This window comes from Odontesthes bonariensis, chromosome 13 (genome assembly GCF_027942865.1).
Source record: "Odontesthes bonariensis isolate fOdoBon6 chromosome 13, fOdoBon6.hap1, whole genome shotgun sequence".
NCBI lineage: Eukaryota > Metazoa > Chordata > Actinopteri > Atheriniformes > Atherinopsidae > Odontesthes > Odontesthes bonariensis.
Window position 1 is genome coordinate 13,720,403 of NC_134518.1, and position 144,179 is coordinate 13,864,581.

Here is a 144,179-nt window from a genome sequence, read left to right on the forward strand (position 1 = left end):
GATAAAACTCATCCTTGAGCTTATCACCTAAGGCTGACGGTGCACAAGCTTCCGGGAACATAAAACAGGTTGGATGAGGTTTAAATGAAGCGAGAATTCAATTTTGCAGCTGCATGAAGGTGCTTGGATTGCTTAACTCTCAAGAAAAAAACAAAACAAAACCACATGAAAAAAATGAAAGCAGGAATGTGTGAGGCTATTCAAAGCGTTAAACATACTCAAACATTTACTCCTTCACACTTCCCCGACAATTGTCATCAAACAGCAGCCACATTCCTCACCTTGTTAACACTCTGCGTAGTGCATTTGTGAGCGTAAGAGTACACTTTTGTGAAGCAGGGAGAGTTGTTTGTTTGACACAGCAGTCAGGCCTTTACGAGGAGCTTCCATTTGCAGCTTTTCTGCACTGACTCTGTAGGGGATGGAGGCGGGGATGGAGGCGGGGGTGGGGGTAGGGGTGAGGGCAGTGGGGTGTGTAGCATTAGCGAGTCGAGCACCTGTGCTAACATGTCCAACAAATTCTGATCTGAGGAATAATGTGACTTCAATCAGGCACACACAGGTTTTCTCCCCCCCCACACCAGAGTTGCCTCATGCTGAATTTACTTCATGCTATGCAATGCAAACACAAACAACTTTACTATGTGTCAAAAGGGACACATTTCAGGGATTCAACACCAGCTCTGTTTCTAAACATTATTGCCTGGACACAATCTAACTAATCACACAAGAATGTGCAACCCCCCAAAGAGTCTCTGGAGGATAAAAACAATTACATTGTTTCATGATTGAGTCTGACTGGGTTGCTTTCTGAACAAATCAACATAATCTCCAATCTTGATGTTTCAGCAAGCCCAGTCAAAAAGCAAACATTCCCCATTTCTACTTCTGATAGATGAGGCACCAACATCAGCACCTTTACATCCCTCAGAACCTGGATGTCTTTTCTTTCTGCTAAACTCTTGGTACCTATTTTCTGGCTATATACCTGCCTTGATATCAAGCTAATAAAAATAAAAACTTACCCTCAACAGCAGTAGATGAGAGTCCCACCATTCTTCAAGATTGAAGAAGAGGTGAACTGCTTCATTCATACACAAAATAGATACTGTAGGAAATATATTCCACAAGCCTCCCTGTGTGCTCCGTCCTGAGCAGCCTTTGTAGAGGAGGTTAGCTACAGTCTGCTGAGTTCACACTCCCTTTACCTCTCCCTTCCTCCATCTGTTCTGTTATCTCCCTCTACCTCCCTCTCACACTCTATATCCCCTCCTCTTTTTTTTCCCTTCTGGGGGGGGGGGGGGTATAGGGAGATGGTGGTGCTCTGTAATCCTAGGGATTGTATAGCACCTGGGGAAGGCTTGCTGTGTAAACACACAAGCTGACTAATGGCTAACCAACATTCTTTATCCTTTCACATTCCTCCCCTGAGTTAACATTATTAACCTTTAACTGACTGCCCACAATGTTTGCCATACACAAGATGCCAATGAAGCCAGTTACAGCAAGACACTGTACTGCCATTCTACATCAGAGCAACTTCAACATTATTACTTACTTATAAGAATACATTTACAAACAATAAAGCAGTTGCTGCAAGGGATGTTGCTCCATGGAAGCTGCACTGTTTGTAGAATATAAAGTAAAAGATAAAGGATTCAGCAAATGATGTGGATTAGAGGTAAAGGCAAGTTGAGACCTTTAAGAGTTACACGTGGATGAGTTGTTGCCTGGAGGCAGACACGATGCAACACGCTGCCCTCAGTCACACAGGCACTAGCACTGCACACACAACCCTCAAGTACACACACTCCAATCTACAACTACGTGCATGACAATGCAGACAAAGACGAACATGATATAATGTTTCTTCTGAGAAAAGACAATTACTGTCAGCTGGTTGGCCTGCAAATTGTTACACTGATATACTGAACATGAACAACACAAGTTCAGCTGATGTTTTGAAACTGATACGATCCCTCATGACCAAATTGATCAAATAAAATACACTTAACTTAGACAAATACGCTCGGGTACTAAGCTTTGTTGCTAGGGGTGAGAAAGATTAAAGAAAGTGGAATTGGATAACTTGGCTCTACAGCACTAAAGCTAATCCTCAAAAATGAGGTTTATAGCTTTTTTTTTAAAACATACAAAATCAAAGTGTATTAAATATGACACATTGTTTGGCACACAAACTCAGTAAAACCACAGAGCGTCAGTTTTGCATGTTAGCATCGAAATTGCACTGATCCAAAACAAACTACTAAACTTTTCAAGAGACTACAAAAAAAATATACACAAAATGTTGTTTCCATTTTATATAATTGTGTTGCAGTGTTAAATGAAGCTTGATGAAATCTTAATCCTAAAAAAAGCTTTGACTTTTAGTCTTTATTTTTTTCTTTATTTTTTTAACCTCCTGGCACTTATCCTAGTAAATATAAGATAAATTAGTTTAATTTATACATTTTTATATATTTTTTTTTTAACTGTAATGTATATATTCTGACAGATGAAGCAAACGTTTTTAAAAACATAAAAGCTTGCAGGTATACATACCTAACAGTCTAAATAGCAAAAGTGAGATTTGTATGACTGAGAGGACAAAAGAATGCCATCTGTGCTTCCACTGAAACCAATTAAAGAAACGCAAACCTGAGATACTGGCTGGATAATTAATAAAAGAGAGGTGACATTATTACTAAAAGATATCCATGATGTTGAGGGTCATTTTTTTGAAGAACATTGCAGATACACGACTATACAATGGATGACAACGTAATGACAAACGAGTATCACCTGGCATCCAAACAGAGATTTAAGTCAAAAAGATGCAGTCAAACACATAATAATGCAAATATTGGGCTGAAAATACTGCTCCTTCAAAGGACTTGAACTCAAGTGTTTTATTCATACACCACCGCTGTTCCAAATATGGATTTGTGTGCTGTCTATTTGTGGACAGGTTCGCTTATGTTTTGTCCCACAAACTGTACACAAGTAACTTTCCTGTGAAGGCAACACAAATTCCAGCTTTCACTCGCTCCTCTGGGGTGTGTTCCAAATCTATCTGATGTTTTGCTGAGTTGCATGAATTGCATGCATGCACACCAATGGAAAGGAGTGAAAAAAAGAGAAAAAGAAAAGAAAAGAAAAGAAAGAAAAAAATAGAATTTTAGAGCTGTTTTTCTGAAAGCGAAATGTTTTGGGCTGTGGAGTCGGACGAATCTAACAGTTAAATATTTTGACTAAGACTGGACTGACTCCAAAAAATTAATGGTACAAAAGCCAGAACTTCCCCGAGGCATATAGTGTTTCCCAACTTTTTCAAAATCTCTCCTAGCTGTGACAAATGCAACAGGCACACCCTGCGTGCTTATGGTCTGAAAAACCACTCCTTACTGTGACTAAATGTGAACTCTGACCTCCCAAGCGACGCTGTGACCCTATCAGAGCCATGGAGACTGCAGAAGGAACAGCGGAACACATCAAGCTGTAAAGTCCACATCGCTTTGCCCAACATTACAACAGGGTTCAGCTGATCTCATAGATCTTTGTAAAACTCATTTCAGCATTCAGGACAGACAACATTCAAGGAAGCTGGAGCACCATAAGTCCTTCTAAACAAAGCTGCTGAGGGAGAACCTCAAAGGACTGCACCATCTGTGACTCTACAAGAGATCAGGATCTAATGAGAAGTGCTGGGTTTTTCTTGGAAGTCGCCCCTTCCTTGTTGTCTTTGGATATGTTGGATAAACAATCATTTTCCAAGCTGATCTGAAATGAAAGAGCTCCACAGGTTGAACATCTTGTCCAGAAACAGTGTAGGAGTCCCTTTGTCAGCTGAACAATATGACCCAGCAACACTTTTAGCGAAGAAGCATAATATTATCTCACGGTAAGTGAGTCACAGGAGAGATTTTTCAGTAACCAGACAGCACGGTCTGAGTACTATCTACATGCCGTGAGAGGGTTATCTAAATATTACCATCCGACTTGCATGCTTAAAGACAAAAGCTCAAACACAGCATTAAGAAGAAACAAAAGTTGAGAGAAAGTATGTCTATGTCTCTGTTCAACAGCCATGAGAGTTATCACATTCTTTTGTGTTATATAAATCAGTGAGGCGAGTGTAGCTAACATGCAAACAAAGGTGAGGTAAACCAGATCAAGCAGACCTGCTTTATGTGTTTAAGCAAATCAAAAGATGTGCCAACGATGTCCTCTCTCGGAAGCCAGTCTTGATGCCATTGCCCTCCCACCTTACTCATTAGATTCCAGGCATTTCCCAAGGGTGACGGTTCTCCTCTTCCTGCATTAAACGTGCCTGGGCATTCACCAGACCCCATAACAAGTACACATAGACAGTACTGGTTCACTGGGAAGATGAAAGATATCAAGTCGATGACTATAACCGTCTTTGCTACTTTTTGCGTCACAAAAATGGCGGGGTGGGGGGCAGATCTACAAATATGTTCTTTCATTTATCAGTCATTTGCCCAACATATTATTCAAAGCTACTACTTGAATAACTTCAACAGTTGAATGAATGACAATGTATAGGTTGTTCATAATGAGTCAAAAGCACCCATAAAACACCATCAATTGTTTACACAAGACGTTATTACGGCCTCAAATGCACTGCATCATAGTGGCTTTGATCATGTTGTGTATATTTTGTATTTTCTGAGACTTTCCTCAGAGCTTTGTCCAAAAAAAGATAGCTCGCATTCGACAGGTGGGATAAGTGGTAATGAATATGGTAATTTAGCTTGGAGAAACTGTTGGAATTTCCTCTCCTCTATGGACTATTTCAGCATCTTTCAGTTGGTTTGGGGGCTGAAATCTGTTTGTTTAGTTAACTTTGGTTGGCATTGAGATGCAACAAATCTTAATAGGAAGTTGCTGAAAGTCATTACAGAGGCGATTGAAACAAATATATGATATTCATGCACAAGATATAACAGCAAATTAATGATAATGGTGTTTTTCTGAAGCTTTAATCTAAGATGGAAACAATTTGTCACATTTCTAGCTGTTTTCCACGAGTACGTCTTCAGTAGATATTATTGCTGGAACTTTGCCTGTGTGTCAAACATGGGAAGGTCATTAAAGGCGATTTCCTTCATTAAGGGTCCAGGAAATTAGAGCAGAATACCATGAAAATAAGAATATGGAAAGACATGGAAAAAGGACATAACTTAGAAACCAAACCCCAAAACCCAGCAAGATCAAAGCTTGTTGTATTGTGTCAGATACACAGAAATAAAGAAAATCACCAAATAGATTATCAAGTTCAAACGGACTCTGATAAATGAACAAGTGAAGATCTTAAAAGACTGATTCATTCTCCAGGTTGCCAACAAATTGCTTTTCCTCTCCTACATGGGTTAATGAGGTGGCCAACTCTATGGGGTTGCCCCGTATGCCCCCTGTAGAGATGAACTTCCTCACTAAGTTGATGACATCACCTATCACCTCCGGCCTTCTGTTTCCTCTTCCTGTCAGGTGGCCCATTCCCCCTTTTACTGTAGTGTCTCTGGTGACCCCATTCACATTGCGCTGTCTAGATCCTATACCAGATAGTATTGAACACGTCTGCTTGCAGAGCTATATTTCAAAGAAAAAACAATATAACAGAGCTCAGCTTTTATTTAGCAACTTAACCCTTTGAGGGTGGGAATTACTTTCTCATAGCTGGCTGTAATTTTTTTTTTGACAAACACGTTAGCTACAAATCTGGATCGGCATGTGAGCAGAGCATGTGGAAAAGCTTAATTCTTTTGAAAGACTTGTAAAGGTACATAAATTAAGGGGAGAGGAGAAACAACATGATCTCCCTATTGTTTTTACTACACTTTGGAAGATGCCTCAGGTTATCATAAAATAGAGGAAAGATCCCACACTCTGTGATACATAAAATGTATAAACACATTACATGCAGTGGAGATGGAAGATATCCAAGGATACAGGCTGTATAACTGTTCTCCCAGATGTTTACTTTTACCAGCAGCTACCTGGTTGGCACACTGAGTTGCAAACGGACACCTCAGCAGATCGCTTACGACAAATGCAATTTCACATTCTTACATTTGTGAAGAGCACGCAAGCAAAAAATATGCATTCCGCTGCACAATAACTTTCCATACTTATCTAAACTTAAATCTCTGGGACGTAGAAAGATGCTTAACTTAGACTGCTGACAGTGTCAAACAAATCTCTGGCTTACGCCTTCTAAAAACGTCACTTTAATAAGCTTGCCGCAGAGTCAAAAATCAGGTCAAAGTCATTGGGACTCTTGGGTGGACGAGATCAGGCTTTAACAAGTCTTTTATAATGCATGATGCAAGGGCTGAGAGAAATGCAGCCTATAAAAGAGGTACTGTAATGGAGAATATCGTTTACAGGACGCAAGACATTCAAACACAAAGGAGGTTTCCTTCCATCTGTGCCACCTAAATGAAAACTGTTCAAAGCTGCAGCTGAAGTTTCTTTGTCAAAATGTTCAACTGCTCCCATCCACCACCATTTGGTTCAACACAATGCAGTGCGTTTGTTGGCTGGATGTGAATTTTTAAGACAAAGAGACATGTTAAAAGACACATGTGGCTTTTTTTGGCGTTTTGTGTGTTTATGCGGCTGTTCATTCAACAGGGACGGTGGAGAGGTTGCGCTCAGGTGAAGTTAAACATCTTCTCGAGTTGATAACAATAACACTTACATTAGTGCAATGAAACCCTCACAAGAATAGCACGGATTGTTCAGTAATCTTCAACATGTAGAAAAGTGGAGTTGGAAGCTGCCGCCCTCCACCACTGTTTAATTTAACATTACCTCTGCATGCTTAACACACATATATGAACTGTTATGGAGATATTATATAACGTGAGAGGACTTTATAGCTATACATTGCTTGACTTAAAACAAATTTAGTAGAAATTGCAAATATTTCGTTGCTTTTTGTCACTTTCACATTCGTACCTAACTGAGGCGTTGAGTAATATTATCGGAAAACCAATGTCTGAATGACATATTGCTGACGCCATTCATTATTCAGTATTCAAAAGGGTTTTAGAGATGCATGTAAACCAGACCTGTTCAAGCCTGCATCAGGTTCATTTTGCATACACACGCTAGGTCCAAAAATCTGCAATGCAAGCGACAAGCCCCAACGCCACCCGGTGTCAGACAAACGGTAAAGAGGTCCCTTTTGACATGTGACATCATGCAAAGGGTAACCAGCAGTGAGCAGAAACTCTGCTTCATTCTTTATTCCCCATCTATCATCTGACATCTATTATGTGTCAAGACATAAAAGCTGAATTGATCGGTGAACTGTCCCATTTCCATGGCCAGCCTTTCCCTAATTGCACTGTGGGGTTGGCTGATTTTTCCAGAAATCCCAAAAGACAGAGAAAAAAACAGAAAGGAGCAGAAAATGAACAGATGGATCGAAGTAGCCTGATCGCAGAATAGTACCACTGTCCAGGTGGCGACAGTTGCATCTGGGCATTTTTAAACATGGAGTAAGGTCAAAGGCCACAGAACCGATCGTTATGAAGTAATGTCTCCCTGCTGCCCCCTCTCAACCCTTGCTCTCATTTTTCCTTTTTTCCCTGATTTATTCAGGTCTGGGATGGCACAGAGGGCTTGACTCAGCCTTCTGCCAGACAAAAGCTCTACAGTGCAGCCAGTATTATTCAGATCCCATATCTGCCCCAAGTCCGATGAGATCACCACAATGCTATGTCTCGTTCACAGAAAAGTATTCACATACTGAGAAAGATGCTATTTTGCAAGTGGAAGCCCGGCATTACTGATGTTGAACAGACAAGGGGTGATATACACAGAACAGACAAGCCTGCAAATGCACACAGACACACTGAAACACTCAGGAACAACAGGAGAAAAGAGGCTGCTTTGTCTCAGTTTTGGATTCCCCGGGTTACCACGATTTTTAACCAGAGCACTCTGTTCAGTTCTTCAACAAAAAAACTGAGACACAGTCCGTGTCTTTTTTTCTGTCATGTCAATCTAACCATCAGGTATGACTAGTCATCCCTGTATTGTGTAGTTCAAGAGCTTTTTCATTTTTAACAAGGCCAACATTCGCTTAACAAAACTGCATCTTGACTAAAACACAGATAACACTTTAAAATCATTACTAAAGCTAAAATTGATGGTTGTGTAAACAACGGAGGTTAAAGTTGTTTAATAATTGAGTAATTTAGTTGACAGCTTAAGTATTTGTTATCATTTCATATAAGCCCTCAGCATAATAGTGAGCAGTCATCTTGTCTGATGAGTGCTCTCCCTGTTTTTGGATCGTGGAGCTGTTGCTTTTACAAGCAGTTTAACAGCATCTGTATCCAGCTGTTAAACCTGTAGGCATACCTGTAAGGGTACAGGTAGATATTCCAGAGGGGTGTTACGTTGAGTCATGCCAGTTAACTAAACCTAACCCTAACCCGTTTCACAGCTTGTCCATCATACAAAATTCCTAAATAAAAACGCTGAACAAATAAATCAAGAATTGAATAAAATACCTTTTAGAAGGTTTCTTAGTAAAAATATCAACAAGTGTTAACATGTCAAGATTAATGGCAGTGTCTGCCACCTCCAACTCTTTGATCTTTCTGTTGAAAAGTTCACTGAACCTTTTTGGAGAACTCCACCGACAGGAACTGAGACAAAAGGATAAAGGATGAACCTGGGTCACATAAAGTCAAGGTTATCAACACCTAAGAAAGCTATAAAATGCTTTTTTAAAAAGTGGTGTTTTTTTTTCTTCAGTCTAGCACCCAGAGAGCTCTGTTGACTGAAAAGGCAATGGAATATTCATCCTCTGACCACACTGTGTTGCTGGGAATGTATGCGCTTATCAATTCCAAGTATTCATTCATCACCATGTTTTGAGTTGTGTAGAGTGACAGAAAACAGAAAATCCCCTTTCATTTCCCTTGAAATAAACCATTTATTGATACAGACAATGCAAGTCCTCCTCCATGTAGTCCACCACATTTCTGCAGTAGCCCCAGAACAAAGAACGGGCACCAGACAGGTTTCTATAGACGTTTCTGAATCACATTTAGAATATCTGAATACAAACCGACAAACAAACTGACCAGCATCTTCACAAATGCAATGACCAAATATTCCCAAAGATTAAAGCAATTCTTGAAGGAGATTTCCTCTTGTGGATGTACTCCGCAGTAGTTATTTTATATCTCCCCAAGTTTAAACTCTAGTTTCCATTTAGAACAACTATCACACTTATTCAACTGAATCACGGCTAAAAGCCTGTACTGCCACCCTCTGGCAACATTAAGCTGCAAGAAGGTGTTTACGGCTTCTGTAAAGGATCAAGATTTTGTCATTTACACCTTTTAAACAGACCCTTTAAGCCATAGAGGTTTGTGTCAGAAAGGCTTTCAAACATGTGACAATGTTGTGGAAGGTCACTCACTTATCCCAAACCCTGGTCCTTTCTTGGACTTACCCAGGTCGTGCTGTTGTCTGAGCAGAGCAAAAGGAAATCAAAAATGATCGTGTCATTTGAAAATTGTTCAGTAAACAAAGTTTAAATGATCATGGTGTTAGGCCTTCTCGTTCCTAAAAACACTCTGACAAGATATGGTTTCTGGTAGAGAGCCTTGAGGATTAACTTCCTCCAGCACCACTTTAACAGGAATCATGTCGAATTTATGGCTGCTGTCAAGTAACAAAAATGAAAAGGCAACTGATAACAGGTTAAGTAAGTCTTATTCTGCCAAGTCTCTCCAATAAATCTGCATTTTGGGTATACTGCATGTACCTGTGTGCACGCACACCCCAGGCAGAGTAGCTCCACATTCTGCAACAGGGGAACATTTGAGAGTGTTACAGACACTCTGTGGTGCACTGCTGTAGTGTTGCCTGTAGCATATCTCCATGGAAACCCTATATAAACAGTTGAAAATGTCCATTGCCGATACACAACGCACATTTGCACTCCCACATGTGCAGACTCAGACAAATACTCGGCACACATCTCGACCATATGAATCATAGTAAGCCCCTATTCTTGCTCGGGTTAAAGAGGGGAATTCCACATCTTACAGGGCTGATCTATAGCCATGCATAATATATAGTTCATGCATGATGGGGCATGCAAATATGTCATACTGAATGTGTTATTATATACGACTGATCACCAGAATCTCTGTAAAGTCTTTTTCTTATTTATTTGTTTTTATGTAAGAAGGGACCTTATTGGAAGGGACACTCCCTGCCCTTAAATCTCACACCATATTATTGTAGACGGCATCCAAGTCAGTGATAGAAAAAAATTCTAAATACATTGCATATCAGAGTAAATGGAGTGCAGTGCTCTGTTGTAAATAGTTTCACAACAGGCAGCATTTTCTCATTTTTAGGAAGTCAGAGAAGCAGCTATTTGCTCTTTAAATGCGCTTTTAATTGTTTCTAAATGAGACTGACTATGCTATTCATCACAAGTTGACACAATTTCTTGAGGTCTTAATCAAATGCCTGTGAAATGCTTTGGTCAAATTACCGCAGTACAACAGCCCTCCTCTCAGTCCGACACCTAAGTTCTTGTCAGCCAGTTTTAGGGAGCACAGTTTTAGTGGTGGTACAAAACTTTGGACAGCCATGTTTACATATTTTGACACCAAATTACACTAATCAAAGCTCAAATAATGTTATACCATGTGAAAAAGCACACAGTGCCAACCCTGGCAGTTTAAACTAGCAGCCCAAACTTATACTACAATTCACTAAGCTGGAAATTTTATTCCCGAACGCTTAAATTCTCCCCATCTGCAGTTTGGCCACAGACAGCTGGTACTGGTCCCTCTTTTCGGCTGCATCTTGTTATAATTCATATGTTGAACTGGCCATGGATGGTAAACACACCACACTGCATAAAGGGATGCTTAAATAAAGCAGCAGACAGCTGTTAAGTCCCAGTCTTTGAATTGTTAGTCACTTCAGCCACCCAATTATATGTTTGTTTTTTTTACATATATTATGTCCCCTTTAAATGAACCTATCTATCTCCAGTATGGTTTACAACAGGATTTGAAGAGAGAGGTCAAACTGAGCTGATATTAACTGGATATGCTTTCATTGCTGGAAACTGATCAGAATTTGGTTGAACTTCAGTAAAAACACCCATAGCTCTATGATACTTCCAGCATGTAATATCATATCAGACTCAAGCGAGAGAAGGCATGAAGATAATCTTCCAGTTCTCTTCAACAAGAACTTGGGCAAATCAGACTGAGACACCAGTTTCAAGCTTGTTGTATAATGCTGTAACATTACTGAACAGAGAGACTTGTCTGTAATTACTCAATAAAGACCAGAGAAGGGTGTGTGTGTGTATGTGTGTGTGTGGGACCCCCTGCCACTGACCGGCCTTGTAGTGTGAACCCACAAGGACTTCAAAACTTCCAAAAAACAAGACAGGCATGGTGCACAGTGTGCACAAGACAACGGTTTCCAGGACACAGAAAATCAACGAGCCTGAACTTGGCTTTCGCTAAAACAGACAGGAAAACTCAGCTTTCAAAAATACGTCAGCAATCTTTTAATAAATATATGTTTAACAAATATATTTTTAAAAACAAAGCTTTGAATAACTTTGAGAAAATGGAGGTCATAGAATATATAATGAGTAATACTGCATAAATGCCCACTGGGTGGGGTCAGTCACCTCTCGCCAGATGACGACAGCAGACTGCATTCTCATTTAGCCCTTCTGCCCTTTTACAGTCGTGCTTTAATTCAGCTGCTGCCAGATCCAATGTTTCTGTCTTGAATAAAATGAAGACTCAGTTCTGCTTGAAAAATAAACATAATGCCATTGCAATCTTGACACACTGCTTATATTTCTAAGTGGAAAGTGGAGCACCACAAGTATCATGTGAGCAGCATGGCATGAATGGAGTGAGGATCTTTTTTTTTTTTTTCCATGTATGCTGCTGACTTGTGCTTGCATGAACAACACGTTGCATTTGTTTATGTTTTGAGTCCATGTAGTAGATCATTGTTGGTCCAAACCTTCTTGCACATTCTCTAAAAAGTCCTTACAATAGCCACAATTCATCATATCAGCTGGGCTAAATCACAGACAATCCCACCATTGCAATGCATCTCTGCAGGGACAGCCTCTCCCCTGTAACACCCACCTGATGCTCTGCTTCTCACACCTCACACTGAGACAACAGTGGAAGTCAAATCTTTTCTACGCCACTGCCCCTGCTGACTTGGACAAGGCATATTAAGTAGCTAATACCTTTAAAGTTCCTAGCTCCTTCTAGTCAATCTTACCAACACTACATCAATCAGCCCACAAAGAAACGACAAATTGGTGAGCACATTAGCATTTAGCACCTGTACATTGACAGACTAGGAGACAAAAGCAGAGCTAATAGGGTAGTTATCTAAACTTAAAGATGGAGTGCAGGTCTTCTACAGTGAATACGGTCTACATTCATGCTTTTGGCAAACTAATTTACGCAACGACGATCAAGCCCACCAATCTGGATAATAACTGTATTTCTCAGTGAAGAAGAGCTATAATCCTGTTGTTTATGATGACATTCCTGTGCTGGCACACCACTATTCATGCATCTAAACTTTCCCTGAGCTGAAGAGAGCAGCAACCGTAATGACTGAGACAGAGAAGACTGTAGCAAACAGGAGGTTGGAGTGTCCAAGAAACATTGGTGATGATCCAAGTAGGAAAAAAAAAAGACATTAAAAAAATAAAGCTATCATTTGCATGCATGAAAACAGTTTTCATCGTCAAAGGCACTAAGTAGTGTTTATGGCTTTTTGTTATCATAGTATCAACATCACAACGACAATTTGACCTTAAATAGAACAGAAACTGGTGTATTAATGAGGACTTTTTTCATTTGTAAGTCACTCTGGATAAACGCGTCTGCTAAACAACTCCATTCCAAAGAGAGGAAGTTCTGTTTTTGTACACGGTCTGCAAATAATTAGCATGCACAAGTACAGAAGTGTAATGCAGCCCCTTTGATAAATCTGAAATCAGCACCATATATCGAAGTCTTTGTTCATGATATCGTAAATCATACCATTATCACTGTATTCGACAATGATATTGCATGTTTTTCTAACATGGTGCAGCCCCGGCAGTGTTTACAAAATTACGCTCACTGCCAAAACAGGGAGACAAAAGCTGTTTTCAGACATCCAGTGGAGTCCTGAAACGTTCTAGAGATGTTCTGAAAGGGCGGCATGAAAAGAAAATACAAATGTTTGCAGCATTCACAACATATGTCTTGCAGACATTTTCAACAAAGCCTCTTAGTTGAATGTCTAGAAGATCAGTGGGTGTGACAGAGTGCGAATTTAGCAGCTAATTGTCCAGAACATTTACTTCAAGTGATGATAAGAGTTGTTGCTTCACATACTTTTCAGCTGTATGTTGCTTTCCACTCACTCATCTATCAAATTCAAATGCATGTGGTATTGATATAAAAACAAAAACAGTCATCCAGAAGCCTCATCCGCCATTCTTGAAGTGGCGTAAAGAAATTCCTCAGCAAACTTTTTGCATTACATCCTGCCACCGGAGTACTCTTGAAACTAACCCACCCCCCCTCTTGTATTTCATGAATTGAAAGTGCATCGCTGCCAGACAATAGACCACTGGGAGGTGCTTGTGTAAACAAAAATGAATAAAAAAGGTCCCATAAATCCAGTTTACACTACATATCTAGAAACTGTGGAAAAAGTCCAGACCAACTATTCGCACATCTCTGATGTCCACGTGTAAAAATGGCAAAATGCTTTGTAGCATGTGGGATGCACATATGTGGAGATTATGTCAAAGCTATATTGCATGTTCTGCTGCACACGACAGACCGATAATTGAATACAGCAGGCTGTTTCTATATATACACAGCAACTAATCCAGGGTCAATAGTTGGAATATTCTAATTATGGGGTTTATATGAGAGCTGCAAACAGATACGCTATTTATATTCCCATTTACATGTCCCAGAGCTTCCTTTGATTAATGACTCATACCAACAAAATGTCATCTTGTTAAATCTTTCACCCACCCAAAGTCCTAATTATAACTATATCCCTAAAACACGACACATTAGCTTCCTTGGTTTTCTACCTTTCTCTGAAAGTGTGTCTTCTTTTTACTGCACTTGGGACTTAATATTCCGATTAGGGTGTATACCTGTCTGAATAATGTCAGTGAGATCAGCATACTCCACATTGCTTGATTCAATTATTGCTTACTCCAAATATGATCTTACACGTGTTAAGTTAATCAGAACATTCTGTTTACATGGCTGTGTTTTATTCATAATAAACTCTTAATCGGGTTAAAATCAGAGTTTCTCTGCGCGCGTAGCTTAGCCATAGATAAATAATAATGAGTGAAACTAGCAGTGAACACCGTAGCTTAGCTTTTTCATTAGTGCACCTATGACAGTGTCCAAACCACAGATTCTGACAATCAGGGTTGCATTACGTAACAAATCTAAGAAACCAATCCTTAAAAGTGCAGGGAGGGGCTCATTTTCCTGGTTTGGCAATCAGGAGTTTGCAGGCAGTGTACCGACGTATTGAAGTGGAAGAGCCATTTTATCTAAGTGCACTTGTTTCATTTCAGCACAGTGTGCAAGTATTTTATTCCATATCTCTCTGGTCCATTTTATTTGTGCATATGTGTGTCTGTACCCATAAGCTGTAGGCTGAGCTAACGTTTTGCAATTTCTTACCGTCTTACATCATTACAAATCGAACCCTCTTGGGTTTTCAAAGCACTGTTGAGACAAGACGAGCCACTGGAAAACAACACCTTGGGTATTCAAAGCAAACACTGTGTGTCATTTCAGACTAATCAAGTGAAAGTCATATGGCAGCAGCCAATCAGCTGACTTAAAAGACAGCATTAACAGTCGGGTGATCCCCAGGGATCACGGCATGTTTACTTTTCTGTTGTTTACCTACACACACAGCTCGGTCAGTTGAGAGACATTCTTGTGTGTTTGTGTTGAGAACAGATAGGAATGACAGATGAGGATTGCTCCCACCCCAAGACCTTAAGACTTCCTTCCTCAGATACTTTGTATAGACATCAAACACATGGGTAACAATCAACATCCATGTTATTCCTCAAAGGCTTTTAAGAAAAGGAAGGGTAGAAAAGAGCCAAGGTCAGGATGGGAGTCAAGAGTGCCTTAAAGTAGCCAAAGGTCTGTTAAAAGGCAATGGGACTATGAGAAAGCACCACATATGCAGTTTGCGCCATTTCCTTTCAGCTCTTGTCAGATGAGAAAAAATGTCATTCAAGTCAAACATTGTTTTATATGGCTCTCTAAGTAAACAGGAGAGTGAAAACATTATCCAACTTAAGTTCAGCTTTAGACAGAAATCTGAAAATCGTGTGATAAAATCCTGCATGAGATCACACCCTCCTTTATTAAAGCTTCTCCTAAAAGCCCAGAGAGTGGAGGGAGTGTATCTGCGTTTTTGCTGCAATGTTGAAAAATGTTACTGTTCAGGGGGGTTAATGAGCCCCTCCCTAAGAAAACACATGGTGTGGAAACACATCTTTTATTTGCAGCTATTTCAACACACGAGTGGCTGTAAATCTACAGGAAATCCAATGCCGGTGGTGTCCAAATATCAAACAATCCTAAGCAAGCCCACCCAATCTAGATCTCATCTCTACTCGCAGATATTTGACTTGACTCAGGCTGAGTAGGATTCGCTTTCTACAGCAACAATCACACTTTGGATCCTGGCTCGGTTTCCTGGGACACCCAAGCATCATTATTTACGGCCTTAGAGAACTACCGCTGAATTGTCTAACAAACACCAACAAAACATATACAGGCCAATGAAAAAGTGAGTAATGAGGCGCAACAAGAGCAGAGCACGTTAAAAACAAAAACGTTAATACCCAAATTCCAGAAACACCTGGCACTGTCCTGCAGCTACAGGTGTGAGGGGAGGGGAACGCGGTGCGCGTATTGGAGGTGAGGGTGGAGGGGGGCGCGTTATTTTGACAGCCACAGGAAATGAGCAACCGACACATTAAACATACACGCATATCTAAATCCACTTTGACAGCATCTCGTAGAGGTGTAAAACAGTAACACCCGCGAGCAGTACTTCAGGACTGGAAGAGTATCCGACACTTACATGTGGTGCTGTTTGTGTCCATCGCGCTCCTAAATGCTGTCCATGTGAGAGCTGCTTCCATTCAGTGCGGGCCCATGAGTGAGTGAGTGAGCGCGTGAGGGCGTGTGGGGGGCTGCAGCCGCTGACAGATACACTCAATACAAGACAGATCAGCAGGTCGGGCCAGGCTGCTTTCTCTGCCGGGTCCTAAAGTCTACCGCGTGCATAGAACTACTTTCAGAGCCCTCCCTAAATGGGAGCATGTGGGAGAAACCCAGTTTGCCACTAAAAACGCCAAAAGCAGATGGAGCTGTGAATCCATTTACACACCCTGTAGGTAGAGTCTGCACACAATTTAAACAGCGAACAGCCAGCACATTTGCCAGATGCCCCACTTAGATGCAAAAGCATGAGCGGCATATTAGACCCACCTCAATCATATGGTTGATACAACTGGGTCGTTTGGATCTCAAATGCATAAACAAAGTCATTCATCCCGCTGAATAGGTTTAATTTTCTGGCTTAAAATGAACCAACAAAGGAATTGCTGGTAATTGTATTCTCTGTGGCACATTTATCTAGTCAACAATTAATGACACAATAAATCATAATCCCTTTGACAGATCAAGGTGGTTTAAAGGTGAGGCCTCCTCTGACCGAAATAGGGTTTCACTCAATTTAAGAGATACTCTCTCTCTCAGCTCATCACCACTTCCCTAAGGCTCCTTCTCTGATGAGAGGAAAAGATGTGGACAGTCCCCACTGGCAGTGCTTCATCTTTTTTTGGCGGACATGGTCATGAGTATCACATAAGATTTCTGCCAGTGGACAAATTCTCTAAATGCGACACAATCTTTTTTTTCTTTCTTTTTTTTTCTTACACAGGGTTGTGTGAAGCCCTTATGAGTCACCAGTGTCTTAGCTGCTCTTGATAGCAGTCAGAGTGCTCTTAGTTTGAAGAAGCAGAAGCCAGTCAGAGGAGGGCCATGTGAAGACTGATACCTCCAACAGGTTCTGGGTTCTAACATCCATCTACATCGTCTCTGCCGCAGCAGATGAGAATTTTTTAGAGGTAGATGGACATACATGCAGTCATTCAAAAAGCAAACAGTGCATAACCCACACCAATATGCAATAATATGAGCTTGCATGTGCAGAAAATAAAGTTTAATTTCACCGATGTTGATGCATTATTCATCTGTTGGAGCTGTACATTTCCAGCTTAATTAAAAGCTACTCAGCATGCAGGCCTTCAGAAAAGCACTTTTATTTTTTTGTTCACTACAACAGTTCAAACCCAGAAAAATCCCTTGTGATTCAAGCAAATCCTTTTTACACTGTGTCACTTCTACATCCTAATCTTATACAAGAAAATACAAAAATCTTATACATATTATACAAGTGGAACAAACTGCCAGTGGAGATTAAACTTTCACCAAATGTAGACATTTTTAAATCCAGGTTAAAGACATTTCTTTTCTCATGTGTCTATGCATGAAATATCTTTTAACTTATCTAGACTGTTGCCTGTTTTTAAATTCATTTAAATGATTTTATTTGTTTCTCTTTATTTATTTGTTTCACTTCTTGCACTCCCTGCTGCAATGCTTTTATTTTATGTAAAGCACTTTGAACTATTTGTACATGAAATTTGCTACATAAATAAATTTGATTTGATTTGATAATCATACAGAGTGGGTTTGTATAACACAGTCCATATTTGTTGCATGGTGTCAACGTCTACTGCAGGTGGGTTTCTAATAGTGTCGGTCCTACATTTGCCACCAAAACAGCTCCAACCCCTGGAGGCATGAGTTCTGATAAAACGTTGAAGCTATGCTTGAACAGGTGGTTATCAGCCACCAAAACATTTGCAGCAGAACTATTGTGTCCTATAAATTGCCAGGCGTGGATCAAATTTGTTTTTCCAACACACCCTGCAGATCTTTAATCAGACTGAGCTCAAGGGAGTTTGGCTGACAATTCCACCCCCTCAATTCCTTAAGCTCCTCAAAACATCCCTGGACTCATTCTTAGAATGTGTTTGGGAAAATCATCCTTGCATTAGGAGCCACTGCCACCTGGGAATGCAGCTGCCATCAATGGGCATCTGTGGTCTGTGACACAACATTTACATCCACATTTCCGGACCTTTCATTTTACGAACAGAGCGCTGCCCAACGCCTGTTTGAGCTTGATTTCCTCCCATGACACCCCCAGCCATCTATTCTCCATATGGATGATGCATAGGAGATAGTGAAGTAAGATGGGCCAACTTTTACCTTTGTGCTCCTCAAGATAAGAGAAAATGATGCAAAAGTAAAAAAAAATAAAAATAAAACAATATATATGTATATATATATATGTTCAGCACTCCATTCATTAAGGTTGCATCAAAATGTAAATCTTTGTTCTTTCCTCTCAGTTTGTCCAAACTACAGCCTGGCTAAATTTACATTTGGCCCACTTTGCCTTGTAACAGATATTCTGGAAAAAAAACTAGCCAACTTACCAGTTCAGGTAAATGTTTAGATAAATGATTTGCATAGTTCTAAATGCTGAAAAGTGACCAACATGCAACATTAATATTTTTAGACTTGGATAAATCGACATTGATGTAGCAGCCATTACGTCTGATATGCCGAGATTGTACCTTGACAAACTGGTGCTTATCACTCCTCCCATGTGCTTCTTCTTTTTACTGTCTGGCAGAAATGATGGATCCTCCTGAATGAATAGTCATATGACAATAAAAGTGCATTGTTTTCAAAATACAGAGGGTGGGTCAACTTATCTACTGGCTTATCTTACCCCACTCTCTCTTATATATCTTACCATTTATTGTATATAAGCTTGATGAGACAAGGTTTCCTTTTTCCTTTGGCATAGTCCATGTTTCAAGCTTGTTCTCACTTTGAATATATTAGCATCCTTCAGAGGTTAGCCTGGACACTGATATCAAGCTGGTATGCATTAAGCATAGTGACACCTCTCCAGTTAGGATTAATATCTCTTTTAATAGATGGCCGCACTGACCATCGTTCTCTCCCATCACACATTAGTAAGCAGTGGGCGCCCATGTTCACAACACTAGTTTACTGGTTATCCTTCCTTTGACCACGTTTGCTATGTACTAACCACTGCACACCAGAAAGACTCTACATAACCTGAACAATTTGGAGACACTTTAACACCAGTGATTGCCTTCATAATTTAATCCTTTGCTCAGATTACACTTGCCACGTTTATTCTGCTTCGGACATTTTGAGAACTGTCTGTTAATTTGCTGCCGAGTATAAAGCACCCCTTTATTAGGTCCAATTTGAAAAGTAATTCACTTCACCTCTATTTAATATAGTTTTAATGTTACAGCTGATCTGTTAAAATCTCCCCGCTTTGATCTCACTAATATGTTGATTACCGAGCAGGAAATGCCCTTGGTTTTAATCATAGAAATGTATTCAATCTAGTGGTATCAATTTTCATATCCAACTGTGTAGAGAATCAGCAAATTTCCTTAAGAAAAACAAAACAATGTACTACACAAGCAGACTATTAGAAATGAAAGAAAGAGGAGACAGATTTTGAGTTGCAGTTTAATTTTAGTGACAAAATCAAAAATAACAGTATTCAAAGGAAGTAAAGTCATCAACAACCCTGGATCTTTGCTGGCATGTTAAATACCTTGCAGAGTGTTTCTTTGAGAGGGAATATAATCTCTGTAGCTACAAAATTAGAATTGTAAAAGAATAGAAATAATAGTGAATGTAAATGTACGGATGACCTCAATGCTCATCCTTAAACATCATGTCATCGTTCTATTGCAATGAGTAGCAAACAGGAGAACAGAGTTGAGGCTTCTTTTACTGTACCTACTAAATATAGTGGATTGCACATTCTTTCAGGTTACCATACAGCTGCACAGTGACCTTTAATCATTTAACCGGCACTACATGGAAGTGATCTTCATTCTCACTTTGGTTTTAAGTGTCACACAAATCAATGCAGCTCAGGCAAACAGTTGAGAAGTTTTTGTCCACCTCGGATCGTTTTCTTTCTTTATCAGTGTTAGTGTAAACTAGAGGGGACACTGTTACGTGTAGGAAATCAAAAATTAGAACAAGTCGACAAAAGGCATCAAAAACCAAAGGATCTTGATGCTGTAAGCTCACACTCATTCTTTTTTTTTCTTCTAATCATTCACACTGATAAAGTGTCATAAATTATATACTGTATCTACATTCTACTCATTAAGATTGCTGGTGCTGCACAGTCATAACTAAGAGAGCATAACAAATAAGGCAAAGCCATAATTCTCCTCATTGTGTCTTAGTACAGCAGCTCTGGTCACAGACACTCTCTTGGGGCACACTCATGTCTTCCTCCATCATTTGGACTTAAGAAAAGCACAACACTACAGTATGACAGTCTCTATTGCTTACACTCCCTCTGCATGATGCCTCTGTGGCCTTCCATTTAATCTCAGAAGTTCACTCTGGTGTGACCAGAATTTGGTTTGTCATATGAGGAGATCTAGAACAGGTTCTCAGGCATGGCAGTGTAACTGAGAAGAAGTCTTCTTGTCATCCTGTTCGTCCAACAGTCAGTCTACTTAGGGCAGTTTTTTTTTTACACATGTCCGTATGTTATTAAAACAGTCGTGCCTGTTTCTTTAGCTCGTTCCTCTTCCACAAAGCCAGTCGGTCGAAATCTTCCACGGTCATTCCGAACACCTGGACAAACTCCTCTGGAGACAGGTGGCGCTAAGAGACAAGGGCAAGGACAATATGTTAACGCATATCATATTTTTTCTATCTATGATAAGTTTGACAAGGACACAATCTACAAGTTTTACATTTGAAAAATATTAAAACCATACTTTAACACTAGAATCATATCATAATATTCAATGTTAGAAGTCAAATCAAAAGGCAGCATAACATGTCCCATTCATAACTTACTTCCAGTCTGGCTCTGTCTACGTCTTTGGGCAGCCTGTTGCGCCCTCTGGTGGTGACAATGAGCGACTCGTAGGGGTGAATCTGCAGGGCAGGAGAGGTAATCACAATCTAAATTCATTTCACATATTTTGTTACAAAATCACTGTGAAAATTCAACCTAAAGAATACTGCTCATGGAATGGATTATTGAACGTTAATACCTCACCTTGTATTCTGCTGGAAGAAAAGAAAAATAGAGCCACATGAGTACTTTACATAAAAAGACTGAATTAACAGCAGCAATCTATTACGAGGCTGGTGCTTTACATTCCTATTAAAATTACCCCTGCTTCCCCAGTTGACCTCGCTGCCACTCTCAAACTGGTACTGGTAGCAATCGGCACTCTGAGGCTGCAGGGGCAGAGACAGTGAGATTAACGTATGTGCTAAGCTTCGGGGATTTTCTAATAAAGCAGCCTTGATAAGATTAAAATAGGTGGAAAAGATATAATAAATAAATAAGCTCTATAGTTCAGTCTGTGAACATGTCATGTTAACTGTGGTCTCACCCGCTGGATGCCATTGCGTCCATATCCTGGTAGTGAGGCTGACTTACAAACAAAATCTAAAATATACATAGAAAATAATATTAATAAAAAAGCCACTTAAATGTAAATTCCTTTTTAATGCACTCAGGCACGTCACGATAACATATCGGTACCAGTCAGTGCCACAAGATGGCGCTCACAGATAAACAAAAATAAATGTTAAAGTTCCTTATGAATGCACAAGGATACAGATGGTGAAACCAGTGCAAACACATAATTTATGAACCAATGCATGCCTCCAATGGAAAAGAAACAGCTAGAATTTAAATAAAACAGAAGCACAAACTTTAAGGGAAAGTAAGTGACCTTGTTTTACAGTAAGAAGCAATTATACAAAATAAACTCACCACTATCAGAGCTGTACTGAGATCGTGGAGCTGTGGGAAAAAAAAACATATCATACAGTTACCGGACATCACAATCATATCTTTTATGTTAAAAAGAAAAAGAAATGCTGCAGCCTATCCTGAATTTTGATTAAATTCCTCTGAACAAAAAAAAAAAACTTCAAGTCAAAATTTCTGCAGAGATTTGACTGCCATCTGTTTAGTCAGAGGCTTAACAAAGACACGGAAAAGAAGCAAGTTGGAATCCTATTGAGCCCTGGGAATGACCAACAAACAGAGCCAGCCGAGTCCTGTTCACTCGTGCTCCCTCCCAATTGAAAAATAGCTCTAATGAGAGATTTTACTGCCCATAAATAAAACAGGATATGGGACAGCAGCTGTGAGAGCACGAGTGTGAGATAGATACATAGATAGATGGAGTAGAATATGGAGAGCTATTTTGTTAGGGGAAAAATGAGAAACAAGCTATTAGGGGGAAAGGGCACCCTGTGAAAAAGATGGAGCAGGAGAGGGAAAAGAAAAAGGAAACACTTTGATAGAGATGGCGATAGGGCGATAGGGGCGATAGGCTAGTGTCTAGATGTCAGATGCCAAAACATGCTAAATAATCAGTTAAGCTTGGCCTTAACTGATTGAACTGAAAAACAGAAACAGCGCTGCTTGTGTCTGATCTTACATTATCACATTTGACATTTCTACATACCTCCTTGAACACATTTTTGTCATGTACTTTAAAAACATTCAGCATGATTCTCATCAGACATCTCCTCAGCAATGACAGGATATGTCCTCTACTGCTGCTGCTGCTGCTGGCCTACGGTTGGTTCAGCAACAATCTTTCTCAATAAACCACCCACCCTGCAGCAGCCATGACCCCCTGTGACCTGCATCCACAACCTCGCTGCCCTTGACTCAAACCACAGTGACAGCAGATATTGAGGCACATAAAAAGTCCCAGTGGCAACATATGTGATCACACTGGGAGAAGCATGGCTGTGCAGAACTACAGTTGGAGGTGCAGGTGTTCACAAACTTGCAGGCAAACAAGGTGGGGATGCGCTAAGGGGGGCAGGGTGGATCCTTACAGCCGTTGATAGTGTTGTTGTACGCCGTTGAGCCATAGCCTGTTGTCCCATAGCCTGTTGTGCCATAGCCTGTTGTGTTGAGCGTTTCCTTGCTCCCACTACGAGAATTCCGTGCGCTGCCCCAGGGGTCGTTGTCATAGGAACCAGATCTGGCTTTCATCTCTTCCTTTAGGATCATCCTCCCGATGCCACTCCCAATCTGAGGGGAGATGGTACGAGGAAGAAAGCACCAGGGGGGAAGAATAATGAAAGAAGCATCAGGAAAAACTGCTAATTTAATGTATAAAGGATACAATAAGCAAGAAAAGTAAAGAGATACAGTTTGGGCACCATACCATTAAAAGTGCATTATTTTTGGGGTGTTTCTGAGGAGAGAGCTAACTTCAAGCTGATGATGAAGCGAGGGAGAAAGAAAATAATGAAGCTCTTACTCTTTGAAGACTCTGACTCCAACTCTCTTCATCTCCTCCCGTCGAGAATCGTCTTCTTGGCGCCCGATAGGCTGACAGAGAAAAGAGATAAAAGAGATTCCCCTTGTATGAAAATAGATCTCCAAGTGGGAAAACAGTAACAAAGCGAGGGAGCAAATAAGTATGACAACACAGTTACAAAATGAACTGCACTCCTGTGTCTACGTTTCGTTGAGTGAAAAAAATCTTTGCTGGCCAAAATATGATAGTGTTACTTACCCCTGGGGGAGCTGGTGTATGGGTAGTAGTCAGACTCTGACTGTGCATATGGCTCCGGAGAGTAGGTGGACAGTCTGGAGGATCTGAGGATGTCCTCACTGGTCCTGCTTTTGGTGGCTGCTTCCATATGATTGTCTGTAACAAAATGTTTTGAGTTTGAAGAAAACAATTAAGAGACAAAACCAAAGCAGCTGATATTTCTGTTGAAGGAATAGTTGAGGAAGTGACATGTTATACAACCCAAATTCCAAAAAGGTTGGGGCACTGCGTAAAATGTAATGGAAAACAGAATGCAATGATTCAATTATTATTATTTTTTTTGGGTTCAGCAATTTGGAAAAAACTGTGGCAAAAAGTTTTGTCGCGATTTCAGAATTATGCTCTTTAATGTAAAATTGGGAATAATTAGAGTACATATTTCTGTGCAAGGGACACAAACAAAAATCTATATTGGCTGTCTATGATTTTTTGTCCCTCAAATGGAAGAGCAATAAAAACTAACATGATTCTGTGATGGAAGTTACTGAATGAACTCAGGGGCATTTCCAGATATTATTGTCTGTGAACACACTTTACCATATTATCCACAAATGTAGGTTAAAGCTCTGTCTGGGAAACAAGAAGCCATGACCGTGTCTTCTGTGGGCCAAAGCTCACTTTGCTTTGGAAATTGTGGACGCCGCGTACTCTGGACTAAAGAGGAGAGCACCCACCTGGCTTGTTTTCAGCACGTTCAAAAGCCTGCATCACTGATATCATGGGAGTGCATTAATGCCAATGGAACTGCACATATAAAAAGCACCATCAATACTGGTTTTGGTGCAACATATGCTCCCATACATATGCTCAGGCTTTGCATATATCAGAAAGATAGACTCCATCTCTTAAAACAGCATGGCTTTGAAGTAGAAGAGTCTGAGAGCTGGACTGGCCTGCAATCCAGACCTTTAACCGAATGGAAAGCATCATGAAACGCAAAATACGACAAAGAAGATGCATGACTGGTGAGCAGCTAGAATCATATATCAGACAAGAATGAGACGATGTTCCTCTCAAAGATTCAACAGCTGATCTCCTCAGTTTCCAGACGTCTACAGGCTGGTGTTAAAAGAAGAAGGGGCTGAGTGATTAACGTGGGCTTGACCCAAAATGTTTTGAGATGTGATGCAACTATCAAACTCAAGATTAGCTAACATTTTTCAGGAAATAGGAAAATGTTTCACTTTCAACATTCAATACGTTCTTTTGTGAATAAAACTTTGGTTTGTGACATAATATGATAAATAACATTCTGTTTCCAGTAACATTTTTACACAGCGTACCAACTGCACTCTCGTATACAAAGGAAAACATATAACGAATATGACAAAGATACACACTGAAATATCCTTTTTATATTACTAGTTTTCAGTCATGATATTCAACTTTCCTGTTAGACAAGATCAATGTTTTAGCCAATGGTAGGACAATAACTTGCATTCAAGGGGGTTCAGTTACAGCTTAGCCTGAGGCACACAGTCTTTTCACAAGCATTGTGAGAGGATGATATTGATGCCACTCCACACTACAGCACAGTCAGTGGGGATAACATGCAGTGTAATGTCACATAGATTGCTCTGCACTCTGTTAGCCATGCCGGCCCCAATTCACAATCCATTGGATTCCTATGAACATGATGGAGGACACTTGTGCTAGACTTTCTCATCAATTGGACATGTACAGTACTGTCAACTTAACAGCGAGCCACACTCACACACGCACACCACAACACGCTTCTTCAGCGACACATCTGCGAGCCACGCACAGAAAGGAAGATGTAAAAATATCTATTCACTAAGAATGAGCGAGCAGAGGGAGAATACTTACAGTGGCAAGGTCACCAGGTAAAGTGGAGCAGAGGGTGGAGGGAAGTGATTAAAGTGATTGGATGCAATAAAAAAAGAGGCAAAAAGAAAAGGGAAACATTATTGGAGCATCCAGGGGAATATGAGAATGTGAGGCTTTGCTGCCCATACGGAAGAGGAGATTAAAAAGGCAATAAGATGACTTTTGATAGAACCTCTTTTTCCATACAGGTAGCAAACTTAGCTAAAAGATTAGAACATAACTGGCTTAGAGTCCACAAAGAAACGTTTCAAATGTTTCTGTTGTGGCTTTGGTTTTAACGTCAATGGTGTTTAGTCCTGAAACAAGAGAAAGTGATAATCAATAGCTATTAAGGAATCCATAAAGTACAAGAAAGATCAATGAGACTGATGTCCACGTATGAGTTAACTGTCAGGATTCTAACGAGGCGAGCTGAAACATTTTTAATCTTGCTGTTTGCAGCATATGCTCACATGTTCATACCAGCAAAAATGTGTCTTTGCACGAAAACATGACCAGTGATGAACTAATCTTATAGCTGTGAAATACAGGAGGGTAGAAGTTTTTATACACGTGTCGACACAGTGTTCACTAACCAACACATGGTGTACAGCACAGAGGAGCATGCAAGACAACAACAAAGATAGACTATCCTTAGTCAAAAGATCCTGTGACTCTCAGCTGGAAAGCCTTTTTAAGTGCAATGTGACGAGGGGAGAGTGAGCCTCTTTCTTCTGCATTTTTACACTCAGACACGCTACCCAGATGGCTGGAGTGCATTTGAGTTTAATGACTTGCAAAAAACAAAACAAAACAAAAAAATTGCGTTTTGTGTTAACTGTACTGCCATGCTATTTGACCTAACAGCATAAATGCACATAATTGACATAATTCTCGCGCCCGTGCTAGATGTGTTTTTTTACAATCAGCCCAATTGCAGCCAATCTCCAGGTTCTACTTGGCTCCTTGGAAAAAACAACAAAGCATCTTTTTAAACCACACTCTGACCAATGGGTTACTAGGCAAGGCTGAGAAAACAAAATGACTCCAAAGCTAATGCAAATTCTTGTAATAATTAAGCTTCTTGCTGGGCTTTGTTCTGTTGTTCTGTTCTATTCTGGTTAAATGTGTCTCCCCAGAGTCACATGTACTGAGTACTTGTCACACTTGAACAAACCCTCACTTCATTCATGGCCTGCTCCATCCTCGTTTACTATCAAGAACCTATCCGGAACTGCACACAGAAGCAGGCTTACGCATAATCCTTGTGGCATACACAAAGCACTGCTCTTCTACATTAGGCTACAGCCTCAAATGCAAAAGATTTGACTTTCTCTTTTCTTCCAGCTCTAAAACAAGCTCCACAAGTCAAAGGGTATTGTCCCCCGTGCCTCTTCTATCACATCAATCCCTTCCATTCATCTGTCATTGTTAGCCAAGTGCAGTTAAACCAGCCAATGCTGAGGGCTCAGGTCAGCAAAAACATCTATGTTGAATATCAAACACAGTATGACTAAACTGACAGGAGGACAGGCAGGGTAAGGCGGGGCTAACTGCACTGTACCCGATCTCTTATAGATGGGAGGCTTCCTGTAGATGTTGGGGTCCCCTGTGGCTGAGGAGAGAAAGAGGAGATGAAGAGGTGAAACGTGGAGGAGTAAAGGAGGAGAAGAAGTGAATTGCTACTGGGATGATGGGACAGGAAAAGAAGGAGGAGGTTCGTTGTAAAGGAAGATAAAAGATGGTAAAGATGCAGTATGATGAGAAGACTATGCCTGAGTGATTATGTGTTACTTTCTGAATGACTTGCGTTTGTGAATAGCAGCTACTGAAAACTTTATGAGGATTGTGAGCGATGCAGTGGGGAGATGAAGAGTCCTACCTGGTACATGAAAATGTTTAGGGGGCTGGTTTGTGGTGGGTGTGCTTGGGCGCCCCTCTTGGCCATAACAAGGTGAACTCCTGCCACTCTCAGAGCCTGCAGCCAGCCACAGCCAATCACAGCAAAGGAAACATGAGCGTGAGGAAAGGCCTTAACACATGCAGATGAAAACTAACCTGCTAGAATGTGTCTTTACATTACAAGCTGACACTGAATAACTCTTCCTCTTATGCAATGATAAAGGCCATATACTTGTTAACAATACAGAAGGCATCTGATAACAGTAATCACAGTATCACTGCATAGGTGCACAGTTACATGAAATGACAACCAAGAAGCAACCGCAGCAAATGAGACAATGAGACAAGTATTATCACATTCTGGCCTGATGTGGGTATTCTTTTATTCCATTTCCTCACTAACATTATCTATATTTTCTTAGTAGCTACAAGGGTGCTGATGACAAACAGATGAAAATGACAAACAGCTTGATGTCTACTAAAAATGCAGCGATTCCTACATCTGCTTTGAATTTTATGCCATTACAGAGAGTATTAACCCAAGACTTTTCGTGTTGTCGTGTTTCGTGTACATGTCATTTCATATGTTGATGTACATCCTTTTTCTAGATTGCAGGCCTGCAACACATTCCAGAAAAAAACAAAACAAAAAAACAAAAAACAAGACAGGCAATTTAATGTTATTGCGGTGGAAAAAGGCACTACATCGAAAACGATCATTCATCACTTGCTGATATAACCACTAAAGCAAGAGATTAGGAAACCATACAGAGTTACTAGAGGCGGCTCTGGGCTCAGAGGCACCAGGGATGGACCATCACACAGTGGAAATTTGTATCAGTGTTCAAGATCTTGTGTGGAAGAAATGAACACTGTATGCATTGGATACAGTGTTCAAAGTGGAAAAGCACCATCCAGAGTCAGTAACCAGCGCAGGCTCTGTGATGGTATGTGGTTGCATCAGTCCATATGGCAAATCCCATTTATAATCCTGTGATTGGAAGCATTACTTTAGTATGTTGATATTATGCAGCTGCATATGCTGCCTTCAAGACAAAGACTTTTCCAGAGTCATCCATATATTTTCAAACAACGCCTAACCACATTCTGCACAAATCCCAAAGGCGTGGCTGCAGAAGAAGAGGGTATTGGAATGGCTTGCCCACAGCCCCAAACTCTTTCCAATAAAGGATATTCAGAGACTTTTGAAATGCGGCGTACTGTTGCACAACCGAAAACTTGCTTTCAGGAAGAATAGGACACAATATGGTAATATTACAGAGTTTTTCATTTTCAGAATGAGTTGCAGACCTGAAATGCAAAGAAGGATGAGTCTTCATAAATTATATGAATCTAATGAGTTAAAGAAATAATTAAAGAAAGAGGAAAGTAAATGCAAGAATCATGCCGTTTTAAAATGTATTCAATGTTATTTCCATTTCCCATACTGTACCAACTTTAAGTTAGGGTTGTATAAAACATCGTCATTTGTTTGCCTAATTGGTGCAAAACAAAACAAAGTCCAAAAAATATTGAATAATAAACAATTTTGCATTAGATGCCACTTTTCTTACCAGGGTAGCCAAAGTGCTGAGGAGAGCGAGGCATGATGGGAGACATGCCTTGACGACTAAATGTCGGGGAGTCGATATATCCTGGACTGGAGCAGCGGAGCTGCTTTGCATCCAGGCTGTCATAGTCCTGAAAAGACCAGGGAGATCAGTTCAACTTAAAGGGTGGCAGAGTGTTCTCTTAGTGACAGGCAAATATGACATGAGTTCACTTGTTGGACCTTACAGCAAGCACGAACACTTACCTGAGAATATGGTGAGAGAGTCCCAAGTGACTGCAGAATCAGTGGAGACAGAGAAGTTATCTTTTGGAGTAGTCAGGATATCAAAAACAAAATTCCGAGTGTCACATATTTAACTGACCAGAAGAAAAATGACCAGACAGACTGAATCATTTCCCAATTTGGGATGAATAAAGCATTACTCAATTTAACAGTTTTTCACTCAAAACTGATTTTTTTTAAACAGGAAAAGTTGGATTTTTTTTTAGGGAACACAGCTAATTTGCTTTGTAAGATATCACTTTAATATCTGTCAAAATACCATTTATGTATATGTTTTAAACTTCAAAGCAGTTTCAATGCACACAAAGCAGACAGATATGAGAGTGGCAACGTTCTTCTCATCAAAGTTTTGGCAATAAAACAACAACTGACAAAATGTTCAACTAATCCTGTACCCTATACGTTAGACATTTACTGGGGAAGAATTTTTCTGTCAGGCAGTAAACACTTCAGGTTCATTATTTTTAATTAAGTTTGATTAAATGTTTTTCAAATGTTTTATTCACAGCTATAAAAAGTACAAACTTCACAGCTTCTCACTGTGAACAAAGTCTTCTTGCAAAGTTCACTGCGTACCCCCAGTAATATGAAGGGAAATGAAAAAAAGAGGAATGCTTCTGAATATCAAACCTTATTAAACTGACTTTGCAAATGGCATTTTTACAGCCAGTTTCAATAGGAATTTCAATCATGAGCTCAATCGTTTTACCAAATCAAAATCATAAAAACAGACGGCAACAAATCTAGAAGCATTTTTCTGTTTAAAAAAAAAAAAAAAGAAACAACGAGCCCAACAAAGCAAATAGGCTTTATGAGGACACACGCTTTCACTTCTCCTGAAAAGTGTGTTGAAGTTGTACCTCCCCATAGCTGTAATTGTCTAGCCTGTCATCAGAGGTGTATCTGTGGTACGGCTGGTATGAGGAGGAAATGAGATCTGGCTGTTGGACCTCGTATATGGCCCGGACCTTTGGCAGGGCAGCTAAGTCCTTATAATCTAGGATCTCATTCTCCACTCTGGCCTGGAGAGAGGACACAAACACACCCACCACAGACAGAGACAACAGCAACAAGACCCAACATCAACCGCATGGACAATGCAAAGAGTAGAATGAAAACTCCACCAATGTTATCATTCAGGTGTACGTAGAGTGATGAGCCAACAAGAGCTGATGAAGCACACAGTAGCATAAAATGGACACATGCACACTGCAGAGCTTGACAGTGCTGTAAGTTGTTGACCTTCATCAGCCAAGCACATGTGAGAAAGAAAGCAGAGGAAGCAAAGACAGCCAGAGAGGGTGAGAAATAGGGGAGGTGTGGAGACAGTAGGGAGGACAAGTCTGCTTACACTGCGTTTCTCCCTCATCCATCACCTTAAACAGAAAGGTCATTGATTATGAGAAAAGAGCGGAGCAGAGAGCAGGGACTCTAGCATGCTTGCAAGCAACCCTTGACATGCTAATACTGCCGTTATATACAGCTACACTCAGCAGACTGCTGAGCAGCAGGCTGAGGACTTGTAATGATGGAAGTGGTCCAATTCTGTACTGCCTATGCTGACAAGCTTCACATTCTAAGCTATCTGTACATCTATCTGTCCATCTACCCATCAAACACCATAAAACACCATAAAACACCATAAAACACCATAAAACACGGTGCATGCAGGCTAAGGAATATGCATACCCTTGTTCAGATTATTAATTCAGTGGTGGTTAAAGTTCTAAAATATATCTGAACTTGCCAGGGCTTCCTGCTACTGATCACGGTTGACTGCAACTGGTGTATTTTCTGTGCAAACATATAAAGTGATGGAAAAGTCCAACAAGCTCAGTGCACATTTGCAATGAACTGAAAGTTTCTGAAATAGAGTTTTGCAGTGTCGTGGACTGAGAGGCTGTCATCCAGGACAAAGGTCCTGCTCCAAAATGGACACCTCCAAGCTCAACTTAAAGGGATAGTTCGCCTCTTTTGACATGAAGCTGTATGACATCCCATGTTAGCAATATCATTTATGAACATTTTCTTACCCCCTGCTGCCTCCTGTGAGCCGAGTTCCAGCCTCGTTTTGGCGTAGACGAAGGTAGTCCGGCTAGCTGGCTGGGGTTTAAAAAATAAAGCGTCTTGCTTCTCAAAGCGATATGCATTCAAAAGAGTAATACATTTGCATCACAAAATCGTTCATCAAGAAAAAGTAAGACCTCACAATCGCTTGGCGCTATTTTTGCTTCCCTTCATATCAATGCGTTCAGCCACCTAGCGATAGCCGCACCTGTTACGGTGTTTGCTGCTCGGAAGCAGGGGACTGCTGGGTCTGCACTTCGGTCTGCACAGTTTACACAGCCCGTAGTGATACAAAGGGAGAGAGAAATAGCGCCAAGCGATTGTGAGGTCTGACGTTTTCTGGATGAACGATTTTGTGATGCAAATGTATTACTCTTTTGAACGTATATCGTTTTGAGAAGCAAGACGCTTTATTTTTTAAGCCCCAGCCAACTAACCGGACTACCTTCGTCAACGCCAAAACGAGGCTGGAACTCGGCTCACAGGACGCAGCAGGGGGTAAGTCAATGTTCATAAATGATATTACCAATATGGGATGTCATACAGCTTTATGTCAAAAGAGGTGACCTATCCCTTTAAGCTTGCAGCAGACCAACACGACAAAGAACAAAGCAAAAGCAATTCAAACCACGAACATTGTACCAGTTGTTCATGGTGGCGGTAAAATCATGCTTTCCAACTAATTTGCTTACTGATTACACGATGTGGATGAAATGACAAAGAACTGCTTCTGAATTCTTCAGCTAAACCCCAAATGATCAGCGAGTGAGTTGAAACTTGGATATAATTAGGTGTTCTAAGAGGACATAGTCTCTGAACACACATCAAAGCTTACTGTTGAATGGAGAAAACAGACAAACAAAGGGGTTCCCGAAAGTCCTGACCTCAGTCCTATCAGAAATATGTGGACTGTGCTTAAAAGTTGGGTCCTTGCCAAGATATCTACAAATTCTGTCAGTTCTGCCAAGAACACCAAAACTAAAATAAAAACTTATCTTCAAAAAAAAAAGACAGATTTTTACTTCAAGCATACACTATCAACACCGTCCATACATTCACTGTCAGTAAGACTTATCTACGCTTAAATTACTTCAGGATTTCAAATTCTAAATCAAAGCAATAAGAGACATAATTTTTTTTACAGTTGTCCATCTGCTCTGACAATCTGGAAATGTGCAGGATCCACAAATGGTCACAACACTGGTGGATCAAAACAGATTAATAACTGATGGGCTGACACTGTCATTTCCAGAGACATACAGCTAGTAATGCTCACATCTTTATCTCACAACATTTATCTTTCATTTTTGCCACTATAGACTAAAAATGGACATCACAGATGTAAAACTTGACCAATCTTGATTGGGAAAACTTCCGTTTTGCTGTGTCTTGTTGTTCACAACGTCACAACAAGCTACTTAACAAAATACTGACACAACACAAGTGATGACGACAGAGGTTAGACACAGACGAGGGAACAGGCCAAGGGAGTGAGCAGCCTTGCAGATTGGTGCTTAACCATTCAAGCCTGTGGGTAGTGTTTGTGTTTCTGGTGCCGCAAGTGCGCCTCAGGTTTAAGATCAACGGCAGCCAAAGGTTACTAAAAGTTGCAGAGCCACAGGTTACTTACACATATAACTCTACTGGGAGAGCCTATGGAGGATCCCGGTGGAGAGATGGAGGTCTCGGAAAGGCGTCTGTGCTGTGAGGTACAGTCAAAGCAAGGAAGGTGGAGAATGACAAAAATGCACACACTGAGAAAATGACATTTCCATTGGCATATTTTCATTTGAAACTCCTCCTCACCCTGAGTCTCCTTTCTGCCCTCGCCGCCTGCTTGCATAAAGGGTGCCACACCTCACACCCTGGTGAGCAAGACGAAAGAACAACAGGTGTTGGTGCATTCCGTGAATTCATCAACAATGGCAAGTGTGAGGTTCGGATTTTACCTGTCAGGTACATTTCCTCTCCCTCTTTGAACATCATGTTGCAGCGGGCACATCGAGCACAGGTCGGGTGGTAGTGTTTCCCTCCTGCCTGAAAGACAGAGAAGTGACTGAACATAAATTATCACCATGAAGAGTATAATCTACAAATTGCACCCCAACCTTGAGAACGCATTGTCTTCGTGTTTTCTACCGTGCATCACTTGACCAAGAGTGACCTCAGAGAGTGCTAAGACATTACAAGATGGGCGGTAGCTGCTTCACGCAGAAATCAAAAGCACGCCACCACCCATTCTCCCCATGCCATAATTAGAGCAAAACTCCCTGTAGGTCAGTCACATGAGGAAAAGAATGTGCAATGCAGAGAAGGAGGGTGGCCATGTTGGTGAAGGACACAGGAATGTTAAACATGTCCTAAGACATCCCCTGAGGGGACAGATCCAAGCATAGATGCAGGGCGTAGGCAAAATGGACACATAACGTGGATGCGGTTCATGGGCCTGCTGATTCTCACGTGTCTCTGCAGGACTGATGGCTGAGGCGTGGCCCCGTCCCATCACCTCTGCCTTTTTCTGACACACCATTAGAGAATTCCTATTTATAGAAGCACTGCTGACAAGCAGACCTGAACTATGTCAAGCGAACACACAGAGCATGCAAGTTTAACTGTGTGTGGTGGAGTATCATTTTATGCAATTTCATGCTGCACTGACTTTTCCTAATCTTCATAAAGCAAATCTTTATATGTTCTCTGCAAGAAATGCCAGCGTGTAGCATGATTGTTAATTGTATCTGAGCTGCACCTTAAATAATACCCGCGCTCGCTGTGCAAGGGCTCCGCTCAGGTTACTGTGAAATGAAAGCCTGGCGAGGATGCAGCATTTCAGTCCCCTGCTTTCCGAGCAACAGATCTCTGATCATATGGTATCAGTTCAGAAATTTTCTGCTACTGTTTCTAATAAGGCCTCCATTCTCTGCGCTGGCGTTAATGGGCTGCTAAATCTATTGTTAAACTGAGATGTCAAGTGGAATAAAAGGAAGGAAAAGAAGGTTTTAGGATCTTCTGTGAAATTGGACAAAATATATTCTCTATGCAACAAGCCTAATCATCAACACAGGCACTGACATGGACAAAACAGTCCAGGTTTGTAACATAGGATAGTCCATAAACACAAAAGTTCCCAAGATGGAACCCATCAGTTTTTCTTATTTTTAATGGATTGTATGCTTTAAGTCTGGGGACTAAATCTAGATTAGGCTTCCTTTGAGGTAGATCAGTTGCATGCTGCATCTTAAAGAAGTGTTTTTCCTTGCTATCAAAACTTGACAGGAAAACAGACTGAATATGTGCAAGCGCGCACACACACCCACCCACACACACGCGTTCAAAGATAAAGTGAGATAGACATAGAGGAAAACGAAGGAGAGACTTGCGTATAAAGGCTGACATGTCCCCATGTCTATAAATAGGCCATGGAGGCTGACAGTCAGGAACAAAGCACTTTACACCAGTTATTCTGACAAGCAAAGGACCACAGGGAAATTTGGCCCTGTATGTGTGTTGTATGTGCGTGTACAACAAAGTTTGAAAAAAAACATGCTCTCCTCAGACAAGAGACACCCTCCAGAGGCTCCTCCAAAACATTGAATTAGCATCTGAACTAAATCACTTCCATTATTTCCATCTCTACCACCTTAAGTATTTCCTTTCACTTCTTTGTTGAACATTTCACCTCAGCTTCTTCTCTTCCGTGGCCCTCCTTTCACTGCTGACCTCTACCATCTCTTTCAGAAACTGCTTCAGTGTAAAAGCACATTTTTCTCACAGCAGATTCTGTAATGTGTCTCCCCCTCTACCATTTTTTTCCCCATCCCTCTTGACCCGCTAATCTTTTTATAGCTCCCTTTTTCCTCTTCACTCCTTACAAAATGTTAAAATTCAGTCCAGCTTTTTGCCAGTTGTTACTGCAGCCTGTCACTTCAGGAGGGAACCCTGTAAAAGGGTGCATATGCTCTGATGTTGAACACAGCTACAACAATTCAGCTGAATTGTTTCCAAACACACTTTTTATCACTCAATCTTAAGTCGCCCGCTCCCTGGAGCACAGCGGGGCTTAAGCGGAGCTGAGGATGAAATGCGACTGCTCATTTCTGATAATGTTGATTAGGCTCAGTTACTATAGGCATCTCCCAATTTGGATTTCTGTATGACCACAGATTTGTAGAGATTATGTGCAGCTCAGTCTCTGTTGGCTTCTTCTGATGCTAAAATCTCACCTCTAGAACTCGTCCACTGATGTATCTGTTGCAAGTCTCACATTTCACCCCATACTGGGCGTGGTAATCTGCTTCACAGTATGGCACTCCGTCCCTACAACACAAGGAACAGAAAAGATAGTGCCGTAGTGGCTCAAATGCACAGTTTACTGTAACTTATCTGGGGAAACTGGATAGGAAAAAAAAGAGCCGCAAAGTGAGACATCAGAGCAGACAATGTCTCTCTGTAGTTTCCCCCTCTCTACACACTCACTTGCTGATGTACTCTCCAGTAAGGACCATGTTGCAGGTTTGACATCTGAAGCAGCTGACGTGCCACTGTTTCTCCAACGCCAGAAGAGACTGACCCTGCTTGATCTCAGCTCCACATCCAGCGCAGTCTGGAGAGGAGGCATGTGTGAGAGACAAAAAGGAAGATGCATGAGGAAACACAGATAGAGGAAGAGGAAAAGTTGAGGGAAAAAAGGGAAGGTAAAAGACAGAGAGAGAGGCAAAAGTCAAACGGTTACTGTGCCCCTGAGTGTTCATTTCTAATGTTCTACCACAGTTCCTTAATAAACAGCTTCACTAATAAAGGATGTTGTAGTTGATGATGTCCTTGATGCACATGCACACTGTATAAATGCAAGCATATTACATATTCTATTTCCCATTGATGTTTGCCCCAGCAGGTATGACCATTTCTAACTGTATTAGTAACTAGAGGGACATAGAAGCAGCAAATGATACATGGCCGCAGAGTCATAAAGCTGAAAGAAGGTCAGCCCTCAATTTGTTTTTCTATTTGGAAGACATGGCTCAGTTTAACCTTTTCCGACCCGTTCTACTGCCCCTAAAAGAAGAAGGTGGGTCATCAGGGACCACTCCACTCTGCCTTGTCAGCCAAGACAAACTGGGTTTTTCAGTAAAACCCTGCAGTGTATAGAGTCAGGTTTCTGCTGCATAAATAAATCTTAACCGTGGCAAAAGTGCTGAGTATAAAGAGTCAGGATATCTGCCTCAGACTGAAGGTGTATACAGCTGAATTTCCACTGAGTCATTACCATTTCCAATTTAATCAGCTGAATAAGAAATAGATAATCTACAATTATGTATCATTGAATGTGGTTCCGCAAAAACTGATGGAGAAAAGAAGTTTGCTACATTGTCATCGAGGATGGAGCAGCAAGTCATTTTCTCAGCTGTCAATATGAAGCAAGATTAGATGTGCAAAGAGTTGCATGAAGCCTGGTTCTGCAGAAAACTCTTTTTGGAAGTAAATGCGCACAGCTCTGACCACTATTCAGCTATTTTTCTTTTTCAGGACCTGTCCGTCAGCACATTTAATTTCAGATGAGGTACAGTGTGGGAGATATAACTAATTAACTCGCAAATTGCGACGATTAAAGAGTAATAAAAGAAGAATAGACTTCCAGCAGGGTGTGCAAAAAGCCCCAACTCTTTCTGTCAAACATGTTGATGCTCCAGTTATCACTTTAGTGTGAATGGCTGTTTGTGGGACTGGTACACTGGCATTTATGGCTGATTTTTTGCTACAACTGAATGAACACAGGGGTTAAACTACTTTAAAAAGAAATATTGATTCATTTCTGGTGTATAGTCAGGAGAGTGTATTCAGTACAATTAACCCTATCATACAGAACGAAAAGGATTTTCGTTCTATATGGATAAGGATACAACAAAATACAACATTTTAAGTCACATGCTTTAAAGCACAGAAAAAGGTTTCTTTTCTTTAATAAGTATTGGAACATTAGACCAAAAACTCTAACAAAAGGAGGGAAATAAGATTTCTCTATTGGGTGTAGAAAGAAGCAAACTTTCCACCTGGGAACACCTCATTTTTTGCATTTCCTCCTGAACTAATTATTTTGTACATGGAAAAAATGTCTACCACTGTGGCACACAGAGTATAATGATCCATTCTTAAATATCTTATTCTTTCCACAAAACAAGGCTGCGTCGTTTTATATTTAGTGTTTGCACTTTGAGTCCCATCTCACACTGTGCATCCTCATAACGCAGAATGATGAACGCGTACCTTGGGAGCCGTTTGAATTTTATTCTCCTGAATGGAGCGATCTGGGAGAGACAGTTATTCACTGCCTCTCTACCATCTGTTATGACTGCACAGCCAGTGAGCAGCAGCCTGCTGTTTGTCTGCCGCACTTCATAAACGATTCCCTATCAGTCACTATCACTCTCTTGCATAATCGTAATTTGTCATTCTTTTACTTTACACTGAGAAATTAGGGGATGTAAACTCTCCTATAACACACAGTATACAAAATTTGTTTCAGCTAAACATAGTTAGGTAGTTCATTGCATAGCACATGTGCGAGTGTGCAAAAATATATTCAATCATCTATATGTTAAGAGTTGACAGTGCAGAGTGAATGATGTGCCTGCTTCTGTAGCGCAATTATCAGCTGTCACATCAACATGACGGGCCGGATAACTGATTAGACAGACACATTGCATTAGATGCAACCTAACTGTAGTCCCTGGTGGTCTTAAACAGAACGGACAGAGCAAGGCGGACGCTGAACTTACGGCTGGGCCCGTGGATCTTGATGGGTTCATTTGACTTGACAAGTGTGTGGGAGCACTGCTGGCACACGCAGTCCTTTCCACTGAATGTCACCCTGTCTCCAATTGGAAAGGCTTTACTGTGGAAGCAAAAAAAAAAAAAAAATGTTTAGTGAGTGTTAGAAAGCAGAGCAAAAGAGGAGATAATATGCCTGCAGCCTTTCAGCGTGTTTACATCCAAGTGTACAATGTGCATGGAAATAACAAAAGGATGCTGGCAGGAGCATGACTGTGTGACAGACAAGCCATAATCCTGCTGACACCAGCTGAATACAGTCTGACATCCTCCATGAAGCTGAAAATACATTTACAAACAGTTGTGCCCACGGGTTAATAGGATGTTGATTGTGGCAGGAGCACCTGGCTTCTCTGTGATTAAAGAGGCGATAATGTGTTGTTGCCAGGGGATTCTAAAAGGAAAACTAGCCCTCTCAGTGAGAATGAAAACTTATTAGGGAGACTGCGTGGAGTGCATACTGATCTCAACTGCCTGCTTCTTGCTCAGCATTGCTGTCAAGTTGGCCATGCCTTATTCACTCCCTACACAGCTGCTGCCAGTGGGTCACTGTTTTCCACACAGTTATAAAGCCACACTTGAATAAAGTAGAATAAATACACACATGCTGACAAACTGAGAACATGACAGGATGACAACATCTATAAAATCAAATTTACCATCATACAATGTTTTAACTCCCTTTCCTCTCCTTCTGGAGGAGAAAGATTGATTTCTGCATGACTGGGGAGGACAGAAGAATAAATGGGGAGCTAAAAGGCTTAGGGAAGGCTGTTTAGAAGACACAGACGACAGTAATCCTTTTTAACCCCCCCCAGCCCCCCTCCCCCCTTCCCCCACCGAGGCCCGGAGCCGAAGCCAACACTCAGAGGGAGGCTGGAGTCTTCAACAGGGCTCACAGTCAGCACACAAGTCCAGTACATCCATGTGTTCGTTTGCAGATGTTCAGAGGCAAGCATGTCAGATGTCTTCTGTCAGAGGATGCGGGTGGGAAGGTTGTGAGGCCATTTAGGAGCACTTTATAGCCGTTTGTGGAAGGTACTGGCATATATAGTCATTTCTATACCCGCTAAATCCAGAGGTGCTGGAGCCTGTCCCAGCTGTCATTAGGCGAGAGGCAGGGTGCACCCTGGTCACCATCACTGGGACACTCACTCTCACTCCTAGTCAATTTAGAGTGACCAATTAAAATGACACGCATGTTTTTGAGCGGTGGGAGTAAGCCAGAGAAGGATATACGGGGAGAACATGCACACCACCGTGTAGCCCAAACATTTGGGCAGGTCCAAAAATGAGGTAAATAAAACCTCAGATGAACAACAACAGATGACATATTACACTGTGTCATTATTTATTGAAGTAAAGAGAAGCTCCAGAATTTGGGATTTTTCCTAAACAGCCTATTTAATATTCTACTTCCAGAATCTCATGACAGTTCAAGCTAATATAAATAAAAAAAAGTTGCCGACGGCAGCTTTAACAGTTGGTATGAGGTCTGCTGACATGCTGGGTTTGTTTTTTACCAAATGTAACGCTCTGCTTTATGAACAAACATCTGCACTTTGCTCTCATCTGTCCTAAGGACATTGATCTAAAAGTCCTATGGATTGCTCAAATGGAACTTTACAAACCTAAGCTATACAGCTGTGCTCGAGGGAAAGAGCCTTTTTTTTTTCTTTCTATTCATGCAAGCCGTACAGATGTGGCCCCTTAGAATAGCCTCTTCCAGTCAAAGCCCAGTCAGTTCAGCCAGACCTTGCAGATAATTGGCTAGGAAGTGAATTAATCTTTTTTCGCTGTAGAATGATGGACTCCAGACTGTCTGGAAATGCCCTTGGCTGTGTCTCTCCTAACAGCAAGAAGACTCCTGGTTAGCTTGGGCTTTCCTGTGTCTCCCTACACATGTGTGGGTTCTCTCCAGGTTCTCTGGAGGTTAATTGGTGATTCTAAAGTGACCCTAGGAGTGAGCATGTGTGTGCATGGTTGTTTGTCTCATCATGCTTTGTGTTATCTCTGTGTTGGGCTGATGATCTGTCCAAGGTGTGGCCTGCCTCTCCCCCAATGGCAGCTGCACAGTGTCCAGCTCCCCAGCAACCTGTACTGGATATAGTGGGTATAGAAAGTGGACGGATGGATGGATGGCCAAATAAAACTTCCCCAGATTGATGGACAGTGACAATTTCTTCTCCAAGATGATTGCTGATGTCTCTCCTCTGTAAACAATTCTGTTTTTACAGAGGGGATCAAACATACTGATGATCAAATTCTAAAGTGTATTTGATTTTCAGAACTTGATTAGGATTCTAGCTTAGTTTGTGTTCAATGAATAAAGACATCACATAATATTCCATTTGTTTTTGGTTAATCTTTTACCTAATTTTAACATCTTAATTTTCTTTATTATTTAGTCTCAATACATAAATCCTTAGAATTGAAAAAGCAAATAATTCCTTTTTTTAGTGTACAAATCTTGCCCTCCAGTCATTTAGATTTGCTTCTTTAAACTTCTATTTTACTCAAAAAGGGGCAGCTTTCATGCATAAAACAGAAAGGGCAGGCAAGTGAACAAAGCATATGATCCAACAGAGACATTCCAGCACACAAATTATTGAACAAAGGCCCTGGTAAACACTGAAAAGAACACAGACCGATGAAAACTGATAATGCATATTACTCACTTTTGCTGAGCTCAAGGTTTACCATCTGCAATTTAGCTCAGACAATTTTCTTTTCATTTCAATCTAACAAGCTACAATGGGCCATTTAGTAAAGCATGTGCGCTTTGATTTTGAGGCCCGAAGCCGGATTTTTGGGGTTTGTATCTGGATCCAGTTCCAAGCATGACAGGCTGAATATTTTCCACATCTAAGAGTCTGACCAAAGAAGTCTTAGCGTATCGTCCAAGTTTTGCTCGAAAAATGCTGTCATGGTGAAGAAGTCTATGTTTGACCTTGTCTTTACCTGTGGGTTACTTTCACTCCCTCAAGGCACTCTTGCCTTGTCAGCCTTTCTCAGCATCTTAATAATTCACTCTGTTTACATATTTAATGCATGTTTTTTTCTTTCTTTTTTTAAAAAACTGACCGCAAAATTTAAATTATTTCTGGCTTAGCGATATGCCCTGAAGCTATGATCACTGCTGCTTTTTAAAAGAAATAAAAATCTAAAACTGAAAAGGGATCTGATCCCATTAAGAGCTGAGGCCATGATGACAAAAAAAAGAAAAGAAAAGCAGCATAGTGATGAAGACATGAAGGAGAACGATTTGATGCAGATGATGATAGAGAGCAAGAAGATAATGATGAAGATAATGAGAATGGTGAAGGGGGAGTGAGAGGAAAGGGAAAAACTGTCCAAACGAAAAACAGGAGTGGAGGATGAGATAAAAGGAGGAACAAGTAAAAACTGTGTGCGATGTGACAGGGGGCAGACGGAACACGGAAAAAGAGATTTGCCCAGCGGCTTCTCGCTGTCTCCTCCAGTTGACTCTTAGCCGAGACACGATTCCAATAGCAGAGCTGACCAGGTGTTTCAATCAGTAAGATTTGTGCACTGACAACACACACAAAAACCCTGTCAGTACCAGGACTGCTCCACTGACTGTCGCTGGTCAGCTGACTTTCCTCTCTTACACACAGCTGCTGGGTGTGACTGCCAAGGTCGAGCGGACGCCCAACAAGATACAACCACTTCTCGCTTGAGGGGAGGCAAGTAAAGATCAGTCTCATGTAAACCTTACCACACATCAAAACAGACAGGGGTGGCAGAATAAGAGACAGATAATCCATAGCTTCATGTTTGTCTATCTGCTCAGCAAACAGAGAGACTAGAAACACAACAGAGAAAGAGAGCAACAAAGGGAGTAAGACGGTGAAATAAAAGGAGAAAAAGAAACCCAGCACGATGCCGACGATCGTTATGGAGGGGCTTAACATGAACACAGATGGAGGTCAATGGAGACATGGCCTACTTTTGCTAAATCTAACTGCATGAAACACCTGGTCAGCTCCGCTATTGGAATCACGTCTCAGCCAAGCAAAAAGACACTCTGAGCTTTTAATGAGCTTTTAATTCAATTAGACATCAGAAGCTGACTTGCATTAATGGCTAAATGCTTAAGTCAGTGAACCTTTCTATTTTTTAATTCAAAAGACGCAAATAGTGCAGCATCGTTTCTGAGAGGATTGAATGGTCATGAAGAAGAAAACAGTGACTCATGGCACTGAGAAGTTGAAAACATTTCTTATTCAGTGCCTCAACAATCCTTTCCCTGTTCTGGATCTCTTCTTCTATCATGCTGCCCTCTAAGAGGCTGCTGATGAATCCTCCCAGAATAGATTCAGAGGAAGAAAGTTTAAAAAGTCAAGTGATGTGCACAAGACGCTTTTTTTCTACACTCAATAAGCAGGGGACTCAGTGCACGCAAGCAGGGGGAAGCACTGATGAGCAAATAAAGAAATTTAACTCTTTGAATAAAAGCTCATCCACTATTCAGTCTTATAGTTACAGCAGATGCATGCATCGCAGTTGTGTTTTTTTGAAACTGCATATTTTGAGATACTGATGAGCTCCTTGAAGAGCAACATAACTTGAAGTGACATAAAAACCAACTGACAACTTTTTTTTTCTTTTTTTTGAATAGCAATTTTTCAGTGTAACTCTCATGTTTTACAAATCACCACAACGCACCAATCCCAATACAGTTATGTTACAGAAGGTTTCATTCATACTGGGAAAGCTGCTACTCTGAGGTCAAAGTAAAAAGGTGTAGCTATGTTTCTATCTGTGGTGCAAATGCAACCAGACAGAGAGATCACTTTTACCGCTTCATTTTTGGACTTGGAGGCAGGGTATTTTAGCTTGAATATAATGCAGTAGATTGGTTTGGTAGTAGTTGATTTGTATGAGCTGCAGTGAATATTTGGCAAATATTTGGCAGCATAATACCAGAAATAGTCAAACGTAATATTCAGAATTCAAAATTGGATTTCAAAGCCATTTCTCAAACATCTACATGGTTGTGCTGTAAATTTGACTTGGAAATCTAGAAATATAAGTGTGGAAAAGAACGTGATGTAAAAAAAAACTGTCGGAAATGTGTAGAACCCCTGATAAGTTTACCCCCTCTGTTCTAAAATGCTGAAAAAAAAAAAGCCAGACATTCGATACAATTTTAAATTCGTAGGGACCAAAATTGGACTACAGTATTGAATTAATCTAAAGTATTGGACTTTAAACACTTTTACAGCTTACTCCCCCCAGGTGGCCATAAATATCAATTCAGCACTAGTTTAATTACACAGAGTTCTTCAAAATACTTATCACTATCACATTGATACAAGGTTATATAAAAAAAAAAACAATCTAAACTTACTATAACACAGCCCAATTAGTCATTTGTAGAGGTAAATGTTCACTTGCCAGGAATTTTGTGTAGCCAATACAGCGGCAACAGAAAAAGCACACATTTTTTTAAAAATTCAAAAGTTTGCCAGGTTACAAGACACAGTTCCAAAACACTTAAGTTGAAAATGAAGTTGAGGAGAATTCTGTGATTTGTGTGGCCTACAATGGCGACTGCCCACCTGCAAACACTGCAGACAAAGCACTTCGGGTGGTACGTACGTCCCAGAGCAGAGACCACCTCTCCTGTGATGAAGCTGTCACAGCGGTCGCAGCGCGTGCCGTACAGACGCTGGTAGTCTGCCGTACAGATGTACTCACCCTTCTTCTGGAAGAAGCCAGACCGTGCCAGATCACAATTACACACTGTAGAGAGAAGCAGTGAAAGAACATGAGAGCCAGAGGTTGAACAAACAGTAAAAACATATGGAATAATGTGCGAATGTCATGAATGCCATTTTAAGCATCAAACTCTTAAAGTGTGCTTGTTTGTCCTGTGTGTATGTTTGTCTTCACACATGGCTGCTAAGGAAGTTAATCAGTTCCAGACAGTGGTGAGCCAATTTGCTCTGATGGGAAAATAATGATATGATCAGTGTAAAAGTCATTTTGTGCTGAACAATGCAAAGAGAGTCAAAACAGTGAACTGCATCAGAACATCGACGACAAACTCATTACATCCTGCTTCAAAAGACAGAGAAATGTTTTGCTGTGTATCCACAAGGGGAACGGTCAGTCTGTGTATGTGCATATTGTATATACTAAGAAGACAATATGTATGATTGCTCTTTGCTTTACAAATAAGAGGGAATTCCAGTGGGTGTAAAAGCGTTTTTAAAGATCAGTGGCCAGTGTGGTTTCTGGTGTAATTTTTCCAGTCTATGTGGTTTACCATCAGGAAGAGTTGCCAATTATTGTAAAACTGACTAATTAAAAAAGGCTATGACCTGAAAACATGTCACTGATGGGGATAAAGGTGGATGAATTTATTTTTAAGAACCAATTTAATCAAGTGAGAATGATAACCCTAACCAACGCTGAACTCTGTTTTAGTTTTTTTTTTTTTTAGTTTTGGTCCATCTCCTGCTGTGACATTGGGACTGTAATTATCACACAGCTACACTTATCGTGTAACTGCAACCGTCATTACTGCAATTGCTATTATCAGGCCATTTCTGTCCAACGTGGAGGAATGGTGGTGAAAAGGAAAAGTTTGACATTTTGAAACATATATTTTCTACTCTTTTCCTTTGTAAAAAAAAAAGCTGGTTAGCTTACTACAAATAGGCACTAAAAATGAAAACATGGGGGGAAGCATGTCTGATCAGCCACAACATTAAAACAACGGACAACTGAAGAGAATCGATAAATTGCTTCAAATGCAGTTTTCTGGTCAGAATGCTTGGGTCCTGGTATGATGTGGATGTTACTTTGGTGTGACCATCTGCTTAAACACGTGACAGACCAAGCACACCCGATGGAAATGGCACACGCTACACGTCTACAAAATGCACTGAAATGCACAGAGGACCCATTCTGCAGCCCCTGTGTCCAAACAGTCTTGTGTTCATCCCACAATATGTCAGATTGTTTAGGATACACAGTGTTAGGCAGCTTGTTTTAATGATGATGATGCGGCTGATCAGTGTACAGCCCCAGCCTTGCCTTTCGAGGGATAAGCTTTATCATCTTGTGATTCTTAACTACAAAGATAATATATTTGAACACTTTTCTCTTGCTTAAAGGCATCCATAGCCACAATTTTCCATGACTGCTTGCAAACACTACACTCAAACTCTGCCCCCTCCTCTGCAACTCTGCCAGCTGTGTTTAAGCACTGTGTTTACAGGGCTCCCAGCACTAAAATGACACCCATGCTCTAAAACACATAAGAACGCATCCACACTTCCCAAGATCTCCACGCAATCCCTTTTCTCCTTTAATAGCTTTATGTAGCAGACTTTAGGCATGTTTTTCCATTAACTGTTATTAAACTAGCTGGTGAGCTCAAACTTAACTGCAAAGCAAGCTAGCTTGAGATCTCATCAATTCCAGAACACTGGCGCTTTAAGCACAATATCAGCGCAAACTACACAATGATGTATGCTTATCTGTAGCATACAAACAAAGCAAAGTGCAGGAGACTAATAGACTTCTTCAAAACGTACATGAGACCTGCACTGAAGCTTTTTGTGTCTTTTGACAAGCAGAGTCCTGGATACCCTTGCATCCACCCAGTTTCTCTTAAGGTTAAAAGGAATTCATGGATTAGAAAATGAAAACAGTCAATAGGTTAAAGACGCAACCTTGTAGCTGGCCTGTGACACTAAATAACCTGATAGAGGGGTTTGAATTTTAGTTATATTCCATGCTGAAACTGATAATTGAGCAATCTCATTACACTGTACAATCCTGAGGCCAAACTGTGGACAACTGTAACATAAACAGATGCAAATGCAAATAAGTTACAGGGAAAAACAGATGCTGTTAACATGAGACTAACAACATCGGACTCAGCTGACAATACTGACAAGTGACAAGCAAAACAGCCAGGAAACACTTAACTCTTAAGAGAAACAAACAAAAATTATACATCTAATGATGCATCTTTCTCGTTCAGAAATTAAGCATATGGTAAAACTCAAACTTACTGCTACTAATGACTTCATATTGCCCATATGCTGTGGAAAATGAAGTGGCTGCACCAGGCTGCACTTGGCTCCCCAGAGCCAACCAGTTTTCAGTGTTTGCTTGCAGGCAGAGAGTTCACAGACACACACACACACACACACACACACACACACACATGCACATAAACCCCTTCAAAGGGCCTCATTTAATCTCAAGCTGTTTATGAGTGGATCGTGTTGACTTAATGGTGTAATAAAAGATCAATGGGCCCTCACTTAAAAACAAAACAATCTTAGTTCCCTCGGGAGGGCGGAAACACATAAATCCATCCCTGATGAGATGGCACTGTGCATATGCAGAGATGGAGTGATGGAAAAGGACAGTGTGTACAGTGAGATATGATCATGGAACTTTATCATTGTGACAGGTTATTACTTCAAGGAAAGGTGACAACTGAAAATCAGAAGGAGGTAAAGCAGATACATATGGAGGACCAGACTTCAGCAACCCATCTATAAAAATGCGTGTTTGCATATGCCGACCACATTTCCAAAAGCGCAGAGAAAGGGCATAGAGCTTCAAAAAGTGTCCTCGCTGCATTTTGAACCGCATCGACTAAAGCGCTTACCAGAAACCCAAATCACAGGCTATCCAATCTCTTCATGGAAAATGGGAACGAGAGAGTAAATACTTCCACGTGTATAAAGCTCTCATTACTGGACAAAAATCAATGTGTTTTCAAATGGATCAAAAACAGAGTTTTAACCTTCTAAACCCAAACTGTAGTAAATTCACAGCTTTATTTTTGTGTTTCTCATTTTCTTTTACCCACTCTCTCATCCATCTCTAAAAATGATCTGCTTTCCAATCTCCAACCAGATTGGCTTTCAAATTAATGGAATCTGCTTGATTAGCCTAATGCATTTTGTGCATTAGCATACAAACGCCTGACCAAATCACAGCTGGCCGACTGGCTCTGCTCAGACTGGATTGGATGGGTTGGATGGAGGGTTCACCTGTTGGCTAATCACACTCTTTTCCTCTAAGTGGACGATTGGCTGGGGGCCTTGTAAAGGACTTCCCACTTACATAGTTGCCAGGAGGATGCAAACCTTCCACAGTTACCCTAGAGACAGCCAGGTTCCAGGCTGATTGATGTGGTGGTGGGTATGGTGTGGGTGGCATTTTTAAATGTGCTGGGGTTGAAACTGGTGGCTATTAACACCACATCTTGTCTTTGATTAGACCCTAAATCAGCTGACACACTGTAGCCACATTTTTCATTGAAAGGGACATAGATTTCTGTGTCATTACTAAAGAAATCACCTTGTTCTTAATCACAATATATTTCTTCGATGCTGATTAAAGGCAACCTTAACAAATCATCCATCCTTTTTCTATACCCGCTGAATCCGTTGGTCGGGTCGCGGTGGGGGGGGTCTATCCCAGCAGTCATCGGGCAAGAGGCGGGGTACACCCTGGACAGGCCCCCAGTTCATCAAAGGGCCACACAGAGACAAACAACCACACACACGCTCACACTCACTCCTAGGGACAATTTAGAGATACCAATTAACCTAACAGGCATGTTTTTTGGACAGTGGGAGGAAGCAAGAGTACCCAGAGAGAACCCACGCATACACGGGGAGAACATGCAAACTCCACACAGAAAGGCCCCAGCCGGAAGTTGAACCTGGAACCCTCTCGCTGTGAGGCGAAGGTGCTACCATAACAAATCAAATGACTATATTATATCTACTGATTTATGTGAAGTACTGTATATCTATATATTTTGGAATTCAAACATTTACTCATGTATCAGCCAATAGTTTAACATGTCCTTAGATTATTAGTGTTTGCAGCTTATGTAGAAATACTTCAACTACATGTCACAGGGAAATATGATTTCCACGGTTTTACATTGGAAATGTGTTTGATATACAGTATAAAACAAATCATACATTTTAAAAGTTGAGACTTTATTTCAGATTTAAGAGCCCAAATGACCATTCAAGTGCTTTCAGTTATATGGCTGATTAGACTGTTCTAACTTGTCCCACGGAAAAACAAAGACCATAAAATGTTCCCAAAATATCATGATGTGTAGTAAGCTGTTTTCAGATTAAATAAAGCTTCTGGTAGTTTGACAGCATCTACACAAGAAAGTCCAGGGAGATCTGGGTAAAGAAAGGTCTGAAGATCTCTGCTCGGACAGACAGCTGCCCCTGAAAACTGGTCCCTTATCAGTGGCAGAGATGGATGGAGCGACTGATGGAATTCTTGTAAATAATCCTTTTTATGATACCATTTACTTCAATTTAGTGAATGAGCTGTGCTGCAGCGGCACACGTTGATGAAGTCATCCCACTAGATGCGTGTGTAGAAAGCCCCCATAAGCCCTCCGATAGCTCCCAATAACAACAACACGGCAGCTGTGAGCTAACAGTGCAATAGTACGCGTTCATTCATTCATTCGTCTTAAAGTTTTTGGTGAAATAAAGACAGATAATGCCTTGTTTAGAGGCTGTATTGTCTATGCCCCATTCACTCTCGTCATATGGCTATACACGGATCTCAAGTGATCTAAATATCTTCCTAAGGACGCTGACTGTCACCAAACTGTTATCAGTGAGTAGATAAACGTATTTGATGCCAGAAATAAGGTCTAGTTTAAAAAAAACAAAGTTCTCCTTTAAGCATTCCCTCTAATTTTCAAGATCCCCCAGTTCAGCTACGACCATCAAGCAGAGATTTTAAAACATATACCTCCACATGTTAGCTGCCAGCACAGTGGGTGGAGTTGGGAAGGACTGGCGTCCCTGCTGCTGCAGGGCTGTGGCTTTGCTTGGCTTCAAGAAAAAAGGTTTTGGCAATAACCGCACAACCAACACCACATGGTGCGGACAGCAACCCGTAAAAACAACAGCACATGTTGGAGTCAGTATGGTCTGTTTTACTGTCCTGTGATGGACTTTGGGGACTTCATGGAGCTACTCCTGGGAAAACGTGCAAAGTAGCTGATAAAAAATGGTTATTTAGAAGTCCCCAAGTTACTATAAAGTTGTTATTAGTACATACTGTATTATTTTACAAAGACAAAGTCAGATTTTATGTTCCTAAACCAAAGATAATCAACTTTGCAAAACTAAACTGCATCAAAGACTTAATTCAACCTATTTGCTCCCTTTATGATATCTCCCTCAATGGTACCATAATGACGGAAACCAAAAGGTGATGCTACTCTCTTGCATATTGCTCTCTTTTGGCAGTACAAGAAGTTAGCATCTAGGGATCATTAATCTGGTGATTAGAAGTTAGCATGTAGGCAGCTGTGGTCATTAGAACTGCACTGATTAGGCATCCACAGGGGGTCTGGCTGATTGGGTATTTATATCCAGCCAGCAGACGCAATTAAAATTCTCAAAGTCGGCCCAGGCCGGAACCCCAAAATAACCCCAGCACCCCCACCCGTTCCTCCCTTTCTCTTTCTGCCTTTCCGTTTCAAGATCTTCCAAATCTTTGTGGCTCTGAACACAAGGTCCCCACTTTGTCTCAATTTGCACCATCTATTCACAACACAACAGGGTGGCACTGAGGTGAAACCTTACCTTTTTTCAATGTCCAGCTTCTCTCCCCAAATCTCTTCCAGTCTCTGTGTGGCTCCTAATGGACGTGCTTTGTACAGTACATTAGAAAACCCTACTGTCCATTCTTATTGTTTCGATAGAGCTCTTAATATTTAGCTTATTTTCTACATTTTTTCCAGGATAGTGCAGGCAGCCCAAACAAAATATAGCGAAGGGTTTTGTATGTAGTAGGGCAGTGGCAGGTTACATCAGGGAAAGTACTATCCACCCCTCTATCGATGCTACAAACACAGGGGCGAAGCTCCTCTGCCCTCTTCCTGTGCCCCCGGATCTAAGCGCCTCTGACAGGAGCAAACACTTCTAGAGTAAATAATGTGTTTTCTCAAGTTGTGCCAAATCACAGGGTGGACAAAGAAGTGGACAGACAGACAGGAAGAGGAGAGAAACTAAAGTCTACAGCCACATTAGCAGCTCTGTGTGGCACTGTGCTTGAGCCAAAAACCAATGTCAGCATGCTTGCAGACTTACAGGGATACAGATGCTAACATGTTCATCTTTGGCACATATTTCTCGTTTACCATTAGGTTTAACACATTAGCAAGAACTTTGCTTTAATTTGCAATGAGTTTTCAGCTCCAAAGTAAGTATTTGTCAAATTCATAACTGATGATGGCACTTTAAAAAAGAATGGATGGATTTTTTCAAACCTCGTTTTCAGCAAAGGCTATTACAGTAGCAAGGCTGTTGAGGCCAATGGTATTTGGTGTCTGGTGAGAATGACTATGGAGTATATCCATCTGTGTCAATCCATGAGTAAAATCACAGGGGACCCATCAACAAAATCTGTGCAAAATATTAAAAATCCAGCCAATCTTTTATGAGATATTTTAACATGAACAAAATTGAGGGAATGTGCAACCAAGACTTGCATCCTCAGTGCCTAGCATGTCTAAAGAATATTGAAGCACAAAAAAGAGGGAGTTCTCATTGAAAGGGCAAAAAAAGAGAGGGACAAAGGTTTCTAAGAGCTACAAATTAACAAAACTGAGCATCAGTGACAGGGTTCCCCTCATATTTGGCTGCTTTAGTGGATAGAGACAGATGGCTGCCCAGTGGAGTTCCTTCATAGCATCAGAGCAGTCCCGCTCCCGAGGCCTTCAGCTTTTAACCCTCTGAGAGCTGATAAGAGACTCAGCTAAGGGGAAAATGGGCGTGAATAAGATCACAGATGCACACAGATAATCACACTGCAAGAGATGGCTCTCCAATAAGCAATGAAAATATATGTACGTGTTTGTTTGTCCAACACAGCAGGGTTTGCCACATAATGATTGTCTATATCATTCAGAAATCCTTCCCTCTCTAAGCCAGACTCTTGCTCACCTAAGCGGCTCACACATTGTGGCACACACACACACAGACATACACAAGCACACTTCCAGACAATTTGCAGGGCCTCAGCGTGTGAAATCCCTTAAAGACGATGACACTTGGGAGACACATGCAGACGAATAATCCCTGTCATCTCTCTCAAAATCCAGAGCAGTCATCAGGGAAAAGCTCCTCTTCTCGTCGCGCTCCCTTTTTCCTCCGCCGGAATCTCTCCCTAGCAACCACACATTGGCGTGGTGATTGGACCAGTGTACCAGCGGTTGCTATAGCTACAGGAAGCTCCCCTTCACTGTAACCCCCCCATGTTTTTCTCTCTCTTTCTCTTTTTGTCTCTCTTTCTGTTTCTCCAAATAACCTTGCTTTCCTTCCTCTCCTCTTTATTTGTCCCCATTTGTCTTTTTCTTTTGTTCTCTCCTGTTTCCCCCCTGCCTTCAGAGAGCGATAACGGTGTAGTACAGTAGGTTGATGTTAATAACATCAAGGTGGAGAAGTGGGAGCTAATGCACCAGAGGGAGAATGGACTGCCTGAAACAGGTCTGCAGAGATACAGTCAAACATGCTGCAGTTTTATAAGAGCCCTGGTGAGAATACAAGCAGGAAATGGAGCATTTGCAGAGCAGTCATTTATTTATCTAACCTGTGTGTAAATCTGTGATTCCCTGCAGCACTGAAACTATGAAAGAAATCACTTTTGTCTCCAAAAATAAATAACTACAGGGAGCAGCTTGGCAGTTTATATGTGAATCTGTGCTTGTGTCTGCCTTTCCCTTCTAGTATATTTGTTTTTTTTTTTGCTTTTGTGGTGTTTGCTAGTATGTGAGATGGTTGCAAGGGAAACGTGCACCTATTTTGTCCTCTGCATGTGATGTGTAAGTGAGTACATGCATGTGGCAAAGGCAGGCCCTGCTGTATTTGCCAGAATACAGAGCGCTAATTATGCTTTGGAGGCTTGGTAAATGTGGTCACTATGTCACTGGAGCACTATGCACGAGTCAGCCCATACATATGTAATATAACACCACATTGTCCATACTTGACAGTCTGGTGCTGCACACAGAAGAGCTATGGGATCCAGATAACCCACAGATACATCCCCTCTGCCATCTCTTTGTCTGGAGTTCATGCATCAGACTAAGAGTTGTTTTATGTCTTCAGCATCTTCCAGGTTTTCCTTCTTGGCTGCCTCTTCAAGCCACAGCCAGCTACAGAATAATAGGTTGGAATGAGAGGTTAAATGCATATGATTAGTGATCTGCTCCCCCTCTGACTAATGCATGAGAAAGGAATTATGATAATGTGGCAGACAGACAGTAACATGGCTTCATAGAGGGAGGATGAAATGATGGATGGTGTGGCTGTATGTATTTTCATTGCTGTGATTGTGTGTAAAAGTAACTCTGAGCATGTCTGCCAATTTAAGACTGAATGATCATGATCTATTCAGAGGGGCATACTCAGCCCTTTTGATGAAAAATGAGACATGAAATAAAGAAAGAATGGGGGAGGAGTAGGAAAAAAAGGAAATAACTATGATTTTATGTCATGGCTTTTCAGTGGTAATGAAGACAGACTGAGGCATGCACAATATAACTGGTCAAGGTCATTAAACTGGGTACACAAAGCTGTACCCAGCTTTCAGGATAGAAAACAAATGCACAGTGACCAACAAAATCAATTGGTAAATGCATCCCAATCACAGAGTTCATAAACACGTGTAGCAGATGAGGCTCTTGGCTGCTCGCAGCAGCTTTTCCATGTGGTGCATTGGCATAATAAGTTTAGCCATAAGCCTCCAAATCATCCCACATCCCACATGCCAATGCCATCCTGTCCCAAGATGAGAAATTGATTTCATGCTTGGATAACAATCATCGAGAAAGAGAAGGGAATAGCAAAAAATGGATACAAAAAGAGAGGTGGAAAATCATTTTAAAAAGCACCAGATAGACTGAAAGAATAGATAGAAAGAATAGATAGATAGATAGATAGATAGATAGATAGATAGATAGATAGATAGATAGATAGATAGATAGATAGATAGATAGATAGATAGATAGATAGATAGATAGATAGATAGATAGATAGATAGATAGAATACAGAAAGCCCCACTGTTGCATTCAGAGTCTAAGAAATGATAGAGATAAGTGATCAAAAACAGAGACTGGAATCCCAGATAATAAAGAGTAGACAAATTTTGTGAAGTTCAAAGGAACATGCAACATGTTTGTGTGAGGAGGGGATTTACACACTGAACAATAACAGCTTTAGAAAACTGCTGGCTGTGCAGAAGCCCATACAAGAGTGCATATTATGGGTCGGGATGTGGCAGGGTCTGGCTTCACAATAGCACCCCATCATCACCTCATGGGACGAGGAGAACTCTCTGGAACATGAAAGGGGACAGTTGTCTAGTAGGTGCTCGAACATGATACGACCAATGACAGTGTTCCATTACTGTACCTGTGCTCTAAGTGTGAGGAAAAGGAAAAAGAGAATGTGAGACTCAGATTGGTATCACGTTGAAGTGGTGATGTAATGTTTGGGCGACACAAACAGCACCCCCATCCCCCCTCTTCTCATCTTCTCTGCCCGCTTTCGGTGCACCCCCCCTCTTTTTTCTGGGGCACAGAATGGAGCTCTCCGATTGGTTAATAGCACCTTAGAGATGCTGAGAATATCCACCAACCACGGCCCAGGTGCCCCTTCACACCGTTACCACAGCAACCCCTCACAACCACTGCGAGCGTACACACATGTATCACATGTATGGATGCACACACTTATATACTTTACATGAGTTTTCATGTGTGTGACTATTCATGGGAAACAAGTAACAGGAACCCTCTGATGAATAGCCTTTCATAAGCTAATGTACTGTAGAACATCTGAGTGCTGTAAGACGGTGAGAGTGCAGCCCAGATAGTAAGAACCACCCTTCTTTCTTTAAAGCTTCCAAAGACCATCACAACTGTAAAATGTCCATCTTAAGGCATTTTAAGAATTGACAGTAAAAAACTTTCCTATAAAAATAAAAAAAAAGTATCTTCAGGTATGCGTGACTGAATGATTTACAATGGGCACTGGAATCCAATTATGAAAAACAATTAGAACATTATACTGAGAAGTTCCTGCTGACAGCAGCCAGGAAAAGGGATAAACCCAGCTTTGGGAATTTGAATCTCTGGTTTGAACATATTTTTGTACTAACAACTGTTGACAGGAGACAGTGCAAGGTTTGTTTACTCTTTTTAATGTAGAGTCTCCACGATAATATTTTAAATGTCTTTTCACTGCCTGCTCATTTAAGAATATATATTTTGATTTATGTTGCCTACATAAGTTTCCTTGACATAAATCTGTAACTGTAAAACAGTAAAATATCCTTCATCTGCACAACTTGGCAAACAAGCACACATTTTACGTAAAAGAAATGCATGATTTGAATCTCTTTGCTTTATAAATGGAACCATTAATATGATATCTACAATATCTATCATATTGAGCACAGTTGCTGCAGGCTGTACTGCAACATGACAAATAATAGACAAATACGTATTTTTGATTTCTAATTTGCGCAAGTACAAATTCCCTTGAAACCCTAACCATAAAGGGAGAGTTAGGATTTTTTTAGTTTCTATTTTTTTCTAAATAGGGTGATTTTTTTCACAATTCAAAACAACTTAAAAAAAATTCATAGCAGTTTGAGCAAACACTATATATAATTAATCTTACACCTCATCGCTTGATGTGCACTGTGCATGCACAAATGCAAAGCAAGGCGGAAGTTCCTTGTTTTAGAAAACAAAGACAAAATAAATGTATGCCTGGTGCGCCATATAAAATTATTATATCTAGATCTCTCTCTGTCCCTATATATATATATATACATATATATATATATATATATATATATATATATATATATATATATATGTATATATATATATATATATATATACATATATATATATATGTCCTCAAGTCTAACAATTCTGCCAACCCTACAAATGGGTGTCACATTTGGGAAAAGACCCTCACTAAACATGACAATTTTTCATACGTTTCCTAAACTTTTCAATAAAGTTTTTACTTTACATTATCCTCTTATTCTCACATGAAACCCGTGTGAGAGAAAAAAGTCTTTGCTGACGCTGATATAATTACCATTAACATAAATAAATAGTTATTTATCTTAAATTACTGTACTTTTAACACAAAATTTTCTCTTGACACTGTGATCATTTCTTAAATATTTGGACCATGTAACCTGTAAACAAACAAATAACCCCAGAATATGGTCATTAGAGGGCGCAATAGGGAGCAAATTAGCTTTAGAGCATTACAAGTATTCAAAATGAGTCCTGCCCTAACAGACTATGTGATTATGTCACCACTGTTTCTATTATAGGTCACCAGTAGCATGTAGAAGTGCAGGGCTAGTTAATTCAGTCTCATTAGGCCTTTGCGAACAAGGAAAAAGGCAAATCCTCTATAAGTTGCCAACACAACAAGCTACCTTAGCAGGAGCCAGTGTGCCCTGCAAGGCACCTCTGATCCATTCCAATCCCCACCGTGGGCTAATAGTAGCACTCAGCATGTGCACGAGGATATTGAGTGCTTACAGTGTGTATCTGTAAAAGTATGTGTGTGGGAGTGTGTATAGAGGTTGAGGATGTGGCCAAGAGAGATGTAATCTGGTCTAAAATGGAATTCCTATTCTACAGAATATAACTTCAGCAACATTTATGATCACGACCTCCCAGATGTGGGGACTGTGTAACACAACACCCATTTGTGTAATCATAACTGCTGTTTGTGTAGTAATATATCATGTGCTGTGCTGTTGTGGACAAGGTTTCCATTTCTTACCGGTGCATGTGAAACACTTGACATGAAAGTGGGTTTCTTGGACTCGAACCACTTCTCCTTTGCAGGCTTCACGACATCTCTGGCAGCGAATTGATCCAGAGCTCTGCTCACCACGTGTTGAGCCTTGATAGTAAGCTGCAGAACACAAAAAGGTATATCTTATCAATAATATTTTTAGTAATACTATTTTAAACACTACTTTGAATACAGAACTGTCAATCACAAACACGTATTTTAGAAAGACCACAAACTACTGTCATGCACATAACTACATCATAGCAATTAAAAATCAAAATTGAACACAGCATCAAGTTTAAAAAATTTCATTTTTTCTACACTCAAATTGTTCTCAAATGTATTCATGAATCAGTCCATCACCAGAACTGCGGCCCTCCTGCCCTACAGACAGTAATGTGTACAGTTCACACAATAAGATCAGTCTGTAGCTCAGTCAACACTTGTTCTGAAGCTGTGAGGTCTAACACCTGTAAGCTGGGTAAACTCCCGGCTTTCTCTCCCACTGTCTCCATTTTTCACACACTCCTACTGAATGACAAGCACACACACACAAACACACACACACACACACATGCTGCAATGCCACTTGAGAAAGCGGATGGATCCCCTTACCTCATTATGCATTAGCTTACATGTCAGATTCCTGCAAGCCCGAAAGCTATTTTCACACACTCAGGAAAGCAAGTTCTCACAGAATGCCTCAACAATACTGAAATAAATGCCAGCACATGGGGAAAAAATACATTCATTTTGAATGAGTTGTGAAAAACCATTTCAATAGCCTTTTAGGTTATTAGAGGCTATATATAAAGGTCCATCTCCTCCCCTGAGATACAAACTTTCTTGCTTCCACAAGTCTTACAATACGGATTCTGTGCCAGAACAGCTGGGTGCAGTCTCTTATTTATCTTCATCTTGATATAAGAAGCACAAGTGTTCCAACTCTGTTGAAGGGGAATAATGGCATGGTAACCAGCTGGACTGACAAGATGAATAACTGTCTGAAGGACCTTGCTACTTCAGTCAGAGCAGCTGATTTCATTTCACTGGATAAATGTTAAGGACTCACGTTACTTAAAAAGCCTTAGAACCGTGTGCGTCTCAAAGCCTGAGGACTTCTTGGACTCTCAGTTTGACAGCACTACATTCCATCCTGCCCTCATCCCAGGGAATACTGAGAAAGCCTATTGCTTGGTGGTGTTCTTTGGTGCCTGTGCAATGATGCCTCTGCAATATTATGCATCCGGGGGAATAAGTCCAACAGCATTTCTGAAGAGCTCATTTTTAAGTCTGTAAAAGGATGCAGATAAGGAGGATTTTTTTTGGGGGGGAGGATCACAGGATTTTATATCATGAGACTTGAGTTTGAGAACTCAAGTTCTTGGTTATATGAAGCTGAAGCTTGTATAGGCTGCAGGCAACCAAACAACGTGTTTAGAGACGGAAAAAAAATCACTGTTTGGCCTTAAAACATTTTCAGCATGGTAACATAGTAAATTCAAAACAAATACTGAACAGCCCCCTGTCTGTTGATTTGTGATGCCTAGAGGATCCTGACAAAGTGACTCCTCCATTACAGGCCATATATCACGAGTGTATGCGAGGGCATTTATGCATTGCTGAAGAAGAAAAAAGGCATGCTACAATTGCTTATTTTTCTGTTCAGAGGAGTTGTGCGAGCACAAAAAATATGCAGGAATGATTTTTTCCCACGCGCCATCTCCCACTCTCAAGTCTCTGTTAGTTCATTGTTTTGCTCACAATGCTGGCAGCACCACCGGTAACAACTACCCTGCCTGATAAGTGCCCAGCTGCTGGTTCAAATGACACTCCCATGAAATGTATTTTTTCCTCTCCTAAAACAACGCTGATCCTATAAGGTGTGAATGAGAGATAAAGGGAACTAATGGCAGTACATGCAGGCCGGTACCAGCATCTGCGGAAAACAAATAAGGCATTTCTTTACCATGCTGACCTTTTTAAAGTGGCCAAAACAAACATCTGGTACAATGTAGCATCCTTTGTTTCCCAGCCCAGCCAAGAAAAGTTGTACAAAAGTTGTACAAAACAGATATCATCAAACCAAACTGAGGTGTTGCATGAAGATTATCACCACAAACTGAAATTACAGGGAAATATTCAATAAGTGCCAAGCTACAATAGCAAGAGAAAAACTAAGTTTCTCATGAATGAGATGTTTATCTTGTTAATTGTGCATGGCAGAAAAGACAGGGAGCAGAGGATCCAGGAATACAATCAGCTCAGGAAGTAAGCCATTACATCATGGCTAACTTTGTCTGCATGCTCATTCAAAATCTCTTCTGTGTCCCAATCCAATACAGATTCCTTAAAAATCACTCCATCTTCTCCTGCACTGAAGTCTTGAGTCATCTTTTTAATGATAGCCACCAGACTACTAGGTGTGATCCACTGACTCCACATCAGTGAGGCCTGAGTGCCCCAGGGGAATAGCGCCTCTGGTGGTCAGGTGATAGCAGTGCTGTGGTCGGAGATGCAGACAGCCTCCCCAAGGGCTGAGAGGTTGCCGCTATTTCTGCCCCTGACTTGACAGCCCAGAGGAGAATATGCTGGGAGTTGAGTCACAACAGATTCTGGGAGAATTGTGGTGAGTGAGAGGAGCAGGGTATTGGGGATAATCAGTGAGAAGCATTACATAGGCCATTTTATACAATGAAAAATGTTTAAAAAGTTGCGTAATTTTATTGCATTACTGCAAGAGTCAAGGACATCTTTAATGAACTTCTACTGAACAGAGACCACAGGCTGATGACACGTTTAAGACTTTAACTCAGATATATCACCGCACCTGAGAGTGTTAGTGATTATTTACACAAATAAATGCATGAACCTGTGTGTGTCTTTGTTTTTAATCACTATGGGGAATGAAAACAGGACATCAACTTATGGGGACCGACATACAAAAAAACAAAAGATAGACCAGTTTTTGGAACAACACATAAAACACTCACAAATCACAATGACAATGACTGTTTTATGTAATAATTATCAATCTAACACGTACATTTCTAACCCAATATCACTAAACTTTATGCACTAACATTGCTTGTTATCCCTCCCCTGCTTTAAGGTAGCAGTCTAATGGCAATCGGACTCTGACTCTCGCTGAATTAAAGTGACTGAAAACCCCCCATTGTGTCTTCCTTCAGCCTAGTGTCACCTACAATGTAGTAAACATACAAATGGCATCTGCTTGCAACTGCTACATAGCAGGTTATGTTTAAGATAAGAAATAAGAGATCAACACATATGAAAACTTACTGACCATTTCTTATTTTAAATAAATGAAAACACGGTGCTTGAATAATGTGAGCATGTTTCTCTCTCTTGTCTCTCTCGGGATCGAGAAACTGTCAAACCTCTTTCTCTCCCCAACTAACATCTGTTTGAGAGATAGACTAAACTGCCTATTTTAAACAGAAGCTGGTTATTGCTCTTCAGCTCGTACTTTCTGACCCTCAAAGACCTGCAAGCAATACAAACACTTTTTCTTTCTAAACGACTGAACAATAAAAAGGAATTCAAATTCGCTGAATTTTGTTTGATCTTTTTTTACATTCCACAATCTTGGTGAAAAAAAAAAAAAGATCTCACAGATACTTTCAAATAAAATAAATCTACTTGCCTAAATTGTGTCGCTATAATTCTTCTTCACTTGGTCTACAGACTGTTTAACAACATGAAGAATAGACGGATGAATGTAAAATACCAACACGTGTGCAAGTTGCATGAAAACCAGTTAAACAACTTCCTGAACTTAAAAGCGTTATAGAAGGTATAAAAGGTTTATAGCTCAAATAAGTGAGAGAGGTGCAATCAACCAAAATACAGAAAATGCATTATCATTCCCCACATCCATAAGTGATGTCCTCAAATGTCTTGTTTTATCTCATTAACAGTCCACACATGATGCAAGTTCTGTATCAGCTGTGTCAAAGAAAAGCAAGATATCTGTACAATAGACATAGTAGAACAATCAAATGTTTGGCAATTTATATTAAACTACTAAACTAATATCAATATTGGATTTTGAAATTAATTAATTTTCTGCAGATGGAATGATAATTTACTCTTCTAATCATTGTATCTCTTTATAAAAAGAGCAAAGGAGTAAGAACATCTATCATCCGTGTCAGTAATCCAATGTAGCCATTGATCAGGGCCCTCCATGCCCCCCCCCCCCCTCTCTCTCTCTTTATCTATCTTCATCTCCATCAGGACCTTGGGAAGGAGAATCCATCAGAGTGTGCAGTGGTAACACAAACATGCTGTCACTCCACAGAGAAAGAAAGGAGGGTCAGACTGCTACTGACAGTCTGAATGATCACTCAGTCCTACCAGAAGCCAAGGTCATGGACACGGCATCCTCGAGGACAAAACAGTGGTTTGGCAATGACCTGTATCAGACTGCCCTATGAGGTGTTCATTCAGATGAAGAAAGAACATTTTACATTCAAAAGATCAATCAAATTTGTTTTCTTAGAAATTTCCATTCAAAAGTAGCTTTTCCTGACGTACAAAATCAACTGAGCCAGTTTAGTGTAAAAACCGCCATGATTGTAGCTAGAAATGAACAACAAAACCATGTGCTTGATTTTGCATTGGTCTGCAAATGCATAGCTCCAGCTGTACGCGACTGTACATGAATATTCATCACTACATGCCGGCATCTGCGCTTGCATCTGTGCATCGTTGTCTCCCGCCTTTTGTTCTCTGTGTGATTGAACTAAGACGTCTGGCATCATGGAGTGATGAATGGTGTTGAGCTCGTGTTTGGACTGAGCAGAAGATAAGGCGTAAGCGTGGGAATCATAAATAATATGGCTCTCCTTGTCTATCTTTGTTTCAGTTGATTTTTCTCATAAAACGAAGAAAGCAAAGCAGACAGGGAAACTCCATCATATAGGCCAAGCTGTAAGTCCCATGAACGTTAACATTTATCTATTTTCATCTCTTCTGAAAGCTGAACCCGAGGAGCATCATTTCTGTCAGTGAACTGTTCAGGATGGACAAATGAACTACTCAGCTAAGATACCTTTCCCTGGACCTTTGTGTTATATTTAATTCTATCTATCTGTGATAATAATTCATTATTAAATTTTTTAAAAAAGTGTGAATTTCATCTTGAACCCTCAGTTTATTTTAATTTTGTTGCAAACGCAAATGGCTTTTTTCTTAACAAGCTCAAACTTCCGAATAAAATTCCCCTCGATGGCCCTTTATTTAAATTCCAACAAGGAACGAGAGGCCGAATAGGAATCTTCTCAATAGCAAATTAGGTTTAAAGCAAAGCCAGTTTATTAGACTGTCCTCTCCAAAATGTGCATATGAGATATCCGTTCTATTCTGTTGGCCTAGATTTACGTTAAAAGAACATGCAATCTCTGTTGTGATGTGAAATGTAAAAATGGCCTTCAAGACTGTGACAGTCGCATTGAAAAGATCCTGTAATTTAACCCTAACCATGCTTATTCTCTAACCCTAACCACGTAATGTTATTGCCTAAATCCAACCAGTATGTGACAAAGGTGATTCAGATAAGTGTTATCGTGTTTTTAACTGAATGGAATTCAGAAGTGAAGAAATTGTTGGTGTATGAGGCAAATACAGATTTGCTGATTTCTTATTTCTGTTTATGTCATTTAGATATATGTTTTATATTCTTAAGTTTGAATATTGTACTAATTGTCATTGATGAGAAAGTTTTATTGAATATGTCTGTTTGTTCATCTTTTCTGTTTAGCACGGGTTTTTTACCAATGTAGGTGCAAAAGTCGACTAGCAGATATTCCTGGCTTACACGTGTCCAAAATGCTGTTGTCCTTAAAAATCCACATGAAGTCCAGGTAACGTTAGAAAAAATATAGAAATTTATTCCACAAGTGTCACTCAAGTATCCATACACCTGGCTTTCAACACAATATAGGACGGGACACGTGTAAGCCAGGAATATCTGCTGGTCGACTTTTGCACCTACAGTTGGTCTGTCATATGTTGGTCTCAATCTCAAATTCCATGACAGCATGCAGCTCAAAGCTCTGTGCATAAGTGCATCATCCACCTCATCGTCCTCATTACAAGGTCTTGGTAGCTTCTTAAATGAAATTTTTGAATGAATACCACTTACTCCTACACCCACAAACACAGTCCTCTAGCTTCTTTCCTCATTTTGCGTTGCAGTTGTTTGACATAATAACATGTTTTTGATGTCATTGTTTGAAGCACCGTCAGAAATCGAGCCACAAACTACCAGACCAATGCAGACAGACATTGCACAAGCGTAAATGTTCATGAGGATGTGACCCACACAGCCTTTGGCATAGGCTCAGCATCGATCTGACTTTAAAGAATAAATTCTGTTTTAGCATAAACTTAACCATCACAATTGATGGTCTAACCATAACCCTTAAAGAGAGTCTTGATTCTTACAATAACATTTAAACTTGTGAGGTCCTGCCGTTTGGTCTCCAGATGCTACTAGATCCTAAAACCATAGTCAGCTCCCAATTTTCTGTACCCGAGTAATACAGCAAAACAAAGAAAATAATTAAGAGTTCATCTCATCTTGACAAGGTGTACTTACATAGGTTTGCTTCTGCATTATTATCACCTTGAAATACTTATGATTAAATTCCTAAAATGACAACAATATGATTTATCGCAATTATTTCTGAGACAATACATCATCCAAAGAAATAAGTTGTCATGGCAGAAAAATGGAGATTGCAATTGGATCTGCATCAGTCAAACCAATTCAACGGTTAAGTTGCATGACATGCAGCCCAACTTTTGAAAGCTAAGTCAGCAAAATGGTCGTGTCTGTTTGAGGAACATAAAACATGTTCCACTAAATTCCTCCATTGCTTCTGAATGTTTTTTGTCTGATAGCCAAGAATTGAAGAGAAGAGTGTCAGCACTGCCTTTGATATATGGCTCTGCAGATCCCCTCGGGTCCCGGAGTTCAATGATCTGTATATTGATCAACATGTGTTTTATCACTCCCCTGAAACAGACAAACTGCATGCGGCCTATCCCAAAGAAAAATCTCAAAATCTATAATCATAATTAGGAGAAGCTTTCTTTTTTTCTTTTTTTCTGTACACCTTATTATGTAATGTTTTTCCATACCAAACAAAAAAAAAAGAAAAGAAAAGGACCTGCTTTTCCCAATGCTCTGCCTTATCCTCCAGCCAGGCAGAAAATGAAGTGTCGGACCAGACACACACAGCCCAGTGACCATGAGAGACAGAGGACCCTGAAGATGGAGATGGACAGTCAGAACTGTTTGTAATTGCTCTGCATGTGCCAATGGCCTCTGGGCTATCACCAATACAGTGGATAACACAGTACACAGCACATCCTAACAGGCCCAGTCATGCCCAAACCTTGAGAGCATTAAAGGCAGAGGGGAACATATGTTAGACTGACAGTGAAAGGAGAGGAGAAGATATGTTCTTTCAACAGCTCTGTGTTTCTAAGCCTTAAGCCAGAGCACAGACACATGTCACACCACCATCTGCTACCTGTGACAATGCTGACACACAAACACTGTTTATTACAGACAAATACTCCAGGTTCACACAAGCACACATCACATGGCACCACTCGTTGACATATCGCTCATGTATGTGCGCAGTCCTGTTTGAGCACATGCTTGTGCGCCACAACAGCTTGTGACAGCTCTCCACATGCCGGCTGCGTGTGCTCCTCCCCCCTTATGTGTTAGATGAGAGAAGCATTCCAAAGCTTAACAAAAGAATTATTCTCATTTTTCTCAGAGCACGGGGAGGAGCAACGCCACTTTGGCCACATACAGATGTGGAACTGGCAGCCAGGCATGGCTCAGCTGAGTTCAGAGAACTGAATAAATAATGCAATGCCACACAATGACAGGCCAGATTATGAATGATGCAGTAATACCGGAGGGTGGACAGGAAGCGCCTGACACCGTAAGTTCTCTGAGCACCAGGTGTACATCAGCTCCTACCAGCCTCACAGACAGCTTGGGGACAGGGGGTTCTTAAAATGTAAACACTGAAATCTTCAGTCTGACCTGGATATCAACTTGCGAACACAACAAAGTAGCATTGTGCAGATGTCCTCACATGCTCACACATCTGACCCCCACACCCACCCCACAGCCACAAAGGGAAAGCCCTGATTCAGCGGACAGAGGATCAGGGTCAGAGTCAGCTGACACAAGGTCAGCTTAGCATAACTGTCCCCAGGTCGTTCCAGGGTAAGGATGACAGGAGCCCTCGGGCTGTCAGAGTTTTATGTCACATGCTGCATCACACATAAACTCCAAGAGGCCAACGGTGGTCAGGTCAGAGACCCCCAGCTGAAGGGCTTCTTGATCCTGCAATCAATGTGTGTGCAGACAGGTGAGCTTTTACAAGGGTATAAGAGCTGAAAACCTGCGAGGTATTCTGAGAGTGGAGGAAAGGGTGATGAAGGGGGCGAGAAGAAGATGAAAGAAAAGTGGAAGAACAAAGAAGCAGAAGAAATCGAGAGGGGTCCAAGCCATGGCTGTTATGTGTATAAAGAATTCAAAAAATGTTCCTTGATGGATGAACTCTGGGCAAAGGCCACTTTGACCTCCAGATACAATTAGCTCTACTATCCTGTTCCAGATCCACTGAAAGGGCTCTGCAAGGATCATCACTACAGTGCCATATTTTTTCTTTACTCCATTGAAAATGAATAGTGTTCATGCAATTTTTTTTTTAGAGGAAATTAAATTCAAAATGGAAAATGCTTATTATCTATATAACATAATACAATAAAGTGCAGGCTAAGGCTGTTGTTTGGTAGTTTTTTGCGTTATCCATGCACCCCAAGCAGACAGATAAATCGCGCAAGAATGGACTTACCACTGGAACTCATGATGCCCACCGTGCTCTTATCCAAAACAAAGCTGCTCCGTCAAAAATAATCCCATAAAGCACGAGGAAATCTACACGCGGTAGTTTACTGATTCAATATGGTTTAGTTGAAAATGAATAACCAGTGAATGCAAGTGATGCTCCTCACTGTCAACAACACTGCTTCCAGTGAATCTCATGAGAAGGCGAGCGCTGACAGAGAGAGGGATAAAAAATATATAATAGAAGCAATTCAAGCGAGGATAATTCCCGTAATTAGCTGTGACATCCAAAAGAAAAGCTCCCGTTCTTGCTGTGTGAACGTCGGTTGTGTGTGTGTGTGTTTTTGTTGTTGTTGTTTTTTCCAGTGAAACAGACGCCAGTCACAAAAAAAAAAAAACGACGCTGCTCACTTGCATTCCACCTTCACATTTTCGCTCCCGGCTGATCCTCAAGCTCCGCCGCGCTCCCCTGGCGTGTCCCCGTGCGCTTTTCACGCGCTGTCAACAGAAACGCCGGATACACTCTGCAGTCTCTGCTTTCAAAATAAAACGAATTGAACGCTCGAAAGGTCTTTATTTGATTGACTTTTTCTCTTATATCATAAATGGGTGAAAACACATGAAATAAAGGAAGAAATGACAAAAAATAATTTCCACATCAAATCAGTTCGTTTGTATGGTGCCAAATCAAGGTTCAATCTAATTGCGGTCAGTCAAGACTAAATTACATATGTGTGAATAACCAAACAACCCAACCCTTTGAATGATACACCTAACTAAATTTGAATATAAGCAAAATATTTCTGTTACTTTTTGAAAAAATATATTTTTGTTACATAAGAGTTTTACAGAAAGTATCACCATAACATCCAAGCACTAACCAGCTAGATGTAATGAGAACTTTCACTAAATTGTACTTCATCCATGCAGTAGCTACTAGTAGTGGTCACACAACATGATGCATTGTGAATATTCTCCCGTCACATTGATATAGGCTACTCTTGTATAAAATAGCCTTCCTTTTAAAACTCAGAAAATGACTAAGAATGGGCCTTGTGGTTGTATTGTGAAAGGAAAACACACCATTTACGGTTCTTCTGTGACGCTCCTTGGGTGACTTGACTACTCTCCGTTTCATCCTATGTTAGCGACGTCACTCTGGGCTGTTGTGAAAGCCATGGGGACAAAAAAAATCCTACAGCACACTTCAATAAGTGTTTATTATTTAAAAGTGTCTCGTCTAAATTCATTTTTACTGAAGGTAGGGCCAGCTTGTGAGACAAACGGTGTCTGAAGTTATTTTGAATGAATAATTATTGTTTGCCATTAATATTTAGCAGAATAATGCGGATCGCACGCTCGAGCCACCTTTCAAGAAGCAATTTGAACAATGAAAAATGATTTCCCGAATCTGGAGAACCTTTCCAAAGAATCTTGCTGTTTCCATAGTGCTGGGGCTGGTTTTGTCGCTAAAACTGTTATGACACCGCCCTCTTCTGGAAAGTTGACGTAAGCAAATTAGTTAATTGGATTGTTTACGGTGGAAATCCTGCTGAGGTGGTCAGGTTAATTGTGTTGTAACTGGCTTTTGAAGCTATGCAGGCCATTGCAGCTCAAATACAGAGTAGCTCTAACTTGGTCTCCACTTGTTTAAGGATTATAAGCAAAACTGCCGTGCGTGGCTCGGTGTTCTGTTTGTCTTAAAGGAGTTCAGTGGTATCAATGTGGAAAGATCTCCATGTTACAGTGAAACACCCATCCGTTCTCTCCATCGCAGCCATTAATCAAAGAAAAACAATTCAAGGTGGTTGAAAGCAACATCAGTGGTTGGTAAATTAAAAGACGGCAGCAGCTGATTAAAAATGAACACAGAAAAATACAGTTGATACGGTAAGTAGGTGAAACTTTGCATATCAAAAAAAAGAACACATAATTAGGATGCAATTATGGGGTCATTACAGATTACATATCACCAAAGAATGCAACTTTAATTAAGTAGACTATTGCTAATTGTTGTTGACCACCCGGGCAAATGGGTTCCAAATCCACAAAAATACCTGTTTTGGACAGCCTACTCATTCCAGTTTCTATATAAGTTTGTGCTGTTTTACTAATCTGAGTATTTTTGCTTTTTTTTACGTTAACCAACTGCCCTGTCCCTGTGTCCTGAGGAAGCCCTGGTTCTGAAACTGGACAATGGCGGGATGTGAGAGGCGCCTCATTCTCTTTCTACTGCCCTGCACAATCTTACTTCTTCAGTTCTGTAACTCGATAGTTGAACGATATGTTCTCTTTTTTGTCCTTAAGTCTTTTGTATTGGTTGCAGGTTTTCAGCTTTTATAAACGACACACAAAAAGTGACATAAAAGTATGCTATTCATGTGCAATAACATGAGAACGTGTTGGAGTTACATCAGTAAGATTTTCAAGGTTATGCTGCAGACATAAAAAAGGACCACGAAAAAAACACGTATTTGTCATTTATGGAAAATAATTGCACGTACCAAATGTTGCTCAAATGAGAAATCAAATGATGAAACACGACATAAAAGTGCTCCTGATGGCTTACTGGCTCAGCACAGGTCAGTGTTGATTGTGGTTGTAGTGGATAATGATTTATTGAAATGAACCATCTTCACCTGGGTGTGTGTATGAGTGTTACAGCGTGTAGTTGTGCACTGGTTGCTGATTTTGCTTCTGTGTCAATCCTGCATTGAGCTTTTGTCCTCCAAACTGATGGGGCAGAAAAACAGGAAGCTGGCCTTCCTGTGCACCGAAGGCAGCGGGGCAGGAGGCCGTCAGGTCAACACAGTGTTGTCACTGTCTGCAAAGGCGCCAGCGGCCCATAGTTGATAATAGTGTCCTTGCTGGAATAAACCTGCTCACTGTTGTGTTGCTCTGTTCCTGCTAGTGGGAACTGTCTCCCTGAGTGTGCCAGGAGGCATAAAACAGCCACAATCAGCACAAATAATGCTTTGTATGAGGCAGCTGAACACATGACACAGACATGATCATGTTTTTGCTGCACTACTTATGTATTGCCACATTGTTTTGACCAAATCGGTCTCTCAGTGTTTTTCTGTCAGAGGCCATGTGTCTCTTGTTTGTCAGTCACACAGAGGCCATGTGTCCACTATCAGTGGACCTGATCAGCATTCTTCACTAAGGCTCACAATCCGTGCCCTTTGTTCATAAGCATGGCCAGGGGAAGAACACACAAACACACACATGCGCAATTTCCAGCGCACCCTGTAATGCTACGCTGCAGTCTCCACCCATTCCAATTAGTAATTGGCTGCTATTTAATCCACCGTCCACCCACATTGCATTTCTTTCTGTTTCTCTATCTCACTGACACACACACACGTTTGCAAACAGAGCAGAATAAATGGTCCGTGTCCTGCAGCCATGCATAGCCAATGGCGTGATCACATGTGCAGTACAGGGCTGATATTCAGGGTGACTTTGTCATGGTGTACTGAAGGCTGGAGATCGTTGTCAGTTTCAGCATTTCCAGTTTATGTCTAACTAAGCAGCAAAAACTCAGCAAAAAAAGAATAAAAGAACCCAAATCAGAAGTTCTCTTCTGGCTTATTACCTTCCCTCACCCAGATGGGGACGTAACTCAAACTGTAAATGATGGGGGGGGTGCCAGCTGTTATAGACCACCTCCCTTTTTTGCACTGTCATGCACACTGGTACATGAGTGGAATTTTAGGGTTGGTTGCGCTGGACAGAATTGTGTAAATGTCTTTCACCTTTGGAATGAAGACAGGTGATTTTCTAAGCATGTGCTCATTTGCACATACCAGCTGATTGTGACTGTAATCTGCGATCAACATTCAGGGTGCGTCAAAACAGGCTAGTGCGACTGGTGTTGGAGAATGAGGAAATAGGCTGTATGTTACTGTGTTTTAGCTTCTCTAAATGGAAAGAGGTACTTCACAACACATGCCAGTGTTTTGTAGCTGTAAAAAGTTAAACTGTATTTATAATATGATTGACCTTTCACTGGTTGAGTACTGTTGGCTCACAGGTGTCCAGATTTTGACAGGGAGGCGTACTGTATGCATGTGTGTGTGCACGAGTGCAAGGGGGAGGTGAACAAGAGAAGGGAGGCCGTACTATCGTCCCAAAAAAATGATGGGAGGAGTTACAGCTAAAAACTTCCTCAGTCAGTGACATGCTGTCTTTGATAGTCCCCGAAGCACATACTCCAACAAACTCTCACTGACTCACTCACTCTTTCCCTTTTTGCTCTCCTGTGCTTTTGACAGCAGAGGATGACAGCAGTTTTGGCAGCTGTCATGGCATGCAGATCACCAGTTATATGGTGAAAAAGACGCATACATACACTTGGAGGGACACAGAGGTACAGAGACATTGAACCAAGCACCAGAGGAATGAATTGAGAAAGGAAAACTGGCAGTAACACAGAGGTAAGAGATTCCTTTTCTGTAAGAGTTTTCTAAAACTTGCTTCGTTTCAGCCAACGCAGCTGCACTTTGTACTTTGCCACAAAGCCGTAAAGCTGCTGTGAATCCACAGTATGTTCGAAGTAAGCTGTGATTGTCAAGTAGTGATTTTAGTTGCCTGTTCTTTTCACCAGTGTTATTGATTATTTGTAAAAGTTTCCAAGGTCTCCCAAAGACCAGTGTTACACAGTTCACGATGAAAGAATGTCAGGTCAAGAAGATAAAGCTGATCTCTACACAAAGATGTATGAAATCTCAGCTTTATTTCAGAAATGTTTGTTTCAGAGTAACAGATTATGCTGTGTTTCAGTCTGGGAATCTCCCTGCAGGGACTTCTGTCTCAGACACACAGGCATGTGAGTGAGCAAATAGGGGGCTAATCTAAACTTAGAGCCCGTAACTCTCATCTCATGTTACTCTCTGCTTACTGCTGCTCCACATATTCTAAATCCACCGACCCATGTTGTGCACACATGTTCGGACACATTCAAACAACAGCATTTAAACATTGCAGCTAGTGCTGACACCATATGTTTCCAATTAGGTTGAGTGCCATTGTCACGGACTGCCGAGTGTCAAAATTGTAGCCCAGGCTTTTTATGTGGCTTCAGACTATGTGGAGACTATCGGGTCATCTATGGTGTGTGGTCATTAGACACGACAAGCCCATCATTAAAGCCAGTACTCTGTGCGCTCATGTGCATTGTTTGTCAGAGACTGCAGAAGAGCCATTCTCCAGAAGAGGAAGGGTTTAAACTGTGCAGCTGCCAGGGAACAATAGTTAGATCCTCAGGTGTTCTGGAACGAGGATATCGAAACTCGCAGAGCATCATTATATGGAGGATTGCATTGTTTTATAGACAGTCTCTAAACGTTTTAAAGTGGTTGTTACTGCAGAGAGCGACTGACCCTTGTGCAGCTTTTGGTGCAAACAAAGGCCTGCACATGTGACTAACATATCGGCCTTGAGACATCTGTGTTTATTAGATTAGACATCTGTCTCACCACGAGAGGCAAGCATAGGAGTCTGAAGAGTGTCAGGATATGCCCCGACACGCCTTCTGCCTGTTTACAGCTTTCCGCCTCACAAGATACAAACGCAAAGATTCAGCAATGACCAATCAGCCGCCACATAAACAAGATAAAGGGACTGATGTCAGACGAGATTGTTAGACTCCTGGCCTCCAGTATGCTAATTTATAGGAAGAAACTTTCTGCATTTGGTTTCAATGATTGGAAATCACATGCCGTAACAGCTGACAGCTGAAGTCGTGTACACAATGTGAAGTACAGTATCCATACAAAAGGCAACTTCAACTTCTTTTCTTACAAATAATCAATCAAATATTTGGCGTTATCACTCATTAATGGTGAGAAGCTGGAAATTCAGACTGTGAATTCGGAAAGATGTGTGCATTCATATTCCAGACAGAAACTAATGAAAATGATAAATCCAAGGTGTTTTTACAGCTTGGCACAATTTAACAGATTGAGGTGTGTAGATGTGGATCTAAGTACAAACAAATAAGTTCAAATTTGTTCATAGATGGTAGTAGCTTTTGTGTAACTCATATAAATAGAATAGAATTTTTGCTATTTGGCATCTTAAGAAACTGAACTGTAGATTGGTACAATAAGCAGTAAAGTCTGAGTGAAGCAGAAATAAATCTACGTTCTGCTTAGATGTGAAATCACAAATGCACACTGCAAATATTTGACATTTTGGGCAGATTCCAGCTTTGGACTATGAACATTGACCTCCATTGCAGTGCTTCTATTTCGCTCCTCACAAAATGAATTTTGCTGTCGTAATTCTTTGTCAGTTTTTTTCAGCAGCATGAGTACCGCAAATCTCGCATCCAGAGAAGATGCGTTTTCCATGACAGGCTGAACAGTTACATTGCCGGTTGTCAGATACACAGTTCAATGGCATCATGACTCATCAGAGCCTAATGCAATGTACATTGATAAGCCATATATGAAATCACAGCATTAGAAGTGGGTTTGGCTTTTGCCAGCCATCTGTACTAACCTTCACTGCATCGTGGAGCCCTGCATTATTCGGTTTTCCCCATGTTTCAGATTTGTGTCCCATTCTTGGAATGTTGCCTGTACTGCGGAATTTTCTGACTGATTTTTGACTTGCCTTTTTCATCAAAGCTGTGGATTAGTGGGCTTTCACTGTGTCTGCCTTTCTGTCCTGCATTTGGATACTCTCTTTTTTGACTCATAAGACAAGTAAATAATCTAGTGTTAGCTTAATTAGCCAAATCGATGTTTGCCTCAAGTAAAAAGGGAGACCAACAATATTAACACCATAAGATGTCAAAGGGATATGTCTTTGATCTTTTAATATTTTTAATATAATTGAGAAATTGCTTTTTTTTTCTCCTTAAGAGGAGCTGTATGAAGTTTCCAGTGTGTTGCCTGCAGTAGATGGCACGTCACAGCACTCTCAGTTCGGATTATAAGGGAAGAATTCTGATTGAAAAGCTAAGAGTTATTTGACTGCTATTTGACCACTGTGCCTGTCCCAATATACAAAAAGATGCAAAAAGTTGGGGCATGTGAGATGTTCTGAGCATGGGCAAAGCGCTTGGGCCCATTTAGGTCTAACTGAGCATATACATGAAGGAGTAATTCAGTCTCCAACTGCATAACTTGAGATTGTTTGTCCGGCTTTGAGAGGTTTGAGTTTACACAACTTCAGTCGGATTAACATGCTCATGCATTTTAAAGTCAGATATGGCAGAACTAACTAAATGTGTTTTTATTTCTGGTGTCATCAAAACATCATGTATTGCAGCTTTAAATAAATGGAAAGATTTGTTTGTCAGTCGGCTGCTATATGTTTTAATATTTAGTTAAACACGAACACTCTGTAAAATGTAAGTCAGATTCCGAAATATCCAAATGAAGAAAAAACCACCCTGCTCTCAATGTGTCATGAACTTTGTTGCAATTACAACTTTCAAACTAGAGGTCCCCGTCTACACTTGCACAATTCATTAAAGAGAACATCATCATATTTAGGCGCTTTTTCAAAATCAGTTCCAAAGATAATTTAAAGAAATCTCTACCCTGAATGAAGTCATTATTGTATTATTGGCTATTTCCTTCTCAGATGGTAATGGGTCACACGAGGTCAATAATTTTGCAGTTGACATGGCAGCACATTTTGTAGCGTACGCTTAATTTCTTTAATGTCTACATCACAAATAAGAACAGTCAGAACCTGTGTTACCTTCCTCTCTATGCAATCTCTGAACCTGTGTATGTGCCACCAGGCAACTCTCACCCCCACTTTGCTGTGACCTTGTAGTCTGTCTCTCTGTGGCATTGCCTTACAGCGGGTCAGCAATACATTATCCCAGCAACACGCACAAAAGGCACTCACATTGTCTTTGTGACACACATTCTGTGCATAGTTTTCACTGGCACACACAAACAGAAGACACATAGGGAAATTCTCACTGAGGCCTGCCCCCCCACACACTCATACCAATTGCAGAGAGTGCTTTGTGCATTCACTGACTGGCTGGGCAGCTACTGAGCAGAGGGAGAGAGACTGGTGGGAGGGGGAAGATGGAGACAGAAATATTACAAAGACAAGCAGACCCAAGCAGACAGAGAAAAAGAAGAGATAAGGCTTGCAGGGGGACAGTGCAGACTTATCCTGCTAACACAAAGTGGTAGAAAGATAGAGTTAGCAGGGCAGGAAAGGGACTACAGAAAAAGGAAGGGAACCAGAGGTTGTGCAACATAGAGGAAGAGAGTGAGTTGCTGTTAAAAAGGCTGAGGGAAACTGATGGGATGGCATTGATCTCTGGGAGCTGCCGACTCTTGGGCCAGATGGCGTCTTGTTGCTGCAGACCACTCCTCAACTCCTCCTGTTGTCGACCGCTCATCAAAGTCTGCCTTTCCTCCTTCACAGGTCGGTCCCAGCCCGCTCTCTGTGCTCTACTGTCATGAGTTGGACTGCTGCATTCAGATAGGCAGGAACATAGGTCTATATACAACATGGGTAACACACTTAGCCAAGAAGGTAAAAAGAGCATGGTGTGATCCTGCAGTGTAGCAGCATGACTCTGCTTGTGTTGACTCAAGCAGTCCTGTTGGTGCTAACTGTGCTCTGATGGAAAGAATAGCCTGTTGTCCTCTTTGGCATAATGTCATGTAGCATATTGTCTTGCTCCCCATTGTCTTGTTGTGAATGCTTTGCATCAGGATAATAATTCCTCTATTGTGTTTTTTGCACTGACAAAGCATGTTAAAAACAAAAGAAGTTAGTTCTTTGTTAGTATGTAGTTAACAGTTTTTCCTTTTTGTCTTATGGTGTGACCATACTGACATGACAGTGTGCTCTGAGGAGTCAGACGCAGGGCTGCTGAAGGTTCTTCTGTCAGTGCAGCTGTGTATGTGTGTACCGGACCCGCGTGTGCTCAGTGCCACTGTATCCCCTGATGACTACTCAAACTAACCAACAGCTCAAACTCGTCGTTTCCAGAATAAATGGCTGAATCAGTCCCCCTTTCATTATAACACTCTCCCTGTCCAGAAACATGTTTCCTTTAAACTGATAACTTTTTTTGAGAAATACCCCTGTTTGCTGTCTTGCCTTGATGAGAAGTAGTATGTGTAGTAAAGCTACAGCCGGGAGACAATTAGTTTGGCTCAGTTAAAAACTGGGAACAGCTAGATTGAAAACAAGTACTAAAAGGGCGGCTTAAGCTCAACACATCTTGAGTCACCAATGAAAAGCTTTTTTGAACACATGCAATAGCTTTAGATGGTAAATGCTTGCTAACCCCTCCATAACACATTAATGAGCTTTGGAGGTGATGAAAAGCAGATTTTGTATAATTTGGACTGTGCCAGGCTTAATATTTCCTTTCCATTCTTTCAAGATAAGCTGAGCTAAGTGGCTGCTGGCTGTAGCTTCGTGTTCAGTGTACACATGTAGGAGTGGTGGCATTAAGAAAACAGATATGCATGTTTCCCCATATGTCAGTTCTTTATGAGTCATTGGTTTGAAATTTAAATATGAGCAAAAATCTCTAAAGACCTTATTGTTAGTTTATTGATTTACAGACTTACACAGATTTGAAGGCATTTGATTTATTTTCTTTCCTTCTTTTTTTTTTTTAGTGTTGACTTTTGACCTTTGTCTGTTTTTACAGACATCTCTCCCGCTGAGCTGGATGCTCTTTGGAGGGAACCACCATATACTTTTGGGGGAACAAATGAACACTTTTCAGGAAATGACATAATGACTCAAGGTACAGTAGTTATGGAGCAGATACAACCTGATAGTCTGAACCATTCTATTGATTATAATAAAGCCCTGTATTAGTTTGGAGTACAAGCAACTCATGAGTTTCATGTGAGACAGAGCGGTGCTGCTTTCCCTCTGGCCACAAACTGAGGAAGTGTTTGGGATATCCTCCCTGCACAATGGAACAAACCAGGGGAAGCCCGTCACCACGTTATAATAAAAAATATATATACTGTAGCCAGCTATCATGTGTGCATCAATCGTGTTTATGTTTCGAAAGTGCTAAAATGCTGCTTAAGTGCTGTGAGAAAGAGTTAAAAGTAACGGATAAAGCTGTCATTGATAAATGATTGGAATAGCAAAGGGCAAATGATGTATAAATAGAATATCAGCAAGTCCTTTCATCAAAACAACCAAATAGGTCATTTGTACATTTGTACATACTCTCAAATAAGACCCATAGGGTGTTGTCTGAACCGATGCCCCTGCATGCGCTTGGAGGGAATTTGCGACTCAGATGAGCGAACATCTTCTCAAGAAGGGGGATGAATGGTGAGATTATGTGCACCGCTTTTAACCATTGGGCGCGACTTTGACACCCAGATTTCACAAATGTTTCCCTTCTGGCTTACTCTCCATAACATGTCAATAACATGACATTACTTCGGTAAAACACCTTTGTCTCTTAGGACTCAGGACAACATTTTTTTTTCCCACATTAGTTGATGCCAGTTTGACACTTCACAAGAAGTTGCTCGCAACACCACTATAGTCTTCATAGTCTTTGAATTTACTTGTAGAACGTTATTGCTTGCATGAACCGATGAGGTAAACGCATTTCAATGATGTATTATCCTGTATCATTTGCTGTTTAGTTTTCAAGCCAGCTTTGGACTTACATTGTGATTGAAACCCGCTTAAAACAACCCAGTGATAACAGTTTTGATAAAACTGTTTCCACATACAACACACTGCAAAATTATGACTGCAGTATGCTGTTTAACCAACAATGGATTAGGTTTTGTACCTTGTGCTGTCCTTTTGGCCTTGAACCACAAAAGACCCTGCAGTTTTTTTCCCTGACTTTGCTCCTTCTTTCATGAGCAGGTGAGGAGGAGGACGGCCCAGTAGGGGAATCTGGTGAAGGAGTGGTGGAACATGACAGCTACTGGAAGAAGAAAGAGGCCTTCCTTAGAGAAAGTACTTCCTCACTGGGAGAGAAATTCTCCTCAGGTACAGTTCACAATGCTTTCAGCATAATTGTGACTGCTTGTATCTTTCAGCTGGAAGACTAGCTGTTCTATCAGTCTGTCTAAACTAGCAATAACTTATACCCAGAGGCATTTCCCATCACTATTTTTTTCATGCATACTGATGAGGAACATTCCGCCAGCTACTAATGTTTTACTCAATCAGCAATTTAGCTTCATCCATCAAGTTCCCCAAGTTCTTCCTCTGAAATGGATTTAAATGGCCGCATTGAGAGTCAAGTTAGAGGCCTAATAGCTTTGTTATTCCTCCAGGGACTCATTTGTGCTCACAAAGCATCTCTCTGAAATAAAAGCTCTCATAGAGCATCTTCAATAAACTCTTGGAAGTTTTCTCTGTCTTGCTCGTCGAGAACAAAACTCATCATCACAGTTTGATTGTATATATTTCTCTTTTATTTAGGAACTAAGAGCTGAGAAATACAACAAATTCTTTGCGCTGAATGTACAAAAATTTTGAAGGGGTCTTATCTTATTTGCTCTTTGATTTTTTTTCCCCCTCAAACACTTATCCCAGCATAAGATATAATCTAAGAAGATTATTATTGATCACACCATGCTTGCCTGTTCCATAGAAATTGTACTGTTGTTCACTGGGCGGAGGCGCTCCAGTGACCATCCTGACCGGGCCCTACAGGAGGCGCTGCGCACGCGACTCCGAGTGGTGGAGAGCAACAGCAAAGATGTCACACAACTCTTTAAAGTGAGACTTTAGAATGCAGATGTTACACACACTTTACTGCACTTTCAAATCTTTCAAAATCCTAACAAATGTATAAGATATGAGTGTTTGGGACAAATATCTGAATGTACAAATGTTGAGATGGTACAAATTAGAACTAAACATATACAAACATAATTCATGGCTCTTTTAATGCAGCTTAAGAGCACAGAAGCCATCTGAAAAGTTTTGAGAATTTTGACAAGACTGTTTAAAGGAATTGGATCAGAAATCCCACTGACTGCCTGCCTTAGTTGTATAATTGTATAGTTTTTACACCATGCAATTTTCTGTGATCGAGGCTGAAGTGAAATACATTTTAAATTAAATGTAACCTGAGATTTTGCTCCTCCAGGACTTGTCTGCACGTCTGGTCTCTGTCCATGCTGAGAGGGACAGCTTCGTGCTCACATTCAAGACTGTGGAGGAGATCTGGAAGTTTTCAACTTACCTTTCATTAGGTAGGATTAATGTAGAATCCTTCTGGATGACGCTGGAGTTTCTGTGTTCTACTCTCTTGCCATTTATTCTCATCACAGTAATATATTTGGTTTACTATTGGTAATAGTAATAGTAACTTGAGTATATTAGATGTTAGTATTATCTCAGTCGGGGTTTACTGTGTCTCAGGCTATGTGGCTCGTTGCTTGGAGAACTTCCTGTGCGATCAATCGATCTGGTTGGACCCAGAGCTGCTCAGTGACTTGGAGATCAATGTGAAGGTGGACGAGGAACATCTGGCTACTCTCTACTTGGGACTGCTACTACAAGAGGGTTAGTGGCGTTGCAGACTCATTACATTAAAATATATCATAAATATTTTGTAAATACGTTCAACACAAGACAAAAAGTGACAACAGGACAATGAAAAGCGGTACTCAAATGATTTTTCAAAAATCAAATACAGTCAGGAAATCTTAGATTGAAATGTTTTGGTAGATAAGCCTGTGCTTCACTCTTGACTCTTTTTCTGTCTATATTTTACAGTTCTCAACGTTCCAAAAATTAAAATGAGACATTATTTCCATTTTCACAGAAATCTAAAAATATTTAAAGGAGTAACACTCAAAGGAATACTGAATCTAATTATGTATTAACTGACAACAGTTGCTGTTTGACCCCACTATTTTTAATTAATTTCTTACAGACCCCAATTAACACCGAAAGACCTTTATTAAAGAGACTGCAGCCCATACATTTAGGGGCAGCACAGTGGTGAACTTAGTGGTTTGCACTTTCTCCACCCAGCAAGAAGCTTCCTGGATTTATTGCATGAGGTGTTTTTGAGTGGAGTTTGTATCTGCCTGTGTTTCCTTCAGGTTTTGCTTGTCTCTATGTTAGTCTTGTGCTAGACTGGCGACACTTGCCTATTGCCCTGTGACTGCTAGAATAGGCTCCTGCCTTACAAAAATCCTCACCAGGATAAACAGGAATCTTCACTTCATAAAAAAATAACAATTCCCCCACTTTCTCCATGAATGCATATTGATTCCCCCTTCCTGGTATATGCAGATATCACTACTTTCCCCCAGACAAAATACTTCACGGAACATATAATAGGACTGCAGTGCTGGCAAATAATGTTGAAAATTACATTTACTTAATAGGGCGGGGCGGTGGACATAAAACATCCATCGTCCATCATTTGCCAGTGACTGAATGAGTTCACAGTAACTGCACAAAGGCAGCTGTGCTAATCCTAAAACTGGGACTTTTATAAAAACCAAAAACACTGACTGAAAACTATTTGTGCATCTAGAATTATACAGTTATACTTTTCTTGTTGCTGTCTGTCTCAATTCAGGATCCTTCTTTGCAAAGGCACTGTTAACTGGTGAGCACGATGAGGTGGAAGATGAACAGCTGTCCTTCAAAAAGAATGACCTGCTGATGGTGAGGGACACGGGGCAGGACAACATGTGGGAGGGCACCATGCTCTCCATGGGGAACCATGGCCTGGTGCCAGTCAACGCCATGCAGCCGCTGCCCTACCCCTTCTATCAGTGAGTTGCTATAAAAGCTCCTTATATGATCCACCTCAGTAATCAATCCATTGATGTTACACTGTGTGCTTTAGCATTATTATCACATTATCTTGTTGAAACTTTTGGCTGAATGAACAGAATAGCACTTACAGGTAGTGGATGTTTTAAACAGTAGTCAGCAAGTTTGGTTAAAGCGTCCTTCCTGTTTGGTCAGGTGGTTCCTGAGGAAGTATCCAGGCCATGCTGGATGCTCGCCAGTAGAAAAGGAACTGTTTGAACATCCTATCGGTAAAGCTATTCTGCATATAATCTAACTGTTCATATGCAAAACACGCATTATAAAGATGGAACACACATCACGACCACTATAAATGTCAGTCTGATAATTATACACCAAAGTACCTATAACTCCTCATCTCTAATGCCCCTGTTTTGTTTTCCTCATCTAATCCCTCAGTGACAGGCTCATGTGTGGCAGTTGTTGACTACAGTCCATCAGGCCCAGATGAGCTCCAACTGAGCCAAGGGGACATTGTTGAGATTCAGGGTCTGCTGCTCCGAGGCTTGGGTGTTTTCATAGGAAGACACACTTCCACAGGACGCACTGGCTTTGTACACAAGGCTCACGTCAAGTCTGAGAACACCATGCCCCTGTAAGAAGTTCCCTTTTTTATTTAGTTACATCATCCAAGCCTCAACTGGTCCGTTACAATGTGTGCCACTTACTCTTTAAAACCCTTTATCTCAGTCACACCCACGTAAATAGCATCTTGTTTATACTCTTTTTTTTTTTTTTATGAAATCCCATTTAATGTGTCTGCAGTCTGGACAGGGTGGAGTGGGCAATAAGACAGTGAGATAGCTGAAATTATAATGCTGCCATTGCTTCTTTCTCACAGAGACGGACAATTGGTTTTTCTCACCGAGGAGGAGAAGGCCAGCCTGGCTCAAGTTAACCCATGTAGCTCTGAGCCAAGTGACAGCAGCCTGCTGGAAAGACTCTTCTCTTCTGACATCAGCTCTGTGTACAGGCTAGGTAAAGAAATGACTGGGCTGATCAAGAGATATTGCCCTTTTTTTGTCAGTTAGAGAAAAGGGAGAGGTCTTACCGAAGAGGTAGAACTGAAATGTGGGTCACTTTTGTTTTCTTAAATCGTGTTTGTGATTAATTCAGGGAAAAATAGTTTCCATCTCTACTCCCATCTGGTAAACTAGGCTTAAATTGATTTACCTTGTGTGTTTCCAGACAGGCTGGATGAGACTGATTTCATGTACATCCGAAATCGGCCAAAACATGGTAATGTTCTGTAAGAGAATGTTGTATTCTAACAGTTTTAGAGATCAGATTTTAAGCCACTTATCTATCATGCACAAATACAATTTCATGTGTTTACTTCACAGATCATAAGGTTCTTACAAGTGCCCGTCAGAGTGTCATGTCAGAGAAAAGTGGAGGGACTCCACCATACCAGTCCTCTCCTCGTGCCTCTGTCTCTCACTCCTCTCCTCGTGTGTCCCTCTACCAATCTCACAATCCTCTGCCACGAGAGGGAGAGCACTTATCCTTCACTCTGGAGGACACATTCAGGGAACTGGACGAATTCCAGGAGGATCCACCGCTCTTCTTGGAAGAGAACAGCTGGGACGGGGATGAGTCTGAGCTCAGTGACCCGACACTGACTCTGCTCAACCATGAACACTTCCAGGTCAGTGGAATTAGTTTATTCATTCACTTGTTTTTTTTTTTTTTTAACAGGCCCAAAAGGCACTGTAGCAAAGGTTGTTCTTCTAGAGTGCGCAATTGTTGAATTTCAATATTTGGACCTCTGAGAATGATTATTTTTCTTACAAAAGTCCTAGAGAAGTCATCATTATTCAAAGAACAGATCTCATCCACAAACCTTTGTCTGACTTTACCAAGCATGTTGATACTGAACACATTAGATGTGGATGGTGACCTATCTCTCAAATGTTTGTGTGCTTAATGTACCAGGATTCAGAATTAGAATTAATTAATTTTCTACAGAACAAAAAAATAATGGGAACACATGCACTTATATAGCGATATCTGGTCTCAAGCTTGGCCGGGATCTTTCTGTGTGCGCACCTGTGTGCTTCGGCTCACTCCCACAGTCCAAAAACATGGGTGATGGGTGTAGGAGTATCTGTGTCTCTGTGTTGGCCCAGTGATGGACTGGCAACCTGCACCCTGTCTCGACTAGTTATTACATAACCTACCATTTTTTGTTTGTTGTGTCTTACCAGGAGGACTTCCTTCCTTTGTACGACTTGCAGTATTCCTTCTTGTGGGTGACTTTCATCGGTAAGACCGAGGACGAGCTGTCAGGATACCTAGAGTGTGTCAGAGAGTGTGCCAAGAGAATGGGTTTGCACTGGGCTCATCGACGTGCATGCTTTCTGCTGGGCAGGCTTTGTGCCAGGAAGATGAAGTTCTCCCAGGTAAGTGCCATAGCTTAAGGATAAAAACAAAGGTTAAGATACTTTAAACAAACACTGCTTTATATAGTGAAACCAAAAGTAATTATAGTTGGTGAGGTGATTTTATGTTTGGTCTCTTGTCTCCTCTCCTCAGGCACGTGTATACTTTGAGGAGGCTTTGAGCGTTTGCGTTGACAGTTTCTCAGACACTCCACTCCTCGTGGCTCTCTTCACTAACCTCACTGCCGTCTACCTGAAACAGCGTATGGCCGACAAACTGCCCCAGACTCTGGAGAAGGCCAGTGCCCTGCTGCTCTGTCTTCCCTGTCACACTTTCACGTCCACGGATGAATTTGAGCTGCTGACGCTGCTCCTAAGGAGATCAGTGGTGATGGGGGACAAACACTTAGAGTCTCGCGTCTGTTACCTCATCTCCAGTCTCTTCCTGCATCTCAGGAAGACTGATGACGCCCTTCCCTTTGTCGAGCGACTCCAGTTCCTCTCGGTGTCTTTCTCTGCAGTCGACGGGGGGGCTATAGCACCTTTGGACCTCAACTGGCTCTTGAGCTGGCTCTATCATCGTAAATACATGCCTTACTTAGCACTGGCCTCTTTGAGCCTGGACTCTAGACAAGACCACTCACTCAACGATGCCTTCCAGAGGATTGAGCTGTTTATCAAAAACTCTGTTCGTCTGAACCCTTGCTGGAAGGAAGGAACTTCCCTACTCCATGCTCAGATTGTGGTTTACTTGCAGCAAGCCCTGGCTATAGCTGAACAGGGGGATGACATAAAGACTCAGAGGGACCTGTGTTTGGGCTTGGCCTCAGTTTACCAGCAATATGGTGCACTTGATAAGGCAGTGCGCTGTGCGCAAAAAGCTGTGGAGACAGGAGGGCACATCAACGAGGAGGATGGCTTTGAGGCTTCTGTGCTGCTTGGATGGCTGTTGGTGTTGACAGGCCAGGCTGAGAAGGCCCAGAGTATCCTACAACCACTGCTAACATCACTGCAGGTACAAGCAATAATAATAAACAAAGAGCGAAAGGCACAACTTTTGTATAGCAGTTTTTCTTTTCCAGATGAGTTTATCTAATGGGTATCTGTGTAAATCTCTCTGCAGAGCACAGACAGTCCCACACAGCGAGGTGTGATCCATAACCTCTTGGCTTTGTGTCTGAGACATCAGGATCGTGTCCGAGAAGCAGGATGGCATTTCCATTCAGCTCTGGTCATTTCCAGAGAGAGTGGAAACCAGAGGAATCAGGCTCTGGCATTGGCCAACCTGGGCTGCCTGGCACTGGATGTGGGAGCTTCCTCAATGGCAGAGCGCTTCTTGGTCAGGTCAGATATTTGTCTCTTTTTTTTTTTCATAAAGCTTATGCAGAGGAGTTCTGTGCGAAAACATAGAGTTACCAAATTGGTATTCATATACTTAGTAATCATTTTGTCTTGACTAGATCCCTGTGCCTCTTTCTGGAGCTCTGGGAGAGCCCGACAGATGAAGAGCATGTTCAAACCTACCTTTGGCTCGGGCGGAGCTACAAGGACAGAGGGAGGAGCCATGACATCAGGACATGTTATGAAATGGGACTTCTAATTGCGCTACATGCCAGAAACTTGCACAGTAAGTATGTGTTCAACCAGTAACTGTCACGTTTATGTAGCGAGCAAAGGAGAACCCAAAAGCACGACAATGAGGCAGGCGGTTATAAAGGGAAGATCCGTTTATTCAATCCAAAACACAGTCCAGGTCACAACCAAACGATCCGAGGCAGGCAAACAAATCCGATAGGGGGCAGGCAGGTATCCGTAATCCAGGAAAACAGTCAGGGTCCAAACCAGGCGATCAGAGTGGCTAACAAATCCGACAAGGGGCAGGCAGGAATCAGGAATCCAGGAAAACAGTCAGGGTCCAAACCAGGCGATCAGAGTGGCTAACAAATCCGACAAGGGGCAGGCAGGAATCAGGAATCCAGGAGAGGCAGAACTAGATCAGAACAAGTAGACAGGACTGGAAAACGCTGGATAGCTTGGCGACGAACAACACAAGACAATCTGGCAGGGAACAAGTGAAAGGTGATGAGTATATATGCACTGAGGACCTAATGAGCAAATAGACTGCAGGTGAGGAGATGGACAGGAAACCTAGGTGAGGGAAATTAGTAATTAGCATGGCTGGATCTGAAATGACAGGAGAGTTAGTGAAGTGAAAAATAAAAATAGATCAAGAATTAGTGTAACTACGTTACAGTAACAATGTGGAGATATAACTTATTGTAACTGAACATAACATAAAATCAAGCATGAATTCGTGTAGCTTTCAATCTGTCTAGATTACCATCTGCTGTTCGTTACAAAACCAAAATGTTGATGTTAGACGGTAAACGCCAGGTTCCGCTCACATCTAAAATTGAATTTGTCTTGTTTTAGGACCAACAGGTTGCTTTTTTCTGCTCTTCTCACAGGTCAGATGGTGGTGGCCAAGGTGCTAAGTAGGCTGTATTCTGACATGCTGCTTTATGGTCAGAGCATTGTCTACTATGAGCACTGTGTCTCAGTGTCCAGAGAGCTTAAAGACAAGAGACTGGAGGGAGAATATCTGGAAATCCTCAGCAGCCTCTACCTCTCACTCAACACCGAAAAGTGATTCCTTTGCGCCTCCTTGCCACTTACTAGACTCTCCATCTAAAAATGAATGTTTTATTCATAATTTCTTTCTTCTTTTTACATCACATGGTGCAGATCCTCTCGTAAGTCTCTTGACTACACCAAGCAAAGCCTTAGGATCTCTATTGATCTGGGCAAGAGAGAGGAAGAGTCAGAGACCTGGCTACAGGTGGGACGCATCTATTACCTCATCCAGGAGGACGAGCTGGCTGACATGTACTTGCAGGTGAGGAGGAAGTAGGATATCAAATTATGGAGAGGAGGTTCTCCTTTTCATATTCTCGTTCCACCATTTGGTCTTTCATAAAACTGGCATGCAGAGAATGTCTGTGCTCCACATTCCTGCGCAGCAAAAACAGTGACCTCGCCAACAGCAGTGCTCCTCGCAGGTTAGTGAGTGCACGAGGCTCTGGAGTAATTCAATTTAGTTCATCAGTCCAGCAGTTCAACATCCAGAGTGCAGAGTGCTCCTTCTCAATGACATGTCCAGGATTACATCATATGTTGTTAACAAGCACTAAAATACCTTTGTCTTCACTATTACATGTTTTACTGCAATCCTTGTCTGATGTACTTTGTCTGAGTCTGAAAGTTGGATTAGAAGTGTCAGAATCATTCCTTTAGCCAGTTGTCTGTGTAACAAATAATAACGCTGTCCTGATAATTCTGCTGTGTCCTTGTCAGGACTCCAGGCTTGCTCATCCCACAGCCAGTAATCTCACTTTTCCCATGTGGATCAAGGAAATAAAAACTCTTTAAACTTCCTCATCCTTTCTCCCCACGTTGTTCCTGAGAAGCATCTGAGGGCACCTTATTCCAGTCATTACTTTGGCGTTGGAAAGCTCAATCAACTGCCCCTACTTGCAAACAACTCTCCTACTGGCATCATTATTTTTTTATTATGTTAAAAAAGACCCAAAATTAGCAACACCATCCAAACCAAGTTGTAAAAGTCAGTGTTTGAACTAAAAAAAACATGTGTATATTAGAAAATCTCAAGAAGATACAAAGAAAGGTTCAAAATGTCCAGAGCTACCACAGCATGTCCCATTCTAAGAAGCTGATTATTTCACTTGAGTTTCACTTGAAATTTTTCTTAATTTTTCTTCTTAATAAAATGCCCTATTACCTTGACAGTCACAAACATTACAAATAGGCAAATAGCGAATTGAATGTAACCAAATGATACTTTATTATTCCCTAAAGGGAAATTATTTAGTAACATAAAGAATCACTAATTGTTATCAGTCATTAGTCATTAGCAATCATAAGACGGTCATGGTGAGGAGTTATTACTGTTGGGAGGAATGATGTCTTGTACAATTATTTGTTGCAAAGGAGCTGAAGAAACCTCTGTCTGAAAACACATTGTTGACTGATCACTTGTTATGTAGAGGGTGTACAGTGTATATGATATTGTGTCCATAAAATTGATCAACTTATGGAATATACAGTCAGAATTGCGTAACAATGAGATTTATATTGACAGGCAGCAGTGAAGACAGCCCTGAGGATGAATGACCCTCACTTTGCTATGAGCATCTATGAGGAGGCAGGAGATGTCTACTTTAAGGGCCACAGGAACCGGGTGGCTTCACTGCCTTTTTATAGGGTAAGTGGGTGCAAAAATGATAAACTTCATGTGTGTCAAGAAACTATATCACAAGCCAGTATTTTCTTGTGGTATGCTTTGTTTATTAGAAGCAGGCTTTGTTTCTAATAAAAATTAAAATGTATTCTTCACACCACTGAGCTTAACAAAATGGTTAATATTTGTTCTCAGGATGGCAGTTTGCCATTTGCACGCAGTATCAAAGACATTCAGTCAGAGTTCCGTTTGTTAAGCAAACTGACAGAGCTGCTGATGAACCAAGGAGAACAGGAAGAGGCTCTACAGTATGCGACACTGGCTGTTGAGATAGCCAACAAAACAGGTACAAAACAGAATGTAGCCTGACACTTGTTATCATAGCACTCATAGTGATTATGTGAGTTCAGGTGTATTGGCCATGGTGTGCCTACTTTGTCAACTTTTTTTCTCCATCAGGAGTGCATACAAATGAGAGGACAGCCTACCACCGGCTGGCTACAGTTTACTACAGCCTGCAGCAGTACGAGATGGCAGAAAACTACTACCTGAAAACTCTGTCTCTGTGCCCGCCCGTGCTGCAACACGCCACGGAGGCACGCTACTACACCAAAGTTTACTGCAGACTGGGAAATCTTACTCTGCACAAACTGAAGGTACCAGAGTTGAACTGAATCTATCACTTTAGCAAAGAGACTACATGAAATATGTTCATGTTAGTAATGTAGTAACATCTAGAGGCTGAAACTGTAATAAATGATGATTAGATATAGAATTTTTCGATTTAGCTTTTCGTTCTGTGTTCCCTGTGCAGGATGCTTATGATGCAGTGGGCTACTTCCAGCTGGCTCTCGCAGCTGCTCTTGAGGACCAAGCTAACCCCGAGGCTCTGTATGTGGTGTACATGAAATTGGCTGAAATCCATGGCAACCACATGCCCAATTCACATTTATGCCAAGTTTACAGAGACCTAGCCCACAGTTTGAAGAGAGTTCTGGCTGGTGTGGAAAGCTCTGCTTTAGCAGAGGAAAGTGCGGATGATGTAGACACAGAGCCTGGACATTTAAGGGAAGAGAGCTTTGGTGCTGATACAGGATATAAGGAAGGTTTGGTTGAGAGAAACTGTCATTTTGATTCTTTGCCTGAAGACGAGACATTTAAAGATAACTTGTGTTCAAGAACTCATACGATCCACACAGAGTCAGGGGACAGATGTGCAGACATGAACCTTAAAGATGCTAATGGCCAAAAAGATCAAGGTCTCTGTCTACCTGATACGTACGGTCCTTTTGTGGATGTGTTTGGCTCTGAGACAGACACCATTGCAAGCCAGTCATTTAGTGACAGCATTTTAACCGAGTCCTTTGACACGGCTAAAGAGAACATCTCAGACTCCAGCTGCTCCACCGACACGTATCAGAATCCAACAGCTGGAAAAGACTCAGAGTTTGATTCCGACCCCAGCATGCCCAGTCAAATACCTGCTGATCACGCAAGTGACTGCGGAGAACAAACAGACATCAGAGACACTGATTCTGATGTTCAAGATGAACCAAATACCCCCACTAAAGAGACAGATGCTCTTGCAGAGGATACTCAGAAAGAGGCTGCTTCTGACTAGAAGGAGACAGTGAGCATCAACAGTGATGAAGTTGTAAGCGAGGACAACGCCTGAAACTACACAGACAAAATACATGTGGAGGCTTGTGGCACACACAGTGAGCATGTGGGTGTCAACACGTAGTCTCCCAGTGGCACTTTATGTTTTTCACTGACAGTTCCTCTCATCTGGTCACATGTCTGTTGACTTGCAAGCGGATTACAATGTTCCAGCCACATGGCACTTTTTATACAATGTAAGTCTGTCGATACTGTACATTTTGAATTTTACCCAAAGTGCACTATGCTTGTAATACATGTTTTGTACATTGTTGTATCTCTTTTGGATGACACAAACATTAAAAAAAAATTATTTTGGTTGCTTAGTGTTCATTTTATGTATTATCTCACGCAGATACAGGAGAAATGTGTGCATGCTCATGCCATAGAAAAAAAAAGAAACAAAAGTTAATAAACAGCTCAAAAAGAATCGACTGTATTTTGTTACCCACTGCAATTACTTGCATAAATACAGTTAAAACTAAATAAGTAATAATGAAAAGATACCACTAAGGCCAAAACTAGTGACACTAAAAGTTTTAGTCTATATTTTAATATGATATGGCATGTTGTGCTGTCAACTTTTCATATTTTTGAAATTCAGTGGCATAAGTTTGTTGTCTTTGTTGTCTTTGTTTTCTTTTTTTAAATTTTTTTATCTACAATGTATGAAGTCCGTTAAGTACTGAGTATTTCTAGCGGTGGGGCTGTGCATGTGCGACTATTTAAGAGTAAACCCCCACGGCAGTGTTTAAAGTGTGGAAAGAACATGAATGATCGTGCATTTGTTGGGTTTTTGAGCAACCATCAAGGTGTTTAACCTGTCAGTAGTTTACGGGAGGCAGCCCTAGTTATTAAAATGACTTCTTGTTGTGACCAAATGATCTTAATAGTGATACATGCCTCATGTCACAGAAGCTTCCTGAGGGTGATACAGACTTTATTTGAAAATAAACAGTATTTTAACCAAGTGTTTCCTTGGTGACACTCTGGAGGAGTTCAGTTCTGGATTGTTCAATTCTGTGACACAACAATGATAATTCTACCTCAGAATGCACACCCTCTTCACCTGAACACACTTTGTTCATTTTTGCAGGAAGATCAGCCAAGTTTGAAGAAGTCTTGAGTCTATTGTTGTGGGTTTGTTTAGCTGTTCTGTATTGTGATATACTACAGCAACAAAATATCAATGGAGTTTCTTCAAGGAAGCGGAGGAATCTACAGACCAGTCAGGGTAGATGAGAATCTTTGTTTTCACAAGATTTGAACAGTTACCCAAAGATTTTAAGATCAGGTTAAAAGGAGCAACCTTTTTTAATGTCTTTCAAAGGTGCTGTTTGATACACCCATATATGATTGCGCTCTGCAGCTCTGCTGGAATATCAGCAGTTACAAGTCTCAGGTAAGACAAACTGTTGTTTAAAGTTAAAACAAATATTAAATGTCAGGTTAATTCTGATAAACTCTAAAAATCTCCCGGCCATTTGAATTATCATTGCTTTTAGATGGCTCTGTTAGTTGAGCTTTTAAGGCTCCAGGAGAAAAACCAGATCCCATCTCGGATGACTGCTGAAGACATGATCACATTTATATTTGAGAAGAGCAAAGATACGCTGAGAGAACGGTGAGTTTCTGAGACACAAACGGACCATCTGCCTCTACACCGGGATCTGTGCTCTTGTCAGTTCAATCCGTCTCTAACAAAGTAAAGAGTAAAACTCGAAATAATACCTTTGTTTTGTTTCTGTTTGAAGCCTCTGGAAGTTGAAGCTGGACGGTTTGGATGAGGATGAGGCCAAAACTCTTCTCATGCTGGTAAGATCAGGAACCTGTGAAGACATGGCAGAAAATCATTAGATTATGCTGAATTTATTCCCCAAATGTTTTAAAACTGCACTTCAATGGGATCTCTTGTTTCAGGTGTGGGCAGTAAACATCAGCAATAAAATGAGGGACATTGAGTTTGAAGCTAAGATGCTCTTCAAGTCTCCAGAGGCCTTACCTCCCAATTTCCTGTGAGTTAAGTTCATTAAACACATTTGTTACCTGTTAAACTAAAATGTTTTCAAAGCTCTTTGATGTTCTGAGTTGAATCTAAAATCATTTGAATGAATATAACCTACAGACACCCTAAAGTCCTCAGCATTGCAAATGGCTATGCCAAGATCCTGCGAGAGACGCAGCAGGAGGCCCCTAGCTCCAAACGGCTCAGTCCACATGAAGTAGTGATGGAGGTGGTTCCCAGAGTCCTGCAGGGCCTCTGGGTTCTTCCCCCTCGCCCACTCTTAAACATGGCTTCCCAGAAGCTCAGCAAACTGTCTGTTGGCGTTACAAAGGCCACCCTGGACCAAGTCTCCAATGTTCTTACAGCTGTGGAACATCAGGCCACCTTCTCCCGCTGCATCAGGGATGACGTGGTCCTGTCTATCCTCACAGAGATAAGACAGATGTACCCTCATGACATCCCAGTGAACAGCATCAAGAACTTTGCACCAGAGCTGCTGGGTAAAATTGTTGATGTTGCAGTCGGAAAGATTTGCGGGATGTTTCAGGCCCAGAGCGCCAAAGTGCCGGTTCATCTGACACCCACTGTTGGCTCTCCAGTTCAGGAAAACATCAGCCCGGATGTTACAGAGAGGCACCCAACAGCCAGACCAAACACATTCTGTGGTGTGGCTTCACCAGCTCCACCGACATCCACTGCTGAACCAGCATCCTTTTCTGAGATTGAGGCCAAAAATGAAGGATCTGAACAGCCCAGTGTTGATGAAAACTCAAAACATGCCAGAGAACCATACTCTGTACAAATTCCAGATTCCCCTCCTCCAACTCCTCCCATTCAAGCTGTGGTCCTCACTGCAGTGGAAGGCTTGAACAGAAATGTTACTGAAACAGAGCCAACACCCTGTCCAGACATAGAATCTGGTGTCAAAGATGACTTTGCTATGGTTGTGAATTCACCAGCTCCACTGAGTTGTCCAGATGAACCTGTGACCAGAGTTATAGATGACTCAGAAATCCAGATGACTAAGAAGAAGAGAGCAATGGGCTTCTTCCGCTGGCTCGCTAAACCACTAAGTTGTTGCTTTACAGACAGTCACACAGACTGATTGTCTTATTGTATCAAATAAAACTATTTACATTTTGAAATTATATTGCACTGGTCATGTGTCAAACTGTTTTAAATTGTGTGGACTGTTTCACTTTTGTGGGAGATGTTTTCTCAATATCCAGATAAATAGATCTCATAACACTAATCCAAAATACTTTATTATAATGCGAAAATTGTGCGATTTTACTTCAGCAAAAGTTTGGAAGCGATGCACTATGGTAAAAATACCCACCATGATGTTTCAAAAGATTTCATTGTTAACTTCCCCATCCAGTAAATCCACAGCTGTACGCTGATGAGTCATTGCTTACAGTATTGTAAAATCTAATTTAATGCCGAGATTTCATGGAGAGAAGTGCAAAGAAGAACTGCAATCAAATGATTTAGGTTGTGTTACAATAAATGTGTTACACAAGTTATGAGTTCATGTGACATTTTGTTCTCACTAAGTGCAGCGTTTAGGGTCATGTCTCAAAAGCACCAGAAGAGGGCAGTAGCTTCTGGGTTTTGAGCTTTGCTGCCTTGCAAAAACCATCAGAAAGGTGATGTTTTTTCAGCCAGCGGTGAGTAGTGAAATACAAGCTGTGATCATGTTGTGCATTAGCTGCTTTTCCAAAAGAGAGGGAGGAAATTAGGTTAAAAAAAAGGAAACGAGTAAATCAGCTACCTGGTAATGGCAGCAATCCCGTCTGAGTGTCTGAAGATCATAAAGAAAAGAAAATGGCCTGCATATACCTCATCCATCTGGGCTTTCCACTGCTCAACACAAACATTGTCCAAAGGTTGCAGCACAGAAACATGCTGAACCCAGCAAAACTGCAATGACGAAAACTTGTCTTGTCTGTCTCCAACAACCAGTCAAGTTTTTTTTTGGTTTTCAACACTGTCCAGACTTCATCTTGTAAAGACTTGTGGGAAACTGACTCAGCAACATCCCAAGAGTAAAATAAGGTCACCTTATTTTCCAAATATCATTTTACACTGAAAGTAGACTGCCTTATTGTTTTTATTTTGTTTGGGGGTTTTTATATTTAAATACTATTTATCTGATCTAAAGCTGATAAATACCTGTGTCTACTGTAAAGTCAATTGACATGGAACTGAATATCAATTAAACACCTGCCCTTTGTACTCACATTTTAGAAATTGTTTTTCTTTATTTTTCTTATTTATCCTCTTTTCCTTCCTTGCCAGTGTTAGACTCAGTACACATTAACATGGGTATTTTGATAATGAGAGATTTTTTTATGTGTTTGCACCTATCTTCCACATGCAGACGCAGTGCAGTTTTCTACACTGAAACCAAATTCATCAATGGGGATGTAACAGCTGAGCATTCTGTTTTCCTAACTATGCACATTTCCTGACTCTTGTTATTTTAGGGACATATAAGACAAAGTCCATTTAGAGAAGTACAAATAAATATTGAATTTAAAGCAAGACTCATTAATTGACTTATCAATGATGGGAGGGGTGGTTTATATTTTTGTGGCATGATCTTATGGCAGTCCATTTAAGCTTGTGGTACGGAAAGGTACCGCAAGGGGGCAGCATTACATCAGTGTTGTCATTTCAATCAGGGAAGGGAATCTTAAACCTTAGAAAATCATAAGAGAAAGATTAAAAAAGAAAAAAATCATAATTTGCCTGATCATGGCACCGATTCAGACTTTCAAAACAGGAAGTGTCTTCTGGTACCTGGTTTCGACCACATTATCTCTGGTTCTTGGATCAGAGAAAATCAGCATTCCTAGAAACATGTCTGACAACCTAATTAAGGATGCTGCGTCAGAAGTAGGTTCTATCTTTGCACCCTGCAGAAAATGGCACACCCACTGATTTTGCCGTTTGCAGGTTATACGTTTCGGTTTACAGTTCAGACCCATCTTTCTGTGCCCCAAACCATTTAGATTTTTACTCCGAATTCTCAAATATTTTCACAGTTAGTTGGATGAAGTTGAACAAACAGTGATAACAGGCTCATTTGGGAGCGCTGTTAAGATAAAATCCAGTTTACAGACAATAATATAATGATTTGATCAGTGTATGAGGTGCAGGCTGACTGTAGCCACAATTCTGATGACGTTGCTCTAATTACAGTAATCAGACTGTCAGCTTCTGCAGTACAGTTTTTGGCAGGATAGAAAATCACGGGGTAATACTGAGAGCCTAAGCAAAGGCAAAAAAAAGAAAGAAAAATTAAAGATCAGGATGTTGTAACCCAACAAGCCAAAGATTGTTTGCATACATGAGCTGCATGGTGAATTATTGTTGCAAGGCTTCTTCCTTCCCCCAGCAAGCAAGAGTTTAGCACAAGTTCAAAACAAGTCCAATTGTGCCAAAACAAGCACTGAATCCTTCTTCCTTTTAAAGTATTCCCGTGTTACTTATCTTTCAAGGCTTAACCGTAACAAGTTTACACTCCGTTGAATACTTTGAGGAAACGCAAAAACTCATTAATGTCAGGAACAGAAAAATGAGGCTGAACAATCTCACGCAAAAATGTAAATTGTTTATAGATTTATACACAGATTTATACAATGTATCCATTTAAATCCAGTTAATTGATTCATGAAGCTAAGTGACTGTGTAGAAGATGAGAGAATTAGGAAGCACAGAAAAAAGTGAAGGAAATGGTTAGATGAAAAAAATGATCTAGTATTCTTTTCGAAATGTATCTTTCCCCATTCTTTTGGGCAATTAAACCATTTTAAATTCCTTTAAATGGCGCCTTTTGATAGAATGTACTACTCGACTACAAGGAAATGTCAAAATATGCCGCACATTTTCCTGCACAGAACAAGTCGTGAGACCAAAACGGCCATTTGCTCATATCCTTCAATATGACTAATAATGGCATCCTATAAAGTGACGCCCCTACAAGCAACAGAAGGGAAAAACAAATCATTGGTGCAGATTAGAGCTGGTCGGTTCCTGAATCACCCGGGTTAAGGAGTCAAATCTTCGTACTGAATCAAGAAGCACGAGTCCTCTGGCTGGCTGCTGCTAAGTACACAGAGTGAGTTAGCGGACTCATTGACAGAGGTTCACTGACTTCACTCCAGTCAATGAATGTAAGTAATAATTTAAATATTGCAATAAAGAAGTGGTTAAACACACTGGTGTTCGTTATGTGGCTGATACATTTTATGAACATGCTATGATGATGATGATCATCAGTAGTAGTGCTCAAAAACTCTGACTCAAGTGATTCAAGTGAACCGGATCACTTTAGTGAGAGAGTCAGAGTAACCCGTCCATATAGATTTAACTGAGTTTGCCACCACTCCTGCAGATGTCATTCTCAAGTATTTGTTTTAACAAGCTCCAAAATGTTCTTTAGGGGAATGTTAGATAGTGTGTCGTGAACACCGTGTTCAATCTGATAAGCACTTCGTATGTTCAAGACACAACACATAGCAGGTGTTTTTTAATTTTTTAAATTTTTTGAGCCTATGTTCAGTTAATAATGACAACACAGAACTAAAACCCTTTCACAAAGGAACATTGTTTAGTTATAGACTTAGAAAAAAAAATGATCATGGTTGGGCTAAAGGACATTCTTTTTTTTTATACAATGTGATTGTTGCCTTTGCAGAAGCCATATCAGCAATTCACATGTTTCCAGTCAGACAACCACTACAGGCCGTGTATTCCTCTCAAGTAATTGTACAGCAAGTACTCCAACTGAAACAGTCAAATAAGTTGTTTGTCCGTACCACTTAAAACAATCCGGAATGGCTTCCTGGAAAGGACCAACCTCTAAAAGTGGCAGAAGGGAAACATGACGAATATAGATGCATCAGACAAGACTTTATTCTCACTGTGCAGTCAGCCCTGGACCTTTTGTGGGACTTGTGACATCATGGTTGGGTTTAGGCAGTAACATTACTGGGCTAGGGTGAGAAAAACATCATGGTTAGGTCTATATTATTTTTACTACGCACCCATCACTGTTTTTCCACTTTATAATAAAATAACATATTTTGTTTCGAGTTACAAACCAAAACTACTTTGGTTGGGTTAGAAAACTATTAAAAAGGCAAAAAGTTTTCAAAAGAGAAACTGTCATTTTTACTCTACACATGCAGTTTCTCGGCCATTAGGGATCATATATTCCTTAAACATAACTATTGGCCTAATCCGCCTGCATGGGCAAACACAACATGGGCTTGTTTTGGATAGGAGGACAGTTTTCTTGCATTGCTTGTTTCAACCACAGCATTTCAGTGGGATTTAAATCTAGTGTTTGATTTGGCCATTCCACTGCCCACCATTTGTTATTTTTGAGCCAGTCTTTGGTAGATGGGATGAAGTGCTCAGGATGCATCCCCTTGAAATGTTCCTTTATGGTTCAGCTTTCTAACAGACGCCATGACATTTTCTTACTGATGATGCAAAAATCCCAATTGAATCAATAACAGCAAGCTACCCAGTTCCATGCCACAAAGCAACCGACCGACATGACCACCATTTTACACAGTCAGAAAGAGGCTTTATTTAGTTTGCTCCAAATATGTCTAACGCTGATGTGGCCAAAACACTTTCTAATTCCTCTGTTCAAAGCACATTCTTTCAAACCGACTGGTATTTACCTGTATTCAAGCTATAGTTTTGTAGTTAGTTGTCTTTGCACAATAAAACCTTTTCCTGGCAGGTCAAATTTGTGGAGCCTCTTTCTGATTGTTGAAAATGACGTCGGCAGATGCAAGACTTACCAGATGGTGTGATGAAAAGGGTATTTTGAGACTTCTATTTGGATCAACAGTCATCTATGCCACTTGTGACGTTTATAACAGGAATGGATTTAGTTCAAATGATTTTCAAATCCAATGCCAGACACTTTTTTTCCCCCCGAAAGGTCTTGGGGATCTTTTTATAAACTGGCATGAAGACACACCACACATTTCACAATATCTCTTCATGAGTTACATGGTAACATTGGAACATATTGATTTGGCATGTTCAACATCGGCCGCAGGATGCAAGGAATTTGCTTTTTTTGCTGCACAGTTTAGGATATATTTATGTACAAAAACTCCCATCCAGATTTTCTTTCCTGCCCTGTCCTCCTCCGTCACATCCCTTATCCCTTACCAAGATAATAACTCTTGTCTCTGGGTACATTTTCCTTTACCGTTGTAATAGATGAATAAGTTCATCACATCCACCACATCTAATAAACACACACACACACACACACACACACACACACACACACACACACACACACACACTCTAAACCCACACACACATCATTATCATGGGTCATTGGCGAGTGCGTGCTCTCTGTGATATCACGGAAAGTTACTGTCTGAGGTCGACGGCTCCAGCTATGATGATCTCATAGCTACGTGAAATCTCCAATCTATCCACACTCTGCTGTAACCTCGGTGAGGCTAAGGTGGATAACTAGAGCAGTATGCGATGAAAACTTGGCCAGCAAGACTTACTATGCTCTCTCTCTTTGCTTTTACAGATTTTTATTAGAGGGGGGCGGTTGCGTCGACAGAAACTGCCTCTTCTCACTAGACATCTAGATATGACAGAACTCGAAAAACCTCCAACAGGTTTTTCGAGTTCTGTCCATTTGAACTTGTTTGAACATGGTTCTCTCTGAACAAGTAGGACCGTTTGCCTTTAAATCTGTACAGATAATCTGTATCACTGTTTATAATGTGAAGTTTGCTTACAAATGCATACTGTATTGAATATATATTTGTTATATTCCTTTTGGTTACATCGAAATGTAAATACGATGTAAAAAAAAACAACTAAAATCAAACAGAACATAATTCATACAATAAGTGCATTTTTTTGTTGGAACAGTGCCTGTGCAACCACAGAGATAATTCACTGACAACGTTTCGATCCAATTTGGATCTTTGTTATGTCAGCAGTTTTAACAAAAGAGTATCCTCCAAATATGTGTTGCTCACACTGGTCTTACGAGCTCCAGAAAGGGAAGCAGTAAGTTTAAAATTCACAGTACAAAAGCAAAAAAACTAACCAAACCAACAAAAAACAGACAGACAAAAACACCCAGGATATAAAATTCTAAACAGTATTTTTACCATTGAAAAATTACTTAGGAAATTATATACAATATTACAAAAAAAGTTATTCAAAAGAGCAAAATGTGGATGTAAATATTGGATACTATGTAGAGAATTCAGAATCAACTCAAAAGTAAATAAATCCATTTTAATAGCTGCCTAAAATGCAGTGGAAAATAAAATGCAATAATTAGTCTAATCTTTAAATCAAAGTTGAAAAAAAATTGCCTGTGAAAGTGAAAGTTTCACCAGGATGGATACATCCCTTTTCTATATCTGCCTAATCTTATTCAGGGTCATGGGGGTACTGGAGCCTATCCCAGCTGCCATAGGGTGCCAGTCAATCACAGGACCAACCCAGAGACAAACCACCAGGTACACTCACAGAAACTCCTTAAGGTCAATTTAAGAATCACAAATGAACCCAACGTCGAACCCACGCACGCACAGGGAGAACATGTCCGCCGCACACAGAAAGCCCCCACCCGAGGTTCTGTGAGGTGACAGTGCTAAACACCACAGCACCATGCAGCCCGATAAAACAAATTTTAGAATTTAACCATACCGTACACAACACTGTATCTTAAAAGATTCAGACAATGCTCTTAATGCAGGACACAAGACCAAGAACTAGTAGTGACTGACAGGGATATTTAAACTCACAGACAGCCATGCACAAGAATCAAAATAATAAATACATTCATTTAAAAACCGGAAAGATTCTGTCGGAGAATAATGTGCCCAAAAAGACATTGCCAGTTCTTTATTTAAAGTTAAAAGTTTCAGTTAAAAGTTCACCATGCAAAGAAAAACATAATCAAGATCCAGAAACACTTCAGTTCAAAGGCATCTAACTCGCATCCATGACTATATGGGGGTGCATTAATGCAGCCAGCATTTGCAACTTGGAAGTCTTTTCCAGTCTTTTGGCATTGTCGTTTTCAATGCCCTGCAAGCATTACAACAGCGTGACTCTGCTGTCAAAGAACTGTTGAGCAGCTGAAATTCAAGTCTGAGCAAGAACAAGACAATAATTCACTTTCAAAACTCCAGCATTCAGTCTCCTCAGTTCCCAAATGCTTCCAGAGTATAACAGAGGTAATGCAACCCCAACTCTTAAAACAAAATTAAGGAAGTGAATATCAAAACGTAGTAGAATGTGTCCAGTGATTTAATCAAGTAATGATAGCGTGTATGGGTCTGTTGGAACATCCATGTAACAGTATAGTACTTACCACTGACCTGTGTTTTAAATACAATTCACAGCTTTCATTTGGCATACTTTGCTCCCCTGTTAGGTTGTGGCTGTTTCTTGCCACCAGACACTAACTATGAGCCCATAAGACCAAACACATCTACATACACTTCTTAGCCACCACTGCACATCCGCCTCACACAACAATCCATATCTGCAGCGCCATATTAGGCATCCAGCTGACAGGCATCTTTTTCTCACACAAGCACGTCTGGGAATTCTCTGAGGGAGATGACTGTGGTGTCAAAGGGATTAGGAGCAATCACACAGAGTCCAGTGATGAAGACGCCGGACAAGTCTGGCTGTGATGGGACAAACCTTTCCACTCGTGTTAGTGCACCACTATAAAGAAACAGTCACTCACCTTTCTGTGTTTGTGTGTCTTTTGCGTGATTCATATACGGCGAGTTAACCACTTACACGACAAGATTAACCATTTTTGCTGGAAGCCACTCGCTTAAACACATTTAGCAGTGAACAATAGGCTAATTTCATGTCAGCGTGTTGTCATATAAATCTCGGCTGCAGAGCAGTCCTCCAAGTTGCAATAACAAAGAGGTGCATGGTTAATGTAAGTTTTCCATTTCACCAGTCCTGCTGATGATTGTGCTGTGCAACGGCGAGGCAGCTGGTTGATAAATGCTTTCCTCAGTCCTGCTGCTTGGATCACAACATTACCACACACTGTACTTTGAGAACTTCGACAAGCATTGCGCAAGACTCTGACTTGACTTAATAAAGCTGATGAAAGTGACTCTTTACAAAGCCATCAATGAATACAATTGTCAGCTATCAAGAATACAATACACTGGAGCTAGCTCAGAGTCAAATTGATTACTTGGAGGCAAATGATGGCAGTTATTTTGTCAGAAAATTGAGCCATTAGAAAGAAAGAAAAAGACAGAGCTTTGGCACAGTCAAAGTGGTATCATTACGTTGCATCCTCTTTGGCCTGTGTCAATGTGCCAGCCATTAACAGCAACAAGACAAAGCTGAAATAAAAGGCTTGTCACTTGAAATGAACAACGAGAACACTCCCTACTGACTGTGGGCAGTTAACTTATTATATGTGACCGCATGCACATTAATGTGGGAAAAAAATTGTTTTTTGACCCTGTTAGTCACAGACAGAAAGCATTTTTCACTGAAAACCACCAACAGATGTGTTCAGTTTGTAGCCACTTTGTTCTATGGGGCTCCTTTGTGCACGGTGTATACAGAGCATTGAGAAGCAGAGCTATTCTCTTTTTGTCTCACGGAGTAAAAATTCATGAGCCACTTGAATCTTATGGTCATTTACTGGGAGAAGAAAAGAAAGGAGCTATTTTGGGGCCACTCTTATTTATTCTTTATATAAACGATTTTGTCAACTCCTCCACAATCTTTCATAAAGTCATATTTGCTGATGACACCAACTTATTTGCATCAGACAAAGACTTAGAAATTTTACAAGATTCTGTCAACTTAGAAGTAAATAAAGTAGATGCATGGTTCAGATGCAACAAACTCTCTCTTAATATCAGTAAAACAAATCTTATGTTATTTACTTTAAATAAACAGCTTAAAAGTACAGCCTGCTGTCAAATTGCCACAAGTGGGGAAGCAGTAAAAAGAGTGGATTGCACAAAATTTCTGGGGGTCCTCATAGATGATTCACTCACTTTCAAATATCATATTGATCACCTCGTATCCAAACTATCTAAATATGTTGGTTTATTCTACACAGTCAGACATCTTCTTCCTCAGTCAGCTCTACTAACTCTATATAAAACCTTATTTGAACCGCACCTCAACTACTGCAACGTTATATGGGGCAACACTTTCCCTAGTCATCTCAAAAAACTCCAAGCCTTACAAAAGAAAGTTATTAGGGCCCTGGCCTGGGCTGAGATAAATTCCTCATCTCTCCTTCTATTCCACCATTTTCAGTTATTGAGTGTGTGTGTGTGTGTGTGTGTGTGTGTGTGTGTGTGTGTGTGTGTGTGTGTGCGTGTGTGTGTGTGCGTGTGCGTGTGTGTGTGTGTGTGTGTAGGGGTGTGAGTGTGTGTGTGTTGTGTGTAGTATGTGGTGTGGGTCTGTATGTACCTGAGCGCCTGTGTGTGTGTGTGTGTGTGTGTGTGTGTTGTGTGTGTGTGGGTGGGTGGCTGTGTGTGTGTAAGTGTATGTGGCTGGTTTTGTGTGTTAAAACTGCAAAATGTCTTGTGAACCATGCAGCATGCTGAGGTGTGAATGCAGGCTGTTATAACTGCTTTGCATATTGTATGCCTGACTATTTTCTTTTCTTTATATTTACTACAATACCTACTGATCAACTGTACCATTGGGCCCCGGCTTATAAGCTTATATTTAGCTTCATTTGGGGACCCTTTTCTCCACACTGTTATACTTTCCATGACCTGTAATTGAAGTCAAATGATGGTGTGAAGAGAGAGAAATAAATCATTCAAATCAGTCATTCATTCAAAGGAGGAAAAGCAAGAGGTAAAATTGCTGACTCAAAAACAAGAGTCTCTTTTGTGATCAATTATTTACAGAATACTGCCAAAGAAAGAAACACCTGGGCAAAAAAATTTGAATAATATGTAAATCAGGGACAGTCGGCCGCAAGAGCTGAGGGAAAATGAAAAGACAAACAATACAGCAGCTACTAATTATTGTGCAGCTGTACTAATTTGGAGTCATGTAGATAAATTTGAGGACAGTAGGGTGTGTGTGAGAAACTACTCTCCATTCCTCTTGAACAAGGTACTGCAGAGGGAATAGCTGAAGTAAAGAAAATAAAACATCTAGTTGAGCTACAGTCATGTGATCTAACTCTCTTTCAGCATTACTATCTGACTGATTCTGGCACAGTAATCAAATGTTAACATGGATTAGAATAACTGTAAAAACTATATTAATAAAGATAAAATCAGCCCGTCAAGGATTTTTACAGCAACACATCCAACACTCTTGTGTTCAAGGTTTTACAGTATGTGTAAACAGATATTAAAAATAGAATTATCCGGTCCTTGCCAGGTCTAAAAATCATCAACCATAAATGCACTCTCAGATTAAAAAGTGCACAACATATTACACTGTCTCATTTTAAGCCAAAATGCAGAAGCAGTGTGTGAAAGACAAAGTACGCTGCATGATTCAACAGCTTGGAGAGCCACCTTAATCAGCAATAATTTGAAGTACACTTTTTCTCAGTATGACATTAGCAGTGTCTCACATGGTTTTGCAAAGCTGCTCAACTTGACTGTAGAATGTACACAGAGGAGTTTCTGTTTGACCCAATGACAGTCCTGTGCCTGCCTTTCTCCTGCAACCCTTCAAAACAAGCCATACTTGTTTAGTCTTTTTCTTATTGTGCAGTCATGAACTTTAACATGTACCATGCTCACTGGGCCTGTAGAGTGTGAGATATGGTTTCTGTTTCTCTTATTTATTATTTTTTATTATCTGTGAGCATTGCATGGTCTGACCGTGGGGGTGAACTTGCTGGGATATCAACTCCTGGGAAGAAGGAATGCTTTCCATTTGTGAAAAATCTCTCACTGGAGAATGATAAACTTCCCAGATTGATGGGCAGCAACAATTGCTTCTCTGAGATCATTGCTGATGTGTTTCCTCCTGGGCATATGTGTTAACACAAGCTCCAGAGAAGCATTTATACAGGTGCTCACACTTGATGATGATCAATTATTCAAATGTATTTGATTAGAAGCACCCGGTTGCTACTTACCTCTAAGCAGTAAGGATTTACACAGTTTTTCAAACATTGCTTTTGCATTTTGGCTTTGTTTTATTAAATAAATTATTACAATGAATACTGCTTCATGTGTTGTTCATCTAAGGTTGTATTTACCAAATTTCAAGAGCTGATAAGAACCAGATGACTTTCCATTCTGTCCAAATACATATAATATTAGAATTGAAAGAGGGTGTATTTATTCTTTTTCACATGACTCTAAATCAGATGCACCCATAGACATTTGTTCACAGGAGAGTGGAGTAAATAAGAACGAATAAGTGACTCAGTCTGTAGCCATGCCATCTCTGCAGAGGCCTGGCTCCATCACAGCGCGATGGCAGTACCACGTTTCCTGCTGACAGAGAACAGGCCCCCGGTGGAATGAGGGGAGAACTCTATGTTTGCGTCAGTGATGTTTGGTGCTCCACGCAGGCTGGATAGCCATATGCTTTTTTGATGTTGACATGTTGAGCATGATGTTTTTGCCCTGGATTACACTAGTGCGTTTGTTTCTGCTGTATCAATTGAGTTAAACATGCCAAAAGTTTTGCATTTCACCTCAAACACTGAACAGTCATGTTTTCACTAAGGGGGATTTATTTATTTATTTGTTTTTAACTGGCATTTTACAGAGGTAACATGAATAAAAAGACAAATGAGTCACATAAAAAGTAAACACATGGCAAAATTGATCAGAACTTCAAAATCATAAACTTTCAGATGAAAGACAAATTATTAGAGATACCTTAGAGAATGACAAGTGGATCCTGTCCCATTAATCCTCTGACATGTCACGCCTGCCTGGCCATGTGTCTCTGTCCCTACTCCTTCCCTGTGGTACGATTTCAGATGCAGTCGTGGTGTGACAGTCTGATCAATATCACAAGTAGGTATGACATTCAGCCTTACATTGCCACAGGATTAAAAGATTAAAACATTAAACATTAAAAGATTCCAAGAGCTCTCTTTTTATTTCTGGAATGCTCACTTTGAAAAAAAAGTCAGGGAGAAAAAAGCTTGGAAAAGAATGAACAAAAAGGGCAACAGTTTTGATGGGATATACTTACTTTTCAACTGCTGTATGGCTGCAGATGGGAACCAAAAGTACTTGCAGTTTGGTGCATCACAGGGGGAGCGGACTGATTTGAGATGTGTGCAAATAGATCCACACACTTACATATGCTGAAAAAGGCCTTGGGAGGAAAAAACCTCCAGACATCGTGGTGCCTTGGTCACAATCCTGCCAGAAGTTTTTACATGCTCACACCCTATAAGCAGCATGTAACTGCCATGATATGCATATCTCAGAAAATAGTCATGTTGTTTTGAAACAGAACCCTTATTATCCTTTCAGGTCTGTGCACCCTGATTGATAGGTATTACCATGCATGGACTTACTTGAAGGCCTGTTCAGAATGTTGGCAAAACGTTTGGTATTAATATTGAAGTTTTCCTTGTTAGAGCTGAAAATTGTCGACCAAGCTCCACATAGCACGTCTGGTCTCACAGTCTTATATCTGCACACATACCAGTGCAGCAGCCTCAGTCTATACCCCTGAAAGACACAGAGCATCCGATAAGACTTTTGTTTTTAAAGATTAGATGAGAGATGCCCCTGTGATGCCACTATAAGATTTAACACAGGGTGTAGACATCAACAGTGCTGTGATAAATTGATTTTGCACAGTTTATATATATTTGGAGCACTCGGGTATTTCATGGATTGCGGCATGTTATTCCCTTTTATCAAAAAAATGATAAGCCTTGTCTCCTTTAATTTCTCTTCTACTCACTTTTTTTCTATTCATGTAAGACAGTTAAAACTGATCTTTCGGAATTTTAAACAATGAGACACAATCAGACTTCAATATTTAGTGAAACAGCAGCCAGGGACTTGTTGCTGTAAAAGTCCTCGATTGGCTCATCGGCCATTGGCTGATTTTGGTTTTATCAATCCAGTTTGTACTATTATTCTAATACATATTAACAATTTAATTACTTTGCCAGGATCAGTCAGATAGTTATACTGAAAGATAGTTAGATCCTCGCTTACTTAATAGGCAAGGGAGCAAATACTTGTAATTCATTTGAAAGCAAATACAGCAGAAAAAATGGGAGATGATCATAAACTGTACAAAAAAAAAGGTTGAAGTCATTCATAGTCAAATGTAAAACTGGTAAAGTGTAACACTACTGACACCTGATTGGCATTGGCTCCAAACGTCTCTGGACCTTAAAGATTCTCATTGAAAACGAGGAAACTTTAATCACGAGATACAAAGTACATTTTTTTTCCCGCGGCGTCAGTAGCTACTTGTTCTGATCAGCTAATCCTAATTTAAATCTAATTCCTAATCAAATCTAATCATTAAAAATATTTAATAGATATTCTTCCTCAAAGATGCTTTGTACCTTCAAAACACTAACTTTCTTTTTGGAACTATAGACACAAAAACTGAGGTAGTCATCAGTTTGCTTTGGATTAAACACCTGCACTGCAGCAATAAGTAAAACAGTGAGTGAAGCATTTGCAGCACACATCAAATTTCACTGCTTGTTGCAGGTCTCGAGGCTCTAAATTTGCAGTAACCTTTTTTCCTCGTTGTGAATATTATGTGTATAACCTGTAAAAATTTGTTAAGGACAAATAAAGATATGGACTTTATAGTATGGAAATAGATAGATTTGTAACCTCACTTTGAAATGTCTATCCCATGAAGACGAAATGAGTGCTGCAGATGGTATTTTCAACATCCAGTACTGGCTCTTTGCTGTGAGAAATGTGATCTCATTTATAAAACTCAGTCGGTGAAGTATCTTGTTTGGTTCATAGTTTTCTTTCAAACTCCAACTCCAAGCATGATCAGCATTATGCTTGAAAGACACATGAAAAATACTTTCCACTCCAACCCAGAGCCAGTTACTGAGAAACGTTTATGCCTTCCTCTCCTTTCTATCACAGCTAGGTACGCTGAATAAGCTTGGAGCACTGAGCAGACGCAGACCTGTAGTTTTAAAAGGCGAGTGGAAACATTTTCATAGTATCCTGCTCTCCTTCCTGCATCGTTCCATCTGGATCTCACGCTGATGGTTTTCCCATACTGAAATAACTCTCTCATTAACCCTAGAGAGACGGAAATTACAACTCACACATTGTGCAATTTAATGACAGTAAAAGACACATTAAACTTACATGCAACATGTACATAATTTATTTCAATGAAAATGTTACACATCACACACACTTGCTTTTTATTCAATAAATATCACAAGCAACCACATATTATAAACAGGCTTCAAGACCTTAACAAACAGTGACAAGAACTTGTGCGAAAGTAGCAAACATTTAGTAAACATTAAGCTGAGTTGTGTGATGTTCTTTCCCACAGAAAAAGTTCACCTGTGACAGGTTTGCTCTTCATGTGACGGCTGAAGCAATATTTAGCTTTTCTGGAAAATTCACATTTACGTACGTTCATTTCTGTGAATGGTCTGCCCTGATAAACGTCTGTGCTGACATGCAGCAGCAGCAATCCTCTCACGTGACTCTTTGTTTCCAGATGCAGACAGGAAGGAGAGCTTCCACAAAAATATTATGGTGCAGGAAAAGGATTCTACGTGTTGATAGTTCGTGAATTCAAATGTTTTTTTCACATGTGTTCAGAGTGTTTCATGAAAGTGCTATACAGCGGCTTATGGCTGGTAAATGACTTCTTCTAAGTTATGTGACAGTTCTTGTGGGATGAAGTGACTTTTATTCATTAGAAACAGTAGTGAAAGAGGGAGGATAGCTTTGGCACTATCCCACCAAAACTTGGATCACATTATGGTGTGTCAGATCATGACATACGCTACTATGTTGAAATATGTGTGATATGTGCATGCCACATTGTAATATAACCTCTAAGATTTCTCAGTACTGTGACCCATAATCTCCTCGTCAACGAACATTTTGTTTAAGTTGTGCTGGTGTAAGTAAAGCAGTGGGTAAAGCGGGTAGTCTGGGACCAGACATTGGTGGTTGAACTGAATGTGCATTATAGGCAAGATATAAAACAGCAGTTGTGCTTGGAATGTTGTAATGTCAGCTCATCATTCAAGACTCGTTGCACATAACAGTGTTGTGTGGATTTGAAGGCATGAATTACAGTCCTTATTATACAGGAGATACTATTGATAAAACAGTAACCATTTATAACTCGAGACAGCTGAGGTGCAAGGAGAGGCCACTGCCAGGAGGGAGCAGTGTGGATGTATAGATCACAACCTGTTCACTTGGGCGAAAAAGGGTCACTTTGAAAGAAAGCGGCACAGAAGTCTACTAACACAACACCACAAATAGATAGCAGACATGCAAACAGTGACTTGCACAGTGCTTTGAGAATTACATAGATAAAAATATTTTTCAAAAAGCAGCAGTCAGTAATTTAGTGCCAATTCATCGGTTAATTGAGCGAATACATACAACATATCAAAAACTTGGTCAGGTTTCTTTAACAGATTTGTGCTTTCAGCATGCTGTACAGTGAGAATGTTTGAAAAAGAACAGGCTAAGAACATTTCTTATGACATTCAACCCCTGCATTTACTTTGCTGTAAATCCGCAAAAAGAAAAACAGAAATAGATCAACATGCTGGAAAGCTCGTTTTTCACATGGCAAACATTGACGCATGATGACACCGTATTTACGTCTGTTCCTAAGGTCTGTGATAACAGCACTGACCAAAGCTAGCTATGTAGTACATAGAGATTTTGTCTGAAGGAACAAAGTTCACAGTTTTGACGGTGTCAGCTGATCCAACTCCATACAGAGGCAATGCTACATGCACCAAAACATACGTCACTAGCACCGATATAGACTGGCAGAGAATCCCTGGTTCCCCTCCCACCTTCAGAGGCTACATTTAGCGTGCTGTCATTTTGATCAGATCATACCAGAGACTGCCAAACTAACTGGGGAAAGGGGTTACTGTTGAGCTACACCTCCATTACCTCTCTTCAGCCTAATGATCTTGCAAACAATTTAGTGTAAGGAAAAGGGAGAAACTTCCTCAATCAAAACCATCCATGCAAAGTGCTCATTGTCCATTAAAGCCTCCCTAAGTCAAGGACAAAAAGAAAAATTCCCAGGAGCCTGCAATCCTAAAATAGGTGATGAGAAACAATGTCTCCTTTCAGGTTGGACCTTTGGATTTCATCACAACCTGTACAATTGGAAACACTATACTTTCACTAATCTATCTAATCTATTTCTGTGTAGTTTTTAGGTGGGGGTTATCTGATTCTCCAGCTAAACAGCACAGATAATGTACTTATTCATGGTTATTGGGGACTGGGCTCAGCTGGATTGAGGCGTTTCCTGGAGACTGCACATCAAGAAGCGTTTAAAGAAGACTGACCGAAACTGACTGAAACAAGTGGAACAGCTGAAGCACTGTTCTGTGGATTCCCAAGTGTTTTATCCAAATGTTATACTTTCAGAGAGACAGAGACGTCCATATACACTGAGAAGAGTCTGGGAAATGTCAGAGAGCGGTGACAAAGGTGCACTATTCAGGAGCTGTCACTGTGTTTTGCCTTCTCTTTGTTGGGCTGTATTTGCCATCACCACATCTCGGCCCTCAAACTTTATCACTTAGCTATGTTGACGCCCTGTTTCTTATTATGTGGGGTTTGTACCCTTGCACTATGAGGAAATCGCTTCTCTGGTTGCAGTAAACACCGTTCATACTGAAACGTAGCAACCACAAATTTCAATAAACAAACAGGGTTTGTGCAAGCTCGTGTTCAATTGCTACTGTTGCATAGAAGGAACACAAAAGACTAACAGTTTTTCCAACACTTATGTAATAGCTATAAAATGTACCAAATAGTGGTTTGCATGTGACACTTTTGAGCTATGTTACAAAACGCAGGGTACACTAGCAAACTATGGAAGAAAAAAAATTTAAAAATACAACAAAAGAAAATAATTCATAGGATTTTATAAAAGCTGCAAGAATCGGAGTTGATAATTATCCATAATGCCATTGGCTTTCCTCTCAAAGATATCATATGTCTTTACGGGTTATAACATAATCTTGCTGATACAAGAAACTTTCAAGTTTTATCATAGTATTAACAGAGGATGGCCACAGGCATTTTTTTTCTCAGCTCAACAATGAGATACAGATTACATATCTCTGGTGCTTTCTGCTGACAACAGAAACTCATGTAACAGTCCGTTAAACAGCAAAGCAGACAGCAGGGAGAGGAGAGAGGCAGGTTTTAACTTATGTGTGGCTGATCTTTAACAAAAATCGCGATCAAACAAAAGTTCAGACTGAAGGATGCCAGATTTGAATCTCATCTGATTTGGAATGTATCTTTTGACGCAAAGCACCAAAGAGGTATGACCCCTTCTGATGCAAATAAGTTGCTTCATTACATGCGAAGTAAGTGCACTCAACTCAAACTGACAGCTTCCAACAACATTTACTTTGAGACTAAAAAAGCATCGTTTATGCTCATGAAAAGTGTGTAATCCATTCCCAAGAGCTTGGGGATAAATTCATACCCAGAAGATTCAGCTGAAGCAATTACAGCATCCACAAACAACTTAGTCAGGTAAATAAACAGCTGAGACATTGTCCTTGTTTAACTTCAGCGGGCAGAATGTGAAAAACAGTGAGTTAAGATAGAAATATTCAAAAACTGTGATGAGGTAGATGTAAAGTCACTATGATCAATGTAAAAAAAGATGATAACAAAAAATTTGAACATTACATACTTACTGTATTAGTTTACTGTATACAAAGAAAAAAGAAACACTTTCCTCAGCGGAACATGCTGATTGCAGTTCGGCAGTCACCGGAGACTCTGCCAGTCAAACTGACTGGCCTCACCTTCATCGGTCAGTTAGGAGAACGGTTTAGAATTGCAGTGTAAACACATCTGGATTTCCCTGTTGACTGGTGTCTCACAGTTCCAAGTTTACAGTGCAGTTGTTACAGTCGATAGGCCTTTGTTACAGTTGCCATTTGGGTCCATCGCTTTGTCCTCAGCACTGCAGACCACCACCCCCTTCCCAAGACACCCTTCATTGGTGTAGCTGTCCTCTGCGCTGCCTTTACTCCTCCCTTGCTGCTCACTCTGCCAGCTGTGCCTGCTGTAAATGTACTCGCCCACACTTCCCGGGTTACTGAGGCGGTTCCCCTTCATGCTGAGGATTTCCTTGAAGGCGTACCTGAATTCAGGACTCCGGCAGTAAATTAGTGGGTTGAAGGCAGAGTTTGAATAACCTATCCAGTTGAGTATCCTAAAGACCTGTAGGTTTTTTACCTTCCATATGGCCACCACCACGTTGAGCAGAAAGAAGGGCAGCCAGCATAGCGTAAAGATCCCCATGATGATACCCAGAGTCTTCAGGGCTTTGTGTTCCCTAAGGCAAAACTTAACCTTCTTTTGGCCGCGCCCATTGTTGGATTCCAGTGATTTGAAATCACTATTGTCACTATTATGAAAGCGACCAACACTTTGGTCAATCTTTTTTAGTTGCAGCTTTGCTTCCTGGAAAACTCGGCAGTAGACAAAAATCATAATGATCAGAGGGATGTAGAAAGAGATGATGGAGGAGGTGATGCCGTAAGCCATGTTGGTGTCAAACTCGCAGCAGCTACTGTTATCGATCATTTGCTGATCCGTTGCGTCACGTGATGTCCACCACTTCATGTGGATGGGCAGGTAAGATGTCAAGGCAGCAATCACCCACACCAGCACAACCACAATTCGAGCTTTGCACTTTGTCAACATTGACTGGTAGCGAAATGGTGACGTTATGGCCAAATATCGATCTATGGCAATGACACACAGAGTCTCAATGCTTGCAGTCACACAAAGGACATCGGTCGCAGTCCAGAACTCACACCAGAAACTACCAAAGTGCCAGGACCCTAAGATAATGTAACAGGCGCCGAAAGGAACCACAATGAGACCCATGACCAGGTCTGCACATGCCAGGGATGTGATGAAACAGTTGGTGACATTTTGGAGACGCTGAAAGCGGGCAATTGCTGTTATGACCAGGATGTTGCCAAAGACAATGCACAAAACCAGTACAGACATGACCATGCCCATTAGGATCATGATTTTGTCACTGTAATCTCTGTCATTCTGGCATGGCGAAGATGAGTTGATCATATCTGCTCTCAGCGAGGTGCTCACATTGAGGTATGCTGGAGGAGTTGTACATTCCATCTGAAGAAACCACAAGCACACACACACACACACACACACAAATGCACACGCATAAGCACATAAACGCAAAGAGGTCAATATCACATTTTAAATGTAAAATTACATAATATAAACAAAAAGGGGTAAAAAAAACTGTAACAAAAGCTTTAAATATATGCATTTAAAGGGAATATTAAGAGAAGAAATAGAATTACAGCCCCAACACAAGATAAACTATCTAACAATATTCAGCTTCATCAAGCTGTGAACACAAGTTAAACAAACCAGACATAAAACAAAAGTACAAACCTCAACAGGTAGTTGTGTTTTCTGCCTCCCATACACACAAAAAAAGTCAGTGCTCAGATAGTTCCTGCAAAACTAGTATCACATGCCCACTCCACTTTCTGTTTGTGTTGATCTCCGTGTGTCTCACTGCTCAGTCTTTCAGTTGAGCAGTGTTTCCTCTAATGTGTCTCCTAGGCTATTTGTCAGAGCCCTTATAACGTGCTGTGGTGACATCATGGTCAGCATTCAGCCAATCAGAGAGCCAGCCTGCTGTGGGTGCTGAGAGCTCTCAGGAGTTTGAACACATTGTCCCCGCAGTTGCTATTGCAGGGCTGCATGAGATAAAGGCTGCTCATACAAGCAAAAACTGATCATTTGCATATTTTAGATTTTTTTTAATTAGTGTTTGTAAAGTCAAGTCAGAAAAAAAAATTTGGCTCAGAATAGTAGCCCAGGACCCGAGGGGAGGCATGTGTGGCTGGTTGTGGGGTGGTGTCTCGCTGTTGCCTCTTAGTCTGGATCATATTAAAGACAAATTAAACTTTTTTTGAGTTTTTGTAACATAAGGTTGGATTAAAGTAATCCTTTTGGCAAGAAAAAGTAACATCAACGGATCTATTCATGATTTATTGGGTGGATAGAGTTTTACTGCACATTTTATCCTGACAAAACCTTGGAGTGCTGCTTTTTGTGCCCATTTTTTTTTTACTAGTTTAACACAAAACAAGTAATGTAGCAAAAAATAAAAACAAAATTGAGTCCTTACCAATACGGTCATATTCATTTAAAAAAAATTATATATATGTTTATGTAATGCTGAGGTTAAACTACAGAAAATGTTCTCCTATATCTGGTATCAGTCAACATCCATTATAATGATGAAAACAGCTGGATAACCCTGTAAAGTGACACATTTCCCCTGCAAATCTGAACAGCTCCCTGAATCACATTTTAAGAGATATGAGTGCTAAAACTAAATGCCAGGCTTGTGTTTCTTAATTGATGGTAGCTTTAGACATCCAAATATAGCACAGAAAAATGTTTTTTATATGATATGTCCACTTGAAAAATAATAATTTAAGTAACCTTAAATTGGATTAAGCGGGTATGTAAAATGGATGGATTTACATGATGTTAAATTAAAAGCCGAGAGAGGATGAGAAAGTTAGGGTTGGACAGAGACACAACATTATCAACGTTACCATAGTAACTTATAGACTTCCCTTCCTACCACTGAGCAGGCAAAGAAGAATAGACTTTGCAGCAGAACAACTGAATGAATAACATGTATTACTCTAAACACCATGCAATGATGTAGGTCACAATAGATTGGTGGGTGTAGCAGTCAATGTCATCAAAAAGAACAGAAGAGAGACTGTGAGGGGTATAAAACATTCATGCATCCATTTTCTATACCCGCTTAATCCGTCGGTTGGGTCGCGGGAGGGCTGAAGCCTATCCCAGCAGTCATCGGGCGAGAGGCAGGGTACACCCTGGAAAGGTTGCCAGTCCATCACAGGGCCACACAGAGACAAACAAGACGAGCAACCACACACACGCTCACACTCACACTCACTCCTAGGGACAATTTTAGAGACACCAATTAATCTAACATGCATGTTTTTGGATAGTGGGAGGAAGCCAGAGTACCCGGAGAGAACCCACTCATACACGGGGCGAACATGCAAACTCCACACAGAAAGGCCTCAGCTGGGAGTTGAACCTGGAACCCTCTCGCTGTGAGGCGACGGTGCTATCTCAACAAATCAAATGACTATATTATATTTACTGATTTATGTGAAGTACTGTATATCTATATATTTTGGAATTCAAACTCGTGTTTGCGGCTCATGTAGAAATACTTCAACTACCCTCTCGCTGTGAGGCGACAGTGCTAACCGGGTATAAAACATTTAGATCTAAATTTAAATGAGCATTTAAATCTTTCTTTATCAGGATATATAGGGTCATTCTGAGCGCCACAAAATCAAGACAAGTTGCTGTTAATCAGGTGTTTCACTGAATAAATTGTAAACATGACATGGTTACAAATTTATATCCAAATACGTACATACACATTAAATGGTATATCAAGCTATTTCAGAAAACAAAACATTTATACAGAAAATAAGTACTCCAGAGCTGCTCAACTTGCACATGCAACCTCCAGCAAAAACTCACAAATATCAATAAAATCACATCAAAACATTTTACAGCCTTTGAGTTTCTTGAAGCGTATACATAACCAAACCTGACATATGTTGTAAGTAACCTTTAACGCTTGGCCACTTTAAAATTAAGTTGTTAGCTTGAGAACACTTATATCACCTATATAAACAGCACATAAATTCAGGCAGCATACAACTGAGTAAAGTTTAAAAACAGGCAAAAATTCTGTGAACTTCTTCTCCCTGTAGTGTTATGGGCAAATATCTAACTTATGAAAATTAATTGTGCTGACTTACAAGTAATGCAAATATTTTATGTAGTTGAACCTTGCAAGTCAAAGACTAGAACGTATTCATCTACATGTTTTGGGTGCACAGCTTTGTTAAGTAGAAATAGTAGACACATCTCACTTTTCTCCCAATTATAACTGTCTGTTTGTCTTGTCTGTCCTGCCTCTGCGCAGACTGAGAGAATGTCTAACAGATACCTCTGTAAAGGTATGAAATGGCTCTCAGTCTAATGCTCAAGGGCATGATTTGGAAGCCCTGTACTTAACACTGTAAAAACCAAACCACATTAGCATCTAACTAGCTAACTATGTAGTTTAGCTAATGCATCAAGCAAACGTCTTACAAATAAGTCTTTCCGAGATGCCTCAGTTTTGCAAAACAGCTTGGTTTTCTCGTATAAGTTCCCTTAAAATGATTAAATGAAGAGCAAGTGTAGTATTTTGAGAATAAGTTTAACTCAAACTGAAGAGGCTCCGCAGACTTTACTCATATTCAAACCGAAGTTACACCCAATGGATTCTTGTCCCTCTATTTATAATGTATGTTTAGTAGTGATACGAAGGACCTGTTGTGTATTTGGATGTGTGGTCAGACTACCTACAACAATAAAAAATGTAAAATGCATCTGTAGCCTAATTCATCTGTTGTTTTCTCATATTTTGTGTAGGTAGAACGTACAGTGTGATGATCAGCAGCATTCCATTACTTTTGTTCTGGTTTATGTCCTCACAGTGAGGCACCAGTGGCTCCAGAGTAGTTGTCTACCGGTTTCAAAGTGGGTGGTTCAATCTATAGCTTTCATAGTCAACACTGTCATAGAGTCCTAGGGCAATATACCACCTTGCCCTGAGTGTGTTGTAAATGTAAAATACAGATATAAATAATACATCACACGATGACACTGATTGAAGGGGTCCTTTTTCTAATGACTTTGAAACCTAATTGTTTTGCTTGATTATCTTATTCAAATATGGTTTGAAGATCACAAAATCCTGGACTAAGAAATAAGCAATTGGATCTTATTCAAGGCTACTGCGTGGTATAAGAAACTTGCACATGACACATATGACAAAAGGAATCTAAAAAATGTCATAAGTTCACACACCATTAACCAGATACCATCAATGTTCTTGCAGACATTGCAGGCAGACTTTTTCTGGCGCCGCTTGTTGTATAACAAGTTTGGTGGTGTTCCTGTAAAATAAAAAGCAATCCAGTATTAGGTCATGCAACTGTTTTTAATTCAACTATGGTTATAGAATATAGATCATAGACAGACTATGAGGTTCTCTATAGTTAATTGCCTGTATGTTTGTGTGAGTAGGTCTTGGCTAAACTCAGAGAGGAGAGAGATGATTTCCAGAGCTCTGACTTTCAATGCATGCAGACACCACGGGAACTCAGCAATGAGCTCTCACAAACATCCATATGGCCGATGATGCTAAAACAAATCCTATCACTGAATCAAAAATTTCAAATCTCAATGCTCAGGATTCACACAGATGGTATAAATGAGACTTGGTGATATCTCGGTATATTGGTGAAAAAGAATCCTGACCATGTACTGCTTCCTGTTTTGCTTCCTAATTCTGCTTTTAACCTCTGGAACCTTTTGAACTTACATCATCCCCATAGCAGAGGTCTCCCTGATTGCTAGTTGTGCAATAGTTATTAAAAAAAAAAAAGAGAGGGAATTTGTTGACCTTTGTCTTGTTTTGTTAATGTTGGCAAGCCTCCATGGAAATCAATACTAGTATAACCAGAGTGCTTTAAAGACTTGACCTTTGGTGTTCTGTAGTTCTGCTATTTTGCTGAAATTTCTACTTGCACAACAGAAAACCCACAAGTCTATGCACATGTTGCTCTGAAGTTTGCAATACACACCATTTTACCCCATAAGATGTTTCCTTTTCATTTAGAGCTTTGAATTTTCCTCTTGAATCGAACTGGTGACATAAGAAGTCTTCCATGAAACATGCTGAGCACATTAGTGCTCCCAGCTGACTGTACACATCTGATTTCACTGAGCCCTGTGGCCTTATCTCCTGCACAACATACACGACAAACCCATCATGTTTAGCCACACTACTGATAAGTCAGTGTGTTATCGGTGACTTCCATACACCACCTTAAATGCTTTGTTGGGTTGCAGTTGCCATCTGAAGAGACTTAAAATGGTGTCAAAAGAAACCATTCTGCACAATTTTCATTGGTTAATTAGCAGAAGTTGTTCGAGCCCCAATGTCCTTTAAAGCTTTATGCTTACTTAATGCACATAAGAAACTTACCATGGGTTAATTCTGGTTCATAGATGCAGTACCTATATTTTAAATGTTTATTAAATGTAATTTCTGTTCAATGTCTGTTTTGGAAAGTGTAAGTGAATATGTTCTGTAAATCACAGCTGACTTCCTTAGTCTGTGACATCTGTCTTCCTGTATCCTGTCACTCCCAAGCAGAACCATTTCACATTCAGACAACCCTTTAACTGCCTTAGTTTCAGCCTTGACACCTCTGAAACATCGTCGCAGTCACAATCTCATATTGGTTCCACAGTCCTCTTTGGCTGAGAAAGTTGCAATTGACCTTCTGACGTAACATGCTCCAACCCTTCCACTTTATTTTTCCTGTAGCATATGAAGAACAATACCTGGGAGGCTTTTTTTTTCCCCTCTGGGGCAGTGGTTCTCAAACTGGGTGGCTAGCCTTCCGTGGGACTGCAGGGGAATTTGTTGCGGGGGGAGAGACCATGGGAATAATATGTCGTGGCACTAATTTGAATAACCATATTACACAACATGGCTTGAAACTAAATAAGACATTGCAAACTTCGAAATAAGATTTAAACCAAAGAAATTACAGTTATTTACTATATTTGTAGGTTATAAATTACATAAACAGAGTCTGACTTACCCAATTCCGTTTATCTTTCATGGATAACAAACAGGCAAAAATTATTCAAAATCAGACAAAAATTGATTGCGCATGTGAAAAAAAAGTGACTCACCTGCTGTGGACAGATTGGTTGTGTCTAATCCATTCAATCTTACTCTGATTCCAGGAATTATAGTCACTGTCAATCATGTCCTCATCTAATTCAATGAAACAAAGACATGGGATTGATCCAAAAAATAGACCACTAATTGGTTCTGTGGTAAGCGCCCTTAGGGAATTGTGAGTGAGTTCTGACCGGCAACAAACGGGTATAGACAAAGGCAGACATTTCAAACCTCTTTGCATTTCCATTTAGATAAGATAGGAAATGTGCTCTTGTTGCTAGTGGAATACATCCAAGCTTATGATACATGCGTTTTAGAAAAGCAGAAACAGTAGGACAACAAGTAATTAGTATAAACAGACCATATGCTAAAAAAGCTATGGACAAAGTTTACAAGATGTTGTTCTCCCAGCTTTGCCCAGATAGAGTTCAGACAGAGGAAATGGTTGTAAAAATATTTTACTGCACCATTCAACAACTTTTGGCCTGTGGTGTCCAGATAGAGCTCGAAAGATAAATAACAATGTCCTCATGGGGTCTGACCAGTGTAACACATACTTTACAGGCTTGTTTCAGGTTTTAGTACATGGATATAATAAATGCCACTGTAGTAGAGCTTGTAAATGTGAGTGGATTGAGTTTGTTTCACCAGCAGTAATTTTTCCAAGCAGCAATTGTCCTACTTTTCTCCATAACAAGACCCCTATGTGTAATGCTAATGAAAATATAAATCTTCCAAGGTGTAGTAAATTCTACTGTAGGCCATGATTAAGGGCAGATTTTTTTCCTTTCTTTGCTTGGCAGAAAAACGACCAGTCCCATGGGAGACACACCTTTTTTTTTTTGTCTGTCTTATTGATCTTGACGCACAAAAGGAAACACTCACAGGGAGTACTCGCCTGTTGTTTAAGAGGATTGAAGGTTGAATGCTGTGAAATATCTGGTGACCTGTTTGAAAACAGGAATTCTGCAGAAGGACTTACAGCAGTATTATTAGTGTAAATTACTGTAGTTACTTAGGGCTGAACTGCTCATTATTACCTATGTTTAACTACAGAAGGAACAATAATGTCCTCCTCTGTTGAGGGTTCAATTAGTTTGTCCCAATCAGTGAATAGTAGAGGGGATTCAGTTCCACACAGAGCTCTGTCTGTACGTCCAGTTTGGAAACACAGACGACCACAAATCTGGGGTGTACACCTTTTATTTAACTCTATTTTATTTATTTTATTTTTTTTGGTTGCACCCATCGTTTAACTGGCCTGCTTTGACCCTGGTCCCAGCAACTTTTCTTTTTCTTTTTTTTGCATGTGTATTTTTGTGGAGGAACATTAAAGTCAGAGGCAGTCTAGGACAGAGAAGGGACAGATATTCACTTTAGTCACCTCTGACTGGATCTTTTCCAAAGATTCTTCAAGTGTGATGTTTGTGTTTTGTAACTTCCACCCATAGGCTATTCTCAGACAGTATTGACAGTTTTGTTCCGTCAAGAAAAATGCTGCATTGCCCTTGATGCATATCCCCAGTCTCAGCTCTGAAAGCCACAGTTTACAGCATCAATTGAAGTAACCATTGACCCGTCCATTTCCCCCATCTTTGGTAAGATGGCAAGCAGTTACCCTGACTGAACATCCGATTTTGCATCAGACTCAGAGCCAGAGCCAACAGCAAAAAAAAGGCCAACATATGTGCATAATTTGTAGAGATCTGTGAGCCCAATTTCTGTGGTTTATCCAGTGTTACGTGCTGCTTTATTGTAAAGAATGGGGCCAAAGCATGAACATTTACTGTACTTTTGCCAACTGGGTATAAATGTTCTCAGAACATCTCAAAGAAACATGGAAACTGTCTGACAACAAAGTGATCCCCCTCCCCCACAGCCTTTCAGTATCAGGCTAACCACAGCAAACCACAGCAATGAGGCGTCAGAGATGATAATAAAAAATGTATCAATGCTTACAATATAGCAAGATGGTAAAAGCTTGAAGATAAAGATAATTTGCTAAAAAAATTGCTTCTCACAGCAGCGTGAGAGCACAGTGTGCCATCTATTGAAGGTTTTAGTAAAAAAAAAATATGCAGTAAAAGGGCCTGTATGTGATTAAAAACTCAATAATGGTATTTGTTAATAGTTCATACGAAGAAAGACAAACATTTACTTGCATCTTTATACCTATTTAAAATCATCGAACATAACTATCAGTATGGCAGATGCTAAAGTGGTAAATTAGAAATCGTATCAATGTGGCGCTGAATGCACCATGGCAATATGGGCGTGCCTAAATCTAATGGCAGAAAATAAGAAAAAAAGAAAAGTTTGATGCACAAGTGCAACCAATGCAAAAAGTTTGTCTGGAGCGCTATCATACCAAAGGGAGAAAAGAAAAGTTAATAAAGAAAACAAAAGAACGTCTAAATCCTCCTTTCTCAACGAGTTCAGGAAATGGCTTTTAGATAGCGTTATGAATAAATGAACAGCTGGTATTTTCTCTCCTAAATATGTGAAATGGAAGATTGACCAGAGGACCAATTGTGCTGCCACCACCATCTTATATGGTTTAAATGTCATTTAGAATTCATTGAAATGAATAAGCTATATCCTCTTCATGCCGAAATAGTTTTTCAGCCTTCTCAATCAGGTTCTTCCTTCATATGCACATGTGGTAGAAGAAGGAATGTTATTTCTTTTTTTACATACAATGTGTGTCACTTTACAGCTCTGAAATTGGGTAAATTTTTACTTTAAATTTGGAACTCTTATGTCTGTACGACTGTACAATTCTGCGTAACCGAAACAAGTGGAAATCGGGTGGACCCTTGGAATTCCAGTTCTTTGTTCCTCCTCTGTCTGCAATGATTAATGTGCAAATAAACAGACTGCAGGCGGAGTTCTTTCTCTTTGCCACTTAAGGAAGCAGCTTCATCCTCCAACAACTCCGTGCGTGTTCTGTACCACCTTCAAAGCTCTGCAACAGTGATTCATTGCAGAAAACAGCACACTTTTGACCCTTTCCGAGCCAAGTGAGAAAGAGGATCTGTGTGCAGAAATTAATATGAATAAAAAGATACCTTTTTTTCATGTTTCTTCCCAAAGGCATGCATTGGGAGGATCATCCGAGCAGGAACTGACAATCAGACAACACGGGCTCAGTAAAAGTGTTAGAATGCCCCACCCATCTGTTAGACTCTTTAAAAAACAGATACGAAATGACTTCATCAGTGTTTTTGATGGTGAGATAAGATGACAAAATTAACCAACCCTCCTCTTACCAATTTGTTTTTTACAGTTTCATCAAAGCTGGATTACTATTATAAAGTTCTATTCGAATAGTAGAACGTTATCTTCAGATACTAAATGCGCTTGTGCTTTTGCCAAGTTTTGGCTATGAATCTGCCTTTATCATATCTATGGAGCTTTTTTCAGTTTAACACAAGTTATATTAACTTTAACATGTAATTACCAATGATTATCTGATTGTCCGTGCAATGATCACAACAATATGGGCTGCTTAACTGTCAGCATAATATACTGAATCTGAGGCCTGCATATCATCAGGGAAGCCATGTTACAACCAATCAGTTTATCTCGCAGCTGCATGTATGATAACAACACAGACGGGGTAAAAACTGTTGAACTCAAAACACTGAAGTCTAAAATTTAAGTAAAAACAATGTGCCACATATCAAATTGTTTCGCATATCTTTGCTTTGTCACATTCTGTCACACTTTTTAAACGTGAAGCAAGAGCAGATTGTCTTTGATCACTGTGCTCTACTTGTTTTGGTAACAATTTACAGTCAAGTGGAGGCGCATTTTCTGCTGTCACACATGGACCAGATGGTGTCTGGATCAAAATGATGCATAAAAGAAATTCAAACTTTTTTCTGTGCACACCAGTTGTTTCGGATGTGCTGCTTTAAAATAAACTGTAAGGGCAATATTTGACTGAACTCCTAAAAAAAGTCATTTTGAGAACAGGTTTTAAGTAATCTTTGAATGTCATATTTTGCAATAAAAGTTCTTAGATGACTTTGTAGTTCTTGCAGTGAAACATGAAATTGGGATAAGACTGCAGGAACATCTCATTTCTTTCAAATGAAGATGAATTCATGACAAATGTGTCATTAATAAAACAAATTGGGGAATTATATGATAACAAGGAAAAACTATGAGTCATTTCATTGACCAAATTATTTAAAGCTATCATTAAACCAACATAAATAATATATTATATCATCTGTTAGAAACACCTGCTTTATTAGACAAGGATTTAACTCATGGTACATCTACAGTTTTCCCTCCATGTGTCTGCTTGGCCTTGAGGGCTTTGGGGTGCTGGAGCAGATCTCAGAGACAGACAACCATTCAAGTTCCCATTCACACCAACTGGCAAGACAGTTAACCTAAGCTGCATGTCTTTGAACTGTGTGAGGAATCTGAAACGGCCAGAGAAAGCGGGTGAACACGCAGCCACCACTTAAAAAGCCTCCAACTGGCCAGCGGGTTTGAATTATTACTCTTCTTGCCTTGACATGCTCCACATTGTGCTGACCAGTTGAAGTGACTGTACTCCATCTGCACTGACAGGAACAACGACAGAAGTGGTGTGCAAACACAGCTGTCTTGGATCAACCCCTGTGTTATATATACCAACTGCACATTGAAGATCAGAGTTAAATCCTTTACATCCAAACTTTCAGAAGATTAATACTCGTTTCTCTGAGGCACTGTCCTGCAATATATCAAATGACTGCATGTTAAAATCAGTGAGCTTGGTATTTCCAAAGCTGTTGGGTTTTGACATATATTTTTCACCAAGGAAGAACAAGTCTGAACATCTTAAAGTTCTTCTTAAAAAAAAAAACACAGACACAGAGAATTTTGCACATGATAGTTTCTGTCTCTTCCTTTTACAATGACCTACTGCTACCACTGAGTCTAACGTCTGCCTTGCATTTAGACAAAGTAAATGACCTGATATGCAGCTACAGAAACCAAACTACAGTCGTGTCGTTTGCTTATCTGCAGGTTATGTACTGCAAAGGGCACCGAAACTTTATGGCATGGTAAACCACAACAGATTAAAGTCAGATCATTGGCTTCCTGTTTTTCTTGTGGGGGAACTTCCTGTTTATTTAGGACATCACTGTGATAGCACCTCGCTGTCGGACCAGCAAATTGAGATGAAAGTAAGAAATGACATTGATGTCTATGATGGGCTGGCAGGGAGCTTGCATATTGGAAAAAAAAAATAATAAAAAGAGCAGGAAGATTTCTCTATTAGAAATGTAATACAAATGCAGAAATACAAAAAACGCATTAAATAAAACAAAGTATACAAATTAGACAACAGATAAATCCAGTAATCCGTAACAGAAAAGTAAAGCCACCTTTAAAAATGTGTTTAAAAATTGGAAATGCGATTGTTATTTTACGTTTAGTCATTTCTCTTTTTTTTTACTGCATTGGCTGATTGATTGATTGAAGCAATATTCCCTAATTTATTATAATATTGTTACAGATTTATTGTTTTTATGGCATTTTTGTCATTCCATATTCTATTGCTCTTAGATCTGCAGACCAGATGTTGCTCTCTGTCCCTAAGGCATGACGGGTGACAGAGGTGTTAGAGCTCCACAAGTGGAACGATCTTCCACTGAAAACTAAACAATGTATAACACACGATTAAAAACTAAACTTCCTGTTTGGGTAACATAGTATGATCTATCTTACATCAGCCAAGAGGTTAGGCTGGTGTAAAAATACAGGAAATCTATTTGATTTTTTTCCCCTTTTACCAGGACACCCCTATCCCACACCGATTTGGTAGATTCTCAAGTTTTCTCCCCATTTTGGAATATAAGCAGGAGCCCATGCCCATAGGGACATTTAATTGTGAATACACATTTTTCTGACCCTATCAAATATATATGGACAAGAGATAGTCATGGAACCAAAAATCTTTTGACCCTGAAAACAAACGACTCTTTCCGTTTGACAGAGGATTTCCTCATGCACAGCCTGGCGACAGGTCATCTGCGCCTCTGCTTTTTTTTAGTACGATTAGGATAATCCCCCTCGGTATGTCATTTAGGGGCCACGTAAAGATTGTAAAAGCGTCTAAGTGACCAGAAATTTTAATAACATTTAAACATGCATTCTGTTGTTGGGGTGCAGGACCAAAATAATGCCATCCCAAACCATCTGGTGTAGGTGTATCTTGTAGTGAGATGTACATCTTGTTATTTTGGCTGACTGTATTTTGCTGACAGTGTACAGTCACGCTGACAGTAAATTAGGCATGAGACTCAACTGAGCCACCAGCATGCATGAGCAAGTACTGTGACCCTGAATTTGCAGGTCAAGAACTCCCCTTTCTTTGATATTGTTGAACAGCCAATAAAACCTGTCTAACTTTACAGACTCTTTTCATGGTAATATAATGGAGATAAATTGTTACTTATCTGTTCCCAGTGATGAACCTCTGTTATCTTGACCCAGAAAAAAATGGGACAGGCCTGCGAGATGAGGCCAATTAGAGGTCATTATAACAGTAATGAGTTTATGGCACAGCCTTACAGCTGAACAAAATCACAGATTCAGCTGGATCCACGCTTGTGTCCTTTGCTTTTCTCCTACATTAGTGAGCGCAGCTCACCTCCTGGGTAGTTTTATATGAATGTTCCTTTGTCTGAAAAACAGGATTTTCATTTCCCTGTCAAATTACTCATCGGTGTGAAACAAGGGACCTGCATATTGTCTGCCTATCATAGATGCTATCAACTAATCTTTGACCTGTTTCTGTATATCTGAGAGACACACATACAGACACGTACGCGCACATAGATACAAAGAAAAGCACAGCATTTTTTTTCCTTTTTTCGTTTCGCTGACCAAAGTGGAAAAAAATAAATTGTACCACAAGGAATGTGCTTGTAAGAGAATCAAGGCCCAAGTTGTCAGAAGTAATCTCATCAGATTTTGGCTTGGATTTGGATTGGATCAAATGTCTAATATTACTTAGAAGAGAAAATAGATTTGCCTCACCTGAAGCACTCTTGGCTTCCATCTGAGTCAAACCTGCAGTATGTGCACCTTAAAATGTTTAAGTGGGATTGTCTTATTACAGAGAAAGAAAAAGGGATTAAATAAACACTTTTTTTCGTGCATAATAAAGTGATTGATGAAGTGATTTCCAACTTGAAAACTCCTACTTAACATAAACCTGCTTCTTTGTTTGGAGCCATCTAGGTCTATAAATATGTCATTAAAAGAGCAGTTCAGATTTGCAGTCAGCTCAGCATATACAGCAAGAGTTTAAAAAAAAAAAAAAAAAAAAAAAAAATCTGGCCTCCCCCTCTTTATCTCCACCCACAGCTTTGCATCGTTTGCCACCATTTTTTTTTTCCCTGTAAAAATTGGACCAGCTAGAAAATATACTAGAACCATCCAGCTTTGTACTTAAATTGCTGTGTTGTCAGCTGCCCAGAGCAGCATTCATCATTACATGAACCCCCAACCACAGACGATACTAAAGCCAAGTGGATAAACTTTATGTTTAAGACCAGTTTCCTAGCAATAGTTAGCAAAAAACTGTTGAGGGTGACTTTTTAAACACTTATTAGACAGATCACAGAGTAAGAGTCAAATGGAACATGGAGACAAAATGTAAAAACCGAGATCAGTCCACACTGACCCCCACCAATAAATAGTAGCATTTTGTGAGTAGAAAGGTTGAAAGCAGTAACACGCTACGATATTGTGCCAATAGCAAAGACTCTCAGACTAACTGACAGGAATGTTAGACACATGGCAACTGGAGACTAAAACACACACATTACGCTCAGTACACTCAGGTATGTAACTTGTTATACGTGTGTGATTGTGTGTATGCGTGCAAAGGGGTGTGTAGGTGTGTGTCGGTAAAATAACAAAGGAGCGGAAGTAAAATGAACTTAAGTAAGTATTTGACATAGCATTTCAAAATAAAACAGAGTATGAACAAGGATACCGATGCATCCCAACAGAACACTTCTCTCTGAATGTGTGTATTTTGGGTTGAGTTTTTCGCTCTTTTCATTCAGCTGACCCTCGCCCTTTTATGTCTGCTATACTGACAACCTCCTTAACCTCAGTCCAACCATCATAAACCACCACATTATGTCATTATAAATGTGTCTGCAGCAATATTGTTTGAAAGTCTCTGGTGTTTTCAGAATTATTGGCTGCTGTGGATGTAAGTGAACGCCGCAGATCAACATTCATAAACAATGATGTTTATTACTAAGGGTGCACATGGGATTCACAAACCGTGTTTCAGCCAGGCTCTATAGATGCCAGATGGTAAGGCTTCAACACTGAACAACCTTTACAATATGTTGTTGCAAATGGCGTTTCATTTTTTTTAATACATTTTATTTTTTAAATGGTGATACATTGCACAAGGCATAGTCAAACATCAGCTGGCAATAAAATGAGAGGAACATTGAGCTCACTGCTTCGTTAACATCACATCAAAGTGGAAACTCAAAGTCTTCTTGATTGAGTCAAGTCTTCTAGGACACAGTGTACCAGATGGAACCACAAATGAGGTAGGTGACATGCTGTTTTAACTTGGCTGGTGTCAGTTACCCTTATTTGTTGAACATAGCAAATCTTAGCCCCAAATTCAATGAGCTGTTCATGCGACTCTAAGAACTAATTTTGTGGCGATCTCAATATTTTGATTAATAGACTGTTTTGTCTTATTTCTAGAACTTCAAACGTTTGTAAAATTCTTAGAATCTAAATTGTATGTTTTTGCCTGGACGGCATCGTGGATTTTCTTGATTCATTGCATCTCTATGTGAAATAATTTACAATCTACCAACATGAAAAATCTTTGCAGAGACAAGCCAGACGCAAACCTTTACCCACTAATTTTCCAAGCTTAATCAGTGGGGTTGGACAGGCTGATTCCCATCCTGCTCCTTGTCTAAAATAATAGTGAATGAACTGTAAGCTTCAGTGACATCACCGACTTTCAATGTCATCCTTCACGAACACTATAACACTTCATCATCTTGTGCCCCTTCCAATGCCCAATCCTATGGTTACAGAGAAATTGCAGAGTTTTGTCTGCATGACTGATGAAGGTTTAAAACATAACCGCATAAGGATTTTTTTTTTAAATCCATAGAAAATGTGCGTTCATGTCCATATTTCTAAGATTGGATGTATTGTGCAATTATATCAAACAATTTACTCCTGTCCCAATCTCCTTGATCTTTTTGTTTCACAGAAAAGAGTATTACCACATCACCTAATTCCTATTTGGAAACCTAACATTGTTCTCCTCAACTACTTTTGCCTAACTTGTACTCTAGTCAGCCATCAAGTCAGTCTAATGTTCCCCAGTGTTAAAACGCAGAACTGAAAATTCTGACAACTCTTCACTTTAGGGTGGGGCCCCATGGTGTGTGCATGTGAAAAATGCGCACACCATGCTGTGACTGGCTGACAGATGCTGTGAGAAAAAGGCACAAACTTTCCAAGGAACTTGTGTCAGGTTTCATCTCACAGAGGTATGGCCCTGTGGTGATATTTGTTCCCTTGATGAACACCTGTTATCACAAAGATTTGCAGCGCTCTCTCATCACTTCAACCGGTAAAACTCCTTCTAGGTTTTTCTGCTCTGTAATCCTCCCTGTCTTAAGACAGATGAGGTATATTGAGAGAGGAGCATTTAGCTCTGACTGTAGCCAAACAACTTTGGGAAGTTAGTTTCTGTCATTTGCTTTGATCACTGTCGAGCAATATATTAACTAAATTTCAGTTCAATCCAATTCATTTGTATTCACAACGTAAGTCATATGAGAGTACTTCACAGAGAAAGTAAAAAAGTTCAATGAAGTCTAATACGATTCATCTGTAATCAGATTAAATCCAATTCGTTGTAACTGTATTTGTATAATGCCAATTCATTAACAGTAGCTTAGTTTAGTAAACCAACAGATCACCTTGAATCTTCAACTTGATTAATTCTTCCATTCGGAGCATGTGGGCAACAGCGGAAGAGAAGAACCATGACCATCTGCTTGGACTGGATGGGGTTTATTAACCGGGATGAAAGCCGAGGTTTTAAAGTCAGTCAGATATCTCTGAATCTAGAGCAAACAATAACAGCTGTGACAATGCAATGAATTGAAAAACTTTTATGAAGCTTATTTCGTCCTCTAGAAATATATTTGTCATGCCTGTTAGTTTTGGTCATGTTTTTAGTTCCTGTTTAGTTTTTAGTTTTGCAGTCTGGTCATGTTTTAGGTTTCTGTCATGTCTTAATTTTGTTAGTTTTCAAGTTCCTGTTTAGTTTTTGCCATGTTTCTTTTGCCCTGCCAAAATCTTTACTCACGCCACCTGTGTTTTCCCCCACAGCTGCACTCACTCACCAATCACTCCCTCAGTATGTGGTCTCCAGGTTTCCTCATTCATTTTGCCAGATCCTCACCGTCTTTCAGTCAGGTCATGTGAGGTTTGTCCTTTAGTTTTTTCATTGTCATAGGCAAGTTTTGTTTTGTTCAAGTTTTTTCAGTTTTAATTTTTTTTTGTATTCTGGCTCAGCCGTGCCTTTTGTTCTTGGAAATAAACCAAGTTTTGGTTTGTTTGGAAACATCTGCATCCGTGTCTTACCTTCTACACCTGCCACGCACACCACCAAATGTGACAATATTAAAGGCTGTATAGAAAACCAGATTGAACAAACAAACAACAGTGCATCTCAGGTGGATGCATGAAAGGAAAAAAAAAAAAAAGAGATTTATTTGGTGTTACATCCCTCAGTGAAAAATGTGGTTTAACACTCAAGTGAGTTGTATCACAGCTTGCTTTAAATAGTAGCTATAGAAATAGTATGGTAGTTTCTTTCAGTAAAAACTGTCCAGGCAAATATTACAGGAGGAGAGTTTAATTGTCCAAAGGTATATTTGATATTTTGGTATGATAATCTACATTTTCCTGTTTTAATAATCCAGCTTTATGAATATAAATGTCTCATTTGCAGCAAACTGAACCACTTGAAAACAGGTCAAAAACCCTGCAAGTTATGAAGTGTTCGATTGGGGATAGACCCCCTGCCTTCACAGATACAACTGCCCCACTGTGAAGCAGAAAAGCTAATTAAATCCACTCTGTCTCTCCATGAAGGTATTCGTGGTATTTATAAGAGCAGAGAGATTGATCTATCTTAAGTTACAGTTTAATTATAAACAAAGAAGTCAGTCAGTGAATGAAGTGGGTATGCATCTCAGATGTCGAATTAAAGGTTTCTGTTTTCTTTTTTGTCAGGAAGGAGTTAAAGAGAAATGTTTCAAAAGCAGTTAAACACTTTGACCAGCCTGTTTTTCCAATATGCGTCTTGGACGTTTTCCAACAATACTCTCCAGCTAAAAAGCATACCATTAGGTTTACCTATTTATTGGGGACGCTGTACTTCATTATACTCCACTCAGATGAGCTATTCGTTCATAGCCTTTAAATAACCAGTGATGCCAGGGTACTATGCTGTGATATGTGCACCCCCTTTGATTTGGGATTACAAGAATCTAATTTGCAGAGAAATCCCTCTGCACTCGCTGTGGACAAGGCCAAACAAACCGAGCTCTAACTTATTACACGCAACACTGCTGCAACCTTCTCTATGCTGTTTTTGATCCCCTTACCTTGGTCTGCATAGCTTGAAACTGTGGTCGAGCTCAATTGAGAGCAACAGTGGAGCTCTTTGGTTATGTTGCGCTTACATCAATCGATCAATACACGAGACACAGCATTAATACAAATCCGAACCATGAATCACATGTGTTGCCCTTTTATCCTCCTCTAATACACAACTAATCTTTCCTCATTACAAACACTGCCTGTATGAGTAGGGCCTTCTACGGTGATAGCTAAGGCATTGATCTGAAGCATAAATGACAGTCTTACAAATGAGCTGCTTGCGTTGCTAAAGATTTATCAGCGGTAACAACCACAATGGTTTTTCTTGAGAGATGTTTCTTACTGTAGATAATAATAGTAGATAGTGCATGATAACCCCTTGAAGACCTAAGGTGCTCTCTTTGAACATAGCCATGTCCAAGCAGATTCAAATGGACTATAAAACGATTAATATCTATTCAACCTTAAGTGAAACTCAAAAATGATGATGATTATATGACTGAACAGAAAATAATAGTGACATGTTTTGTTATACAAAATGAAATGGAAGAAATTTTACCTTCTGTTATGATTGTTTTTCTTGTCTCATTCATATACCTTTAATGCATGACACCACTCTGCCAAAGGTACTGTTGCTCAGGCTGGGTTGTAGGACTATTACATAACGTTGTTTTACAACGATGAATGACTCACAGAAGCAGGTTCTTCAAGCAAATGCCTCTCACAAAACACAATACCCTGGCGTGCAACTTCGTGAAACAATTGTATAAATGTATGAAGGACTGACTTGATTTTACTTGATCATTTAGCTTTCAAAATAAAACATGAGCATTATTTTTCAAGCTTTCATTAAAACAGAAAGAGATCAAAGTACCTTGTTGTGCAGGTTTGTCCCTTTCAGTGTAAGACATTCAAGGCAAATGAAAGGCAAAAGAGTATGAAGAAAAGTTGAATACATGACTTTATTACCATTTCTGTGTGAAGGAAAAAGAGAGTCCAAAAGAAAAAAAGATGTAGACATAAACTGATGACCTGTAATAGTTCAAAAAAATTATCTGAAATTAATCATTTCGTCTGTCAGTCATTGTAATTCAGTATAAAGAAGAAAGCAAGCTAAGAATTGCGATAAAGCTAATTTTACTGGTACAATCATAATGCAGACACCTAATGTTACATTTTAAAGTTCTTTATGGCACCCTAAACTAACACCAAGTTTATTGGTTCAGTAAAGTTTTTTAAGGCTTTTGAGGCCTGGATGAAAGATTAAATAAAATGTTGCTGCAGTATTTTGACAATTTTGTCAGCATAATACACATGAACGTTAAATAACTCATATCACACACTCCGCCATGAAACAGTTCCAGCAGACACATGCTAACAAAATGATTCATCTGTCAACAGAGAATTAGTTCCATAATTGCCAATAATTTAAACAGGATTGTGTTTAATAACATGTGTCATGCTAACATTACAGGTGTGAGTGATGAAAACTAAATATACCAAGATGAGCCAACAAAAGATCAGCACTGTGTACACCATGTGTTATCATTTATCAACTAGAGTTGTTAACCCCTCCCCCGAATTTTCTGATAACATTTTCCATGACCATATATCCTTGTGGCCTGGGGTCAGTTCCGTGACCCACCCTTTTCTCTTGTTTTCTGGCCTTCACCCTACGCACACACACACAGACATACACTCAAAAAAACACACACCCAACCATGTGACCGTCTGTTCAGACACTTTGAATTTACACAACAAGCCGAGTCACTGCTAACTCTGTAAAATGCAACAATGGAGCAAAAAATGTTTGCAGAACGTGGATGACTCATGTTTGTTGAGACGGACAACACAGGTGCTGCAGTAAATAATCTGCCAGTATATTGTGCTCTAAAATAGCCTTCTAAATGCATGGTGATTAGACACGTTTCAGCACTCAAACCACCTAATATCTGCTAAAAAAGGTGTGTGGAAAAAAAGGTATCATATTGTATTTTACAATGTTTGTAATAAGGGCTAACAAGCTCTATTAATGTCAACCACTAGGTTTAATTAGTCCAAACCAGGCAGTGTTGATCCCCTTTATTAATTTGAGAGATTTTACTGTTTCTTCAGTGGCCATCGAATCTGACCAATTAGGATTCTACAAAGCATGAGCGTGATAAAGCCACTGACTCTGTTAAAATGTGCAATGGGTATCTTATCCACATGTAGAAACACAGTAAAGTTGAAAAAAATTGTGGGATGGCAACATATCTCCAGGCTGTTTTATTGATATTTTATATTGCAGTGCCATATAAACATGACAGGAACTGCAGTCCATGAATAATAATGCATAACCCATAACTGCAAGTTACTGTAAGTGTAATCATAACCATGCATTTTTGATCTAAACTCTAAATCGAACTAGGCATGTACTCCTTTGGTACTTTTACTCATGTATAGTTCTTTCTATAGTGGTGGAGCTGAGGAAGTCAAAATAGGTATGGGAAGTCACACTAAAGACAAAAAAGGAAGTGAAAGCAACTGTGCCAATGATGAACTTGAAAACAAGTCCCTGTTTGGGAGCTGGATGAGTATGCTACTTGTCCCCTTGTTGCTGTTAACCCTTGTATGGTATTCGGGTCAAATTGACCCGTTTCAAATTTTCAAAAGAAGAAAAATGGTACAAGTGTACATTTTTTCTACCTGAAACTCAAGGGCCTTAGCTTATTTTCTGTGATAAACATGTACAAACCAAAAAAAATGTTTTAGCACACATGCTACACATTTACATCCTTCATGTGTTCTCCTGGTCATTTTGACCCACATATGCAGAGACACACAGAAACATGCCCACACAGACACACACAGTGTTACATTATTATCATCGAAGCACACAGAAGCTGTTTATTCTCACTTTATTTTTTAGATGTAATTCCATAACATTGTAAAAATCCAAAACTTTTCTCGCACTATATGCTTTACACCTGCACATCAAGGGGGTGAGATAAAGAGATAAATACCTCTAAATCACCTCTAAATCTTCCAGCATCAGTATGACCAAAAGATTTAGCTGCCAGGGGACTTTGGAACTAATATTTGAAGAGAGTCAAGCACATAACGATGTGGAAGAGGAAGATGTCTCCAAATATGAGGATAATTTAGATCTGAATCTGAATGTGAATTTGAAGATGACCTTCACTCGAAATATGCACCACAAGGCGCACCGCAGGTGGCCACTGGAGCAGCCCAAGAGCCAGCCACTGAGAGAGCCTCACAGACATATTTGTCTAAGAATGGACAAATTGAATGGTATTCATCCCATGTGACAAGTGGAAAGAGATAGACATCATGCATCTGCATGCCTACTTTTGCATCCTCATCCTTGCTGCTGTCTACAGGTCAAGAGGGGACTCGACTGAAAGTCTGTGGGATGCTGAGGCAGGGAGAGCAATTTTTAGAGCCACAATGTCTCTGAAAAGCGTCCATGTATGCCATGTATTCTCCAAGATAAGCATGATTTATGACACCCAAATATTGAGTATAGTGGATTTTTAACATCAATTATAACCTTATGACAAAAAGAGAAGTCCATTGTTAATTGTTGTGTTAATTGTTTTTAAAACCACAAATATGTCCTGGGTCAATTTGACCCGAGGGACACCAAAGGGTCCCAAAAGCGAAGACCATACAAGGGTTAAACAGCGCTTAGAGAGACATTTTGCTGTTGCAGTTTTATATCGAAGCAGCACAGGCTGCTTCAATATTAAAGTGAAATTCGAATTTCTTTCATGCTTCATGTTGCAATATAGCAAGTGAATCAGTATCCTGCAAAACAGGAAGGCTTATTACATTCTAACCCCAATAAAATATTTAAATTTCTTACCCAAAGGTAAACTACCTCTGAGGACAAAAAGGTTCACCTTATACTTTTAGCCTATTCAAAATTAACCCTAATATCTTATTATTCATCTTTCCAAGTACTTATCCCCCCTTAACCCTGCCAAACCCGTCGTTAGCTGTACGCACACCAGTCCATAAAATGGTGCGCATATCGTATCCTCGACAAACGGTCCATTTGTAGATGCAGCTCACAGCCTAAGAGACCTGCCACCACTAAGTTTATCAGCTGCTGGTTAGTAGCTGGGGCACTGTGTGAACCAGGAAAAATAACAGGCCTAATACTTTCTGGTATCTTCAACAACAATGTGTCACATACTCTCTGTTGTAAAAGATTTCCATCATCATTCTAACAGTAGCTAAATATTGCATTTAATTATCTTGTCGTGGCCGCACAAATAACCTTTATAATCTTTAACTCGGCTTCCAGAACCAAAAACATTAATTGCATTGGGTGGACCAGAGAAACAACAGATCATGCTCTCACCTCATTAAGGACAGTACAATTTGTTTCATACATCATTAACCTTTTCAGTAGTTTCACAGCAAATGTCACGTCATCGAGATTCACAATGATGCGGGAAACACAAAGTCAATAAGTGTGAAAATTAAAAGCATCTCAACCTTCCTTCAGTGGAAACTATTAAAGAAAACAATTCAAGATGAAGAGAGGTTTTTTTTGTTTGTTTGTTTCCTAAATTGACGTTATAGCCCTCAGAGATTATTTAGTAATTATTAAAAATGACAGTCAATATAGCTTGTAAATTAAAACATCTCCAAGATGTTTAAACATTTAGCCTGAGAAAGTCCTCTATTTTTCATGAAAGGATGATTAAAAGTAATGAGCGGAAAGGACAAATGATCTGTGCATTTGGCATTTTTTCCTGTTGCATGACCGATGGGGCTTAGCTGCAACAGAAAACATGCCCAATAGTCTTTGCACTCATGCCAAATTTTAGAAAACTTCATGGTCTTTTGGTCTACCCTCTCTCAGTAATCAGTGGCAAAGCCTTTATTTACTATGTAAAGCTTCTCAACGTTAAGCTTTTTGTATATTTCCACTGGAGCCCCTCTTCTTGTGCATCAGTTTTCTGTTAACCATTTCTTGACTACTAGCTGGGTCTGATTATAGTCTTGTTGGAAGGTCCAGAGCTGCCTGAGGCCAAAAAATTCTGTTGACTGCCAGGTGTTTTCCTCCTGGATTTTAATGTAGGCCAGGCCTGAATCCCAACAACGATCTGTGGAGGGAACTTATGACTACAGAGTCTGAACACTTGGGTCCAGATGCATAACCAAAGCGTACACACAAAACCATCTGCACAAAAACACCTTTTCCTCTACACATAACAGTAATCATAAATTAATACATTCATTTTGAAGACAGAATGTGCTTTGAAAATGAGCACACCTTACACATTCTTCAGACCATGTGTACACATATTTATAATGCAATTTAAGCCCTATGGGTTGAGGTTAAAAAGTATGTTAAAACATATCACATCAAACAAAGCAACTTTACAGAGCCTGTTTGTCTCTTGTAAGGGTCGTGCGTCAGTAGGGCTGCTCTGGTGGTGTTTAGGGTGTTTGTGCTCTTTGTGATTTAAAAATTGAGACCACCAAATAGGAAAAAGATTTTTTCCTATTCCAAATCATTACATTTTTGCGCAAAAATGTAATGAAAAAAAGATTTTTCCCTATTTGACATACTCGACATACTCTTCTCCACGTCACTAATGAGTGTCAATTTTGCATTTGGTTCAGCTGGGCTGCTTTTTAAGTTGTGGTGCAAACGTTTTATCTTATACAATCGGCTAACTATGCTTTGACAATGACTGACATTTATAAGCGACAAAAAACATGTACACTCAGCTTTTTGAATCCAGAGAAAATGATGCATATAGATGCATCTGCTTTTGTGCATAAATGCAGTTTTACTCATGAAATTACACACAGTTTTATGCATCCGAGTACAGCAGTGGAAGAGGAGTGGCACAAAAAGCTTGATGAAGACATGCATGGACCTTGTTAGCAATTATATGAAATACTTGACATGAACACTTCTGTTCATATAATTTTTGTTCAAAAATGTAATAAAATGTTCATATGTACTGATCAAATCTTTACATTAAAATTTATCTCTGTCTTATTTTACTTGTTCATGTCATTTCCAGTAAGAAGACACATATTTGCCAAATGATTCTTATAAAAAGGTATTATGGTTATGAATAATTTTGGTCTTTACTGCAGCAACACAGTTGGACTTTAACACTGTGCTGAGCAAGTTATCAAATGTATCTGGCTCAAATAACCCCAACTCACCCTCAGTAATTGACAAGTTAACAGTTCAGCATGGCACATAGTGATAGATGCTAAGTGCCACCATTTGAACAAAGTATCACATTTTCAGTCTCAGAAACACGAAAACCCTCGCCAACATCTTTTAACACTATCAACTTATCAGAGCAACATTTACAGAACTGTTTCACATTAGGAAAAACCAAATCTGCAAAGTCCGAGTCAGGGTTCTTAATACTGCCATTTCAAAAAGAAATGTAGAGAAAAATAGTGGAAGTAGGAAAAAAGATAGAGATGACTGTTATATCAATTGGATACATTAAATCTTTGTCACATCCCAAAAGAACTCATGGAATGCATTAAACATCCCAAAGAGATTTTATTTGATTATGCTGTGTAGGAGTATCTGGCTATGGTACCTTTTTTTTTAATGAAAAGTATGTACCGTCACTTTCTCTCCCTGAACTATTATTCCATGAGAGCCAAGAGGAAACCCACCCACAACCCTTTCAGCAGATGGAAATAACCTTTCCAGATTGTCCCTGTTGGGGATATAATTATCACAGCAGCCCTGGCTGTTAGTGGAAGTGTTCATCTGACCTCTGAAAATCTTGCCAGGTCTCTCTGTGACGCTGGTTCCTCATCATTACCCATACACAAAAACTTTGAGCAGGAAAGAAATGACACATGACCCCTGCTCATATCTGTACAGTAAGAGAGCTCGGGTAATAACTGTCGGTCTATAGGATGGGAAGAGTACAAGGTCTGCTACTGATTAGAGTCTGCTCAAAGAAGTGAATCACTCTGCCCTCAGTTTTGTTTGGCTATGCTGGTTCACTGCATTTACCCTGCATGATACACTATTTTATCCTCCATAAGAAAAATGAGGGGTTGAAAAAGCATTTAATGTATTCTTTACCTGACAGTGAACTTTCGGTGACTACTTTGCACCTGACAGCTGGTCTGAAGCTTTACAAGCATGCAAGAAGTCTTAGTCTTGCAGTCTTGAATAGACGGTTAGGCAGCGTTTGATTTTCGTTCTGCTTACAGGGGCTCATCATTGACATTGTTCAGGGATACTGAGGTTGAGTGAGGTGTTAAGGGAGCTTATCAAGTGTGGGAAAATGATGTGGCTGAGCAGAGAAAGAAGCACTGTTAAGTGAAAGAATGAAAGAAGGAAAGAGATGCAGGGGGTAAATACTGCACATTCATTTCCTGGAGCCAGAGTGAATAGAATGTGCCATCTGACCATTCAAAAGGTTTTAGGGAACTGGCGTGACTTAAGCTCTGCTGAAATATACATGTTCCTGTTCCTGTGCTGGCCACAAATAATGTTTTTTTTTTTTCCCCTTTTCTTTTCAGAACCTGCACGACCTACGAGCCTGACTGTATTTCAAAACGCCCCTGAAGCAGTGGAAGAAAAGAGAAGAAAAACTCCATATGCAACATGACTTTGAATTCCAGACATGAATTAAGCCTAACTCTAGACTAAAAACTTTTTCTAATAGGTCTTTAGTTTTACATTTTCATTTCATCAGTTAATAACTTAGCTAAACCCATATCTGGGAAATTGTCTAAAAGAAACCCATTATTTTTGTTTTAACTTTCTATCTGTGGAAGCCTTTTACGTAACACTGATTGATGATGCCATATGATTTCATGCTGGATGCTGCCGAGTGCAGCGTCAAAAGGAAAAGTGTGTATTTGTTGTCACATGGCATTGCTCAATGGAGGAATAGAAATTCAAGGAAAGGCTAAAGGCAAGTGCCACATGTGAAGCGCTGGCAGAGCCATGTGACAGCCTTGTAATGAAATATAGCTACAAGTGTGCATTTGTGTGCGCGGGTGTGCCAGCTAATGTAAATTCCGCACACATGCCTAACGCCGCATGCTTGTGTTTGAGTGGTGTATAGCGTCTTATCTCCTTGTTCCTGAGCACATGATAGCAGTAACTCTAAAGCTGACGCCATATGTGTTTCCACCAAATGAAACCTTGTACCACTGAGTGCCCCTGATAGCTGGCAGTTCAGACTGGGACAGCATGGGGCCAAAATTACTGTGGGACAGACAGACTATTTATAACGGAGGCTACTCCTTATCACATGACAGCACTTGAGAAATTACAATCAGATTTTTAAGCCTGGACACACGCAGCTATACAGATGATAACCTATTTTACAGTCTTCTGATGATTTTTGCGGCTTTTGAAGCTTGTCAGTTTTTAAAATTTCCCCTAAAACCGAACAGTTTAAATGATGACTGAAATTCCACAAAGAAAAATAAAATAAATTAAATCAATTTTATATATGTATATACATATAATGTCATATATTTCATATTTTAACATACCGCCACTTGCAAAAATGAATGCCATTGAATGAATGACATTAAATAAACATAATTTATTTGTACATGTCCAAACTTCTGCATGAAATAGTATGTCTTCATGAGCCATATCTTTATTTTTTCGACAAAAATATATATTCACTCACCTCCTCCTCCAGTATTTATGACCAAGAACATTATGTGATTAGCCAGAAGGCAGGAATAGAAAGATATGAACAGGTCTGGCTGGTCGGCTTAGTGCCTCCTCTCTGAAACTAATCTTTGAAGTGCTTAAAACTTTCAGGTGGCTTAAAACTCTTAAACATTAATTTGTGTAAACACGTGGCAACTCTGTGTAAGCCATGTGTGCGCCATGCAAGCTGTGCCGGAGTGCATACCACACATCTTTGAACATTGTAAAGGAAAGAAGAAGAAAAAACAGAGAAACAGCTGCAGTTATAATGTAAATGAATCTCTGCAATGGAAAGCTGGATTTAACGCAGCCAACTATGAACACGTGCCTAAGTGAAGCTAGGAAATTGGAGAGCTTTCTTGTAATTGTGTTAGAGAGATGCTCTTTTACCACACGCTATCTTATTTCCTGCAGGTGTCAAGCAAGGCGGTCTTAAATTGCTCACGGCAACTTGTCTTCGATAACAAGCACAGCCAAGCAATTCACTAGATTAGAATAAGGAAAAAACGTGTCTCTGGAAAGACTCTGTACATGAAAGCCACCCTAAAAGCAGTCTTCATCTTTACACATATTCGTCAGAAAGCCATGAAGTTGAATTTGGTTCTTATATTTGCACCTTAGTGTACCCTCACTATGATGCAAACCTACCTTGGACAAATCTGTTTTTCTCCTCATTGACACAGTAGATTCATTATGATTGCCATTTTTTATGAAGTGAAAAAGTGCATAAACAGTTAGACCATTTATTTTCTCAACATCAAGACACTCTTTTCCAATGTAGACAGTCTGTTAAATGTCTGTGATTAGACTGGTGTTGTGAGTGAGCCTGTGTTACCACTCTGGCTTGGGAAAAAAGAAAAAAACATCCTCTGCAACCTTTTTCTTTAAGTTGATTTGCACATTCGCTCTGGATTAGGATGACTCACCCATTTCTTTTTCACTTACCCTTATTGCTGTTCTGCCCGGTTGCCATGCCCACAAAGATGCACAGAGAGAGCAAAGGGTTCGGTAAAGACATGCTCTGCTCTTGTCGTCCTTCACTTAAGGGTAAGCCAAAAAGCTAAAAAGACAAAAGAGCAGCAATTAAGAAAGCTTGGCTTTCATTCCTTTTTTTTTTTTAAATGAGGGAAATATTCTTTTAAACATTGCCATTAGGGAGGCAAGGAGTGCGCATAATTTATAATTTTGCTTTAACTGTCTCTAAAATGTCTTGATGTGGAGAATAGCACTTGAAACAGTGTAAAGTAGCACAATCAATTATAAACAGCTTTTTGTATTGCCCACCAAAAGCAAGATGAAAGCCAAGATTTACATTTTCAAGACATATCCCATGGTAATAGCAATTAACACATGCCCTATTCTGGGAACAGACAGAACATTGGCTACCTTTTGAGTACATTTGCTGTCTTCCTTCCTCAAGATAATCAGAACCACATAGAGCCAGAGGCTATTAACTTCAAAATGAGCTCCACAACAGACTGCCGTAATACTTCACTCTGCTGGCTAACATGAATGAAAATTGAGCCCTCAAATGTCATTATTATTTTCATAAATTCCAGTTCTCCTAACATTCTGCATTTACACTTAAGACATTTTGCAATGTCATCATCAATAACAAACATCAGCATGAAATTGGTAAATCATATGACATTAAAAACTCTGGAACACTGCACACTCACTAAGTTACAGTGCAGCTTCAAGTGTGGGTGGAAAGTTTAGCACAGCGAATTATGCAGTCAAAGAGAGCTGAAGGTTTATTATCCAGAATGGTTTAGTGAGTTGACTTTCACAGATCATAACCCTGTGGGCAACTGGAGCCATTGCCTGGACAGTATGTATCTAACAAATGGGAGCCTGACTGTCAGCTGATCTGCAAAAAGACAAAAAAAAGCATATGACTCACTATCCAGGAACAGTTTTGGAACATCTCTTTATGAGCACTGAACAAGTGAATTTTGCTCACAGCACCTGCAGCTGCTTTACAGTAATTCTTCTCCAGAAACTCCTCCTCTTATTACATGTATCCTGGGGGCATACAGTCAGTTGACAGGCTGTGGTACTGAGCAGGTAGACTTTAAGTCATGAGAATCACACAATGGGGGATGGGTCTTATCTACTCAGGTCATGAGATTTCATGCCAGCATTCAAAGACACACTTATTTCTATCCAAACCCAAAAATGGCAGCACACAGGGGCAAAGGTAAGACTTTAGAGAGGGGTTGTGTACACTTTCAAAACTTTAAATCTCTGATTTACGCTGAAGGACTCATTGCACGGATTATCGTCGATTAATATAAAAGTCTGATATCTTGATTACCATTTGCTCTGTGATTTGTTACTTGATTAATTCACTTGTGTAGTTTCTATGTACAACATGAAAGAAAGCAGCTTATTCGTTACTAATAAAAAGATTTGAAACTTTGACACATGACCTTACTTTACGTACGAGATAAGCCACCCCACAATAACTCTACCTGAGCTGCAGAATGCAAAAAAGTATTCAGGAATCATTTACAAATTAATAAAGCACTAGTAAATTAGTCAAGTATGTCCTTGAACAGTATTTGAAAAATGTAGTGTGAAGAACACGTAATGACGCTTGCTTTTGGGATATCTGCATGCAAGCTACATCAAAGAGTCTATTTTTGCTCTAAAGACTGTTGTTTATGGACTGTTTTTTTGTTTTGTTTTGTTTTGTTTTCTTATCCGACACATTTGACACTTTCAAATGTCTGAACGCAGCCAAGGAGCACAGTGAAGTGAAGATAGGAACTTTACATACACATCTGTAACAACTCTGACAATGTTTAAATCCAGACTGAAAACAGTTCTATTTAGCTGCGCATGTGACAACTGAAAGTATTTTATCTGCACTCTTCGCTTTTAATTTAATCAATTAATGATTATCTTTTATGTTTTTTGGAATGGTTTTATTTGCCTTCTGGTGATTTCATGGTGCCGTAAAACACTTGGAATTGCCTTGGGTGCGAATTGTGCTCTACAAATAAACTTGCCTTGCCTGCACTTGTCTCATCATTGACATTGTTCAGGGATACTGAGGTTGAGTGAGGTGTTAAGGGAGCTTATCAAGTGTGGGAAAATGATGTGACTGAGCAGAGAAAGAAGCACTGTTAAGTGAAAGAAAGAAAGAAGGAAAGAGATGCAGGGGGTAAATACTGCACATTCATTTCCTGGAGCCAGAGTGAATAGAATGTGCCATCTGACCATTCAAAAGGTTTTAGGGAACTGGCGTGACTTAAGCTCTGCTGAAATATACATGTTCCTGTTCCTGGGCTGCCCACAAATAATGTTTTTTTTTTTTTCCCATTTTCTTTTCAGAACCTGCACGACCTACGAGCCTGACTGTATTTCAAAACGCCCCTGAAGCAGTGGATTTGTACTGATGCAGAGAAGAAAAACTCTATATGCAACATGACTTTGATTCCCAGACATGAATTAAGCCTAACTCTAGACTAAAAACTTTTTCTAATAGGTCTTTAGTTTTACATTTTCATTTCATCAGTTAATAACTTAGCTAAACCCATATCTGGGAAATTGTCTAAAAGAAACCCATTATTTTTGTTTTAACTTTCTATCTGTGGAAGCCTTTTACGTAACACTGATTGATGATGCCATATGATTTGATGCTGTGTCTTATCCGACACATTTGACACTTTCAAATGTCTGAACACAGCCAAGGAGCACAGTGAAGTGAAGATAGGAACTTTACATACACATCTGTAACAACTCTGACTATGTTTAAATCCAGACTGAAAACAGTTCTATTTAGCTGCGCATGTGACAACTGAAAGTGTTTTATCTGCACTCTTCGCTTTTAATTTAATCAATTAATGATTATCTTTTATGTTTTTTGGAATGGTTTTATTTGCCTTCTGGTGATTTCATGGTGCCGTAAAACACTTGGAATTGCCTTGGGTGCGAATTGTGCTCTACAAATAAACTTGCCTTGCCTGCATTTGTCTCATCATTGACATTTTCAGAGCTTCACAGTGCCAATTAAAATGACTGCATAGTGTACACATCTGTTAATGGAGCATGTCTTTAATACGCTGTCAAAGCCCAATGAGAAAATAAACTATCACAGAAGTTATGCTCCTATTCGTCCAATGATGGGCGGTAACACAGAAGTAACACCAAAGTAACACAGGGGTAACGATATTTCAGACATCTACAGTTACAGCAGTGGTTTGATGTTTAATCCATAGTGTTTTAAAGACTCAAAGCAATAAAGTGTGTGACAGTCAAACTGCCCTGTTCGAGCATGCGGTGGAAAAAACAGGCAGATTTTCTTGGCCTGTTACAGTCTAGTTGTCAACTTTTTTCTTATGATGCATTATTGTTGCAAGATGGCTTAAAGTCTTCCAAGCAGTTTTTTAAACAAATCACCAGCGAACACCAAATCTATTTGGAAGAGGAAATGAGGGCAGAATAGTTTAATAAAGTATCTCTGTATTCTCTGTATGAATAATTCAAGATCTCCTTGCTGAGCTCAAAACCAATGCTTCCTGTAATTCTTTATCTACGATGTGAGTTCTGTGGCTTAGATAACCCCGCTCATCTGTTGGCCTGTTTTCAAACTGGCCTCATCGGTCTTTCTTGTGGTGATAAACACGACAAAAGGTATAAATGTTATGCTGCAATTAAACTGATTTCTTGTTTAGTGTAATTCAGCTTTAAAAATCACTCACTGTGTTACGACAGCTGATTCAAGGACATGTGTACTTTAATTCCACTTTCGTTTGAGGACAGTGCCCAGGCACTCAATGATTAACAGATTCAAAGTTGCTCTGCATCATATCAACATGTTGCCAAAAGGCATGAGTGTATGCAGACATACCAGGCAAGGTTAGGAGGCCAGATATGAGCGAGATAGAGAAAGGTTCTATTTTTATGGTTCAGGTAAGCAGAGTCTGGCGTTATCAACAATTAGATGCTGTTTCATTCTACTGCCTGTCACATTATCTCAAATGATCAATGTGTCCTCGCTGCTTGGACTAGGTTTTGCTGTAAAAGGACCGGCTGAGCCCAACGTAATGAAAATGCACTTACCTTTGATGCCATTGTTAAAGTTCTGTTGTGAGAGACTCCAAATGCCGCAGGGAGGTAGAATGAAGAGAGAGCAAAGTTGTATGTAGAAACTGGAAAAATAAAACCTCTTGGGAGAAGCCGAAGCCAGGCTGGCAAACACAAACAGAAGGAATTAGAAAAACAGAACAATTCCCAAAATATGACTGCATTAAAAACATGAACTGCAATCACAGAACAACTGACAAAGGGAAGCAGAAAACTTTATCAGTCCCAAAGGGCAATTTATTTCCAGTTCTGCCTGCTAGCTAAAAAGAATTAGATGTCATAAATAGATCCAATTTCCACATATTGCAATCAACCAACATCATAAACATCCTCAACATGACAGTGGCCCAGTGTGTAAAACAGCACACAAACAGACTTTGCATAAACAAAATAGGTTACACACAGAGAACAAAATCACATGACCCGCCTTAGAAATGATTAAAAGACATTCTAAAAAACTGATCGCATCATTCAGCAGTTTGATTACCTAGATACCAGACTGGACTTTAAATACTCAAGTGATATGTTGAACATTGAGTTTTCAGTGAAAGAAAAGTGTTTCTTTCAACCACGGTGGTCTGTAATGGCGTAAAGAATTACCTATTTCAACTGGAATCTGTTTTTAACCACAAAGTTCTAATCACAGCAGAACATGGGCAGTGGATCATTTTGAATGTATCATAAATCAGTGAATGGGCAATGGTGATTGGAGATTGTTCACACAGTCATAAGATTTCCTTGTCATGAACAAGAACATGTTTTCAGATCACTGAACATAACTGGCACATTAGTCCTTACTTCAGTTATATGCAGTCTGGACATGAAAGAAAACAAAGTCCAAGCAAATTGAAAGATTTGGATGGAAATCTACAATATGTGTTGGAAATTTTGGCCATGTCAACGCCACCTCTGCCCATTTTAAGAGATGCAGCGTTTAACTGAATCTTGGCTTGCATTCGAGGACATAGACTCTTTGCACAGCGTAGTTGTTTGCTGCTACATTAATGTTCAGAAAGTTGATGGTCTGAAAATCTGTATGTCTCTCGCTTGAGTTTATTCACAACAGACCTTTAAAGCTCACTGAACATTTTGATTACTTTTTCTCTTAAGATTTTAACCTAGGAATTGCTTCATCAAACATTTCCAGTGCAATTTAAAGGGTGTGTAGTTTCTAAATTGTAAATACGTAATTATACATTTCTACTTCCAAGGCCAACTTCCGACAAATGGCTTACGAAAAAGCAATGCATGATAGCCTTCGGTTTTTTCATCCCGGTTTTGTGGCAAGATTGTGAGTGATGAATAATGCAGTCTTTTAATTCAGAATTTAACTGAAAGGCGCATTAGCAGAATTTCTAAAATTAGCATTGTGTTCCAGAAGAGAGCAGATATAATTATAGAATATGATTGCTCTCCATCTCCACCATCATCTCTGACGTGTTGTTTATGAAATAAGAATCAAGGGGATAATAGACTGACATCCACCTGCTCACTCACATGCATATAAATGGGAATATTTAGTAAAGACAAAACTGCATCCCAAAGAACCTTGGAGAGACAACAAAAAGGTAGACTGTTTCAGCCCCCTCCTTTGTTTTCCTCTTCGTTTTTTCATTCTTAAGATACCTCTAATTATCACAAATGAATGGGCCGATTTTCATTTCAACAGTTGATCATTAATGAGCCAAGATTTTAAATCTGAATTTAAAAGTATCCACATGTAAATATCCCAGGGCTTGGTTGGTGTTTTTACCACTGATATTATACATTTTTTGTAACATATGAATACAGACATATAACATATGTGTTGGGTGGGGCTGCGGCGAAGATCGTGGTCAAAGACTGCAGATTCTTTCTCTTTTTATGTTTCTTTTTGAAGCACAAATTATCCTGGATACATGCCTCATCGCTGTCAGCAGTTGCTATAGCAGCAGGATCACAGATGTGCCTGTGAAGCTTTTGTATAAAGGGAAATTACTAGAAATCATAAAAAGCACACACACACACACACACACACATACACACACACACACACACACACACACACACACACACACAACCCCGCACGCACACCTGTACAATCAAATTAACTAAACGTGATGGAAAGCAGACTGTTTCACATTTAACAGCTTTAAAAACATAACTTGCGAAGCTGGTTGATGGGGCAAGTTACAGTAGATAATGCACATGTTTGGAAGCTATATGGATTTTCCGCCTTAGAAATGCCCTTTTTTTTTCTTCCTTTCAATAGCAGCATTTAATGAAATGAAGCATTAATCCTCGGATAGTCTGACATATTCAGATGTGGAACTGTTCTCTTTGGTGCATTTAAATATACTTTTTCCACAGATTAAATTAAACAAAACTTCACCTGGATTTTAAGCCCTGCAACAAGAAACAAAATATCATCTGCCCCCCTTCCAGATATTAAACACAACATTTAAGATCTATGTTTTTAAGTGGCCTGTCCAGGGTGTACCCTGCCTCTCGCCCATTGACCGCTGGGATAGGCTCCAGTCCCCCCCGCGACCCGACCGACGGATTCAGCGGTATAGAAAATGGATGGATGGATGGATGTTTTTAAGTACTCATACGTAGTATTTAGGGCTTAATCTAGTGATCAAACTGATAAGGAATGTGAGCTCTGTGCTGGGGGTTGGTCTGGAGCCCCTGGACCTGATTACGCAAAGAAGAGCATTACAAAATCTGATCAACATGGGGAACAACTATGCACCCTCTAAAGAACATAAGTTTCAAAAAACAAACTGTGCTCAGTAATAGACTTTTTCAGCTCCACTGCAACAAAGAACAGTACAGAAGGTCATTCCTGCCAACAGCCATAACTGCGCATTGACTTTTTCATACTTCAACTTTCAACTTATTGATTTTTTAAGCTTGTGATGGACCGGAAAGAACCTGTATCCTGCCCCTCACCCAGTGGTAGCTGGGAAAGACTGCAGCACCACCGCGACCCAGAATAGGATGAGAAAGGCATGGACTGATAATAAATTGATAGATGAAAGCATGGAAGAATTCTTTTGAATATCAATCTCAAAAAGGGGAAATCAAATTTTGCAACATAGAGCATCAACACACGTTATTAGTAATGCAATAATTACATTTTCAACTAATCATTTCAGCGTTATTGTTACTGTTCTGTATTCTATCGATTGAATTCAAAATTGAAGCGAATTAAATTGAAGCAAATTAAATTGATAAAAAATTGATTAAAATGATATTTAATCCATATGAGGAAATTATATTATGAATAAACATTTTAAACTTTAAACTAGGAATGATCTAATGCACTGT

The 144,179-nt window shown here is 40.1% G+C and overlaps 5 protein-coding genes across 13 annotated transcripts in view; 2 read left to right on the forward strand and 3 right to left on the reverse strand.

Annotated features, from left to right (window-relative positions):
- afap1l1a (actin filament associated protein 1-like 1a) overlaps positions 1-16,302 on the reverse strand; it is a 30,766-nt gene extending 14,464 nt beyond the window's left edge. Inside the window, exon 1 of one of the 2 annotated variants that reach the window (XM_075481034.1) lies at positions 16,213-16,302. In XM_075481034.1, coding sequence (XP_075337149.1) covers positions 16,213-16,273 — 61 coding nt within the window. In that variant the 5' untranslated portion in view covers positions 16,274-16,302. Of the gene's footprint in view, positions 1-1,025; positions 1,236-16,212 lie in introns of those variants that run through there. The other variant, XM_075481035.1, reaches the window with a different exon arrangement.
- Positions 16,303-19,773: 3,471 nt separating this feature from the next.
- Positions 19,774-65,658, reverse strand: ablim3 (actin binding LIM protein family, member 3). Of its 7 annotated transcripts, XM_075481042.1 has the most exons (23): positions 65,192-65,658; positions 56,262-56,396; positions 43,964-44,147; positions 38,327-38,442; positions 36,027-36,153; positions 35,774-35,867; positions 33,500-33,587; positions 33,357-33,415; positions 33,181-33,252; positions 30,344-30,505; positions 29,445-29,474; positions 29,203-29,329; positions 27,609-27,704; positions 27,291-27,341; positions 23,861-23,977; positions 23,603-23,673; positions 23,172-23,370; positions 22,087-22,116; positions 21,701-21,756; positions 21,476-21,542; positions 21,358-21,368; positions 21,153-21,233; positions 19,774-20,954 (listed from the first exon to the last, which is right to left on the reverse strand). In XM_075481042.1, the coding sequence occupies exons 1-23, from the start codon at positions 65,202-65,204 to the stop codon at positions 20,841-20,843; spliced, it is 2,100 nt and encodes a 699-aa protein (XP_075337157.1). In that variant the 5' UTR covers positions 65,205-65,658; the 3' UTR covers positions 19,774-20,840. The 7 variants fall into 7 exon arrangements, with proteins under 7 accessions (XP_075337157.1, XP_075337153.1, XP_075337152.1 ...); XM_075481038.1 differs by having other exon boundaries at positions 20,865-20,954; positions 21,358-21,542; positions 23,861-23,995; XM_075481037.1 differs by having other exon boundaries at positions 20,865-20,954; positions 21,358-21,542; positions 29,445-29,504.
- A 3,716-nt stretch (positions 65,659-69,374) lies between these two features.
- sh3tc2 (SH3 domain and tetratricopeptide repeats 2) lies at positions 69,375-87,585 on the forward strand. Of its 2 annotated transcripts, XM_075481043.1 has the most exons (23): positions 69,375-69,623; positions 73,594-73,704; positions 74,840-74,938; positions 76,042-76,167; positions 76,778-76,905; positions 77,279-77,384; positions 77,554-77,697; positions 78,728-78,926; positions 79,123-79,196; positions 79,366-79,561; positions 79,808-79,944; positions 80,155-80,205; positions 80,310-80,614; positions 81,174-81,368; positions 81,502-82,362; positions 82,471-82,691; positions 82,808-82,974; positions 83,816-83,993; positions 84,093-84,243; positions 85,507-85,629; positions 85,801-85,951; positions 86,065-86,261; positions 86,420-87,585. In XM_075481043.1, the coding sequence occupies exons 2-23, from the start codon at positions 73,680-73,682 to the stop codon at positions 87,224-87,226; spliced, it is 4,641 nt and encodes a 1,546-aa protein (XP_075337158.1). In that variant the 5' UTR covers positions 69,375-69,623; positions 73,594-73,679; the 3' UTR covers positions 87,227-87,585. The 2 variants fall into 2 exon arrangements, with proteins under 2 accessions (XP_075337158.1, XP_075337159.1); XM_075481044.1 differs by lacking the exon at positions 73,594-73,704.
- On the forward strand, positions 87,378-90,374 carry LOC142397144 (uncharacterized). The gene is made up of 7 exons (XM_075480486.1): positions 87,378-87,461; positions 88,361-88,498; positions 88,595-88,666; positions 88,770-88,888; positions 89,019-89,079; positions 89,185-89,279; positions 89,390-90,374. The coding sequence occupies exons 2-7, from the start codon at positions 88,454-88,456 to the stop codon at positions 90,372-90,374; spliced, it is 1,377 nt and encodes a 458-aa protein (XP_075336601.1). The 5' UTR covers positions 87,378-87,461; positions 88,361-88,453.
- A 16,975-nt stretch (positions 90,375-107,349) lies between these two features.
- Positions 107,350-110,115, reverse strand: adrb2a (adrenoceptor beta 2, surface a). Its single transcript, XM_075481045.1, has 2 exons — positions 109,951-110,115; positions 107,350-109,662 (listed from the first exon to the last, which is right to left on the reverse strand). Exon 2 carries the CDS (start codon positions 109,660-109,662, stop codon positions 108,400-108,402), a length of 1,263 nt encoding a protein of 420 aa, XP_075337160.1. The 5' UTR covers positions 109,951-110,115; the 3' UTR covers positions 107,350-108,399.
- Positions 110,116-144,179: the final 34,064 nt, after the last annotated feature.

Excerpts from the sequence above, each read along its gene's own strand:
- sh3tc2 (XM_075481043.1), top strand. The coding sequence starts at position 73,680 with ATGGGTAACACACTTAGCCAAGAAG. Across the intron at positions 84,244-85,506 it reads TGGCTGACATGTACTTGCAG|GCAGCAGTGAAGACAGCCCT; the intron begins GTGAGGAGGAAG and ends TTATATTGACAG. Across the intron at positions 86,262-86,419 it reads TTACTCTGCACAAACTGAAG|GATGCTTATGATGCAGTGGG; the intron begins GTACCAGAGTTG and ends TTCCCTGTGCAG.
- adrb2a (XM_075481045.1), bottom strand. The coding sequence starts at position 109,662 with ATGGAATGTACAACTCCTCCAGCATACCTCAATGTGAGCACCTCGCTG.
- LOC142397144 (XM_075480486.1), top strand. The coding sequence starts at position 88,454 with ATGGAGTTTCTTCAAGGAAGCGGAGGAATCTACAGACCAGTCAGG. Across the intron at positions 88,889-89,018 it reads AAAGATACGCTGAGAGAACG|CCTCTGGAAGTTGAAGCTGG; the intron begins GTGAGTTTCTGA and ends TTCTGTTTGAAG. Across the intron at positions 89,280-89,389 it reads GCCTTACCTCCCAATTTCCT|ACACCCTAAAGTCCTCAGCA; the intron begins GTGAGTTAAGTT and ends TATAACCTACAG.
- ablim3 (XM_075481036.1), bottom strand. Across the intron at positions 23,996-27,290 it reads TCCCATCTATAAGAGATCGG|ACAATCATATGGAAGCAGCC; the intron begins GTACAGTGCAGT and ends ATTTTGTTACAG. Across the intron at positions 23,674-23,860 it reads ATACACCAGCTCCCCCAGGG|CCTATCGGGCGCCAAGAAGA; the intron begins GTAAGTAACACT and ends TTTCTCTGTCAG.